Source organism: Cuculus canorus, chromosome 17 (assembly GCF_017976375.1).
Source record: "Cuculus canorus isolate bCucCan1 chromosome 17, bCucCan1.pri, whole genome shotgun sequence".
NCBI lineage: Eukaryota > Metazoa > Chordata > Aves > Cuculiformes > Cuculidae > Cuculus > Cuculus canorus.
In genome coordinates, this window is record NC_071417.1 from 255,375 (window position 1) to 396,558 (window position 141,184).

A 141,184-nucleotide genomic window follows, 5' to 3' on the forward strand; every position below is an offset into this window, starting at 1 on the left:
GTGACAGGGGACAGGACAAGAGGGAATGGCCTGAAGCTCCGTCAGGGGAGGTTCAGGCTGGATATCAGGAAAAAATTTTCACAGAAAGGGTCATCGGGCACTGGCAGAGGCTGCCCAGGGAGGGGGGTGAGTCACCATCCCTGGAGGTATTTAAAAAGCGGGTAGATGAGGTGCTCAGGGACACGGTTTAGTGGCAGACAGGAATGGTTGGACTCAATGATCCAAGAGGTCATTTCCAACCTGGTAAGTCTATGATTCTATAGCTCGGGGCACACAGGCCGCCATGGCAACGCGCCGCCGCTGCGCCGGACCCCGGCGGCGGGGACGCTCTATCCCTCTCACTCGTCCCAGAGCCGCGACCCGTCCCTATGCTGGGAAGCGGCCCGGACCATAGAGTCGCGGCGCCGCGGGAGGCGGAGAGGCGCCCCGCCCCTATGCTGGGAAGCGGCCCGGACCATAGAGTCGCGGCTCCGCGGGAGGTGGAGAGGCGCTCTGCCGCGGTGGCGTGTGGGATGCGGGAGTGTGCGGCGGGGCGAGGTGGCGGATCGAGGCCTGACACCGGCGGAAGCGGCTGCAGCCTCAGGTAAGCGGCGGGCTCGGCAGCCTCCGCCCTGCACACCGCCCCGCCACCGCCAGCGGGGCCTGGCCGGGCCGGGCCGGGCCGGCCTGCCTGCCCCCGCCCGGGGGAGCGTCCTGGAACCGGTGCCTACGATTATCGGCCCTTAAAGCGAGGCCCGGGTGCTGCTGAGGGGCGCGAGGCGTCGTCAGGCGCTCGTGACATGGACACGCCGGCGCTGCGGAGCCTGAACAAGCACTTGGTGCTTTATTTTTGGATTTTAGGGTCTTAAATGATTGTTCACGTGCAGGTCAGAGAGGGCGTGGTTTGGAAGTGATTGGAGATAGCGGCTCATCGGTGTTGACTGTGTGCTGCCAGTCTGTGTGCAAGGACAGCTCAGCGGTGCGGGCACAAGGCAAGGTTGCCCCACTCCTGAGCAGCGACCCTGGCTGGCAGGTTTAGCTCTTGGGTTTAAAGAAAGCCCCCGGTGTTCACTTGAACAGGTGTTTCACAGTACTTTCTGTGACACAGTAACTCTGGGAAAATACTGTCAAAAGGCACTTTGGGAGGAAGCATGTTGTTACCGAGAAGCACTTCATCACTCGTTCCTCCCTATGGATGGTATCGCTGCTGCCTTTGTGCTTTTCAGTGACTATTAATTCAAGTAACAGTAGGAAAGCTGTCTAGAGCAATATGTTAACATTGAAATAGAACTTGAAGTAGAATATTTAGGATTTTGTATACATTGCCTTTTCTAGGCCTTTTCCTTGTAAGACCAGTACCCTCACGTGATTCTTTTCTCTTACTTGCTCAGTCCTTGCCTCTCCTTGCTGTGCTGTTAGGTCACAGGGGTGCAATGGGGCTTTCAAAGGCCCAGATGTGACTTGCTGTGATGAGCGGTGATGTGTTCCCAGTAGTGATCTACATTGTGCGTCACTGGTTCAATACATGATCAAAGCTAAGCCTGTAAAACTTCAGAGCACAGAATCCCAGTCTGAAGGCAGAACAGTGGCATACGAGCATGCATCTCGTGTCCTGTCTGCACATGCTAGAGCTTGGTGGTTGTTGCATTTCATAGAATTGTAGGATGGTTTGTGTTGAACACCTCAAAGACCATCCAATTCCAACCCCCCTCTTGTGGGCAGGGACACTTCCCACTGGATCAGGTTGCTCCAAGCCCCATCTGCCTGGCCTTGAACACCTAAAGGAATGGGGCAGCCACAACTTCTCTGGGCAACCTGGGCCAGGGCGTAACCACCCTCACAGTAAAAAAATTTGCAGTTAAATTCTATGTTGGGTGGAAGTGATGGAGTTATTTTCCTAAATAAGAGCAACATAGAATATATTCAATTTTTTGTGTGTAGAAGAGGAGCCTTTCAGTTGGCAACATTGGTTTCTGATGAGGAAAATAGAAGTAGCTGGGATTATTGATGCAGAGGGAGTGATGCCGCTCCCAGGAGCTCCTGGGAGGGGATTCCAACTGCAGAGGTGAAGAAGTCGTACCAACCCGGGGGGGGGGCGCAGAGAATGGGCTCTGCTGAACCCACTGTTGTCTGATGGAGCTGGGTGATTCACACAGCTTTGGTCACATAAGGTCCAAACCCAAAGACTTAACTGCTTTGCATGTGAGTACCCCAGTATCAAGGTTGGAATGCAATGAGGAAATCTTTAATTTTCACGAGACTTCCTTGTTTCTCTATGTGCAAGACAGAAGTTCTAAATCATTTTAATTTTTTATTTACTTGCCTCAGTACTTGACTGCGACATTTCTTTGTGTGTTTTTGAAGTTCTTTTTGTGAGAAGTCACAAATTTTGGTATTCTTGTGAGTTATTCTTGTTTCTCTGTCTGCTTTAAGTCTGAAAATAGGACTTAAGAAAGCTAGTATTGCTGAGACCCTTTCCAGCACTTGGAAACTCACTGAAGTCTTTACTGCTTTCTGTGGTTCCTCATTAGGTTATTGCGTCTTAAAATGTATCAGATTTATATAGCCAAGATGGGTATTTGGTAAATCAGGAGTGTGACTCTGCTTCTACAGAGGGTTGTTAGGTCACTCTGAAGTGATTATTTGAAATGTGGTTCGATATCCTTATATGGCAGGGCTCTTTGTACATTTTTCAGGCGTTTCCTTCGCGCTTGTTCCCATCAAGAAGCTCCTGATCTGCCTGTTTCTAGCAGTTTACTTCTTGCATCTTGGCAGGAGCAGGGGAAATGACCCATTTTCCTTCCCCTCTCTTTCTCTCTCACTGGAGTGCTTTTCTTTGCAGAAGGCGATAGGATGGCAAGTTCCTGGCTCTGTAGTTCTAGAGGAGAAAGCCCCACTGAGCTTCGTGGTGATCTGCTCCCTTCAACTGCCCAACAGCACACTGTGCAGGACAGGAGTTTGTCTCTGTGTGTAATGAAACTTTGCTACGTTATCCCTTGTTCAGAACTGGATTTAGCTATTACTGTACTGTAGCGCAGTATCTCTTTTTTTTCTTCTGGACCCACTGAATGGGCCCCACAGTTATTCACAAATAAAGTTGCACGGCATTTTGCGAGTTAATGCCATTGTATCTCATCTTGTTCCTTTCTCTTTGAAATATTCTGTGTGCTGCTTGCTCATCTTCTAATGATTGAAACAGCTAAAGAGAACAGGACCGCTGTGGCTGGCTCTGGTTTGCCTTAGTAGTTAGGTTTTTATTCTGAAAAACTGATGAAAAATGAAGCATTACAATTTCTAGATGCAGGACTCTCCAGAGTGTTGCTGGACGCTCATCTTTGCAGTACTTGGATGAATGTGTGCAGCCGAACCCCAAAGTTTTGGCAGTTGTCGGTGCAGTCTGGTCCATGGAGAAGTTACTGCTTGCAAGTGGTGCTTTGCACACGGTGATTGTCAGTGCTGTAAGAAGGTGTAACGTAGAGCGCGTTGCTCATTTTAAGGTTTTGATTTGTATCGATAGGGTACAGCTTGAGGCAGACAGCTCGAGGCCATCTGGGGAAGTCGGGTGGTTGGGCGATTTCCTGGGGAGCCTCCTGCGGGCAGCGTTAGGAACTGCGAAATGGTCTGAGAGAGCAGAGAGTTCCTCTGGGCCTTGAGGTGTTGTGGAACAGCAGGCTCATCTTTTTTTCTCTCTTTTTTTTTTTACTTTAACTTTTAGTTAGAATACTTCTGTTCTAGCATGATACAGTGGGAAATAACTGCGTACTTATATGTGGGCATTTAGACCTGTGCCGCAGTCATGGTTCGATTGGAGCAGCAGTCCTGCAGCTTTGGCTACAGTGACCGTTTGGACAGAGTAAGGCACGAGGTTTGTGTGGCTTGCCCAGCACAGAACAGGCTCTGTAAGCTATGTTTGCAGAAGGATTTAGTGTAAATTTTTATGGAGTGACAGACTAATTTTGAAGCCAGATGTGTCATAATCAGCTGATGATTTTTGACTCTTCTGCTTTTTGACCCAATAGCTCAGGTAATGCCATAGTGGATGTGACTGTACTGTCAGGCTAAAGCAGAAGTAATTGAAGAACTTGCCATATTTATTTAAATCCAAATTGTTCCCGCTTCTCACCTCTAATACCAGACAGCGGTGCTGAGTGACTTGTCACCTGGCATTCCCGTGAGGAATGCCAGGTAAGCTGAAGACGTGTGTTCTTTAAAACTCCAAGCTGCAGTTCTGCTAACTTTGACTGTTCCTTTAGCCCGACGTCTATTGTTTCTTTGCTAGGGTGCGTCTGTCAAACTGCTGGTGTTTGGGAACCGGTCTGTGTCCTGCCAGAGGGGCTCTGGCTGCCCACCAGGAAAGCTTTGCTGCTGAAGTCGCCAGGTGCCTATGTTGGTCATTGCCCTGTGTTCCCGGGCCAAGAGCTGCCTTGTCAAAACACTCAGCTGGGAAGCGCTCCTGGCACTCCGGCCTTTCCTGCCTGCACTCTGCAGCCTCTCTACATAACAGGGCCTTGCTATTGCTGTGGTAACTAATCTGTAGCACAGCTAACGTCCCTGAGTACAAAGGTAAGGGCTTGCCAAGCCCGGCTGTTCTGAGTGTCTGAAACTACAGAACAAATCTTTTTGGTAGCCCTTCAGATCAGGGTGAATTTCTATGTGTTCACCAAGTGCCGAGGTTTGCAGAGTTTGGTGCAGTGTTTATACTCAGCAATGGTATTTTGAAGGGACTGAAAATAATGTTAAAACATTTACCTGGAAATCCCATGGATGTCCTGCTCTCGGGAGAGTTTTTTAATATGGTCATAATTCTCAAATGCCATTTTTTGCACAACATTTACTTTCCATTCACCTTTTTGTAAGCCATCTTTAAGAAAAACTTAATTCATAAGTCAAAAGGTGAAAATGGAGGGAAAAAGGACCTCCTTCTTCCATTCTCTATAGTGGTCTGGAAACAGAATATTTGAATTTCAGGTTCTGTTAGCTAATTACAGAATAAAAGAACTTAAAAGTAGATCATGAGTACCATGCCTACTCAGCATTAGCTTTTGGTGGATACTTTTTCATTCTTTAAAGACAGAGTGGATGACAGATCTTTAAGGATACTGAATTTTAAGATTTGGAGTTCTAAAGAAATCCTCCAGGTTTAAAATCTTTGAAGCGTTTAAATGTCATATTCTGATTGTGGTAATCCCATGCAATTTCTTGTCTGTGAATAGCTTCATGAGAACAGCCATTTTGATTGTGGCTTGCTTGTTCTGATAGACTTTGAGTATGTGACATTTCATTCTGCTAGAATAAAATGGGATTATTATGCTATCAATCAGTTCAAAATTAAAATGTAATCTTCAAGTCGGCTAACATGCAGTATGGTTTTTATTTTCCAGTGTCTGAAACTTGGAGTGCCAAAACATGTCTCAATCAGGTGAAAAAGTGAAGGTAAAGAGATGGTTCCACAGGCAAAATGTTGGTTAGAATCTGTTAAACTTCTGAAAATATTCATGGTTTTACTGACGTGGTAAAATAGTGAATGAGTGATGCCTTACTGCTTCAGATGTGTTTCTTGAAAGGAACTGTTTAGGAAGAACAGAGCTTGTGTGTGATTCCAGTGAGAGGCTTTTGATGTTTGCCTGACATGCACTGTTTGCCTACACCTCTGCAATGGTGCCTTTGCAGAAGGAGGTTTCATTTGACAAACATTCACTTCTAATGTTTTTGCCCATCTGGTAGGGTTTTAAAAAGATTGTTAGCAAATAACGAATTGCCTTTGAAGTGATGTCCCTGTACCCCCCAGATCCATGGGAAGTATGGCATGGTGTAAGAACTGCTCTCATCATAAGCTCCTCTGTGAAGAACACATTTGATTCCAGCTGGCTCACAGGCCCCTGAATGAAGTGGCTGCAGTTCTTGTTCAGGCTCCTATTAGGTTTTCAGTCAGTTGATAACAGATGGTGAAGCAGGCTGCCCTTTTTATAGCCCAAATCTCTTTGATAAGTTTTTCAGACACAATTCTTTTTCCTGCTTTTGTGTTAGAAGTTAGACATTGTGAAGATAGGTGAACAGCTAAACAAGCCAAAGATAGATCTCTGTGTGATTGTATTCTGGTAATCTCAGCATTGCTTTGCAATGTGCTTGTTTTTCTACATGTGTGTGTGTGCAGTATTTATTTTTGTAGAAGGGAGTAGCAGCAGATACCAAATTTGAACAGGTATTCTTGACCTCTAGCTTAAAATCTGTGGTATTTGTAGCTGTGTCTGCTGCTTAAGATTAGTAGTAGAGTATTCTTGCAAGCTTGCAGTTGTTTTTTTTTTTTTAAATCCAAGGAGAGGCTTTTGTTTGTGTAGCCCAAGGTAGTTACCAGATTTCTATTTATATCAGACTGATTGGTAAATAGGCCTGTTTCAAGGTCTGCCTCACTATAGCAGCAAAAAATTGTTTCATGTGTTTTATGCACTTTGTTGTATAGAATCAACTGAACTCTGTTTCAACTTTTTAGGGGAAAGGGAATCTCATTTGTACGCCACTTCTGTTTTCTTGTCAGTTTCCCGACTCGGCAGGCTATGTGGGATTTGCTAATCTGCCCAACCAGGTTCACAGGAAATCTGTGAAGAAGGGCTTTGAATTCACACTGATGGTGGTTGGTAAGTATTTCTGACTGTTAAACAACAACAGAAAATGTATTTCATATAGACATATATGTCTTCCTGCTTAATAGTTGACTGTTACACAGAAAAAAAAAGCTTTGAACCTCTCTACGTTCTCTAATTAAATCTCCTACTCTTCTGTCATATTTGGTAGGAGAGAGTGTGATTTTAATGTGATTAAAGATAATGACTTTGAGCCAACAGGACATTCTTGTATTTCTGACTCATCATCAGGTGGTGGGGATAGTTGCCTAATCTTTCTCTGTCTCCCATTTCCCAACTGAAGGCATGAGTGCATATGGTGAATCTCTTGCTGTTGGCATGGTGATGCTGTTCATATGTTTTCTGCTGTTCTGTACTGACTCTCTGGTATTGTAACTAAAATTTTAATTTGCATCTTCTGTGAGGGAGTCTTTGATGGAAAGTCCTTGTAGCACAGTGCGGTTTTAAATGACGTGTTGAATGACTCTTTTATTGAATCAGTTTGTTCTACAAGCAGAAAGGGAATCCACAGTACTTTCAACTTTTTGTAGTAGAATTGCACGTTATTGAAAAAATGGAGAGTTGTGTTCTTGTGCTCTGTGGTACTGTTTGTGATTATTTGGTGACAGAGCATTCAGCAGTGTCTGTAAAATAAATAGGTAATTTGTGTAGAGTTTTTTATTTCATATAGGTTGTGACAATAAGTATATACAACTTCTCTATCTCTAAGGTGAGTTTAGTAGCATCTAAATAGCATGGCCATTTGTTCTGAATGGTGACTCCTTTGATTCCTTGGGTTAGGAAAAAATGCCTTTTGAAATACAGATTTAGTAATTGTATTTACAAATTTAGTGTTATTACTGTGACGTAGGACAAAATTTGTATGACTTGAAGTTCTAGAATTTTGGAACTTCATGGAGAATTCTTTGATTGTGATTCTTTGTTTCGTGTTTCGTAGGATATGTAGCCCGGCTATAAGGGTGCAAAGCTCAACTGTTAGTTTGGGATAGCGGTATTCATCCTCCCTCCTAACAGCATTCCTGGTTCAATTTCTTGCTTAGGAAAACCTTAAAGTGCTCAGAAATTTTCAGCAGTGGAGTTACAGCTCTGGTTTTGTAAGTTTAAAAGAAAAGAAAGCTGTTATTTCCCTGAAGTAACCTGACTATCGCTAGATCTATAGATAAAAGTGCTGTGTGACCTTTCAGCTTTTATTATGAAATCTATTACAGTAAACTTAGCATTTTCATGTAACATTTTTAAAACACAGGAAAAACAAGCTTCCAGTGTTTTTGTAAGTGCTTTGCTGAACCTTTGATGTTTTTATCTCAAAAGTTAGGGTGGATCCTGATGAATAAATTATTTTTCCTCCATAATGTGGGCTTTGGGAAAGAGGAGGTGCTTTTAAAAGCCTGGAATAAAAGGTGTATATGCTTAATAACCTGAATTATTTTTGTTTGTAGGCGAGTCTGGCTTGGGAAAATCCACTTTAATTAACAGTTTGTTCCTGACTGATCTCTATCCAGAACGTTATATTCCTGGAGCTGCAGGTAAATGTGGTTTTGCAGTTCCTCCTTCCTTCCATATCCTCTATGGAATTTCATGTTCTCTCAGTGAACATTCATTCATTCTGGTGATGACTTTACTCATGAGACCTTTTCTTCATGCTGTCAGTGCATTTTAATCCTCCAGACTGTATTTTTTGAGCTGTCATTTTCTCATTTATATTTCCTTTCAGAGATTCAGCTCTTGCTGTTTCTTTATCAGTTGTTATTAATAAACCAAACCCTCTAGTATTAATAAACCAAACCCTCTAGATCTTTTAGCTGTCAATATACCAAAATATGGGTTTCCTCTAATCCCAATTTCCTCTCATGTTTTTGCCTGTAATGCCTTGAGTCCTGGTTAGGGCTGTAAATACCTTTCAACAAAGAATCTAGCATACTTTGGAGTGTTGTAATTTTATTTTTTGCATATTGTCATGAGTAAATCCCCTTTTTTTTAGTTTGTTTCTTTTTGTTTATTTACAAAAATGTGGTGTTAAATATTGACTATCTAGTTTGTTGTTTTCTTTAAAATATTTTATGTCTTGTAGGCTACCATACACTTCAGATTGCATTTCCTCCTCTATTGTTTTCTCCTGCAGGATTTTCTGCAGCATTTGGTGGGTGCAATAACAATCAAAATGTTACTTTATTTTAGAGAAAATAGAGAGAACGGTTCAAATTGAAGCTTCTACAGTAGAGATAGAGGAGCGAGGCGTGAAACTGCGTTTAACAGTAGTTGACACTCCAGGATTTGGAGATGCCATTAACAGCCAGGACTGGTATGTGTGTAAACGCTCTTTTGCTTGGTAGAGTTTGTGTCTTACCCAAATGCTACTCTAGTGTGTCTGTCTCTCTGAACCTAAGTGGTTCAGCTGGTGGTCTTTGGATAACCTTGATGTACTAAAGGGAAGCAACAGGTTCATGATCTTTATCATTTGTAGAGTGTTATCTTGAATCCATGGTAAAGGGTCCTCTCTGAGTCCTGGCAGTAAAGCACAATTTCCTAAACGCTTCTGCATTCTGGTTGTTCACCTTCACGTCATCATAGATGTGATCATTTAGTTTGTGAGAGCTTCCAAGTCAAGTTTCTCTCATAATTTTTATTGTCTAAAATACACATCTCTAATAAAACTGTATTACTTCACACATCTTCCTGCTTCAATCTTCCAACTACAATTTTATGTTTTTAGAATGTTTGTTTGAACTCTCTAGGCTCTGTTTCTCCCTCAAAGTGAATGGCCTTTCCTCCAGCAAGGTTCTCTGTAACAACTGCAGTCAACTTTCTGTCCTCATAGCTGCTCTGGCAGGGCAGAGTTCTGTCGTAGAGGAATACCTTGTTTGTCTTTTACTTTCTGTGTCTTTGGCCCATCCGGTATCTGTATTTTTAAGACAATACTTTTCATTCCATGTCCTTTAGATGTACTACTGGCAATTTGGATAGAACTGCTTTTTTTTTTTTTAAGCTGAAGTTGCTGCTTGTCTCTCTCTGGCCTAAATATCTCTGATACTATTTAGCGGCTGAAATAACTGCAGATACGCCGGGCAACATACATTATTACATTAGCAGAAAGATCATGAAGAAAGAAAGTGATGAAATAGCTATGAAGGAATTGAGCCATTTGTAACAATATTAGAATTAATAAGTTTGTTAATAAATATGCTTTCCAATTCATCATTGTTGTGCACTTTTCTTTAACTGTTGAAAACTGACCTTGTGATAATTTCTTCAAGTAAAGATGAAATATATTGCTTCCTAGAATCTTGAATTACTCTGGTGCAACTAGAAGCTAAACTTTGAATTTCCACGTGGTTATCTTTTAAGAAGTACTAACAATATTTGTATTGCTTAGACATTAATTTTTGTTGACAACTTTTGGTGATGGTGGTGGTAATCTTAAGGTGAACAAACTACCACTGCAGAGAAGGGGAGCATAAAGCTAATACTGGTTGATTTGAGTTCTTCAGTGTAAGTTAAACGTCAGGAGAGAGGCGGATAGCTGATGAAGTAAACATCTCTAGTGCTAATAGGGTGTTTTGTAATCTTTTCTTGACAAACTGTGGTTGTGTGGAGCATTCTGAGGAACATTGTTACCAGACCTGGTTTTCTTTTTCTATGGTGCACTGTAGAAACAGGAAAAATGAAGGCAGTGAATTTATGTAATACACTAAGTGAAAATTTGAAGCTGTAATGAGATTTTTATTTTCCTCCCACTTTTCCTACTTTATGAAGTTGAAAGTAATTGAACTTTTAGAATAACACTAAGGCATCTTTCTGGTCTGCAGCATGGTCTTGTTTATTTTGTGTGCTGTTGACTAGAGCTTCCTTCCACTTTGCGAAGAGCTCTGCAGCCTGTGCATTGTGTTACATAAAGCTTTTCCTGTTGATTGTGTTCTAATGGCCTTTGTTTATTCTGTTAAGATATTTCTTAGAGACCTACGTGTTCAGATTTTTCCCCTTTCTTCTTGGAGGCTTGCTAAATGGAGTCATTCCATGATGATTCAGACCAAGTAGAACGATTTACTGGTTTGTATGTAGTAATCTGTGACCCATCTTAAACATTAAACATTAAACATTAAATATTAGAGTATTGAAGGAGCTGGCGGATGTCCTTTCCAAACCCCTATCCATCATCTTCCAGAGGTCCTGGCTGACTGGGGAAGTTCCACTAGACTGGAGGCTGGCTGATGTTGTGCCCATATATAAGAAGGGTTGCAGAGAGGATCCGGGGAACTACAGGCCTGTCAGTCTCACCTCAGTGCCAGGGAAAGTCATGGAACAGGTAATCTTGAGTGCTATCATGAAGCTCATGCGAGAGAACCAGGTGATCAGGCCCAGTCAACATGGGTTTACAAAAGGCAGATCTTGCCAAACTAACCTGATCACCTTCTATGACAAAATCACTCGACTACTGGATGGGGGAAAGGCTGTGGATGTAGTCTTCTTGGACTTCAGTAAAGCCTTTGACACGGTTTCTCACAGCATTCTGCTGCAGAAACTGTCAGCCTCTGGCCTGGACAGGCGCACACACCCCTGGGTTGAAAACTGGTTGGATGGCCGGGCCCAGAGGGTGGTGGTCAATGGAGTTAACTCCAGCTGGAGGCCAGTCACAAGTGGAGTTCCTCAGGGCTCAGTACTGGGTCCAGCTCTGTTCAACGTCTTTATCAATGACCTGGATGAAGGCATTGAGTGCACCCTCAGCAAGTTTGCAGATGACACTAAGCTGGGAGGAAGTGTCGATCTGCTGGAGGGTAGGGAGGCTCTGCAAAGGGATCTGAACAGGCTGGACTGCTGGGCCGAGACCAATGGGATGAGGTTTAACAAGGCCAAATGCCGGGTCCTGCACTTGGGGCACAACAACCCTATGCAGCGCTACAGACTGGGGGAAGAATGGCTGGAGAGCTGCACGGAAGAGAAGGACCTGGGGGTGCTGGTTGACAGCCGACTGAACATGAGCCAGCAGTGTGCCCAGGTGGCCAAGAAGGCCAATGGCATCTTGGCTTGTATCAGAAATGGGGTCACCAGCAGGTCCAGGGAGGTTATTCTCCCTCTGTACTCAGCACTGGTGAGACCGCACCTTGAATACTGTGTTCAGTTCTGGACCCCTCACCACAAGAAGGATGTTGAGGCTCTGGAGCGTGTCCAGAGAAGAGCAACAAAGCTGGTGAGGGGGCTGGAGAACAAGTCTTACAAGGAGCGGCTGAGAGAGCTGGGGTTGTTTAGCCTGGAAAAGAGGAGGCTGAGGGGAGACCTTATTACTCTCTACAACTACCTGAAAGGAGGTTGTGGAGAGGAGGGAGCTGGCCTCTTCTCCCAAGTGACAGGGGACAGGACAAGAGGGAATGGCCTGAAGCTCCGTCAGGGGAGGTTCAGGTTGGATATCAGAAAAAAATTCTTCACAGTAAGAGTCATTGGGTACTGGAACAGCTGCCCAGGGAGGTGTTTGAGTCACCTTCCCTGGAGGTGTTTAAGGAACGGGTGGATGAAGTGCTTAGGGACATGGTTTAGGGAGTGTTAGGAATGGTTGGACTTGATGATCCAATGGGTCCTTTCCAACCTTGTGATTCTGTGATTCTGTGATTAAAATACATTGCAAGAACAAATAGTACTTACTACAAAACAAAAAGATGCAGTTCATTTTAATTGTCTGTCTCTAGTCTCGTGTTCTTATGTCACATAAAAAGACATTGTTTGAGTCATGACGGGTGTTATTTTGATAAAGTCTGTTAGTCTTTAAAGGATATCGTAGGGACTTGGATGGACAGGCTGTTTCAGACTGTAGTCAGGACTAACCCAGTGCAACTGCCTTCTTTCCTGGTTATTTTAGAGGAAGCAGCAAGTTTGCATTCCCAAACTTAGGTTTGTGTTCAGGAGCATTTACTGCAGTTATGGTTAACCGGTAGATGGTGCTGATCTCAATCCAGGTTTCATAAAATACTTTGTTTTGGGAAAGCTGTGATTTGGGCAGACTACCTGTTTTTCAGAGTGGTGAATTTTACTAAGGTTGTTTTTGAACAGAGGTAAATAAAACTGTCACGATGTCTCTAGGAGGCAGCTGTCACTGACCCAATTTCAAATGTCTTTCTCCTGAGTAGGTTTCCTAATGGCTTTTGGTTTCTGTCTTTGCATTGACGAAAGAGGTTAGTTTTAGAGTTTGACTTTAAGGATGGGAGCTGGGGTAAATTTTTGTGTTTTCTATCACTGAAGAAGTGCTAGCAAGGATTGTGTGTTGTCAGGAGTGTGTCCGGTAGCTCTCCTGCATGGGAAGAATAACAATATGGGACTGAGAAATGAGTTATTAGAGAATGTGTTCTACTAAATCTATAAAGTAGATTATTTTTTGTTTTCCAAATGCCATTGTACTTACAAGAGCCTGTAAGAAAAGGTGGTTGCTAACCACAGTTTCTTAGGCTCTGGGTGAAGCTTTGGTGCTAGCTGGGGTTCTTCATTCTAGAATCAAACTACGTTTAGGAATGCTTTTGGCCTCAGCGTAGGTGTGTGTTTGGAGAAAGCAGAACTCTGTGGAGGGAGGTTTGAAGCACAGAATGACTTTTCCATGCGTAAGGACATCGGGATCGTGAGAGAAGTATGTCCTTAAAGTAACTTTTTCATCAGACAGAAGGAAAAGGACCTAAGGAGGGAAGGAAATAAAAAATTACTTCTTGTACAGATTTGGGATCACATCTGTCCCAAAAGGATGGTTGACAAAACCAGTTTACAGATTAACTTGCTAAATATTGCTGATCATATGCCCTGTTTCATCTTGGGTGCGGTCTCACAGGTCATTCTTTGATACCTGCTTTCTGGTGAATGCTAACTTTCCCCCCCCCGCCCCGGCTTATGTGAAGTTGTATTTTGTGTTTTTTGGCAGCTTGGTGATATTGTTAATTTTTCCCCAATGGGTTGAAATGCAATGACTGTGTTGTTTTCTGTTACAATACAGGATGTGCTATCTACTAAGTAATGATAGCACAGTGGTATAAGCCAGGTGTTTCCCGGAAGTGAGGAGGTACAGGACACTTATGCCAGATTTATAGGGAAAATTAGAGTTGTTAGAGCTAGAAAACTGCACGTAAACTAATTACATTGCCAGAGAAATGTGTGATAGTTTCCTTCCCATTGTTTGTGCTTGGTTTCTGTCCTAATACTTGTACGTCTTCAGTCTTGTTACCTTTCACCAGCTAAGAGGAGAGCATGATCAACAGGGATGTAAACTGTGGTGTCATTTTTCTACATACTTGGGTATTAAGATGCTGGTTCTGAAAGACTTAAACAGCACTGTCAAACCCCAAGAAATTCCATGTTTTGTCATTTCATCTTCTGTAGTAAGACTTGGAATGGTGCCAGTCTTGCTAAGATATAAGCATCCATATATATATTTTTTCTGTTATGGATTTTTTCCTCCTACATCCAGGAGCTTACTCAGGGTTGGAAAATCAAATTCTCTCTGGGTTCTCTCCCATCGTTCTTGTTACTTTCTTTCATTATCTTTGTTACAGATTCCCTTCCCTGCCAGTCACAGTATTTGCCATGGTTCTGTGTGTTCATTTTCTGGATAACTGATTGGGGGTTTTTTTGTGTGTTCTCTTGCCTGTTTCCTCCTTATTTTTTTCTCATCAAATTTGTACTTTCTCAACAACAGAAATACTGTTTTTCAAGTTAAGCTTTCTCTGCTCAGTTTTTCCTGAAGTAGTTTGAGATATGTTCATGACACACAGTCATCTGCCTAATCTTGTCTTCATCAGTGCATTCATTTCCTTCCCCTGCAATACTTAATATAAAGTGTCCTTTTATATTAATGTTGTTTGCAGGTGTCTATATGTTCTGGAATATCTTAAAACCATCTTCTTGGTAATGCCTCGTATTTTCATTTCTCTAGTCACTGCAGTTTGGATCCGATTAATCTGCATGATCAAATTTTATGTTCCTTTACTTCTTTGCAGGGCATATTTTAAATTGCCTTGAACTAAGTAGGAATTATTTTTCTTTGCCAACAGAAAAGGATTCTGTAAGGTAACAAAAATAGCTTAATAAATCATGTGAAGCTTTCGTGCATGACTTGCAAATGTATTTGTACTTAATTCAAACAGACGAGAATACCAGAATTTTCATAGGTAACTATAGAAACGTAGGTCTAGGGTCAGGGTTGTAAATCAAGAGGATATCCGGGATGTGTCATTTGTCAGCTGGTTTAAAAACAAATCCTCACCCCCTACTCTCATTAAAAAAGCAGAAAATCCTCAATCTTCTGTTCCTTTCTGTGTTGTCTTGGCACTGAATGCTTTTTTTCTCAGCTTGCACTTGAACTTTTTTTATCCAGTGGAAAGAGTAGCACTTGAAAGTAGCTCTATAGGCATAAGCAGGCATTTGGCAGTTGCTATGAAAATGTGTTTTTGCATTATCAAACTACTTCTCCTCAATAGTAGGTACAATGCTAGGAAGTTGAAATTTTGTACTAGAAATGTTCTTGATAAAAATGTGATTCTCGTCTTTCTGTTTCTATCTTTTTAAAATATTTTAAAGCTGATCTAAGATGCCTCTCTTTCTCCCCCCCACCTCCCCATACCACAGCTTCAAAACAATAATCCAGTACATTGACAACCAGTTTGAAAGATACCTTCATGATGAGAGCGGTCTAAACAGGCGCCACATCATAGACAACAGAGTCCATTGCTGTTTTTACTTCATCTCTCCCTTCGGGCATGGGTAAGAAAAAGCACTTGAGCTTTTCTATTTTAACGTGTTAGATTGTGTTCATTAGCATGTTCATTAGCGTGTTCTTTACTTGAACTGGAAACTTAACTTCAGTGTTAACTGAGTTACTTCCTACACTGTCAGTTAGCCAGTGCAATTAAAATGGTCTTTGGGGATTAGTGCTCTCCTCTGCTTTGTCCCCTTTTTGGCATTTGATATTGTTTTGAAGCAGGCAGTATTATGTTGTTTATCACCCAGAAACATAAAAGCTTGTAATATCCAATTTATCTTATAGTGACAGTTTTAATTGCAATTCAGCCTTTACACAACCAAGCTTATAAGCAAGTGCTCAGCCTTAGTTTATTCTGGAAATGCTGTTTATGTGGATACTTGAAATAAAAATTTTTTAATAGATTTGGTCTGTTAGGCAAACAAAGCTTTCTCTTTTTTTTCTTCCTTTTTTTCGCTTTTGTTGGCAGGCTGAAACCGTTAGATGTAGAATTCATGAAGGCTCTGCATGGAAAAGTCAACATTGTCCCTGTGATTGCCAAGGCTGACACGCTGACGCTGAAGGAGAGAGAGAGGCTTAAGAGAAGAGTAGGTCTAATGCTTGAGCCTGATAACAATGCAACCTATACAGTGTTAAGGCTAAATATAAAGTAAATTCAAACTGAGGAGGGGTGAGTGATACTGACCAAGGACCTAAACTTCAGGAAGTGTGAGATGGGTAGTACTCACTGCTGTTGTCCTTTGCCAGGTACCCTTGTTGAGAATCTGGCCATTTGTGGCTTCATCTGTCTTAGCAAGCAGTGCACCCCAACAGAGCAGGTTTTGAGCTAAATGATTTGCCACGAGAGCTCAAATTGTCTGAAAGTGCATGGAGAGTAGCTGTGTCAGGCTAGCTTTCATTTAGGCCAGTGGACTGGATGCCCATTGGTAGTGGCAGTGCATTAGATGTGTTCTGGGACTGTGTGTTGTTAACATTCAGTTTTAGCTGAAACATGGCAGTAGCACAAGCAAACACGTTTCCCAGTGTGAGTATGGAATTGCTTGGTTTTCAGTACAATTCTGTAAGTGATATGAGCTTGAGGTCTTATGGTGTATGTTTATTGTGGAAGATGGAGGTGAACCCTAGCTTGCATGTCCTATCATAAATGGATTAATTTAAAGTCAACCTCTCTTGACCATATTCAGGGCTAATCCATGTCCAGTGCTCCCTAGTTTGAGCGAAGTCACTTTAAGTAACTAGTCTTTAAAACAGTCTTGACTTACACGTATGGACATTGTGTTCCTGCATTGGCTAAATGTAATGAGATCAGTGGCACTCAGGCTGCAGTCTGAGGGAGCGGGTAGGAAACAGGTAAACAAGTCTTCATTCTTTTTGTACTGCTGGCAAAGGTCGCTCTGCAAACTGAGTTTATACTATGTCAAATGTATAATGTGGTTCCAAAGCTTTGAAACTCTACCTACTGTATATTGTTCTAACTCAAAGCATCTTGGGTAACTGTATCTCTAATCAGGAGTAAGAATCAAAATCTTGCTTTGTTGAAGCAGCTTGAAGTCTAATTTTTTTTTAGGTGTATCTGCCATTTGGCCATCAATCTAAAGTAAAGTGTTTTTGTTTTGCCGCTTTGGGCTAAGCAGCAAGATCAGTTTGTGGTGCTTGCAAAGGAAGCCCAGCTTGGAATAATTCCTGTTTGATCTTTCTGGAATTCAAAGTTATTTTTTAAAACTCTTGAGTGGGAAGAAATGCAAGGCAGTTTCACATGCTGTGCCATGCAAGGCTGCTAAGGAAACCTGCTCAAAAGAATGACTTTATGAGAGGGGAACTAATATTTTGACTTTTTTTTTCATTTCCCCTGGGAAGGCTAATCTTTAGGAACACAGAATCCTCTGAGGCAAATAAAATTCAGATTTGTAGAAGCAAAATGCTGTTTCATTGTTGGGACCATAAAATACAGTTTGCTTTTATTGCGATTCTTTTTCCTCTCAGGAAAGCACTAGGTTTAACAGCTGTAATATGTTATTCTAGCACTCCTTGTTGTCGGCTTTCCCGTTATTGTTTCACTTGCATTTAATCTTTAAGATCTCAGCCAGGTTACATGTGTGTTCTTCTTTTCTGCAGCTACTGAAAGACATCGCACTGCAGCGCTGCCCCACCTAATCCAGTTGTGCATCTTGCATTATCAGTTGGTGCCAATTAGTTATCTTCCATTTTGCCAAACAGTAACAACATGCATTGATTGAAATATAATTGTGCTAGTTGAACTGTTAATTGCTTATTGGCAAGACTTATTCCCTGAACTCTTTTTTTCTTTTGAGACTGTTGCTCTTTGTGGGTGGGGGCTCTTGGTGTTTTATTCGGTGTGCACGTGAGTGTGGGGGATGTTTGCATACCTGGCAGAAAAACATTGTCAGGGGAACAGCTGGAGTTCCTATGTGGTCATTCCTCTGCTAATGGTGTCAGGGATTGTTTTATTTTAAACAGCTGTTTGATAATCAAGCTCTGGCTGGACAAGTGTTATTTGTACTGTAGCTATCAGTTGGCACCATAGAGGAATGAGGAACCCAGCAATACTATGGGAAGGCTCATTTGATTTCTCATCCATTTGAAGTCTGGCTGTTTGTATTCTCAAGTTAATGTCCAGGTACAGAGGTAGTAATGACAGCACAAGTCCCTACCTGGGCTTTTCTGAATGCTTCTACGGTTACCTTGCACGCCCCTGGATTTCCCCAGACTTGGTGTGCTCTGGGGGTATGTTACGGCAGTAGTGCCACTGCTTGTTTCAGGGTCTGATGTGGCATTACAGTGGCAGCTTGTTAGGGAGTACTTATCTAGGATGTTTCCATGGTTAACCTTTTTCTTCTGAGACTTCCGTGATCCATTTGAGGAGAGTTATTGCGGAATCCCAACATTCCTTATGCTCTCCTTGTATGACCATGCATTCTTTAGTGAAAGAAAATTTGTCAGTCTATTTGGTGGTATTTCTGACTTAACTGTTTTTAGTAGTATGGCAGTGGAAGCATTCTTTTCAGTTTTGAAGAAAGGGTTGGCTTGTAGCACCTTTTGAAACTGTTAAAGGCCTGGAATTATGCTGGCTGCTTATCCCTGCAGTGATTTCATTAGGAAAATAATGTATAGAGAATACAGACAGTGTAGAGATGGAATGAAATTAACGCCTTGTAAGAAGGTCTTGTAGGACAAACTGATTTGGTAGTACGTGAATTCTGAGCATAAGTAATGGCAATTTCTGCTAATGCTTGCATACTGTGGATGTAGGTGATGTGGACTCTGGATTGTTTTGTTATTTCTGCTAATGTTTTTTTCTGTACATTGTCAGACTGCTTAAAGCAGAAAGTTTTCTAGATGTGACAGACTAGTAAATCAACAGTATGTATTTTTAACTTTGTACCTCTTCAATGAAGTAAGAACTTATTATTCTTTCTTTTTTGTAAACTACAGGTTCTGGATGAGATTTCTGAACATGGCATTAGGATTTATCAGCTCCCTGATGCAGATTCTGATGAAGATGAGGAGTTTAAAGAACAAACCAGGGTTTTAAAGGCAAGTTTCACTCCTGATTTATTCCTTTGCTGCATTAGTTCTTCAAGCCTAGAGTACCCTTAAAGGCACACTATTCCTTTATAATGTGTAGGAAAGTCAAGTTTTCTTTGGATGTTGATTCTGAATTATAATCCTTTTTATTCCAGTCTCTGCTTCATCAGAATTCCAAATGTCTTGACTTTGTGCTCTTTTCTCTTTTAAACTTAAGCACTCTTCACCATGAATTACAATTTGCAGTCTCTTTTCTGACTCAAAACTTTCAACATGGAAGTAAAGGGAGAGAATGCTTGTGCTATTACATTAACTTTTCTCTTGTTAGAGCAGATAATAAAAGGTTTTTCTTAAGTAATTTCCTCTCTGTGCTGTGACACTTCAAGAAAGATTTTGAAATACTCTCTACCTATTTTAATCTGTTTCTGAAGTATACTGTACTTCAACAACAGTCAAGTGTTCCTAAAGCAAAATCATTTCCTTTGTTTCTCTGTTAAGACAAACTGTTCCTAACAGAACCACAGGTGTTAATAATGAGAGACTGCAGTGCCTAAACTAGAATTTGTTTGGTTTCTGATGTGGAAGGGTTTTAGTAGGGTGCATTTGCCAACATTTCTCTTCCCCTTCTCCTGTCTGCTACTTAAGTCTTATGCTTTTCTTAAAAAAAATTCCAAACCAAACAAAAAAAACCCAAACCAAAAAAGCAACCAATCAAAACTCAAAAGGATGACTTTTTTCGCTCTGTCCCAACTAGGCTAGCATTCCCTTTGCTGTCATTGGATCCAATCAACTTATTGAGGTGAAAGGGAAAAAAATCAGAGGCCGTCTTTATCCATGGGGAGTTGTCGAAGTTGAAAATCCAGAGCACAACGATTTCCTTAAGTTGCGCACGATGCTGGTGTGAGTAATGGTGAAATTATCGCATCTCCTGTGGTGATATAACTGTTCCAGTGACTATAGAGGGTTGCAGGAATGTGAGCTCTCTAATTCAAAACTAGCTCCCATGGCAGTATGGAGTGACTTTTTAGCCCTGCAGCTTGTTTTGCTGCTGTGATCTTCTGATCTCTGGTTTCAGAACGTATTTTCTATATTTTACATGGTCAGACACCTGTGACAGGTTTTATCCCTTACGGGAACTGGTTTGATGACTTTACCTGTAAATTGAAGCTCTCTTACCTACTGTGCAGTAGGTGGGACAAAGAGGCTTTTAAAATGGTGATTGGTTAAACCATAAAGAGGATTCTAAAGGCAAAGCTCTGCTTTCTTGGCCGAATAGAAAATCCTGTTTTGAAAACTATATCCTGCCCCGTTGTGATTTATCTGATCTGGATGTTCAGCCTGTGTTGATGGTTTTCAGTGATTCCTTAAAAAGAAATCTTGCCGTTGCTGGAAATTGAATCCCGCTGTGCATTTCGGGTTGCAGTCTCTCCTGGGCAGGGATTGCCCTCTGCTGGTCGCTTCTTGCAGCCAGTTTTTCCCTCTGCCTGACAATTTCCAGTTGTCAAAAATGTCAGCTGTGATGTGATCCAGTGAGCTCCACCTAGTTCCCAGTTACAAGCCATAACTAATAGTACTTAAGAGTCAAAAACTACTTTAGGAGTTAAAGTATCTTTCTGAGTAACAGCCTTCACAAGGTTCTTACACTGCAAAGACCGGTAAAAACAACTCCTATAAAGTAATCAGTAAACAAGAGGAGAAATAGCATATTTTGCGTCTTTGAAGGATATTGGTGGGAGGACACTTGAGTATGAGTTAAAGAACAATAAACATGAAAACTGTGTTCTGGCCAGCTTTGTTGCAAACTTGGTCTGCAAGAATTATTTTTCCAGTAAATACATCCGTTATAGCAAACAAAAATCAAAGATAAAAGGGTGTTTTTCTTTCCTTTAATAAGAGGGACAAACAGTTAAATAGCCCTTTGCATGTTGTAGAACGCACATGCAGGACCTGCAGGAGGTGACCCAAGATTTGCACTATGAGAACTTCCGTTCGGAGAGGCTCAAACGGACTGGGAAGTAAGTATGTGTGTAGCGTGTGTGTGCCTTTTGGCTCTGCTGCTTCTGAGTCTCTGTTTTCCAGTGTGGCACTGGAGTTGCTCTTCCTCCAAACTAATCCCTTTTGTAACTAATTGTTTATCCACGGGGGTTACTGAAATTGTATGAAGTACTCTTGAAGAGGAGTAATGTCTAGCAAGGTGCCATGCTTACAAACAGCTGTTCTTGGGTTTATATCCATTCCCTTTTCTGCATACTTTTAATTGGAATGGGCATAAAGAAGCAGTGGGCTGCAAATGAAAGGTTTTTATTTGTTGATACCTACTTGGAAAAAGGGAACTCCAGTGGGCACATTTACATAGGCCGCTGCTTGTGTGATGAGGTGGGGTGTTGCTTCTCCAAGAAGCAAGACTGCCATGGTGGCTCTTCTCATTCTCCTTCATGTAAAGTTAGAGGGAGAAGTTTAGACCTAACGATGTTTATTTGGTAACATGGGTAGATTTTGTGGATTCTTTTTTCTCTTGATAAGGTTTCTGTCCTTGACAGTCTTAATGCAAAAAATCTACATCTACTTGTGCTGCATCTTTTTTGATAGTGACTTGACTCTTGTTCTCATTTGACTTGCTCTTTAAGTATTCAGCCAAGCATTTTAATCTTAAAGAAGAAAGGAAATAGCCTACACGGCTTTCTGATGGTTTTGTACCATGTATAGACAATGGAGGGAATCTCTTAGTTAAAGTAAATGTGAAAAAAATACCCATAGCAGTGAAGAAATAGAATTTTAAAAAATGGAGGGTGAATACAGGAGTCTATGAGGTAAAGATGGCCTTTTGTAAAAGGGAAACTTGAGTTTATGAATGTCTTCATTTCCCCTGTGAGGAAGCATGTAGACTTTGTTGTTATATATTAGCTGCAATATGAACCTTGTGTATGTTCTCAAAGGCCCTTCTTTCTGTATCATATAACATCAATGTGTTTCTTTGTTCAATAGGCCTGTTGAAGAAGAAGTGGTAGACAAGGATAGAATCCTCCAGCAGAAGGAGGCTGAGGTAAGAGGGAGCTTCTAAAACTGTTCTCTTTTAACATAACATGCCACGTTCTGATTTCAGTGTTCTCCATCAGCTACTGCCTACAGAGTGCAAGATTGGAGCTGTGAAAAATAAAGGCCCTAATCTGAACAGAGAAGTTATCCATACAGTGTTCTGTGTTTTATAGCCTCTTGTGTGCTGTGGATGGTAGGTAGCGTGTGGCCTCTTAGTTGTAGGCAGGGTGTGTATCGCTTCCATTTTGTTTGCTGATTTTCCGTAAGGATGGTTGCTGTTCTTTAAGTATTGAAATCGATTGATGTTGGTCAGCTATATGTGCTACTTTAAACACAGTATGTTGGGATAGTCTGGTAATATAATGTCATTTCAGTTGTGCATGGCTTACTGCAAGCACGTCAGCAGTAAATTTCTTATGTTTTGTGGCTGTGGAGTAGAAAAGGTTGTTGAGTCTTAAAAATCCCAGGATTTAATTAATGTGCATTTTTTTCATCTTAATCTTGACTTGCAGGAAAATTCATCATATTTCTGTTGTATAAATCAACTTAAGAATTTGATTTTTTCAGTCCCTGATTTCTTACTCTGCTTTCTAGTTATTACCAGATCTTTCAACTAAACATTTTTATACTAAAGTTCAACAAATTTGATCGATTTTTAGCCTATTATTTAAATTCGAGCAGCACACTGCCAATGCTTGTGACTGCTTCCACTGTGAAAACTTAAGACTTGCTGCCAATTGGAAGATAGTGTTTTTTCTGTTTACTCTTTTTTTTATCCAATTCAGCTTGGATCCAAGTCCATAAATGGAGGAAGGCATGATTTAAAAGATCAATGCATATACACAGCGATTTGGAGTAAGAAATAAAATACTACAAGCAGTTTTGTGTCTGAGGTGATTCAGAATCCTGTACATTGAAATTTTTGAAATGTAGTTGTTTCAGTCTGTGCATTTTCTTTTTCCTTTGTAGCATCCCTATTTATAAATAGCTAACCCTGGTCAGCCACTGGTTAACCCTGGTGTGTTGACAGAAGTAGCAAACAACTTTCCTAAAAGGAAATGCAGAAGCAGCTGATTATCACCATAGCTAGTAGTTCATAATGAGTTACTAGAGATTAAATCAGCTGCATCGTTATCACTGCGTAGCTGCATTCCAGCAACATAAGCACACTTGATGGCTGTGCACTTACAAGAGTGGAACTTCAGCAAGAATTGTGTACACAAATTAACTGCCTCTCATCTGCTGATGTGTGTGCACAACACAGTAGACTATCAGCTGGTACCCAGGAGTAGGAGATGCTTTGAAAATTTTAAGAGTGTTCTTTGGAAATATTTTGTGTGCTTTTTCTTTTTTTTTTTTCCTTAATGCTTCCAAGATTCAGGCAGGAGACTTGGAGAATTTGTTATAACTGTTTCTCCTCTTATTTGAACTGTATGACCTGTACATGTCTAGTAGTTAAGTAGAAACATGAGTATCCTTGCAGAACTATTTGTCTTAAGGCTTACATCTGAAAAAATTGTCTTATAACCATTTCCTCTGGAAACTGTTGATATGGCAGGTGTGTTATATACTGGTCTATTCTGTGTGAATGTATATATAGTATTTTTATATATGTGTACATTTATTTATGTATTTATTATATGTATTCATTTATTATATGTATGTGGGGTTTTTTTAATGTAATATGACTAAAGGGATGAAGTCTTGAATTTCTCGGAAGATAATCTCTGAAATTTTCCTCTGGGACTAATCATCTTTGAATAACTGCTGCTGAAGTTGCAGAGGATTAGGGTGGACCTTGAAAAAACAAATAGATTTTTAACTTCTGTGTTCTATTGTCCAAAAGAGATCAAGAGGCTTTGCTGAATCTTCTGTAGATAAGCCGATATGAAATCCCTTCATCTCTGTATCGTCCCTGAGGTTCAGACTGGGAAAAGTCTGGGGAGGAAAGAGGCACAGAGGAAATGGGCTTGCATTCCATGGCCTTCACAGAGAAAACAAATATCCATTTCCCCTCCTGCTTTGCATTCCCATCAGTAATGGTGCTTGAAGTTCTATTTAGAGTTTTGTGAGGTTTATATAACCTTGGAAGGAATGAATGATTGGGCCAGTGCCAGGATCATCTTTATCAAGGCATCACTTTTGCTAAATGATCTTTTATTATGCCAGAGGATGTGGTCTTCTGATCAGCAATTCCAACTTGCTAATCTGTCATATTGGATTTATTGCTGGTTGTGCTTTTTGCTTATTTGCAAGTGATAACCTGTTTTTCTGAGCTGGGAAGTGAAAATAAGGGTAAAGGTATCCAGGTGCCTTGCTGTAAATATGCTGTAGTTCAGATTATTTTGATGTTGTAGTGTAAATGGGCACAAACTCAGTCTGTGGTTTTATGCCATATTCTTCCTACTCTGAAAATATCTCATAATAAAAATTTTTCAAAGTTTTGAGAGGCAATACTTGCAGAAAAATGTGAAGGCTGTGATTACATGAACACAGCAGGGAACAAACTTCCTCTGACTTATGCAGTGAGCTACCCTCAGGCTTTGGGTGAATCCCTCTGCTCCCGCTGTCATCAGTGGAGCTGGGCGGTAGTAGGCTGAATACAGTGGAATTAACCACATGTTGAAATGGTTTTTTCTCCATTCCACTTTCTGAATGTGTTTAACCCTTCAGCTGCCAAGAAGACCAGCCCTGGTTGAGTGTGGAGTCAGTGAGGGCCCACTGGGGTTGCAGGGACGGGGTCCAGCAGCACCTGGGCAGGGTGGGGCAAGGAACACCAGACACTAACTGCCCAGTTTGCATAAGGGTTGTAGTGAAAGACAAGGTGACCAAGCTGAGTGGTGTAATTGCCACACCGGAAGGACGGGATGTCATCCAGAGGGACCTCAGAGTGGAGAAGTGGGGCTGTGAGAATCTCATGAGGTTCATAAAGGCCAAGTATAAGGTCCTACACCTGGGGCAATCCCCGTTTTCAGTACACGATGGGAGGTGATGTGATTGAGAGCAGCCCTGCAGAGAAGGACTTAGGGGTGCTGGTCGATGAGAAGCTCGACATGAGCCAGCAATGTGCAATCACAGCCCAGAGGACCAACCGTATCCTGGGCTGCATCAGAAGAAGCATGGCCAGCAGGTTGGGGGAAGTGATTCTGCCCCTCTACTCCTCTCTTGTGAGACCTCATCTGGAATACTATGTCCAGTTCTGGAATCTTCAACGTAAGAAGGATATGGAGCTGTTGGAACAGGTCCAGAGGAGGTGATGATTGAGGGGCTGGAGCACCTTCCCTGTGGGGACAGGCTGAGAGAGTGGGCTTGTTCAGCCTGGAGAAGAGAAGGCTCAGAGGAGATCTTTTAGCGACCTTCCAGTACCTGAAGGGGGCCTACAGGAAAGCTGGAGAGGGACTATTCATAAAGGCTTGTGGCGATAGGGTGAGGGGAATGGGTATGAACTGGAGAGGGGCAGATTTAGACTAGATATTAGGAAGAATTTCTTCACCACGAGAGTGGTGAGACACTCAAACAAGTTGCCAAGGCAAGTTGTGGATGCCCCATCCCTGGAGGTGTTCAAGGCCGGGTTGGGTGGGGCCTTAGGCAGCCTGATTTAATGGGATGTCCCTGTCCATGGCAGGGAGGTTGGGACTAGGTGATCCTTAAGGTCCCTTCCAACCGTAACTATATGATTCAATGACTTGTCTACTGACGGCCACAGGAGACAACAGTGTGCCTAGTTTTTTTTGACAGGCTTTGTGCCTGTAAGTCTTTCTACTGAATTATGCTAAAAGAGCTTCAGAAATGTGCTATTATTTATCTAAGGGATGAGGCTGTTGCTTCACCTGTAGATCTCAAAAACATCACATGAAAATGGAAAAGGAAAACCTTCTTGACTGTCTTCATGTTAGAGCAGAGTAGGTCTCCTAGCACTTTTATCCTACCTTTCATTTGAGCCATATGCACCATCTGATTTCTCTCATGGTGTGGGCATCTTTTTGTTAATTAAGGTTAAGAAAATGTGAGACTTGATGCTGTATTTAAGTTGTAAAATACGATGTTGGCTGTTAGTGGAATGCTGCTTTTGAGTAGTCACCGTAATACTTGTGCAGCAGTATCTTTCTGTGTGATTACTGAATAGTTTCTATTTTGGGAACATTTCATGGCTCAGCTTGGAGTGCCCTTGGGAAAGCTGAAGCAGGCAAGCTTCCAGTTCTTTTATTCTGATGGTAAATCTGCAGAGGGGCAGTTCAAAAGACCAGGGTGTCTTGCATTTTTACAAGTTGATCTTTGAAACATCTCTTTTCTCGGACCATGGAATCAATGGAAATCTTGCTTCTGATTTCTCCTCCTTAAGAGCATAATAGCGTTATGCTGTTGTTTTGATCAGAAGCTTTTTGTTTGAAATGTAGCAGAAGGATGTACATGGTATATAATGGCCATTACAGACTTAGCTTTAGCTCACTCTGTTCCTATGTGAGTCTCCTTTTGGCAGAGTGTCTCTGCTGCAGTCACAGGAGCTGACTTCACCGCCTCTGAGCCCTGTGCTGCTACAGCAAGAGGTACCAGGCTGTATAAGCCAGCTGATTTTAGGCAAGCTCTGTTACCTCTGGCTGGGCTGCAAACTCTGCACTTCAGTTTCTTGTACTTTCCCAAATTTGCATCTCAGGACAGGCAAGAAAAAGTGATGTAGGCATCTGCAATTGATTTTTCCCTTTTGTGTGATGTTTCTTTCTGGTGTTTTTTGTTGTTGTTTTTTTTTAAAGGCTAACAGCTGAACACTACATACATGTAGTCAATGATTTACACCGACTCTTCTGTATTGAATTCGACAGAGTAACTCATGTCACAGTTGCTAATGTGATTTAAACGTAGCAGTGCTTTTGAATTGAAGTGTTTTTTCCCCTCCACCCCTTGAAAATAAATGAAAGCAATTCTCTCCTTTTTTCCTAAAGGAGAAAAAAAGCTGGATGCGTTAAAAACTACACACTTATTCTTAGAATAATGAAAACTTGCTCTATAGGGCTCATATTGCATACAGTGTGCATGGAAATTGCAGCCTATCTTTTCTAATTTGTAAGATGGGGCATTTGCAATTGTGTACGTGGACCTTCTCCACCTGCATCTGGAAGGAAACACCTAGTCATTTGTAAACCAAATTAGAGGTATTTGCATATACATTTTGAAAAGCTGTATGAGTGGGTTTTATTCTTTCTTGGGAACTCAGTTAAATTAATGCTGGTTTTGGGGGAAAAAAAAAGTTATAATATGACTGGCCTTTTATGAGATGGAAATAACTTGTAAGTGTCATAAGAAAATGCCTTTAAGAAAACAATTATTTCCAGGAAAAGTCATTGTTTTGATGCAAAAATATTGGTTCGTTTATGTTTAGTCTGTTTTCCCCAATCTTGTAAACATCTTTCTGTTTTGCTTTTGAAGTAGTTTTTTGAATTCTGTCTGCAAGTTCAGCTGCTCTACTGTTGCTAGAAAATTGCAGAGTTATCTAGTTCGCTGTAAGATGAATATTCGTACTTGGTGTTATGCTTTGAGCATTTCTGTCAGAACGAAGCTGTTTCAGCTCACTCAAGCGGTATATCTCTGTGCACACATAAAGGGCACTTTTTCTTTATTGTAGATTAAATGTTAATTCACAGGTCTACCAACACAGCTAGCTTCAAAAGACTGGGATTTTATTGCTTAATTTTCATTATAAGTACTCTTAGAAATCTTTTGTGAAAGTTAGATGTAATGCACTAAAGAATCTGAGATGGGAAAAACGAAGTATTGAATCATGTGAATTAATAGAACATTTCCATTTTATGAAGAGGCGAATCAGATCTGTGTTCTGCTGTGGAAGAAAAAGATTTAAAGTTTCCTGGATTTTAGACTCCTCATGAAATTGTTTCAAACACGTGGGTGTTTTTCTCTTGTAGCTGCGCCGCATGCAGGAGATGATTGCACAGATGCAAGCCCAAATGAGGATGAAGCCTGGTGATGATTAAGATGTTTAGCATCTGGATGCATCAGGTATTACTTTTATGACTTGTTTACTCTGCTTCCCTAAGATTTTTCACAATGATTATTGTTAACTTTGCTTTGCATTGCTTGTACAGTACTTACAGAAAAAAACAAGTGATGTTCTGAGTAGACTAGAAAAAAAACCTATGCAGCTGTTACCTTTCCAGCTTTTTTTAAGACCCGTAAATGCATATCTTTGGTGCCTTCCTTTTTTGATCATCTGGCTTTTTTTCTGTTAGCAAAAGCTGCTCAGAAAATGAACTTGACTATATATAAACAAAAATTGTGGTGTTTTGGGGTCTGTAGTGTCCTGAATTTATAGCCGTTTTTATTAAAAGAACAAAACAAAATTTTATGCAAACTGGTTACGTGTGCTGAATACGGTCTGCCTTGATGACATAGATGACTTGTTAAGTGGGATCAGAGTGAGTGAAGAAAAAGTCCTTATAGCATATACTCAAGCTTTCTTCAGAATGCAGCTCTAGGGGAGTAAGTTTTCTTTTAAATGCAAGGATAAAAAATAGAAGGATATGAGGAGTTGTTGCCTAATACTTCAGTTTAATACTCCAGTTGTGATTGCTGGTCTTGTGGAATGTAAAGCTTGAATGAAATGGATTATATTATCCCTTATGACCTTGTGCTAGCTGCCAACATTCCAAGCCTAAAATAAGGAGATTTTTTCCTTGCCTTTATTTGAACCTTCAGTCTTCCTGTTTATTTAAAAAAAAAACAAAAAAAAAAAAAAAAACCAACAACAAACCAGAAAAAAGTCTCCTAAGGAATGAACTTATTCACTGGATTCCTGTTTAAGCAAAAGTTGATGGTTTTGCAGGTATGTGCCCTGTGATCTTTGTGTGAAGTAGTTAAGGGGAAAAAATTAATTGAGACTCAGGTTTCAGGTTTCTCACTGCTGCGCTTCCAAGTCCATCAGATAGAGGAGTCTTCACATTGTGTCTTCCAGTTTCCATACGAAGATCTCTTTTCCCAGAGCTGGGAATCTAAACACTGAGGGTAATTTTCTGGTTGGCTGTGCAGTGTATGCAATAGCAGTGTCTGACGCAAAGCTCTCTCTTCCTCAGGCTGGTAGTTATGCAGCCTGCGAAATATTTCCGTCTGAACTGAAGGTCCCAGGTTTTCATGGTGACTTGTTCTCATATGGCCATACTCTGACTGCTTGTGAAAACAGCTGTTTGATGCAGGAAACCTTATGTAGTGTGAATTATTATTACTCGTTTTTGGAAAAGGGCTCAATCCTTATTGCAACTTATGAACCATGTTTAATCACGTGGCATCCTTTACTAAGGAAAAACCACCCTAAATCTCATAGGCTTCTCCAGAGTTGTTGCTCACAGAGCACAGGATGGCAATTATTACAGAGATCTTCAGAGGTCTCTCATCGGTTCTTAGATACTGGATTTGCTGTGAAATCAGTATTTGAGGGCTGATAGGGTGTGGTATTTCCACTAATGATTAGCCAGTAATGACACCAGATTTCCTGTGTTTCACACCTTCTGGTACTACTGAATATGGTGTTTATAAAAGCAAATTGGAGTGTGGTTGGTCCTAGGCTGAATTTGCAGCCGTGGATACATAAATAAACCGAGTTCTGAGCATGCTCAGGTACATCAAAGTGAAACGTTTACATTGCTAATCTTGAAAACAGCTCGGACCGCCAAATGGCAGCCAAGAGAATTCACAGATTTAACTTAGCGTCCCAATGATCCTGTTGTGATTCAGTTTGAGCTAAATCTTAAAGTTAGTTGGTCTGAAATATTGAATGTCAGCAAATTTGAGAAGGATTTGGATGAGATCTTCATATGTGGAGGTCCTGCTGTTTCTTTGGAATCTGCCAAGTGATATTTCAGCAGCTACTATGGAAATCATATTGTTCAACAGATTGCTTTCAGGCAAGGATTTTGAAGTTCTTTTTTGCTACCCTTGAGATATTGATTGATAAGACTTTTAGTGCAATTTCTTGGTTATAGGCACAGTCAGAACTGAAGTTAGGCTCCTGCCAAACCGGAGTGTTGCTGGGTCCGCCTGTCAGCACATTGAAGGGAATCCTCACCTAGAACCTTGACTTAGGGAGGCCGCTCTCGTGCGTGTTAGCAGACTTTGCAGTTAGGAATGGTGATTTCAGCCTCCAGCACCCCCATCAGATTTATTTGCTGCATTTCACTGAACGTGCTATTTCCAGAGAAACCAGGGAACTTGTAATTAACACAGTACTCAACAGAACCAAACTGTCCACAAACTTATATATACTTGACATCAATCTTTTTGTTCTGTCACAGCTTATCTTGACCATCTCCCAGGTTCTGGTTTTACCAGAACTTTGAAGGATCAGCTCTGCTACTGAAAGCACAATCTCTCCTACTAATGCTCATTTTCATCCTCACTTATCTTTATGCTGAGAAAAATATGTAACCTTATAGATAATTTACATAAAAATTAATGTTTTTCACTCTTTATATTAGTTAAATACATATTTACTCATTTTCTTCAGAAGTCCCTTAGAAATATTTTCTGCTTCACAAAGCACATGGATATAAACGTACTTTTCCAGGGGGAAAGAGCAGTAAAAGAGCATAAATACCTTCGTAAATAAGAGCTGGAGAGTAAATGGTAGGACAATTAAGAGGTGGTAATGTCTAAATATGTGAAATGCTCGCTTCTGATTTCGGATGGATTTTGGGGTGGGGAGGAGATTACTGAATGTCTGGCATTGCATAATGATTAAGAAGTGCTGAACTCACATCATTGCCAAAAAGTCTGAGTCTGTAGTATCGTAAAGTGCTACGCAGACGGTTTGGCTGGAAGGTCTGGTTTGTCTGATCCCATTTAAGTAGGGATGTCTTTAATGGGACTACAGAAAGAGCAAAGGGAGAATTTACTTCTAGGTTTCCTCTTCTTTCAAGGCTAGAGTAAGAGAAGCATAAGGGGAGCACCAGAGGTGAAGGTTATACACAGGGAATATGTTCAGAGATTCCAAAGAGGTAGGAGAGATCTCTTCCTGTGGAGAAGCACGAACCTGTAGGGGGATGAGTAGTAGCACTGGTGGAGGCTGGGTTAGAAATAGGAAAGGAAGATGGTTTTGGAAAGTGGTGGCCAGTGTGCCAGCTGCATGTTATTGGCAAAAGCCTGTGAGTACAACATGTACTCTGCGAGATGGTGGTCAAGAGCCTTTGAGAGCAGCGTGACAAAGGTGTGCTGACTTACCCTTCTGTCTGTATCTCCTCGTGGCTTCTCTGTACAAAAAGTGCATGTGGAGTTGTTCATAGCGGGCAGTGAGAGCCCAGCTGGACACCGCAATACTCTTGGAATAAGCATAGAATCATAGAATTACTAGGTTGGAAAAAACCTCTTGGATCATCAAGTCCAAGCATTCCTATCAACCACTAAACCGTGTCCTTGAGCACCTCATCTACCCACCTTCTAAACACCTCCAGGGATGGTGACTGAACCCCTGCCCTGGGCAGCCTCTGCCAGTGCCCAACGACCCTTTCTGTGAAAAATTTTTTTCTGATGTCCAGCCTGAACCTCCCCGACGGACCTTGAGGCCGTTCCCCCTTGTCCTGTCCCCTGTCACTTGGGAGAAGAGGCCAGCACCCTCCTCTCTTCAACTGCCTTTCAGGTGGTTGTAGCGAGCAATAAGGTCTCCCCTAAGCCTCCTCGAGGCTTAACAACCCCAGATCCCTGAGCTGCTCCTCCTCAGACTCGTTCTCCAGCCCCCTCACCAGCTTCATTGCTCTTCTCTGGGCACACTCCAGAGCCTCAACATCCAGCAAGGGGCCCAGAACTGAACACAGTATTCGAGGAACAGTGGTTTTTTTTACCTTAACTTTTTATATACTAATCTTACAAGTCCCTGTGAAGCATGGTAAAGACTTTAAAACAAACTTGAATTTTCAGATATTTTGCTTTTTAAAATGCAAAACACTACTGTAAAATGTAGGAGCTTGTTTCTTCTTATAAATGACCGTTCAAAAGAAGGATTGGAGAGGAAGGCGATGGAGGTGTGGAATAAATTACCAAAAACTAGAAGACATTTGGTTTTATTTGGATACTCCAATACAAAAAGCTTTGAAAAAAAGCCTGAAGTAATTCCAACAGCATATTTTCTAGTTTCTGAACTTGTCCATCTCAGAAGAGCCACTCTTGTGAGAACCTGGAATTCTTTTTTGAAATGAAATGTCTATTAGGGCGTCCCTTCCCCTTCTGTTTCTGGAAGTGTAGCTCTTTGCAGTCTGTTTTCCTCTTACTATTCTTACAATCTGGATTGTCTGTCTTCCACTCGGCTTCAAGATCATGCTGGGACAAATCAGCAGCAGAAACCAGGCTATGAAAAACAAATATAGCCAGCTGGAAATGTAGCTATGGCTAAGGAAATGTGTTCAGAAAAAAAAATAAGCATCTTGTACTTAAAATATCTGTAGGATGTTGAAAATTCTTTTTGTATAGCTCATGATTCCCACAAGTATTTTAAAGCCTCTTGAGCTCACTAGCACCATTCTGATTCTTGATAAGAGCAGTTCTAAAGGAACCAGTTCTTTCTACTGATGAATTGACATCATTTAAGGGAACAACAGAAGCATTGTCATGGCAACCAGCCTTTTAAAATGATGCTGCTGAATGCTGAATTGATCTGATGAGAATTGTTGTTTGAGGAAGTAAAGATCATGTTGTAGTTTTTGGCAGCTGAAATTGAGAGCCTAGAAAATGTGAACCTTGGACAAATTTGTAGTGTTTGGAACAGCTGCCTGGCACTGCCAGGGGATGTTTTTCTGGCTAGAAACTAGACTAGGAGAGCACTATTGTTCTGCAGCTCTTTTCAGCTCTTCTAATAGTGGAGTTGGTCAGCAAACCCTGCACTGATGGGCTAGCACAAGGTTTTGTTTCCCTTAGAGAGCAGACTTCTAAGAGAAATTGTCAATTTTTCTGTGCTACTGTACAACTGAAGTGCTGAACTTGTGTGGCTCCATAGGACCTTGAAGGTAACTGGTATAGAAGGATCTTTGCAGAGTCCCCTGGAGCCACCTTGTAGCTGGTGCCCACCTGCTCTTGTGTATAATGTGCAGAGAGCTAGGCAGGCTTCAGATGGCAGAGTCATGTTGTGGCTCTTGATGGTTGACATATAGAACAAGAACGCTTTCATTTGAGTTTGTTCATCTAAAAATAGTATCTTGTATCTCCCTGTGAGTCATAACTGCTCTCAGTTAGTGGAATGGTCGTGTTCCTGGGCTGTAAGCAGAACATAATAAAGGATAATGTTGTACTTGGATTGTGATCTTGGGTGTTCTGCAGCATCCCTGTCTGTGGCCTTTGACAGAAAATAAGTTGTGCAGCTCTTCCCTGTGGGAAAAAAACACTTTGTTAAAATTGCAGTCTTCAAAGCCTATACAGAAAAATGTTAGTAATATGATACATAAGTCTGAAGTATCACTCAGGTCTGTAAAGCCCCTGTGCCCAAGTATCACCTGTCTTTTGGCTCTTAAAGAATCTTGCCTGGATTTTTATCTGTTTGCATTTTCTGTATGCAAAACTTTCAGGAGTTTGTGGGGACCTATTTTCATAAGAAAAACTCACTCCTAGAAATAGTAGTGTGTAGTTTCTAACACACTATGGGATTTAGACATCGTGAAAAGCACTTTCTCATTGAGACCATTTTCCAGAACTGCAGTGCTTATGGGGGAGAGGACAGCAAAATGGTCTTTCACACCCCGGAACCAAAACCTTCTCTACTTTGCAGATTTAAAAGCTTTCCGAGGAATGACACAATGTTTGCAAAACACTAAATGAAAAAAGATTGAAACACCTAAGAGGAAATTTTTCTGATATTTTCATAGAGTTGCACAAATGGTGTCTCTGTAAATTTTGTCAGTAAATGGGTTAATGTAAACCAGTTCAGGTTTTGCCGAGTGATACCAGAGAACATAAAGCAGAAAGAATAGAAAATTCCTACTGGGCTACTGCAGAAATCCTGTTTTTGGGGAATGTTAAGAGTGAATGGGAATATATTTATTTGCTTTTTGCTAATGTTGATGACTTGGGGAGGATGAAGCCCACAGCGCAGTGGCTGCAGTGGCATTCTCAGTTCTTGTGAATACGTGCATTGGCACCTTGTGCGCTGCCTCCAGTTCCACATCTTCCTGTGTCTGACACACCGATGCATCCAATACAGCTGTGGGATGCAGGGGCTGAGGGGAGGGGCTTGCTGCCAGCTTTCCTCGGGCTTTGGCAGCCCTAAGGGGTGCAGCACACAGATCTACCGGGTTCATGCCAAAGCCTGATGTTGTATCACAGAGGACCTGTAAATGCTTCAGGCCATCTCTTGCTAAATAAACATTTCTTACAGCTCTGGTGCTTGGAGCCTGGTATGTGTATGTGACTCATAGGATATTAACCCTATTAGCATGTTAAATTAACTGATAAACATCAGAAAGCAGTTCAAACGCCAGTTTTGTAATTTATTGTATACTTGGCTATTGAGGTTTACTGTGGGGAAGTACAGGGTGTTACTAAGGGCTAGGAAAAGGAAAGGGAACAAACTTGCAGCAGCAAAGTCAACAGAGGATGACTGAAATATCAGAAATCTAAAATACTAGGGTGTGAGTGGCAAAATGAGTCAAAACTAGTGAACAACGGGGCATTAGTGTCATCCAATACTTTTATTCTTTTGGGAAACACACCATTTCTCAAAACTCATGCTACTGATTGAATGCTCCAAGGGCTGTAGCTACAATGCAAAATGGGTTCTATTTGAAGAAAAAGAATCAAGGTCGGTGAGAAAATGTAACTGATCATAACCAAATGTCTTTTACTAGGAATTCAAAAGGTTAAATGGAGAGATTGCCCTGCATGGTAGTAGTGTTCTTGTGAACAGCTGAGGGGTGGCAAACTCAGTCCTTCCCAAGACTTTTGAAACTCTTACAGATTTAGAAGTCTGAGATGTGTGGCCGTGCACGTCAGGGTCCAAGTATGTATAGTGCTAATCATGCTCCTCACCTAGCAAGTCTTGTTTTAATGGCGTACTGAAGAAATGTCATCTTTCGTAAATAACGGTATGAATCCACATTGCAGAAGGACGTGTTTATTAAAGCTTGATATTGGTGAAAGGAGTAAGGTTAGTCTAATAAAACCGAGATTACATTTGTTAAGAACACTATCAACCTAAGGTGTTGTACGATGTTGTGTCGTAAGGAGATGAGGAAAAAAAGAACAGTGAAACGATTCCACACTGAAAGTGTGCAAACATCCTTTCCCAAGTATGTTCTATGAGCATATAAAATGGGTGTTGTGTTGCTGATGCTGGTAACACTGGTGCACATCTGGGCTTATAACCCCAGCCGTCATGTTTATTGGGAATTCCAGTCTTTTTGTACATGCACAGTTTGCTCATGAGATGTCTTCTGTCTCAGAGTAGAGTTTGGCAGGCCGTGACAGAAATTAGTTTCTCTTTAATATTCAAAGCAGCAGTGCAGCACAACAGGCCAGTTTTGAATTTGAATATTGAGTTTGAGTAGTGATTTATGGGCTCTGGCTTTAAAGCCTTAATGCTGACTTGCTTGTTCTGGTGGTTACAGGAAGTGATGGTCTCCTTAAAATGTTGAGGAATTGTATATTGAACAGAATTCCCACTGAGAGAATGGCAAAAAGCAAAGGACCTTTTTCTCAGCTTTCTTTGCTCCTTATCCCAGCTGTAGACAGCAAGCGCGGTCTGGATGGGTGTTGCACTTCTGCAAGTGAGTTGGCACAACAATGTTTGCTAGGATATTGCTTTTTCCCATCTAGATGGATGCTTAGGTAATGCTATTTTTTCCTGTTGGAAATGAGAATTTGTGGTGTCTCTTGACTTCCAAATCTGACACAGCTTGTTAAGCAGAGCCTGGTTTTCAAGGAGAGCTGGAATTCTCCTTTCTTTGTAGCAGCCTTTTCAATCAGCAGGTAGCTATGGAGACATCCAAACCCAAATTGGTACATTACAGACCAGTATCTGTTCTTTCAGCAATATGAATACTGCTGTGTGAATGCTTGAAAAAATATATTTGCTTCCTTGTTTGACCTAAGCAGTGTCATGGGAGTTGCTTGTGCGTGACATCAAACTTGCTGCTTGCTTTTAGCCCTGTTTAGATAAGTGGTTTTCGTTTTCCTCGCCAGATATAACCTTCATATAGCAGGCTGGCTGCGGTTGGTTTCTTGTGTGCATTACCACTGAGATGAGCTGTTACACAGTCCTTGTAGTCTTGCAGATGGAGAGGGGTGTGGGTGCTCAGAAAGTATGTAACTAAAAATAGATTTTCATGTATGTGCTCTTATTAGACATCTGTGGTAAACACTTGGGGCCAAATGGCATCTGGCTCAGCTGATGGAGTTCTAACGCTGGTCCCTGTGACACAGTAACTGGAATGTCCTGTGCCCTGGATTATGTTTCTTTGCTGGAGCTGCCCCAGACACTGGCGGTGCTGGAGGTTTGTCCTTTCTAATGCTCTTTGTTTTCCCCTTTTGTCCGCAGCAGTATACAGTTCTCTAAGTGGATGGGTGCTCTGTTTTCTTTGACCGAATGGTAATGTTCAAATGCAAAAGCTGGATGCCACAGATCAAGACCTGCATTGAAACAAAGTCTGAAGATCGTGTTGTGAACCGGCGTGTTTTATATATTCAATGTTAATCAAGTATATTGTATCTTTTTTGATTCTTTTGGTAACAGTCTTCATATTTCTAAATGTGGTTTTATTATCCTTCCTCTACCCTTTCTTACCAAAACTGATGGAGTATGCTGTTTGGAGTAGTCGTCATGGTGGGTTTAAGGAGTTAATTGTGTATCTGCTAGGTTATTCTGAACAGGTTAGTCATTAATACTAAAAGATTTTGTGCCCTGTTTACAGTAAACGTATGTGTGCTTGCACAGTATCATAATTTTCACTTGCCATTTTAAGTCATTGTGTATCAGATAATTTTTTCCTAACACTGTCTGTGCTTTGGTTACTTTTGAAGCTTATCTCTGGTGCTTTATATTTGTGTGATGTATGAGGAAAGGTACAAAACACTGATGATTCACCAGTGATGCAGAGAAGCTGACTTTTCTAAATCATTGTGCCTTACTGTACCGTGACCACTACACATGCCAACAACTTCTGTGGATGCTTCTGAAGATTCATCTTCAGGTCTCAAGTACTGATGGCAACAATTTCTGTCACAGGCATTTTGATCTGTCAGCTGAGCAATGGCATGTACTGAACTTTTTATATACCATAACATTAATTTTCATTGAAGTTTTGTAATAAATTGTCTGAATGTGTAAAATGTTGAATTTTGGGGTGGTTTTTGTTATTTTTTAGATTTGGGGTTTTTCAAGCCAATCTGAAATGTGATAATGGTGACACACATAGTGTGTATTTAAAGGAATTATTATATTCACCCTGGGGAAGGAAGGCATATTCTAGAATTTGTCTGCACTCAAATGGCTTTGATTTAATTTCATAACAGCTTTAAAACTGTTTTATCTGGAAATTAGGTAGCAAGACTTTACATCCACTTTTTCCCCAAAGTTCATTGGCACCTCCTGACATCTTTGAGGTCGGAAAATGCCTTGGAAAATCTGATCACACACCTTAGTTTATACGTTCATAAATATTGCTGTTTCCTTGATGTCATTACAGAGTGGATAGCTCTCTCCTGCATGCTTTTGTAGTCTTGTGGATGTTATATATGCATAAGCATAAATTATTTTGTAAATACAGTATTGAGAGACTTTGCCTTCTGTACAGAATTGGTTTCTCGCATAACGATTAGCCCTGATGTTGCTGTCTAGCAATGAGTGTTTAATCAGGGTAGAATTAACAAATGGTTTACATCACAGGGATGGATATTTGGCTATTTTGGAACTTTGGAAGTTGAACTGCCTAACATGGATGTTACATTGTTATCTCAGCGGCTGCTAGAATGTGGTTGAAAGAGGAAATGGAGTGAAAGATCTTGGTCAGTCTCTTTAGGTTTTATGAAGGTTTGAATTGTAAGCTTGTCTGTCAAGAGCGCCAGGGTGGGAGATTTAACAGCAAACATTTTCTCATGGTTTGTGTGCAATTATGTGCAACTTAACTTGTTTTTCTTCCAGAATTTTGCATCATATTTTGCAACCTTCTTGAAATGATATGCTGTCCGTTTCTGCTTGTGAAATTCAGGACAGCCACACCCCTCCTGGGAAGCCAAGACTTTCCTTACACACCTTAGTTACCTGCTGGATTAGGTCTCTGAACAAAGGTAACATGAAAGGTTTGTCTTTCAAAGCAAACCAAAACAATGGGGAAGCAGGCTTTCAAAAGTATCTAGTCTTTAATTTTATTAAAAACAGAGCTTTTATGTCCCGTCTTTTCAAAGCAAGGCACCTCCTGTCACTGTCACAGTTCTTCTGTGTGAAGGTTTGGTGAACAGATTTTCACTAGCTGGTGCTGGTTATTGATCAAAAGGCTCTGCCTCCTTCCAGCTTGTGAATTCCAGCTGGAGAGATTGGGCTCAAAACCTGAGATCTACTTGAATAGTAATCCAAGAAGAGCTTGCAGTACTGCTGATGCCATACCTAGTGCATTCCTTCCAAGGCAGGCTTAATTTTTATGCCTTCTGCCATCTCTTTGATATTGTCTGATGTTGCTCTTTAGTTACATTTGAACTTGGTTTTGTTAAAATATTTCATAGCTTAATGGGGAAACATAGATTTGTTAAGCCAAGTCTTTGCTACTCTGAAGATCTCTCGATTGAGTGCCCTGGCTAGAGCAGAATTTCTAACCTTGCATTCCCACTCCTGTTGCTGTTGGCACTGCCAGGGCCATGGAAGACAGGTCCCTTTCTCAGAATTCAACTCCAGCTGTCTCCAGGCTGACACTTCCCCACATAGAGACAAATGCCCACATGTAACTCTTTTAATAACTGTTCAGCAGGATCAAGGAGCAGTTGACTGCAGTCCTTTCAGTCTTCATTAGATTTAAAGCACTGGCAGACTAAAAAACAACTCCTGAAAGGCTGGTTGGCTTGTAGGTGCCTATAATTGTGGTGTAGTCTCTCTAATGGTCTGTGGCTCTCTAGCGTTTAAAAACAAGCAAATACATTGACAATTACTTGATTTATTTTTTTCCTAATGCTTTGGATCAATGGCTAAAAGTGAATTTGGGATGAGCTAATGGTGTTTTAAACGGTAGGTGCCCGGGATTGCTCTGGTCTTGGAAGTGACTCCTTGTATTGATATGAGAGATGTTTTGAATGAAAAGGTGGGAGAAATGGCAAGATAAATGCTGTGATGACTACAAGGATTTGAAAAGTCTCTACTGTGGCATTGTGTCTGCCTCGTTTCAAGGCAGGGGAGTGTCTTTACACTTGTGCAGCCGTCACTGTGCCATCTTATCCTGCCTTGTATCCAGAACAGTATTAAGTCAGATTATTTACGTGTCCTGGAAATGTGGCAGGAGAAAAGTCTTCCCTGGAGCTGTTGGCAGTTGGAAAAGGATTGAGGTGTCCTGAGGCTGCACATTCCCTGCTCTTCTGCTGTTGAGTTCAGGTTCCTGTGAGCTGTTCTTAAATCATGCACTACCTCTGCTTTTAGAGTGTTTAAAATCATTTGAGTTCTCTCCTTAAAATGTTGTATGGACAGCTTTTACCTAAAATTACTTTCCTATCACCTCTTTAAAATGTTTTAATGGAAACAGAGTGCACAGTGCGGTTGCAGTATGATTCAGGCCTTCCTACTGCATTTGGAGATGCTAAATCTGGAAAGACATTTCCTATTTATTCCATTTGTGTTGTTTTATTCAATGGAGTATTCCTCCTCCATGTCCCTGCGGGAGAGCAGGGACCGTTGGAGCCATCAGATCGGTGTTCATATGTGCAGTTCTGTGTGGGCGTGGGGTAATTGTTGCTGGCATCGCCCTGGCCTGGGTTATCGGTGCTGCTTGGGCAAAGGGGGTGGAGGACAGGTCCCCTCCTGGGCTGGGGGCGCTGCTCAGGTGTGGGGGTGGTTTCCCGCTGTCCCTCCCGTGCCACTGTCCCCGTGCAGGGTATGGGTTCCCACCTGCGCCGCGGTCCCTGAGACAGGGTGCGCGTCCCCTCTGTCCACTTGCGGGGTACGGGTCCCCCGATGCCGCTGTCCCCGGGTGGGCTGCGTGTCTCCTTGTGCCGCTGTCCGCTTGCGGGCTGCGGGGTCCCTTCGTGCCGCTCTCCCCCGGGCGGGGGGGAGGGGAGCGGATCTCCCCGTGTCACTGTCCCCGGAGGGGGGTGCGGGTTCCCCTGTCCCCAGGATGGGGTGCGGGTCCCCTCGTGCCGCTGTCCCCGCGCGGGGTGCGGGTTCCCGCTGTCCTCGGTGCGGGTCCCTGTGCGGAGTACGGGTCCCCCTGACCCCGTGTCGCGGGGCGGGGCGGGCTCGGGGCGGGCCGCGCTGCCAGGATTGGCGGCCCCGGCCCTGCGGGGGCGGCCCTCGCCGCGCACCCCGCACACCCCACACCGCATTCCCCTCGCCCGCCCGGCGCTGCTGCGGCTGCGGGGAGGCACCATGAGCACGGGGCTGCGCTACAAGAGCAGCAAGCTCGTCAACCCAGGTGAGGCGGCGGGGACGCGCGGCTGCCCCGCTCCGCCCCGCAGCCTCACGCCTCACTCTCTCTTCTTTTCTCTCCCTGCTGCCCGCCCCGGTCCCGCGCCCCGCAGAGGAGAAGCAGGTGGGTGGCGCCGGGGGAGGGAGTCGGCCGGTAAACGGGCGGCCCGCATCCTTCCTCTCCCCGGGGCTGGGGTGCTGCCGGTGCCTTTGGGCACGCCGGGGGGTGGTGGTGGTGGTGTGGGCTGGCAGAGCCCAGTGAGCCCCACATCTGGAATATCTGCTTTGCCAGGACAATAGTGCTTGGAGACCCCCCCTGGAGCCGTGGGAAAAGAGGGGTGGTGCGATCGGGTTACATCGGCAGGTTTTCTTTGTTCGCCGTTTGGTGTTTGGGATGTGTTGGGTGTTTTGACAGGGAGAGGAATCCTTCGCGGAGCTGGAGCAGCTGAGGATATTGGGCGAGTCCCTTGTGTTCCTTAGCACCCGTCATCGGGATGCAGGCAACGCCTACTGTGCATGGAAGTGCTTTTCTGGCTCACTAAGGTGGTGATGAAGGTGATGGTTAATGCAGCCACCGGTCCCTGCGGGAAGAAGCTCACCCATTCCCAGCCTGGATTGCACTTGCCTTTGGGTGCAGCCTTTCTCTGGTTGGGGTTCCAATTCCTTATGCAGCAAACGCCTTGCCTGCCCAGACACTGGTACTGCACCACCTTCCTGGAACTCAGCAAAGCAAAGGTGTGTTGCAGTGGGCAGATGCTACAGGAGAAGGTGTTGCCCCGTAAAACGCAGGCTTGGGCGCTGTGGAAAGGCAGACTATTGTGAGCTGCTGATTGCAGTGATGAGAGAGACAAAGCGTATCCTGGGGTAACAGGATAATGTGATGCGTACTAAGCTACTTACAGTTTTGCTAGCATTTTGTAGTTATTTATGAGTATTGCTGTTAATTCTTTTTTTTTTTTTTTCATTTCTGGAGGGAAACAATCCAGTATGTGATCTGAAGTTGTTGGAAATTAGGTGTAAGCTGTGAACCGGACAGGGGCTTTGTGCCCCCTTCTCATCCCCTAAATGTGCTGTTCTTTATTCAATTTGGTTTTAAATAAAGAAGGAGGCATGTGTAAGGCTCCTTTCTGCCCTGCCCCAGGGGAAGAAGTGGTAGAGATCCGAGCAGTCTGTTGTAGATGTTACCATAATTCCTGAAGGCCTGTGTCACACTGCCTAGGCAGGAGTGGGCTGGAGCCTCTGTCCCAAGAGCTTGTGTCCGCCGGAAGGCATCATGTGCTGCTGGGGCAAAGGAGGGCTGTCCCAAATGTGTATCTCTGTCTGTGTGTGTGTGTGTGCGCGCATAGGGAAATCAAGCTGTGAACACAAAGCAGTGTGTTAAAGTGAACATATAAAAACACAGCTGATCCTTTAGCGTCCTTTGAGAGCAGGAATTTTCTTTCTGTGCTGCTTTGTTCCAATCCACTCACATCAGGCAGCAGGTAACAGTTTAAAAGGTTTACTAAAACTGCGATTCTTACATGAACTAATTCTTAAAAAGTCATGATAAAAGCTATTTTTTATAAACAGTTGGAAAATGAAGTGTGCTTCTGAGAGGGCAGTACAATAGACCACCTGTAAGTATGGTAGCCTTCAGTGAAACTTTAATAATATCGATGACTTATTGAGTCTGAAAAATTGAACGATGTGGTGTCTAAGAATGTATCTTCATCTTTCCTTGTAGTGTAGTCATGGCTTGTCTGGGTCCACGGGACTCTGATTTGCAGGTTGGGCTCCTGATTGCTAGCATTTATGGAGAAAAAATAACGATGGATTCTCTAACTCTCTGATTTCCAAAGAATGGCCTCCTACTTCATGTACTTGGCACTGAACTCGCATGCCACCAAAGTCAGTGGAGGTTTGGTACTGGTCTCCATGGACAGAGCAGCCTGCTTTCCAAGGAAAGAATTGTGGTTTAAGACCCTGGACTGGGAGGAACCAGGTTCTGGTCTGAAGCTCTACAGCAGGTTGCTTGGTGAGACCAAGCTCCCCATTCTCATTAGATCCCAGTTCAGCACCTCTTAGAAGGATGGCATCTCTCCTTGCAATTGCTGTACTGCTGGAGCGCTAAGCGGGATTCTCGTGGAGAGGCAGGGTAGGTAGCTGAAGTGATGACTAACATTGCATGTGCAGAAGAGTGGGCCCCGTGTGAGGGAAACCTAATAATTTGTCAAAAGAGTATTGACTTGAGAACCAAACAGGGCAAGAGTAGCAGATGGATGCTGCCAGACCCCGAGGTGTTTCTGTGGGAGGAGGTGCAAGTGAAACCTCCCAAACGCCTCATTCAGCAGGAGCCTCCTGGCATGCTCCCACAGAATATGCCTCCTAGTTTGTGTTGCTGGCATGCATGTGTTTGGGGTGTTGCCTTGCAGTGTCTCTGAAGATGGCTCCTACTCACTCAGGTCCATGTCTTTAAAGTTTTTTGAAGTCATTGTTTCTTTGTAAATCAGAAGGATGGGAACCTCTCCTTCCTAAATTGATCTCTACCCACCCCATCAACTTGCAAAATTGCTTGGGTGTGGGAGCAGAGACTATCTGGTGGATCCAGTTCTTTCAGTGGGTTTGAAATTACAGGGCTGTGCCTTTGGCATTTGGCTTGGTCCTTTCTTCTGCTTCAGCATATTTTGAGGTGGTCTGCTTGTCAGAAAAATATATATGGTGGGGTAGAGCATATAGAGAAGATGCTGTGCAAAATGTAGTTTGGATGGGGAAATGGTGATTTGAGGCATTAAGAACTCCTGAATTTATTGCATTTGTGTCTCAGATTTCAAGAATCTGTGTTTTGTATCTTAAAAATCTATAGTCAAACTCCTTTGCATTCTTCTTAGAAAGAAAGAAGCAGAGAACAGTAGGTATTACAAGAGCAGACATGGTTTCCATCTAAAATGGCAACTGTGCCAACATAAAGCATCATGCCTTCAACCTTCCTCATTAGCCTTCAACCCTAACCTACCCTGCCAGAGGATGGTGGCTGATGGAAATCCCCCAATTCCCTGATAATACGTGCCTCCTGCTTTTCTCTGCTGTGCATATGAAGAGATAAGCCCAAGTGGACTGGAAAGAAATGTGTAACCCTCCGAAATGGCTCTGCTCTGCATAGTGCCGAGGTAGGTACCCAGGGTATTTCTGGATGCTGCCCTTGCACACCAATGGCCGCTCCAGTGCAAGCAGTGCTGATGGCAAAGAGCAGATTAAGAGGAAGGAGTGGAGATTCCTTTGTGTCTTGAGCTGGTTGAGGATGAACTTACTGTGACTCACTATTTCTGCACAGACACCTATGTGGTGACAATCTTTTAGCTGAGTTTCGTGAAATACGTGATAAGAACTATCACGTGAGTGACAGGTTCCCCTGTGCAATTGTGCAACAAAGACCAGGTCCTTACAGAATCTTCTCAAGGGCTTGGAGTATTCGTAGCCACGTTACATGTTCAAAGCGTTGCCATCTTTCATGTAACTATTTTCCTTAAATTAACAGTTCTTGTAATCTTATGATGAGGGGAAAGTTCTTTCCTATGCCTATGCCTGTGCAGAAAAGCATGGAAGCTGGAAGGCAAACAGGGTACCAGCGTTTCCTCAGAGCTAAACTAATTATGTTATAGTCGTGCTTCTTTGAGTCATGAGGAGTGGCAGTACAGATCTGTGTTCCTCTGCTGTCTGTCGTGTTCTGTATCAATTCAGACAGGGTGATTGTGGTGAGTTTTTTTTTTGCTAGGAGAAAGCAAAATTATGTTTGCAGCTGGCAAGTGGGATATTTCACCACAGCTGGATAATCTCTCACTGTGTCATAGATCACTTTGGGTGAGGCTGTTTCTCTTTGACTCCCTGTGTTAATGTTCCTTCCAACCTCTGTGTTTTCCAATCCTGGTCTTGCATCCTGGCTACCAAGATGCGCCTGCCAGAAAGGGAGTAGCAAATTAGTCACAGTCTGGAAGTAAATACTGGAAACACTCGGAAAGCAGCACATCTCTGCTTGTTTTTCTGATGTCCCAGTGTATCTTGGCCAGATGTAGCATAGGAGTGGAAGCTTTTATTTCTCTCTAAAAAGCCTTGTGTAGTTCGTTAATTTTTTTTGGCCCATTTCAAAAGACAGTGTTGGTCCCTTGCCCTCCAAACTGGGCAAGGGCTCAGTGCTCAGAACAGTGTGTCAGGAGGTGGGTGGGACTGCAGCAGGTCGAGAGGTTCAGCCCTGCCTGTCCTCCTGCTCTGCGTCTGTCTAAACAGTCCTACTGCGGGACAGACGGGCGGATCGGGGCTGGGGAGGGAAACCCATCCTGGGAACTTTGGTTCTGGGTAATTTTTTTCCCTTTCTTTGTCTGCTTGGCTTCTTGGAAAAGGGCTGTGAAAGGAGGGCAGCACATGGACTGCATGATGAAACAGAACTGCTGGAGAGCTGGGCACAGAATCTGCTGCCTGCTGCTGCTGGTGTCTCTCTAATCATTTATGTGCCAAATGGATAAAACAGTCGTTAGTGCAGGGCAGAGGAGAGGTCCAGCCCTCTCAGAGCAAGCAGCAATCTGCAGTTTATGAGAAGGAGAAGTGAACGTTTCCTGCACGGGGATTTTTGTCCCTTGATTTTCCACGAACTGCTCAGCTACTTGTATGTGAGTCCAAAATTCTCCTCCTCTTGTGTGAATTGCACAGGCCTGTTTTGGGCATGTTAGTCATATGTGTAAGTGCAACAGATGTTGTGGCCTGATTGTTGCTGATGCTAACGGGGTAGGAGCAACCTTTATTTAACTCCAGGAGATGCTTGTGACACTTGCTCAGCTACTGGGTTGCAGCCTGCTGGGGCATTAGAAAAGGCAGCTCACAACTGCAGGGCTGAAAATGCTGCTGCCATCTGAGTGAAGGAGAAACCCCATCTCTGGATGCCATATTCTAGGTGTCTCTTACAACTGCTTAATGCTCTCAAAAATGATACTGGCTTCACACTGATGCAACTCTTCATTTTATTGCTCTAGCAACAAATGTGGGGGGTTATGATAGTTCCTTGCAAATGTTGAGGAAAGGCAAGAAGGAAACAGCTGATGGAGGTCAGTGTCTTCTAGAGCCTGTGTTGCCCACCCTCAGTGTCAGTCCAAGTTGCTGTTTGTTCAATACCCAGTAAAATGGACGTTTTGGAAACCCAGGGGAGATTCCACCTTCAGACAGCTGGTTGCTTGCTGTGCCAGACCAGGTTGGCTCCCTGCTCTGTATCTTTAGAACTTTGCCAAATTTATTTTCACTGTTCAGTCCAAGGGCTTTTCCTGGCCATTTTAGGACCCCCACTGCCCACAGCAGTGGCTACTGTAGCTGTGCTGCAGCTCATCTGTGCTGAAACCAAGCCTGGAGAGCTCTGCAGAGTCTTTAATACTTCAGGCACTTCTTGCTGAGATACCTCTTGGCTAAGCCAAGAAGGTGCCTTTCCCATTGTTCCTCTTCCAGTTCTAGTGGCTTCTGTGTTACTTTTTTCCTGCATAGCAGTACGTAAACTGGAGGGCACTTTCTTTGCTCACCTGCACAGCTTTCTTGCCTGACCAACACTAAGCCTTCATCCCCTTCTTGCCCAAGGCAGAGATTTCCCTGAGACAGTGGAACCACACAAAATAATCCTCTAATACTCATGAAAGAACCATGTGGCATCTCTAATATATTGTGGGATTTAAGATTTTTGTGAAGCGTATGCAAGTTGTTTTATAGCATACTAGAATAATGGCTGGATTTGCCTGTGTGCGCGTGTGTGTTTGTCTGCAGTGTGGTTAGCCTGGAAGCACAGGAAAAAATGTTTGTCTGTTGTTGTGCATTTCTTTTTCTCACAGAGAGTAGTCCCTGGAGCTGTGAAGAGGTTTGCAGTTATCTTGTTCCCACAAGGGTTTTCAAGAACTGGATTTGTGTATGGTGCAACAGAAAAGCTGAGATCAGCTCCCACAACACATGCTCTTCATCAGTATCTGTGCTGTTCACTCACCACTGAGTATCCCAGAAGAGATAGGCAATGCCACCCATAGGGGCTGGGCTACAGAAAGATCCATTGCTTCTGTATCATGAAAGAGTCCTTTTTATTTTGAGGGCTGAGTAGGTTAATACACTTAATTCCTTCTTTCTTGTGTGTTTCCAGTGCATTAATTGAACTCTGTGGTGGCCTGCTAACATTCAGCTCTGGAATTCAGTGACTTCCCTTGGTCCACCACTCCCTGCCCCTACCCATGTGGCTGGTAGCCCCAGCAGCGTCACAGCAGCCACATGCTGGAGGTCGCTGGGAGAAGAGCACGCTGGAGGGCTGCAGAGACGGGCTTGGTGATGAACAAACCTTGGCCAAGTGTTGGCCAAGTGCTGAAAAGGAAGTGAAACCCTGCACAAGCATCTGAAGGGTGTGATGCCAAGAGGGGATGGAGAAGTCTAGTTTCTGGCTTTAGTACAACTCTCCACTCCTGAAGTCAAAAGAACAAAAAAAAAAAAGAAAAAAAGAAAAGGAGAAGTTAAGCTGAAATTCAGCTCTAGAAGAGGGATGTAGCATTGCTGTGCGGGGATGCATGAGATGGCAGAAAATTCTCTGGGGGCAGCTGTGCAGCCTTCACGTTCCGTCAGCCTGGTGCCCTGCCACGGCAGCGAGGGCTAAGGGAGGCTCAGGGCTAACACTCAGAAGTGTTGGAGGATCTCGGGCTGTGGGTCACGCTAACTCAGATCTCCAGGGCGTATGAGCTGGTGTAGTTTTAAGCCAGTCAGAAGTGGGAAACACGTAATAGAAGATAACTCCAGCTTTTCACTCCCTTCTTCATCTGGGTCTGATTCTGTGCCCAGGGGCAGAAGCTGGCAGCAGTAACAGCCAGTGCGAGGACCGCAGGGCTCACACTGAAGCTTGGATGATGGGGAGAGAGGAGCAGGGTGGTGGCTGACCTGCCCCTGTGTGCCACTGCCATGGCTGCACTGCGTGGCTGCCCAAAGCCAGCATGCAGGACAGCCGAGGTCCTTCACTTGCCAGCTTTGTTCAACTTGGCTCTTTGCTCTTCCTGGGAACTTTGGGAGTGCCCTGTTTGTTTTGAAGCTTGTTATCAAGAGTGTCTAGGGTGTGTGTATGGAACTGCGATGGCCCGTCTCTGCCTGACCCTGCCCGGGGCAGATCTCCCAGAATGATTCCTGGCAGGGGAGAACCAGGAGCTGGGAGAGCAGTCTGAGCAAATAAACCACAGGATCATGAGTGCTAGCTCCTGGAGACTGGCCATGCAGAGCGAGCCCAGCTCCCTGCCCTCCGGATATACTCAGTGCAGAAGCAAGGGAGGAGAAAGAAGATCCACTCAGTTAGTTTCTGGGAAAAGAGGCTCCAAGGGCTTAACATTTTCCTTCTGCTTTCTGTGAGGCAAAGCCCATGGTGATGCAGATGTGGTCTGGGCTTCGGTGACTGTGATTCATTTTCCCTCACAGACCCCTGGTGCTCGAAGCTGTGTGAACGCACAAGAGAGCACGGGCCAGGCCTTTTACTGCTCTAGTTTGTATTGCAATTATTTTTAAGATCACTTCCCAGGCAAGTCCCTTTGCTTTCAGCCTCTTGTAATCTCTCCTGGCTATTTCCTCAGTGTGGGAACTATTCTAATCCTGCTTGCTGCACTAAGCTCGTTCTTGCTGTGATACGTACACACATGAAGTCTCTTTAGATCCTGCAGTCTTACATGCACTTTTATTTCCAAATAACTTGCATACTACATTAATTATATATTCAGGTGAAATATGAGTCACAAAGGCATGTGTTGCCCTCCTGCCCTCCCTAAAGTCTCTCCTTGGCTGTGCTTTCTTTTTAGTTTAAAGCTCTCCTGAGTCTCTGCATTGGGCATTAAGCAATGTGAAGTCCTGGAAATGTAGATAAGCAGTATTGGCAATGCCCATCTGGACCGATGGTAGTTTCCTTCTGCCCAAAGCTTGCTGTAAAAAATGTCAGGGAGGTTTATGGCTTTTAGGCTCCTATAGAGTCTCAGAGGCTCCTGCTGCTCAGAGGAGCTGGTGCTAGCTGGGATCAGACAGTGATTGAAGAGGCATCACAGCCTTGGAAGCCAGTGTTTGCCCTGTTTTGTAGGCAGTGGGCTGAATCCAGGCAGCGGTGGGTAAACTCCAAGTGATGCAGCTGGCCTGCAGCAAAGCCTTGCTGCTGTGATTGTACAGTGCCAACATTGGCAAGAGTGTGTCATCAGCACAGCAAGAGAGCTGCTGCCTGAGATGATCTCTCATCTCCTAGTGGCTGTGCTCACAGTCCTGATTTGGTGTAGACAGTTCTGTGACACGGCCAGAGCAGTGTGCTGGAGCCCTGAGCTGGAGCACGCGGAAGGGAAACTGCTCATGTCTCCCTCCCAGGATTAAAACCTTTGCTGTTCATCTCCTTACTTTAAAGAACTCTCCTCCCCTTGAAAGGAGCCTTTGGCAGAGCATGTATTTATGAGGAAAGTGGATTTCAGAGGGGACAGTTATTGAGCAGGAGCTGGTGATTTTTCCAGGCAATTAATCCAGGCACATGCTTGGGTCCACCCTGCAGCTGAATGCTCTGGTTCTACGCTAGTCTGTGGGCAGACCTGGACTGGCACTTCAGAAGCTCAGACCAGGCCCACAGAGGTGAGCAGGAGGCGTGTTTACTGGTATGCTCCAGTACTATCACACTGATGGGCTTTGGATCCTCTGACCATCACTGTGCAGCCGGACTCTGTCCTCTTGGGCACTCGAAGAAGCCTCATCTTCCCTGCCCCACCTCGCTCAGCTTGCACTAGGTTCATGGCATTTGACTTCACAGCAATTTAAATAAACCAGAAGCAACTGGATGGAGCCCAGCATTCCACTTCCTCAGTGCCTGCTCTGTTTGGCCTACTGGGCCTCGAACAGAAAGGCTGCGTGCCATCTCCTAGCTGTGTGATGACATTATTTTCAGAAGCTCTCATTAATGTCAGTGAAAGCCTTTCTGTTTGAGGTGGGAGGGCTGGTCCTCAGCAGTTGCTCAGAGACTCTGGCCGGTGCCAGGCGTTTTGCTGCCTGGTTTGAATGGTCGATGTCATCTGAACATCTCTCTGCTCCTCTCGTGGTTCCACTGTCGCGGGCAGGTGCCAGTCAATAACAGAATTGTTCGCTTGGTAAACAAGTGATAGTGGTACTGGAGCTGTCCTTCATGTGGCAGCAGCACAGTGTGTGCATGGGGTTGCGAACAAGGGATATCATGGGGCTTGTTAGTCTGAAAGCTAAATGTTTCCTTTCTTATGTTTCCTTGCAAAGTGTGTGGATACTTGTTCAGGTGTGCATTTCCTGTGCTGCGCCTTGCTCTCAAGTCTGTTTGGTGCTGAAGTGTCTCCCTGTGAGGTAGAGCTTACAGCCCAGACGTGGACGTTTTGGAGGACTTGGAGCTCATCTATCATGACATTAATGACACTGGACATCCAGGAAATGTCTGGTGAGACCCCTGCTCTGGCCTCCTCAGACACCCTGCATATTGCCAAGGTGCAAGCTGATGTGGCTCCAGGGAATCTGTGTGTATTGGGTACCTGGAGCCTGTCCCCTAGGGGTTTAGGGCTGTCCCTTCATGCCAAATAACTTTTTCTTTCTTATTTTTAAAAAAGTAAAGTAATTGGGACATCCATCCACCTCTTGGCTGACATCCTGCAGTAACAGGCCCGCATGTGTTTTCTCCAGTGCAGGAAAGCAGGTCTGGTTTCATATTCATAAGGCAATGGTTTGTAAATGAGCCTGAAAAGAAAACAGATTTCCTCATCTATGGCAAAATTACATCAAGAAAGAGTCACGTCAAAATTTCTTAAAGCTGAACTGTGACTTCTACCTGATGTTGCTGATTTGATCATGTACAGGGGGAGCACTCTGTTCTGAGGTGTGCAGGTGAAGGGAGCATGTTCCTTTTGTCTACGGAAAGTCAGACTTCCTCCATCTTTTCCCTGCCCCTCATCACTGGAGGTTAGAAATCCTCACCTTACAGATTTTTCTTTCCTTCTTATCCCTCTGAGGCTACTGCAAACCACATCAGGCGCAGAACTGTGTCCCTGGGTGCAGCTGGTGCAGTTTGGGCCTGTTGGTAAGGGGCAGTGGGCTGAGATCCCACAGCCAAACATGACTAGAGAATAAAGCCCAAGAGATCGCTGGTGAGTCAGAGCCCATGCTGGGTGCCTGAGAAAATCCCTCCCCATTAGGCATGTGGCATTGCTTTGGGGATTTGCTTGGAGATGGTTAGCCTTGGATTCTTAAAAAATATAAAGGTTTGACTTCGTGCTGTGCTGCAGATCCTAACTGCTGCTCACACGTACCTGATTTTGCACCATGTTATTAAAGGCTGGGAATGACACGTTGCTCTTGGCCTGCTGTGGCTGTCACTTTAGCTGCCATTGCATGGGGCTGCTGGCCCACCATTCACCTCCTGACTGAGCTGAGTATTCCTCATCCTGCCCCGCTCCCCTGTCTTAGCTATGGGACCATTTCCATTTTCTTTGGGTTGCCTTGTAGGGAAGCACCATCTAGCAAATGTAATTTTTCTACTTGGTTGCTTCCAATTTCCCTTTACCACTGGGTACTGCTGCGCCCTGTGTGCCCAACAACCACAGCGTTTACAGTCAAATGACTTCCTGTCTTGTCTAATATCTTCTTTAGTCCAGCTTCATTTCTTAGACTTCCAGAAATCCACTGTAATCATTTCAAAGGTGACATTTTCACGAACTCTGCTCCTCTAGTGCCTGCGATGTTAACATCTCCCATCTTCTATCTCGTCCACTTCACCATTCTTGTTATTTTCGAGTAGAGCCTATAAAGAAATGGATGAAATCAGCAATACCACTGAAAAATCCGCAAGGGTGAGTAGCTGACAATTATCTGTTCCTTCAGATCAATACTGTATTAATGAGTCGGTATTAACAGTTTTGCTACAGGGCAAGTAGTGATTATATTGATGAATCTTGTTGGATAAACTTTATAGTGGAAATCAAGACTGAAATAGCAGCAAGACCAGTGTCACAGCAGTGTTATCTGCAAAGCACAGATGTTATCTAGAGCCCAATTTGTTCAGTGTGGCTGGGTAGTGTCCCTGGTGCAGTGACATTAGTTACTCAGCTTGGGGCACTCACCTTTTGTGTTTACTTTCTCGCTCAGTTTTTCAGGGGAGAAGTTGTTATTATAAAGTGGAAGGGTTTTTAGGAGAGGTGGGGCAGTATGATTTAGAATGTGTCCCCTTTAATGAACCTCTGCAAGGTTTAGGGCTTTGATCTGTCTGCTGCAGCCTGGCTGTGTGCTAAGGTTTGTTCCTAAGGCTGTGGTATTTGATGAGGAGAGAGGAGAAATGGCACACCCAAACCTGGCAGAAAATATCACCCCCAGGACAATACCAGTATACCAGGTCTGCCCTGGTCAAACTGAGTTGCCTGTTCTGGCTGCATTAGTTTATACTGAATTATTTGCAGGTGAAATTTGCCAAAATAGCAGAGTTGGATTGTAAAGCCCATGCCTTTTTGGGAAGATCAAATGTTCTTATGTATAGTGCTGAGCCCAGCGGGGCCTCATGGCGCCATGACAGAGTTATTGGGTGCTTGCACAGTGATGGTGTCTGTGAAGCCCCATCCTGTGCCACAGCCCTGTGGTGTAGTGTTGTGCCAGCCCAGAACTGTGGGTTCTCCCTGCCCTTAATTACACGATCCTGTTCACAGTGCCTCTCAGATTGTCAGCATATTTTGGATCAACCAAGAAGCTGACATGTTCCTCTGGACTGGGTTGGTGGTGTGGAGATGAAAGACAACAGGGTGAAACATCAGCTTTTCCACAAAGGCCATTGTACAATATAGTTATTTTAAAAGCAAATTTTTAGGGAGTTTGCAATAATACAAACCAAGGGCCAGCTTTCTTTAAATACAGAGGAAAGTAGCCAAGTCCTTTGAAACTGAGAGGAGCTAGGCAGCTCCTATATTTTAATAAATTCGGCTGTGGCGAGCAGCTTTCCCACTGTTCTCCCCACCATCACTGCAGCTGATGTCGGTCACTGTGTCGCATGAGCTCCTGCCATCTGCCCCGAGCAGGCTGCGTCAGAGGAATTTGCACACCTGGTGCCAGGCTTACAGTTGCCTTTCATGTGCTGTGGTCCATGGATTAGGTCCAGGAAAGGGGTTGGTGAAGGAAAATAACTGGGAAAATGCTGTGGGAGGTAGGTTCCAGCCTGCTCTCAATGGCCCTTTCATCTTTGTCTCCAAAAAATCGGTAAGAACCATGGGTCTGTGAAAATAGCTTTGAAAGGATCATGGCGGTGCTCAGGAGTGGCAGACCCACCTAATATTTTGGTTTCTTGTTGAAACTGAAACTCTTAGAATGTTGCTTCTTTTTTAGGGACTTGCCTTGGAAGAGATGCTCCTTTGTAGATTAGTGTTCTTAACGTCTCATCCCACCTTGTTTGAGAACTGTCCTCTTTATCATTCTCCAAACCCTTCCTTAAAGCCCTTCTGTGTGTACTTGGCAGCAGCTAGTTGTGGGTAGTCACTGTTTATCACACTAGTGGTGCTGCTTTCCAACTGATCTGTGTACCTGTTGGTTTCCTTGTACGCTTCCGATTGTGAGCCCTCTGGGGCTAGGCTTTTTTTGTGCTCTGGTTCAGCACCTTGCATGTGGGGATGTGCTCCCTGGGAGTGTGGAGCTGTTTGCAATCCACTCCCAGGATGATGACAAATCTGGGGCTGAAGAGCAGCCAGGCAGTGCTTTGCCCTGAGGCTGGATGCTTCTGCAGCCCCTGTGCCTTTCTCTGCTTCACCTAGGCTTGTCACGGCAAGAAAGTGTCATGCAGGCTTTGCTATTGCAGATTTCTCCGTACCTTTTGCCGTGTTGATGATTGCAGTGTTGATAACCCCTCCTGTTCCCTGCTCTTTCTGGATGTGCCGATAACAGCAAGGGTGTCAGGGCAAAGAATCTCAGGGCGGTGCAGCTAAGCTGCTGTTTGCTGTAGCAAGAAAATCTGTATTGACTGGGCTCCCTGCACTTTAGGAGTGATTGCTTTCATCTTTAAAATCCAACTCTAAGGCTCTTGTGTAAACAACGAAAGAGGATCTGCTCCCAGGGGAACAGTTTATATAGTTAAATCTAAGTATTACTGGAAAAGGATAATACACCCTTTGTCATCTCTAACTCCACCAGGGCACTGGTGTCCTTATGTCTGTGCAATTCCTTTGCCTAGAGGAATCCTGGTTTGCCTGTGAAGAGTTTTATTGATTTAGGTTACTTTCTGTTGCTCTTAATATACTAATGATTTCACATCATCTCTTCCATATCTGCAGAGCTTTCCAGAATATTCAACAGGCCCTCAGCAGATCTATCCAGCCTATAGGTCTGGAAAAGACAGGCTGTGGTTTTGTATGTTTACCTGTATCGTATCTGTGAGTTCCTCAAATACAGTACTGTCTGATTCTTTTTAAGCTTCCCTGAGTGAAGCCTTTGCTTTCGGTCTGAATGGCTTTTACTTGTATATTAAGCAATTTAAGAATAAAAACAACTAAAAAAAAAAAAAGCAAAGTACATGAAAACTCTGGGGGAGTTAGTGCACATCTGCTCTTGCAGGATTATTCAAGTAGAGTTGTTTGCAGACAAAATGGCTCTGTGTTTGTGCACAGGAGCATCTGAGTACTGGAAAAGTGTGAGGATTACAGCAAGCTGGAGTCTTCTATAAGCGATGTTGGTGGATTTTTTTGAGACACAGACGTGGCTCAGAGCTCGCCAGGGTGTCTGGGTGCAGGGTAAAGAGTACAACCCTTCCTGAATGCCTTCTAACCTGCGATCCTTGGGGGCTTGGTGGACATTGCTGGCCCAGATAGGTCAGGTGTGGGTGTTCACAGTAAAGTTCTCCCCACTGCTGTTTTATGGATGGCAGAACTGAAGTCCAGAACAAAGCACCTCTGTCTGCAGGCCATGGCTTTTAGGGATGCACCTACTTTGATGAAGGAGTGGCTCCACACTTTGTGAGTCAGTCATACCACAATTGCAGCTTCCCAAATGTGTTTGAGCCTCAGGAATCCACTTAGCCCAAATGTTCAACTTCAGACCTGTCCGTTCTCTGCAGTGCTTGGTGTTTCTCAGGGTGGTGGGGTGTGAAGCCCGCACTGTTCGGCTCATAGCTGCCAGAGTTCTCCTGTTAGGAGCTGGTGGGCACTGCCCTGTGGTATCACAGAATCACAGAATCACAAGGTTGGAAAGGACCCATTGGATCATCGAGTCCAACCATTCCTAACACTCCCTAAACCATGTCCCTCAGCACTTCATCCACCCGTTCCTTAAACACCTCCAGGGAAGGCGACTCGACCACCTCCCTGGGCAGCCTGTTCCAGTACCCAATGACTCTTACTGTGAAGAATTTTTTTCTGATATCCAACCTGAACCTCCCCTGGCGGAGCTTCAGGCCATTCCCTCTTGTCCTGTCCTCTGTCACTTGGGAGAAGAGGCCAGCTCCCTCCTCTCCACAACCTCCTTTCAGGTAGTTGTAGAGAGTAATAAGGTCTCCCCTCAGCCTCCTCTTCTCCAGGCTAAACAACCCCAGCTCTCTCAGCCGCTCCTCGTAAGACTTGTTCTCCAGCCCCCTCACCAGCTTTGTTGCTCTTCTACCTTCTTGGTAGGGCTGGGGCTCCTCATTTCCCCAACAAGGCAGCCTGTCTCTTGGATGTTTACTTCCACACCAAGTTCTCACTATTTGGATGACTACTGCTGGTGTCTTACCAAGTTATAGGTGTGAAGCTGGCACAGGTAGAAAGAAGCTGGTGGGAATGCAGCCAGGTAGAACAGTCTGCTGCTTCCTCTACTGAAATATGTCTATCCCGTGATGTATTTATCCTTAGTCCGTGCTGATGAGGACCCACCTGTACAGCCCAGGTCTGTGCCTGGTGCCAGGATTTAAGAGAGGTTTCTTTTTCAGCTGTCCACTGCATCTAGAAGGGCTGAAACCCACAAGGAAGAAAGCTCTTGCTTTTGTTGTGGTTCTTGGCTGGTTGGTGAGCAGGGCTGGCCTCTGTAAAGAGGCTGGCCAGCAAAGTGCTCTCTGGGAGAAGCTGTCAGGCTTCTCCCGCTGTTCAGCTCCAGGGCTGTTGTGTGAACCAGAGTCTCTAGCATGGGACTGGCAGCGCACGTGGTCCTGAGTTCCAATCTTCCATCTGCTTGAAGAAAGTCCTAGAAATATGTGGCGTGTGATCCATAGCTGTGCACATGAGCATGCTCTGCCCTTGCTTCTTTACCTGTTGCATTTGCAATAGCTCCCATTAGCCCAAGGTGCTGAGAAGGTCTCATGGTATCATACCTAGCATTGCTTCAGCCAGTCACTGCTGTGGCACGCGTAAGACCAAGGCCACGTGCGTGGTCTGCAGCTGGACTGGGTCCACCCAGCTTGTGGATGACAGCAGCTCTGTTTGCTGGCACAATAGCTGCATCCAATGGCTACTGTTGCAATGAGACTGGGAATTCTGAAAGAGCCCCACAAAACCTCAGTACCTTCCTGTGTAGAGCAAAATCTGAGCTAAGAGGAGAAAAAACCATGACCGTGTAGAAGGGAACTGTGTGATGACATTGTGTCTTGGCCATTAATTCTTGAGGCATTGTTGGGTACTGTGGTCAGTCTAGTGCTTCCAAAAATGAGATGCCAATTCATCTGTGGTCGCTGTGTTTTTAAAAGGGTGCCACTAAACTATCAGTCTGGTTTCTCATGGCCAAGTGTGGCCATTGCAAGGCTCTTTTCCTTAGGACTCCCCTGTGCTGGTGAACTCAATTTCCATCCTCCTTGCTCAGTCCTTAGGTGTTGGGTTAAGAACCACCCCGTCCAGGTGGGAGAATGCAGCTGCCGGCTTGGGCAATAGGGCCACCTGGACAGGGGAGAGTGGGGCTTTGCTGGAGAGGCTGCAGAGTTGTGATGTTGGTGCTCAGTGCTGCACAGATAGGATCAGTTGCCAGTACAAATTGTTTCCAACACCACGTGCATGGGGAGAAAGAGTTGAGCTGCTGCAGCGCAAACATTTGAAAACCAACTGTTGGAGCTGGGCACGAGGTGGAATGGTGTGGCTGAGCTGGTTTTACAGCACCAAGCTGTAATTTCTTCCCACTGCTTTGCTTGGGTTTGATTTGGGAAGCTGGGGTTTGAGCACAGTCCCATGCAACTTGTGTGATGCCCTCCTATTAACTCAAAGCAGTTGCTGCCAGGTTTGTTCTTGCAGGGGAAGGAGGGAGGGTGGAGGGTTTGCATGGCAGCTGATGAGAATGTGGAGATTAGTGGAGTGTTGAGTTCTTCATGGGTAGCAGGTTCTGATGATTTGGGTTTCCCTCCCCGCCCATCCCACTCTTTTTTAATTTGTGGCACAGTGTTAAGAGCAGCTTGAGAGCGGAAGTGATTTCAGACTGCAGGTGACCTCACCTGTCTTCCACTCTGAGGTGGAGCAGCATTTGGAGCATCACTTCGAGCTGTGGCCACAGCTTACGCTGCTCTTTGAATTACACAGGCAAGGGTCTGAGGCTCCAGGGAGAGCCCTGTGCTTTCTACTCAGCAAAGCGTGCTTGGCATGGATAGGGTAGAATCTCGCCTTGAGGCCTGCTGCCATGCCCTGAATGTAGGTATTGGTAAGACCCAGCCCCAGCCCTGTAAGGTCCTGGCATCTCGCCCCAATTACCAGGATTTAAGGCTGCTTGGTGATGCCTGAGCTGTTATGCTGCTCTCACCAGTGGTTGTGACCAGTGGTCTGTGGGAAGGGTTGGGCTGTAGCACCTTTTGTGCTGGTGGAGGGACCAGCCCCGCGGAGGAGCAGCACCCACATTGGGAACCAGCCCTGTGTGCCTGTGTGAGGAAGAGCTGTATGGGGGTGCTGGGCTATGGCATGGTGCTCCCCAGGCCCACAGCTGAGGGGCAGTGCCCTGCTACCAGGCAGAATGGCTGTGCCAGCGGAGTGGGAAGACAGAGCAGAGTCCAAAACACATGGCTGGACAAGAGGCCTGTCCTGCAGGGTGCCGAGCTGTGCCTGGTGGAATGACGTGCTCAGTGTGAACGTGTGTTGGTGCAGGAAGGTGCTGAAGGTACATGCATGGTTGGAAGCGTCCCTGATGGGATCTTTATATCCAAAGGCCTTCTGAATCAGTGTGAAATTGGATCAGAGCCCTCCTGGAGACTTTACTTTCTAGGAATGGAGGTGTTGGTGTGAACACTGAGGATCTGGAACATGGGGTGGGAGCCAGCTGACGTGTCAGCTCCAGGTCCCAGGCAGTGGTGGGGAGCTTGGGAAACCACAGGCAGACACTGCTTGCAGAAGCTAACAGAAATTTCTCCTTCCTGGTATGGCAAAGGGCCCTTCTTCCTCCTGCCTTCTTGTCTGCTGCTCTGATACAGCCAAGATTTTCTCTAGCTGTTGGAGCCTGGAGCCCTTGGGCTCTGATGGTGTCCAGCAAGCCCAGTTCTATTCTGGCTGCTGGAGGTGGTCTGCCAGGCACAGCTCTGGACTTCATGAATGACTGTGTGCTCCACTAAGGCCAGCTTCGAAGTGCCGTCTCGCAAGCTGTGTGAGGGAGTCCAGCCACTTCCCCTTCAGCCTAGTTGTCTTCTGGCTCGAGCTCAAGCTGAAGAGATGCTGGGCTGTGGCAGGCTGTGGGTGGAGAAATAAAAGCAATCTTTGCTCATGTCCCTGTGGCTGCAGAGGAAACTTCCCGTAGCTGGGTAGGCAGTATTGGAGGGGGATAAGTTCATTGGAGGAATTTGCTTTTCTCTTGGCCTCATTCCAGGTGGTATCAAAACTCTTGTTTGGAGATAAAACCCCTCTCACCACTGCTAAATAGCAGGAGTTTAACCATTCATGGAATCTAGCAAAAGACTTCTCCCAGCCCTCCTGCCCCTCTTCCCTGTTGCATTGGGAACAGGGACTGGAAAGAGATCCCATCGTGACTGTGTACAGTTAGGACAAGAGCTTACAGTCCCATTTGCCTCCATCCTGCCTCAGAATTGCTTCCCTGCCTGCATGAGATGAAACAATCTGAAAGTACATGGACAAGCAGGGATTTTGCACAAAAATGTCCTTGTTTTCCCCTCTGTTCAGCATCCCACAGAGGTACCCATAACACTGGAGTGTGGTCACAGGTGACTGTGGCTGGCTGGGTGACAGAGAAGCTCTGCCATGTCTGTGAGAAGGGGTTTGGGCCAGCAGAGCACGAGGGGATGCTTGTGCTGCTGTCAGTGGTGAAGGAGACGCAGTGCCGGTGCTGGCTGCTTGGCAGGGCTCAGAACCTTGGCAGTCCCCTGCTATCTGTGGCCTCCAGTGTGTGAGACCCACCAGCATCCCAGAAAGAGGCCATTGAGCTCTGCCTGTTGCCAGAGTCGGGGGCACAATAAAGATGATGTGTCCAGGCAATAGCCTGGAATGGGCTCGTGTGTCAGAAACAAATAAACCTTTGTACCAGGCACTGCCTTCAGCGGGAGGTTTGTCAGCTCTGGAGCTGGGATGCTAACACAGGGCTCTGTGCCCAGCCCTGCTGCATGGCTTAGGCCTCCCCATAGGGCTAAGGGGCTAACCAGCAGCCTGGCTAACCAGCAGCCTGGTGGCGGGTTCTTCGTTAACTGTGGGAGGGCTTTGCAGCAGATCCTACTTGCCCGGTGGGCTGAGTAGCTGCAGGTGGCAGGGCTCTCCTGGCCTCTGAGGAGAGGTGTTCAGCAGTCCGGCTGCTCTGTGCCATGTATGTGGCCTGAAGCTGTGTATACAGGCTGGCCGCGTCCCCTGCAGCGCAGAAAGTCCTCAGGAGCAGCTTCAGAGTGGCTGGGACAGAGCTGTAATGGGTTGGGATGGCAATGTCATTGTATCTGGAGTTTTGAGGAGAAGTACCTCCTGGCAAGAGTTCAGCAGAGCAGGCCTGAGTGGAACTGCTTGTGGTCTGTCCCCTGGGGTTCATCTCCACTGCCTGCTCTCCAGTCTCTGGTTGCAGCATCGGTGCAGTGGGGCTCAGTGTGGCAGTACCTGCAGGAGCTGCCTGCTGGGTGATTCACAGCCCCTCTCTCCAGAGTGGGGTGGAGGTGAGGGTATGCGAAATCACTGATGGACTGAGAGGCTGGGGATGGTGTTGGGAAGAGATCATGTTGGGAAGGATCACCTCCCTGAAGCCATGTAGGATGCTCTAGGCTTTTGATTTTGTGGCAGTTTTGTCCAGCTGCTTGCTGCTGTCGCCTTTTGTTTGTGGTTTGTCCTGCTATTTCATCCTTTCTCACCCAAGAGCACTGTTCTCCAGGAAGACTCACTTCCGCTCTTTCCAAGCAAGACTATGAAGATTCTGCTGGGAAGGAAAGAAGAAGTTAGTGACTTAGAACTTAGTTCTGCTGTTGTCTGTCATGGTTGTGAATCCACCATGGGCACCGGTGCTTCTGAAGGGATGGATTGCTGAGGGGAACTGCAGAGTTCGAGGGCATGCTGAGAGGAGTATGATGTCTCTTCTGGCTCTGGAAAAGACTGTGTGGGCTCAGAGAGGAAGTGGCAACCACAGGAAAAGAGCAGTTGCCAAACTCAAATTGCTAAATATTAAGCAATCTGTTTGAAGGCATGAAACCTGCTCTTGCTGAAGAGGACTGTTGTCCCTCCCAAGGCAGGTGTGACTGGTAAAACAAGGCAGCAGAGTCCTCCCGTAGTTCAGCTGTCAGACAAGCCCAATACTTCCTTAGCCCTCCTCACACAGGGTGTCCCTGATTTTATCCCTTTCCTCCTGCTGCCATTTTCAGAAGCCACCTAGACACTCCCATACTCCACGCTGCTGTTTTTATCTCCATGCTAGTCTGTGCTTGTGTGCTCGCTGGGGCTGTGCAGGCACCGCTGGCACATTTTACCCCGTTTGGGGCAGGTGGGTATGTGGTTGTCCCAAGCAGCACATATATAAGAATGAATACATGCAAAAGGAATCTGGGGAAAGATTTCTCTGCATAGTGTGGTCTCTGCAGGACCCTGACTCAGAAAGAAAGAGCACCTGGTAATTTTGAGAACCTGGCTTATCAGTGACAAATCCTTTTGGCTTTGTAGATGGCAGACCAAGAGGTGTGGGAACAGCCACATCCTCTGCTGTGGTGCCATCCAGAGCAGTAAGTCAGGGCAGTCATGCTCTTGCTGGGAGCAATTTCTCTATGCCCACAGGGAAGTGGCCTGTGGGTGGGTGTATGACAGAGCTGGATCGCAAATCCAAATGAGGTATGGTAGCCTGTACTTTGTACAGGAGGGAGGTACAAGGTTGCTCTGGGGACGGTGAATCTGGACTGTCTGTCGCAGCTGGCTGGCTGTTCAGTCCCTGAGTGCTCAGGAGAGCAAAGTCTCCCTGGAGTCCTTTGCTCTGTAGCTGCTCCTGCAAGCCAGCACGTAAGTGGAAACAGATGGCATCATCTCAGCGGTTAGTGGGAATCTCTCACTGCTGCAAAACTGCTAATGAATTTGGGACCAGACCAAAGCAGACTGAGGCTGCTGTGCTGACAGGCATGCCGGCTCATGGCTCTGCGCTGGGCTGCCTGGTGTCACCTCTCTTGCAGAGCACTGCGATTGCTGAGTCAGCCTGGTGAGCTGCGGTGTTTCCTGTAGACAGGGTGTTCATCTGTGTATCACAGAGCCATCAGGACCTGTCACTGTCCATGAATATTGGTAAATAATCCATATGGGCATCCTTTCTGTGAGTTCCAAAGCTTGCACATCACATCTGCATTATGGAAGGGCATGGATAGCTCTCTAGTGTGCAGCACAGACTCTGAGCCAGATATTTCTCCATCCAAGGTAGTCTTTTTCACTGCAAACTCAGACTAACTCTGCACTTTTTCCCTACTGGTCAGCATCTCTGATCAGGAGAAGTAACTCTCAGCAGTTACTGACTACTACTCCTAAGCCTGGAAGAAACTTTGTTTAAATTCCTTTTGACAGCACAAGTTGATTTAGATATTCAGTGACTGCAAGTATTTGCCCATCAGCGCAGTGTTCAACAAAAGGTGAATCTCCAGTCAGGCTGCAGGACGCAGAGAAGTGGTGAGTTGAGCAGCAGAGGTGTGCAGCAGCTTGGTGTTTGCTGGAGCAAGTAGATGGGGGAGAAGGGGAAAGCAAGGTGTTGGTGAGCATCTCTTGATTCTCTTTTGATTATTCTGACAGCATCTCCCCAGCCACAGCCTCGGTGTCTGCACTGGCAGGGTGCAGGGAGCTGGGCAACAGTCCTGGTCTGCAGCTTCTCTCCATTGGCCTGAGCTGCATGACACTTAGACTGTAAAAATATCACACAGTCTTTGAGGTGTAGGACTAGCACAGCCATTTGCCACCTTGCAGCATTTGCCTTCTCTTCTTCTTTCATACAGCAAACTGCCAGGCATTGTATCCGCCTGGCTGGTCCTACGGCGGCATGAGTGGCCCACAACACAGCTGTGCTGGGGACGTCCTCGGGTCAGCCGGGCTGTGATGCCCCTTGGGAGCACGCACCGTGCTGCCACCATGTAGCAACAGTGCTGGGCTGGCACAGTCACTGGTCTGCGTGGTGTGTCAGGCCCTGGGGAGCGCGGCTCCTTGGGGATGCTTTTGCAAACATCAGGGCTTCAGACACCAGCACTGTTTCCCAGAGAGCCACTGCTTGGTGGCAAGGAAGAAGGACAGACGTCCTGTAGGCTCAGCGAGGATCTCCATGGATTCTTCATGTGGACACACACTGCTGTGACAGAGATAGCTCTGCATTGATTTTCCCAGATTTCATGGTTGCTCTGTCTCTCCCTCAGGTTCTGTTTCCTGCGGGAGATGGTTATGATCTTGTTTCAAGAACGCCTCACACCATTGCTGATCATCAGGGGTGTTTTTTCAGTCCCTACCCAAAAGGAGTATTTTGCACCACTGCTCATAAACCAAAGCGTGCTGCATCCCTAGTACAGCTAATTGCTTCCAATTACCAGCAGCATCACGCTGTTGTCTGTGTCACATGGGGAGAAGGGGCGGGGAGCAGGGGTGGGTGGGAAAGCCGGGTTTGCCAGGCTGAAAAGGACAAATACTCAAAATGTTGCACAGTTCTCTCTGCTGTTTATATTGAACCAAGAGCAACATCCAGGGGAGGAAGGGAGCAGAATTTCCCTCTGACTAATACTGTGTTGTGCAAGGCCGCGGGGGAGCTGCAGCCAGAGGAACCATCAGGAGGAAAAGGGGAATGGAAAGGGAATCTAATCTGCAAGATTATCCATCTGCAAGATGGATGGTCTGGAGGGCTTGTTGGGGTTATTCCTCTCAGGCTGGGGCTGGCTTTCCTCTCCAGGAGTGCCTCCCAGGACTGGAGGTTGCTTTATAGTGCTGCCTTTTTGCCCTTAAGTAACGGAATTAAAAATGAGCTAAGACAGGGCTCATTCTCCTCTCTTGTGGGCATCAGCTACTCCTAAAGTTATGTTAATTGTAGCTGGAAGCCCCAGCCAGAGGCTGGGAGCTGCTGCAAGACAGTTGGCTTGTGTTCTCCCAATATTTTTTTCAGGAGCCTTCTTCAAGGACAGCAGGGTTAAGGAAAAACCTCCTTGCACAGCTGGCAGTATCTGTGAGATGGGTGTACTGGGGATGAACCAGCAGCATCCCTGCTTAGATGGAGCATCCCTTTTCCAGCCTTATTTGTCCACTGCCTTGCTCTCTGTGGTCCATGCTCGGTGTCCGTTTGCAGGTGTGATATCCCAGCCTGGACTGTCTTCCATGGTGATGCCCTGGACCAGGTGTGAGTGTCTTGGGATGCTTAGAGGCTGTGATATCCTCTCTGGTGTGGGATTCAGCCTCTTTGGTAGACAGGCCTGATCCTGAATCCCTACTCAGGTGAGCAGTTGTTTCTGTTTCAATGGGACTACTCAGTGAGTAAGGATCGCAGAATTGGGACTGCTACCTGTAACTTTGAAGTGGACCTTCTGTAGGATCCTGTCCCAACCTTTTTCTGTTTGTGTACGTTGATGTGCATCAAGAGCTTCCCAAAGTGCAGGTACTCTTGTTTGGATAGAGACCCTGAGAACTGGAGAAACAGTGCCCTTCCGTTTCTGATGATAGTTCAGTGTTATTTTCCTCTCTCTCCCTCCAAAGGCTCCCAGCCCCACTGGTTTCTGTGACATGGAGCAATGCATACCTGTTTGTCTCCCAAGCGTTCCTGTTCCCAGCTTCCCAGTCTGCCTCTCTCTGGTTTGAGATGAGAGGCAGGGAATCTATATAAGCCTGATTTGTGCTGCAGAGATGGAGGATGAAGCAGAGGGAAAGATGAGCACTGGTAATGCTGAGAGACTGCTGCAGACCTTCCTGCACTGCTGGTTCCTCCTCCTGTCTGAACAGGCTAAACTGGGGAAGTTCTATCCTTTGCTAAGGTTTTGAATGTGCTGGCAATTAGGGTCGCCAGCACTCTGTGTTAGGCGGAAGCACTGGCACCAGCACCGGCACTTCTGTGTGAGGTGGAAGCAACAAGGCTTTGATCTGCACATTGTTTTCTGTCTGGTCCTGCTGAGGAGGAGCTGTGGTGGAGCTCCCTGCTCAGAAACGGAGCCCCATTCCCATGGGACCCGCTCTTCTGCGGGCCAGCTTCCCCCTCGCGTGGAACGCATCGGTACAGCACCAGGGAAAGTCTGGCTGGGAGTAGCTCCTCCTGTGCTTCTGCAGAGCAGAGAGCGATCCAGTATTTCGCAGAAGAGTTCCAGGTGGCTTCACATCTGCCCAACATGTTACAGTTTGCAGATTATCCTAAAGGATGAACAGAGGAGCTAGGTGTGATAAGAGCTGTGAACTTGCTCACAGGTTTGAACAACTGCGAGGCAATTTATAGTCATTGGTCCTTTTTGAGTACTGGAAGTGGAGGCATGTGTGAGTCAAACGGTGCCTCTTGGGAAGCATGCAGTACTTCAAATGAAAGCAGGGAGCACAAATACCTTTAAAATGGAATTTGATAGATTTCTGGAGGGATTATGTGACAAAGCAGCAGTGATCCTTGAATGAAATTAAAGCTTGACCTGAAGGCTAGGTAAAACAAAAGACAGATCTGTTTGCTGTGTTGATTTGTGCTCGTGGCACTGTATTTACAGGAGATTAATCCAGTGCTTTGGGATGTCTGCAGCACTGGTCTGGTTTCTTGCTTTTCCCTGAGCAGCGAAGGATGAAGCCTGGCTAAAGTGTCGGGGCTTCTGATGAAGCAACCACTTACCTTGCTTGCAAGTTCAAGGTTAAATTAAACATCAGAGTTTAGATCCACAAGGCATTTTCTCCTGGGTCAGGGTGAGTGTGTGGCTCTGCTGGTGACAGAGCAGCGGAGTCCAAACCTTGTGACACCCATGAGATTCACAAGCCTGGTGTCCGCACTGACATTTCAGGCAGTGGCAAAGGAGGACCAAGCCATGGAAGTTCCCGGCAGTGCACCTACAAGGAAGGCATATACAGCTCCTCACTCTCTGTTGCCCTGGGTCTAAGCTGGGAATGGGTTTACTGCCTGCTGCTCCTCTGGTTTGACTCAACCAAACAGCTCCTCTGGAAGTGCCCTTCCTGTCCCAATTGAAAGTAGCCAGGAACCAAATTTCCCTTCTGTGGAGTATTCTGAAAATAGCTTTGTCTGCTTCAGAGGAAACGACACAACTGCTGTGATGTGACTGCACTGGCGTTGCTGAGGCATGGGGTATGCAAAGGTTCACCACTCCTCTGTGCAGGCCAGGCTGACCAGGTGCGTTCCTGAGGATGCTGCTCAAAAGTGTCCTCCTGGACCACGCTGAAGGTTTTCCTTCTGTGACACACAGTAGGTTGTTCACCAAGGATGGAGCCTCAGTGCTTCAGTCTTTAGCCCATGGCATCTCTGCCAGAAACCAGGTCTCCGCCAGACCTTTGCTCCCAGCTGTCTGGGGCCTGTTCCCCTACACTGTGCTGCTTCCCCTCACTCCCCTTCCCTGGGTGCTCTGGTTGATGTGGGGGGAGAGCTCTCCTCACCTGGACTTCTCCATTTAGCTCCCATTTGTCCTATCTTTGCTGCTCAGAGCTGAGCCTCTTGGCTAAGCACATGCGAAAGACTGAGCCTGGAGGCTGCTGAAGAGAAAGCCACGCTGTGATGGGAGCACAGTGCTGCCAGGAGGAAGGTGTGTGGGGCTCTGGTTGTGGTTGGAGCCTAGCCAGGGTGGTGTTAAATTTAGCTGGAGACAGAATTTCTTCTCCCTGGCCTGATCTCCATCTCTGATCTGTGCTGGTCTCTCCTTGCTCATCCTCCCATTGTTTTTGCCTGTTGCGTTTACAGCTAAGCTTTATGTGGCTGATCTCTGCCTGTCTTTGCTGCTGGTCCTGAGCAATGGGTGTTTCTTCAGAGGGTGTCTGGCTTCCAGCTCCAATGACTGTGCAACAGCATAGCCCTGTGTCTGCCTTCCATTAGGAAGATTAGTGAAGGGCAGCTCCTTGTTCCTTGCTTGCTGGGCTGGCGCTGTGGAGTGCGGCCTGGAGGTTTGCCCCCACTGCCCTCACAAGGCTGCTGGATTGCTCCTGGGGAGCGTTTCTAGCTCCAGCCAGCTGCCGGGTGGTGAGTTTGCCTTCTGTGAGTTTACATCTCAATACATGAAATGTCTTTTCTCTCCTCAGAGCCCATCTTCAGCACTGCAGGCTAGAAATGCCCTCTAACAAAAGGAGAAGCAGGACGTTGTTCCATCGCTGCTAGTGCAGGGCCACAGCTCTTCCCACCCCTGCTGGTCCCCTGCCCAGAGCAGCCTCAAGGCTGTACTTGCCCTGAGCCTTCCTCTTTTAAGGGTGTCATACATCAGATTTCTTGTTGGAGGAGCAGGCCAGGGCTTATGCTGAGCATTTCCAGGTGCTGCATGGAAAGGGAGGAGGACAAAGTGGTGGACAAAGGCAAAATAAGGTTGGCTTGGCTGTATTTGGGAAGCTTGCATGTGGACCAACCTGAGCCAATGGCTCTGAGTGTTCCCTGTGACACATCTGACAGACACAAACGTCTGGGCAGGAAAGGAGTCGAGCTGATCATCCACAGGAGAGGCAATGGGGACTGAGTATGGGATCCTCCCTCAGTGTTTTGAAAGCCATAGCATTGGCCATGCGGTCTTAAGATGTTATCCATAGGCAACACCTACCCTTTTTCTTCATCTGCCCTGCTTTCCCAGGCTTCCTGGTTATAGTTCCTCCCTTGCTGCCAGTCCTGAGAGTGAGTGTGATGTGTGAGAACTCAAGGCACTCAGGAGACAGTAGTTCCTTGTTCCTCTCTGCACCGTCAGCACGGCTCCTGCGGCCATCAACAACACTGTGGTTTAGTTATGACCAAATCGTCATTGACTTCATCTGTGATCCCAGCTCAGAAGAATGCTCTGATTTGGTGCAGTGGGTTCGTGGGGACACAGCATGTCTCCATGTACCCAGGGAAGATGCTTGTAGTTGGTGGGCCCGTGGTCTATGGTCCCCAGACAAGGGTTTACCAAGCCATAAGAATTCATGGGAGTTGGAGAGGGTTTGCTTGCAGCTGTTGTGGTTCACTGTGTGGAAGGACTGGTCAAACCTCTGTGTTATCTCAAGTCAGTTTGAATGCATCTTTGATGTGCCCAGTGCAGACAGAGTGGTACCTTCATTACTCCTCAGTCATGTTCAACCTGCAGACCCCAGTGGTGGAGTCTCCGCCTGGCCTGACCTACCACTGGGCTGGGAGGGTGTTGTACAGCAGAGCTGCCGAACGAGAATATGTTCTGAGAGGTTGCAGTCTATGTCACACATGGATCTCAGTCCAGGCTTTCTGCTTGATTGTTACAAGCAGAAACATTTGGGAACAAAATCTAATGGGTGTAATTTGAGGATGATGCTGGCAGAGCAGGCTAGTTCGGAAAAGGACCTCATGCATTCGATATGACAGCTGCTGTATGGCAGGGGTTTTCCTGCTCCAGAAGCGTTTCCCAGTTCTCCTCCACTTATTTTTCTCAGCCTTTAGGACCTCATGCCTGCAACTTCTGAGGTTGCCTTTCCTCAGCATGCAGGATGGCAGAAGAGATAAAACAGTGCTCTTTTTCCTTCTTTCCTTTTTTTTTTTCAGCACATGCTCTGTTTCTGCAACCTTTCTGCTCTCCTCAGCTGCCCCCACTCTCCAGTCTACTGGTGACTATGCAAGTAGCTTAGTACCTCATAACAGAACCTGGTGTCAGCCACCCTTGGGGTGCATAATGGGGGCCCTGGATGAGGCCTGAGGTGACCAGGGCAGACCCTGCTGATGTGCTCTCGGGAGTTGCTGCCAGAGACCTGTGGTTCCTGGAGAAGCAGCAGGAGCTGTGGCTGGGAGCGAGGCAGGAGCATGGTAACAGCGCGGCAGCAGCCTGCATCCTTCCCTGTCTGTGAGCAGAAAGCTGCTCAGGAACCTGTGTGGCCAGTGGCAGGTTCCTCCAGCACTGCCAGCGTTGCTGTCGCTTGTGACTTTATTATATGTGCTGTGATATTAACCCCACCAGTTTCTGGAATTATGTGATTATATGAGCTCCGGCCTGTTTAAGTGCCTGTTCTGTTCCTATGGCTACACAGAAAAGCTGGAGGGCAGGTCTTATAGATAGATTCAGAATCCAAACTTGAGGTCTGAATGATTTTTCTGTGCATGCTGGACTCTTCCGGGGCTGGGTGATTGTGCTTAACAAATACATGGATACTTTTTCACTTTGAAATGTCTTCAAAGCTTAAACGGATGCTGTAAGACACAGAATACATCAGCTGCCATTCTGATTGGACTCAGAGATGAAGCTGCAATGTAGCCTTGACTAAAAAAACAGATGGACATGCACCGCATGGAGGCAAAGCCACGTCAGCCAGGACAAGGATCTGAGGTTTAAGTTTGGACTCAGCTTTTTGGGAGCTTTCCGTACCGTTTAGACTGCTGCACGCACAGCCAGGAGCAGCACATTTTCACCAAGAGCGGGTTTCTGTGTAGCAAACCTTTGTCTCTGCTGTATCAGTCAGGATATCTGAGAAATCCCCCAGCTGAATAAGCCCATCTGACAAAAGGAGTCAGACTCGACACTAGGACAGAATCCGGTATGTGCGCAGCCTTTCCGCGGGACACTGGCAGAGCGAGAGGCAGTGGTGGCTTTTGTCCTGTCCTTGCTGCAAGCTCCTCCTGCAGCACAGGCAGAGGGAGGAAATCCCGGGCAGCTGCCATGCCGTGAGAGCCCATTCACCTCCTCTTTCCTCGCCTCTCCTCCTCGCCTCGGTGTGAGGCGAGCTGAGCCAGCCCTGCGTGTGTGTGCATGCGTAGGCGGGGGGGCTGCCGCATGGATTTAGCCACGGCTGGGAGGGAACACATGGGTTGGGTGGTTTTTTTCTTGGCCTGCGGTGGCTGTCCGTCCTGCCAGCCGCGGTTATGGATTCGATTATTATTCAGGAGCGGTTAGTGGAGCGGCTGCTTTCTCCCCGGACGCAGGCACAGCGAAGCCAGCCAGCCAAGCTGAAGGTACGGGGATGTATTTATAGCAACGTGCAAGCTGGGAAGCAGCAGGGACAGGAGAGGAGAGGAGAGGAGAGGAGAGGAGAGGATGGTGCCCGAGCAGACGCATACAGCACAAGATGAGACCTCTGAGGAGCAGAGGAGCAGAAAGGCTCTGGTAAGGGGGAGATGGCAGGGACAGAAAGGAGGGAAGCAGACCCACGGTAGCAGGGTCAAAGGGCACAGGGGACAGCTGGGGTGCGTGACATATTTTCGTGCAGTTGTTTGATGCAGTGATTCCTGGCTGAATGGTGTGTTGTGTGTGTTTTAGGGGTCTCAGGGCAGGAGTTAGCTCTGCACCTGTGCCCAAACACGGCCTGGTTTGTCTTAACGATGTTAATGCTCTGCTCTGCTAGCCAGTTTTCTTTCTGTGGCAGCAAATGCTGGTGAGCAAGTGGTTTTGCTGATACTCCTGAGCTCAGTGCCAGGCCTGAGAAAACAAATGTACATGGGAGATCCCTCGGGGCCTGGTTGTATTAGGAATTTATGCAGCTTTCTGGCAATGAAAGGAAGCAAAGGATCTGCTTCTCCTCTGGGGCTGCACTTGGCTGGTTCGTGCAGGCACGGATGTGACAGCCATGCCTGGCCAGAGAGGAAGGGCTTCCCAGGAGGGAGCTGGATAGCTTGCGCTGGAGGCTGTAACACTGAGAGGGCCCTCGCTCCCCAAAGAAGTGGAGGCAGGAGCACCAGGAATCTCATCACAAGCTGCATCGTTTCTGGAGTTTGCATCAGACTTGGAGTAGGGGCTATTCTTCCAATTTTCTGTGGTCCCAGGCTGTTTAATTTCACCCCTTTTGTGTATACCCAGCAAGGCTCCATTTATCCCCAGGCTGAATGATGATGTCACATGAGATCTGGATTGCTTTAAACAGCATGTCCACCAGAGAGGCAAGGAGGGGATTGGAATGGCAGAAGTGATGGAGGCTGTGCTGTGTACCCTGTTTTGGCAGTACAGACAGCCCTGCAGACACCTTGATACCTGGAATGGCTTCTCCTCTGAGCAAAAGATGCCCAATGTTTCTACCCCCGACAGGAACAGGGCTTGAACCCACTGGTGCTTTGCTCCTTGGCTTGAATTCCCAGGGAGAGCACTGCCTCTTCAGAGCAGCCATCCCTTTTCACCGAAGGGTCTTGTCACTGCACCACTGCTTTGGGATGCCAGTGCTTTTTAGCTCAGCCATTCGAGCTGCCATTGCAGCGCTTTGGGCATTCTCTAATTCTGCCCACTTCTCTCTGCTCTGCCTCTTCCTGCCTTTTTGGACTGTGAGGTGCCAAAAAAGTGTTGCCTCAGCCACATTAGCAAGGGGGTGAGGTGAGGGAGACCAGAGCCCACAGTGACTCTGCTGTTGGGGCTAAAGTGACCAAGTCTGATACCCAAACCAAACCGAAATTTCTAGAAGGCAGCGACCATGCTACAGAACAGAGTCCTTGGGCCATGATGGCCATCGGCCATGTCTGTCCTGTCTGCTCCAAAGCAGCCATAAATTGGGAGCAGGAGACTCTGTATCCTCCCCGCTGTCTGTCCCCACCAGGACTTTGCAGCCTGCCTAGTTGAGGATGCCTGAGGATGCTCACATGTGTGGACATGCAGCCAGAGGCTGCAGAGGAGCTGCTTTGCCCATTTGCAGTACGGAGATAGGCAAGAGTCAGCATTGCCCTAAGCTCAACACACTGGAGCATAATTTGAGTTTCTTTGAGTGTGTGCCCCAGGAGCAGAGATAGTTAAAGGTAGGAACAGACGTCTTCCCTGCTGCACCTTGAGAACCATCGCCAGAGAGCTGCAAGGTGAGGGCAGCCTTGTGCTTGGAGGCATCTGTGGCCAGGTGGGAGCTGGGGCTAGTTTTGAGGAACTCCTGGCTCTGTGCATTTGCCCGTAGTGTGAATCCCAGACGTATGTTTATTTTAAGTGATGTTGAAAAGCGGAGTCTCTGATGTCTCCAGCTCAGGTGCTTGTGAACGGCTGCTTCCCCTTGGGTCTAGCTTGCAAAGTATGTGAAAAGGGAAGGTGTTTGCCAGGGTCAATGCCCACCTTCCCTCTGTGATGGGGTCTTGGGAGGAGAAGGCACTGCATGGGCACACAGGCTATGAAGGCCCAGGGGGCTCAGGTGGAGGCTGGCTGGCTGGAGCGACCGAGCTGTGTGGCCCACAGTTCCCCGCAGCCAGGCAGGCCGTGAGCAGCAGACTCCGTGTTGAACCCAGGGCTATGGCTGGAGCAAGTCTGAGTCCTGTAGATGAGCCATGCTCGCCTTTTGGGAAGGACGTGGTGTGGGCAGGGTCTGTTGTCCCTGGGATGAGCACAGGGTGCGTGTTTGCTCCTGGCTGTGGGATGCGTGCTGTGTGCTTGTGGACCGTGCTGTTGGACATGTCTCTCCTAGCAGTCAGTGTGCTTGTACAGAGCGTGTGCCATACTTGGGGGTAGCTGTGGCTTTTATGCTGGGGGAGAGCTCCTAGTGACGGAGGCTGTGTCTGAAGGTGGTTGGGCAGTAGTTAATGCTCCAGCAATACCATAAGTAATACCTATGGTAATATCTCATTGGTGTTATCAATACTTTTGTGTCTTCCCACTGCCTGTGCTCCTTGAACTTCTATCTCTTCAGAAATAACACTAGAGATTATTCGGGATTTCCTCTTACTCAGCCAGGAGTGGCTGTGACACAGCAAGAAATAATCCCCTTTCAGGTCAGGCAGAAGCCAAGCCACCGTGCTTTCCTCTAGACACAGCTCAGGAGTCACAAGCCCTGGGTGCTGATTCCAGAGGTGTCCATCATGGAAGAGGAGCTGCAGAAATGGATCTGAAGGAACTGGAGGAGGTGACATTTGGTGACTCTGCTGTGAAGGGAGCCTGCAACTGTGCAGGAGAAGCAAAGAGTTAGAAAGACTGTGTGTCAGTAGCATCCCCAGATGTGCTTTCTGGTTGGAATGGCGGGATGTGCCTTTTGCCTTGTGCTCTCCATACTGGGAGGCTGCTGTCAGCTGCTGTGTTGGCTGGTGTGAGCAGCTGAGCAGGGTTGTGGCTGGGAGAGGTGGTCCTCTGTGCAAACCTGTAGGAAGGGCAGAAGTTGTTGAGCCTAAAGGATGTGCTTGCCCTGCTCTACACAATTGCCAGGGCAGGGACCAGCCTCTGCCTCATCCCTCGGCTCTGGCTGAGGGACGTTTTGAGTCCAGCTCCCGGTGGCTGTGTGAGGCTGGAGGAGGAGGGGTGGCACAGCCTGACCTGCTCTCTCCACCTCTGCCCTGCAGGACCATGAGAAGCAGTACGTGGGCTTTGCCACGCTGCCCAACCAGGTCCACCGGAAATCTGTGAAGAAGGGTTTTGACTTCACCCTGATGGTTGCAGGTGAGACTGCCCGTGGATGGACGTGGCTGAACCACATGGTGGGTGCATGGAGGGGACCAGCTCTCCTCACTATCTTAGCACTGGGATTCTCCCCCTTGCTCTAGTCTGGTCCTTGTCTCAGACCTTGCTTTGCTCCCCATCCTGTGCTAGAGTCAGTTCCCCAGGAGGAATGAGCCGTCCCTGACCACTCATAGCCCTCTCAAGCAAGTACTGGGTATAGCTGCTTCTTCTGGTCTGGGTGGTGAAGGCAATGACAACCAGGGATGGAGGAAGGATGGAGGAGCCTGGGATATCACATTTGAAAAAGGATCGAGACATCTTGTAGCAAAAGTCCTCCCACTGGTGGAAAAATGTCATGCCCATAAACAGCTTCTGACAGCTCATTTCTTTCACTTCCTCTGGCTCAGAATTCAAAGCCTTGCTCAGAGTTTCATGTGTAAGTCAATTAGTGGGTCATGTTGCTTGCTTTTCCCACCTCCTTTTGCACTCTGTTGATTAGGAGAGTCGGGTCTGGGCAAGTCCACGCTGGTGAATAGCCTGTTCCTGACAGACCTCTACAAAGACAGAAAGCTTCTCAATGCAGAAGGTAAGTTGAGGACATAGGAGACAAATAATTCTTGTGCCCACAGGTGTAGATTGTCTGAAGGACCAGTACATTGGTTCCTGGCTTTCAGCAGCAGCTACAGGCATGGCTGGATTCCAGCTCTGTTTTTTGTTGCTCTGCTCTCCTTTGTTGGTTGCAGAGGCGATGGTGTTTGGGCAAGAAGGTTTTAGTTGTAGGGCTTTTCTGTCCTATGAAGGGAAGATGAGGCTGCAAAGCAGCACAAGCCTTTTGGATGAAATGTTGAGATTTGTCTTTTGTTCTTGGGTACTGGAGTGTGGTAGGCATTCCCCTGACCAAGTGAGTGGACAAAATGTTCAGAGCAGCTGGGCTACAAGCTCTGCAGAGGTTTGTGTATCTTCTCAGAGCCTACCTGGCTGCTCCTGGCCGCCCGTGTTACCAGTCCCTTGAAGCTCCTTAGAGGATGATCAGATTTCTTGAAAACCCACGTTCCTCCCTGTTCTTAGTGATAAGGACGAACCTGGCTTGTCATGAGTGTGAGTGGGGATCCCCAGTGTTGCTGCTTGGCTTAAACTCGTGCATTCCTGTTCAAAGAGAGAATCAACCAGACAGTGGAGATTGTCAAGCACACGGTGGACATAGAGGAGAAGGGTGTCAAGCTGAAGCTGACCATAGTGGACACACCAGGCTTTGGAGACGCTGTTAACAACACTGAGTGGTGAGCAGGCCACTGCTGCCTTCCTCCTAGTGCTTGGCCACATCTGTTTTCTGTGGGTGCTTTACAGGAAGGGGGTCTGGCAGTGGGAAAGGGATGATGCTGCCCCATGGTCCCTAGGAGACAGTGTCCTCTTAAACACATGGCTTTGTTTTGATTAAATTGCTCGTCCCAGCTGGAAGCCCATCACCGACTACATCGACCAGCAGTTTGAACAGTATTTCCGTGATGAGAGTGGCCTGAACCGGAAGAACATCCAGGACAATCGAGTGCATTGTTGCCTCTACTTCATCTCGCCCTTCGGGCATGGGTGAGAGCCCCCACTCTAGGACCAGGGTAGGACTCAGTCTGGAGGGAAGACCCTTGTGCCCCAAGACTGCCCTGTAGTGCCTTGTATGTGGACAAAGCTGTTGGCACAGTGAAGAGCCATCCAGATGCTTTCCCTCAGCTGAACATCATACCACTTCCATCCCCCTCCCTGGCATGACAGACTGGCTGTGATCAGGCAAGAGCTTTCTCTCTCAGGCCTGCAGCCTGTTCTGGAAATCAGGAGAAATAACACCACACAGATGTGTATCTTCCTATCTAGCTAAGCCTGACTGATGGGTAGGAAAGGGAGTTTTGAGTTGCCTTCAGTTCCTGCCCCTTGCTGGCTTGTGTGCCCACCTACAGGGGAGCAGCCGAAGGGCCTGTGGTGGCTGCCTGCAGCAGAGGGCAAACGGAGAGAGGCCCCAGGCTGTGGCCTGAGCAGGATTTGGCCTGCAAGGGAGTGAATATCCAGCCTGTTTCTGTGTGAGGCAGTTGACAGCTAAAAGGCTATTCTGTGTGAGGCTGAGAGAGTTGGGCTTGTCCAGCCTGGAGAAGAGAAGGCTCCGAGGAGACCTTATAGCAACCTTCCAGTACCTGAAGGGGTCTACAAGAAAGCTGGGGACGGGCTGTTCACAAAGGCATGTACTGATAGGACTAGGGGCAATGGATATAAACTGGAGAGAGGCAGATTTAGACTAGACATAAGAAGGAATTTCTTCACTGTGAGGCTGGTGAGGTACTGGCACAGGCTGCCCAGGGAAGTCGTGGTTGCCCCATCCCTGAGAGTGTTCAAGGCCAGGTTGTGTGGGGCCTTGGGCAGCCTGATCCAGTGGAAGGTGTCCCTGCCCATTATGGGGGGATGGGGGGAGGGGGGCTGGAATTAGCTGATCTTTAATGTCCCTTCCACCACAAACTGGTCTATGATTCTAATCTGAGACAGCTCTCCTGAAGATACAGCCCAGCTGAGTGCTGTCCTGGTGCTGCCCCGGGCTCTTGAGACAGTGCTTTTCCCTTCATGCTGGGTAGGAGAGGCTGAAGGGGGAGCAGCCCAGTGTCTCCTTGCTAACCATGTCCTTCCTTGTCCCTGTTGCAGGCTGAGGCCTGTGGATGTTGAGTTCATGAAGGCTCTGCATGAGAAGGTCAACATTGTGCCCCTGATTGCCAAAGCTGACTGCCTGATACCCTCCGAGATCCGGAAGCTAAAAGAGAGGGTGAGATGCTCTTTCCCTGCAGGGCTACACCTGAGCAGGGCAGGGGTGGGCTGAGGAGGAATGGGAGGGATGTATGTAATTGTATACATACACTGAAGCTGGTGAAGCTGGTGAGGGGGCTGGAGAACAAGTCTTACGAGGAGCAGCTGAGAGAGCTGGGGTTGTTTAGCCTGGAGAAGAGGAGGCTGAGGGGAGACCTGGTTGCTCTCTACAACTACCTGAAAGCAATGGAGGTTGTGGAGAGGAGGGAGCTGGCCTCTTCTCCCAAGTGACAGGGGACAGGACAACAGGGAATGACCTCAAGCTCTGCCAGGGGAGGCTCAGGCTGGACATCAGGAAAAAATTTTTCACAGAAAGGGTCATTGGGTACTGGCAGAGGCTGCCCGGGGAGGTGGTTGAGTCACCTTCCCTGAAGCTGTTTAAAGGACTGGTGGATGAGGTGCTAGGGGCCATGGTTTAGGGATTGTTAGGAATGGTTGGACTTGATGATCCAGTGGGTCCTTTCCAACCTAGTGATTCTATGATTCTATATGGCGTGTGTGTGTATTTACAGACAGTACCTGCAGATCTAGTTGCAGCAGCGCTGTGCCGTGAGAAGGGCAGTGGTGTCTGCAGAGAGGCCAACTATCAAATCCTTTTACTCTCTGTAGACTCTGGCAGCACAAGCAAGGAATAATCCCAGCCTGTCTATATTGTTTAGTGTTGCGTCCTTTTGGTTTTGTCTTGCATGGACACAGATCCGGGAAGAGATTGACAAATTTGGCATTAAAGTGTACCAGTTTCCCGAGTGTGACTCTGATGAAGATGAGGAGTTCAAGCAGCAAGATAGGGAGCTGAAGGTAAGGAACCTGCTCAGCAGAGGACGGGGAAGTCTGGCTCCCAAGTATGTTGGTTGATGCAGAAGGAGCCAGAGCTGCCCTTTGTGTGCCAGAGACCTGTGCAACTGTTACGTAGGGGACAACCTACATTAGCTCACATGGAAGATGGCCTGGAGAAGGTACTTATGGCCTTGATGATGCCATGAATTCAAGTGTGGCATGATGACATGGCACTTCTGCTCTTCCACCAGACATATCAGTCTTTTGTTGGTCTACTCCAGCTTGTCTGTTTAAGATGGAGGCTGGGCTATGCAGCACCTGTAAGCATCTACTTCTAAGCGATGCTATCAGCGATCTGTGATTTATGCAACACGACTGTGACGCATCAGTTGCATGGGGTAGACAACACGATCATACAGGCCTGCATGGAGGCCCCAGCAGCCCAGGCCTGATCCTTTCCCAAGCTGAGAAAGTCCTGTGTGCATATGCAGTATGGCCTCATTTCTCCTGTCGGAGATGTGGAAGGATCTTTGGCTCCATTCTGAGCAGAGAGGAGCACAGCCTGTACCTCCCTGCCTGGGCATCTCTTGGCCTACATTATCCCACTTACTTGATGTCCAAGCCTCCTTCCTTGTAGAATTTCCCTTCAAAAAAGGGATGCAGGCACCTGCAGGGGCAGAAATGCTCTCAGGACAGCTGAGAACATCAGGCTGGGAATCAGGCTACCTGCAGATCCCAGTGCCTTAGCTTTTCTCTGCAATGGGGTTGTGGTGTCCTATGCCTTTCCTACGAGCACTTTCCTCCTCTTGTTCATCTCTGCTTGAGCTTGGCCCTTGGAGGAGCGATCTGTGGGGAGCCTTGGGCTGAGGTGGGCTCAGTGATGCCTCTCATTCCAGGAGAGCGCTCCTTTTGCTGTCATTGGCAGTAACACAGTCGTGGAAGCAAAAGGCCAACGAGTCCGGGGACGGCTCTACCCCTGGGGCATTGTGGAAGGTAAGCTTCGTGCCTGGGAGCTGGCACTGTGAGCAAGGGGTGCGGCAGGGATGAGGGGAAGGAAAGGTGGGGATGTGCAATGGGGATGGCAGCTGGGACAGATGGGACTGAGCCACCTTCGGTGGGTGCATGGCGGGGCACAAGGTATGGTAGAGAGGGAAGCACTGGGACCTGCACTGGAGGTCTGTTACCGGGCCTGTAGCCATCGTCCTGCTTCTGAAACCATGACAGAGTGAAGAAGAGAGGCTCCAGTGTGAATGGAAGAATGCCTGGGTTTCAGTGCTCTAGGATGTGAATTCTTATTAAGGGAGGAGGCTGGGCATTGCCATTTTAGTTTGTAGGGAGAAGCCATTGCCCTCAGCCAAGCGGAATCATAAAACCTCCCGCATTCCATCCTCTGCTGCCGCTCCTCTGTGAGCTAGAGTTGCTGGGCTGGAGGCTGTTGATGCACAATATGTTTGTCTCTAACTTTCTTCCTTTCTAAAGGGAGAAAATTCATGAAGGCCGTGTGCAGAATAATGCTGGAATGGTTTTTGCTGCTGCTGCCAATTTGCCCATGCTGGTGCATTGCTTTAAGCTCTTTAGATCTCAAAAGCTTGTCCACTTGTGGACTGTTGTCAGCTGCTTGTGCTGCCCAGCTGCTGGCTCTACTCTCATCCTGGCTCTGGAGGGGGCTGTGTCTGCCGGATGCTGGCATTTGGCAGTGGCATCAGCTTTGTGAAACCCTGGGCCTGACACAGCTTGCTTCCCCCAGCCCAGCAGAGAGGTAAATGGACATCACCATGGCAAGCATGTACTGTTACTGACCACAACGCCTCCCTGCAGAGACCTGCAGTGCTGCCTGGGGCCTGGCTGCCTGTAGTGACAGCAGCTCTTCCAGCTCTCCAGACCATGGTCTGCTCATGGCTTTACCCCTCAGGGACTGATTTTGCCTACAGGGGCCTTTCAGTCCTGAATTCTGCAGAGATGAGCAGTTTGCCTCCACCACTGGCTGTGCTTTCTGTGGTTGCAATGACATCCTATGTACCTGGGAGCAGCATCCCCTTTCAGGGCTCTGCTGTATGTGCTTAATTAATCCTCTTAACCAGAAAAAGTCCTGGGAACACAGTGACCTCAGCAGCCTGGCCTTGAGGTCAAGAAGCACAGAGCATCATAAAGGCCTGCACTAGGGCCAGGGGAAGAGCGGGAAGAGGATGCGGAAGGGGCGCTGAGGGAGTTTTAGTCCAGCTTGGGTGTCAGGAGGTGAGAAGGAGCTCCCTGGAGAGGGCTGGCGAGGTGTGACATCCAAGCACTCTCCCCTTGTTGCTCCTGCAGTGGAAAACCAGGCACACTGCGACTTCGTGAAGCTGCGGAACATGCTGATCCGGACACACATGCACGACCTGAAGGATGTCACTTGTGATGTCCACTATGAGAACTACCGAGCTCAGTGCATCCAGCAAATGACCAGGTGGGTTCCCACCACTTCAGCTGGAAGTGGCAGTGGTGTCTCACTCTCTGTGGAGCTGAGGTCACTCTCAGAGTGTCATTGGTCAGGAGGCTGCGGGGCTGCTGCGGACGTGCTTGTCTGCGACCTGGAGAATGGCAGTGGGAAGAAAAATAGCAAATCCAAGCACGTTCGCCCTGCCTGAACCCAAGGTTAACCTCATCCAACCTGGCCTTGTACAGTTCCAGGGATGGCGCATCCACAACTTCTCTGGGCAACCTGTTCCACTGTCTCACCACCCTCACAGTAAAAAATTTCTTCCTAATAGCTAATCTAAATCTCCCCTCTGTCAGCTTAAACCCTTTCCCCCTTGTCCTATCCCTGCACTCCCTGATAAAGAGTCCCACTCCAGATTTCTTCTGGTCCCTCTCAGTACTGGAAGCTGCTCTAAGGTCTTCCCTGAGTCTTTTCTTCTCCAGGCTAAGCAAGCCCAACTCTCTCAGCATGTCCTCATATGGAAGGTGCTTCAGCCCTCTGATGGCCTCTTCTAGGCCCTTGGGATACTGCTGTTTCTCAGACAACAGAGCTGAAGGGATTAGCAAGACTCTTAACACATCTCCAGATATTGCTCTGTGTTTTTAGTCACAACGATCAGAAAACAGACATAATACACAGGTTTTTCATTTGAAAGCTACCTCTTTTTTTTTTTTTTTTTTTCTTTTTTTTTTTTTCTCCCCTCCCTCTGCCTTCCACAAGTGAAATACTGGTAACAAATTTTAGGTTCAAGTAGGTCTTGGCTTGTCTGTTATAAACCATCCCCACTTCCTATCTGGCCAGGCCTGGTGGCTCTGTGTGCCACATCACAGAGTAGAAATGGCTGCACTTCACTAAGGAACAGCCCTGCAGGGTGGCACATTCTGTTCACACAGTGCATATCAATACTTTTGCATAGCAGACAAGCCTGGCTTTTTCAATAGTGAGAATACATAGTCCCAAAATAACTATGATAAATGCTAGAGATCTGTGAGAAGTGTCACAGCTGCAATTTAGGTAGGCTATGTACCTATTAAGAGCACAATGAAAAAGCAATTGCTTAGCTTAAAAAAAGCTGAAGTTTGGTACAGTTTCTCATGCTATGACTAGTTTCTTGCCAGTGAAGAAGTCTCATAAAGCCAGAGCATGGTTCTGGCTCCTTCTCTAGAGACGTTTAGGGAGAAGACTCTAAGCTCCAGGGCTGGAATTGATTCAATAATAAGCCAACAATGACTCCAAGTGGTGAATGCCTGCAAGCAGCGTCTTGAATTCTCAGTTTCAGCCCAAGCATCTTTGTCCCCTACCAGCCCCTCCTCACCTCTGGAGAGCTCCTCTATGACTTTTGAAGGAAAGTCACCCTTCCTCTGTCCCCTGCCTAAACTCGTGTGCACACCAGCCCTCATCACAATGCTGCCGTGCTGTGCCTCTTGTCTCTCGTGTCTCCCACCTCCTGAATGCAAGAGCAGACTTTATTATCAGACTTGCAGTGATTAAACTGCTTCCTGGGTTTATCTTCCATGGTGAACACGTGGTGCCTTAGGGATGCTGATCGTTTGTGTTGATGCTCTGTATATGTGTTGGCACACGCATAAATGCGCCAAAGGAGACCAAATAGATTGTCTGGAAATGTCACTGCTGAGCTTGCCAATGCAGTACAAAAGGTGGTCAGAAACATCAGGCCTTTCTGGGTTTGCTCTCAGCATAAGCCTGGTTTGGGTTTCCTTTGTTAATTATACACAAGTTCGAAGACTTTTATTGACTTTGGTCTCATTGTTCATCCCACACCTTTGGGCTGGATGCATGCTGCCACGTCAGCATCAGTGACCACCATCACATGGTGACACCAAAGCCAGCCAACCTGAACCACAACTGACTGTATCTCTTCCCTCTCTCCATCTCTCTAGCAAGCTGACTCAGGACAACAGGATAGAAAGCCCAATTCCTATCCTGCCTCTCCCAACACCGGACACTGAGACAGAGAAGCTGATCAAAATGAAGGATGAGGAGGTGAGAGCCATTTCTGATTTCTGTCTGCCCTTCCTTGGTGTTGGAGCTGGAATCTGAGGAGTTTCTGGGGCTTCCCATTTCCACCTGCCACCATCATGGGCTCCTGGTGTGGAGGACAGGGTCAGAAAGCTGTGGCTTCCTCTGTCAGGGAAACATGGCTCCATTCCACCACAGCCAGAGATTCCTCGGTGCTCATACAGGAGTGAATACTCTCTGAGGGGTCCCTTTGTCAGCTCCAAGGGACTGCCTCCAGTGCAGATCACCAGCTCGCAGCCATAGCAAATCCCTGTTTGACTAACTCCTCTCTCTCTCATGCAGTTACGGCGGATGCAAGAGATGCTGCAGAAGATGCAGCAGCAGATGCAGGATCAGTGAGAGGCAGAGGGAATCCCCCAGTGACCATCTGAGGCCTGGCAAGAGTTCTGGATATTTAGAAAAGGTTTGCTGTTGTATAGAGACTTGTGGGCAAGAGCTGCACCCACACCCTCTAATTTATTAGCAGCAGTGCTGGCTTTGCAGTCAGCTGGATTGTGGAGCAGGCTGTTCACTTAACAATTACTGATGTGTATTTCTTTTTTTAATAGTTTTTTGTTTTGTTTTGTTTTAAAAAGGAAATAACCTGGGAAGTCTCTAAGGCATCCCACAAACAGAAAAGAAAAAGATCTCCTTTTCCCATGTACTAATCTCTTGTTTGGGAATGCTCTGGTATTTAAAGTCCTGGTTTCTCTGGTGTATGAACTTGAAGACTATCTGTGTCAATGCACGTAAATGTTTACTCCCAGCTGAGGTGCTGTGTCCCCCTCCCCATTCCCTTTGTGTGGGGCCAGCACAAGCATTGTGAAGGCAGCCGTACCCTCCTGTGACTTTGAGCTGCGCTGCTGGGGCTACTCTGCTTGGGCCAGCTCTGTCCCAGAAAGCTGGGGCTGGGGCTTTCTCTGTGCACTGACCGTCTCAATGGTCCTGGTTTCCTGCCTAAGTTTTCCTCAGATTTTTGTTTAGTTGGTTGGTTTTATTTTTCCTATCAAGAAACTCCAGGATCTTTGCACTGAGAAGCAAGGGACTGAGTCTCTTGAGGTTGATCAGAAGAAAACATCTTCTACTGCTCTCAGTTATGTCTTTCCAGGAGAGAGGGTGAGTTGTTGACTATTGCCTGCAAGGAGGTGATGATGAGAGTGAGCACCTTCCCAGCCATGGTTTCCTCCTACAGCAGAGAAGCCCCAGGGCCCTGCAGTAGCTGGGTAAGGCCGTCTCGTGGTTTTGCTCTGGTCATCCAGCTGCAATGCGTCTGTTCTGAAAAGCACCATGGCAGCCAGAGTGCTTGGCTGGGGCTGCTTTGGAGAGGGCAGAAACCCCAGGGCTGAAATTCAACCCCAAGTGCAGAGATGTGCCCTAACCCCAGGCTTTGCGGTCCTGACCTTCTCCTGGGGAAACTCCTGGCAGGTTTTGTAGGCTTGTACCAGAGATCCTTGAGTCACTTTTCCAGGAAGATGTTGGGTCAGTGTGGCAGGCTCAGGGGTGTCACTGACTGGGGCTGAACACAGCCCAGTAGGCTTAGCACTTGCTCCCCTGCCCTTCGCCTGGGACTCAGCTCTTCTCACTCCCTCTGGTCTCCAGCTTTTCCTGTCTGAGTGCTGGGAAGGCCGGTGGGTCTGCTGGGCAAAGATAAGAGCACTCTTTGGGCAGCAGCTTCTGTCCTGTTCTTGCTTCCTGCAGTATTTTTAACTTGAGTTTGCCAGCGCAGAACCCTAGAGTATGATGTGCCTGACAGGGCAGGCATCACCAGCAACACTGCTGTGTTTGCAGGGAATCCAGGCTCTTGGAGGGAGAGACACTTGTCTCTTCCCTCCAACTCCAGGGAGTGCTGCCATGGACTGGGTCCTTCTGTTCCTCTTGCTCTTGGCTGGATTCCTCTGTCCTCTTCACCTCTTTGCATCTGCTCCTCTGTGTCAGTCTTTCCCCAGCAGAGCTCCCTGGGTAGGAAGCGCAATGTTGGCCGGGAATAGCCAGGCCCTAAATTATTTTATTAGGTGCTGTGTTTATCTGGTTCCCCCCACGGGGCTTTAGAGTCCTGCTCAGGGCTTCTCCAAGCGGTCAGGGGTTTGGCTGGTTACAGTTATTCACTGTACAGAGCCCCTCCTAGCCAGAACGTGGGCTGCGGGGATCAGGAAGAGACCCTGGCACAGTGTGGAAGGACCAAGCGAGGGTGGAAGCTCCTTGGCAGAAATGTGCAAGCTGGGCAAGAGCAGTGTCCAACAATGTTTTTTTTCTCTTTCACTCTCCCCTGTATTGGGCTTATGAGTGACAGCAGCAGTCTTTGGTAACACGCAGGGCCAAGGTGCTTAAGGAGGAAACACAACCTTTCTTTGTGTGATGTGCTTAATTGAACAATGGAGTAGCCTGAAACAGGAGCATCCTCCAGGTTTTCTGGAGCTGTTCTGCTGCTGTTTGAAGCAGGAGAACTGCTGAGTTCTCGGCTTTATCCATGCATAATGGTAAACACCTTGCAGTACCTGTGCCCTGTTTTGTTACACAGTCTTGTCCGTGAAGAGGTTGGTCTGTTGCAAATGAGCCCTGTGCAGCTGGACATGTTCCTCTTTCAGGCACATTCATTCCTAGAAGTTAAGGAGACCGTAACCCTTTGGCATGGACATAGAGGAGCTGGCAGCTTTTATCCTGGGCTGTGTGCAAAAGTGCTGTGTGCTGGTGAGAGCACAGGGCACTCTGCTCACAGGCAAGCAGGATTGCTGAGGGTGAATCTGCCCCTGTCCCTCTGGGTGAGGAAGTCTCCATCAGCTCAGTGCACATGCTCCTCCATCAAGTTGATAGTCACAAGTCTTTACAGAGAGATGAAGCCTTTGGCTACCAGCTGGCAAAGATGATTCAAGATGCACTTAGAAAGAAATGTACAGTGAGGCACCAGAGACGGCTTCTGTAGAGGGACAGAGCTCCTGCTGAAATCCCATCCCTATGTAGGAAGTTCCCTGCCCAGAGCACCACAGTTTGGGGGCTGCCTGGAAAGGGATTAGAGCTTGAACTTGGGGGACACCAGAGCTTCAGGAGCTGTCCTGGAAAGCAGCATCTGTTTATTAAAGGAGGAATGTTTTGTACTGCTGCAGGGAGCTGTGCAGTAAGCAGAGGGGAGGCTCCTGAACAAATGTATCTTGTCTGTTTGACTCTGGCAGTGAGAAGCATGGATAGGAAAGTGATCTAACACCTCCCCTCCTGCAGCCCCCCACAGCCTCATAGTGACCCCTGCATCTCCAGGCATATTCCCAAGCTTTGCCCTGCTGAGTGAGTGGCTGTGGGGGTGCTGTTCCCCTCCACAGAGCTGGCCCAGGGTGCAGCTGGGGCTGTTGGTACCACGGCTCAGACCTTGGACCTGGCTGGGGAGGGAGCCGTGGTGTCACCTTCTGCTCAGCCACTGTTGTGCTGGTCCTGCCTGTGTGGTCCTTGCTGTCTTCCCGCATGCCTCCCCTCAGAGAAGGAGGGGGTCCCGCTCTGCTCTACAATGCCGTTCCCTGCCTCTCCTCACAAACTTCACGGTGCTTTAAACACTGGCTTGCTCCTGCCATGCAACTTCCTCACCCCCTGCTCCATTCCTAGGCTCTTTGTTTCCTGTCCATCTGTTGGGTTATTATAATATATATTTTTTTTGTAAATTTGTTTGAACATTTTTGTCATTGTGAACAAAAAAAACCCTTTTAAAACATATCCATTTTATTAAATGATTATTGTTATTATTATCATTAATAATGTTTACTACCTGAATTGATCAGTGAAATAAATGCATTCAGAAAACCAACCTCTTTCTGTTTAATTTTCAGTCCCCTTGAGCAGCACTGATGATAAATTATAAGCAAGAGAGAACAAAACACTGTTTCTCTTTTTATCCAATTATGTTGGAGCAGGCTCCCCGTAGGGCTTCTTGCATGGGATTTCTGGCCGGTTTGTCGGAAGCCAGACAAGATGATCCTGAAGTTCTTCTATCTTTAAACTGTTCCTAGGAGAGGTGTTTAAATTAGCCATGGGCAGCTGGGCAGGATCCGGTCCCAGGAAATCTGTTTTGTAAGTAGCAGAAGGAACATTGCTGAGTCTGTGCTGCGTGCAGAGCCAGGATGGGTCTAGATCAGCTCCGTACCACTCCTGGCCTGAACACCAACCTGTGAATAAACATAGCACCAAATGCACGAGACGAGGCCATTGCTGAGCAAACTTGCCCTGAAGTAGTCAAGCTGCTCCCAAGTGGAAGGCAGGTCCTGCAGGAAGAACTGGGTTCCTTTATTAGCCTGAGATCTCTTTCCCACTCTGCCTGCCTGCCATAGGGAAACAACTGGAATGATCTGCTCCAACTTACTAGAAATTTAATGCTTATTGTTTTGTTTAGAGCATCAGAGATTTTCCCTTGGTTAGGGACAAATTCTGCTCTTGTTTACACTCCAAATTTTCTTTCACATCAGAACATTCAGGCTCTTGATTATTTCTGCTCTGTACAATGTGCACAGTACAAGATAATGGAGAGTCGGGCCCACCAGGGCAACAGTTTAGCAGTGTAATTCTGGTGGCCTTGTCCTAAGGAGCATAGCCAATGCCTAGAATCAGGATGATGGCAGAAAAATGTCTGTGAATATATGATGGGCTGACAAGACAAGATTCTGCCTAAATGTAATTTTGCCCCTTGGACTTATCTGTTCAAGTATTTCTGTAATGCAGCTTCTGAATAAAGGATGCGGTCAGTCTTTCTCAGGAACTGCAAGCTGCACTCGGCGAGAGCTGCCGACTCACTTGAGAATCAAAAGAGCAGCTCCTCGGAGCATTGTCTGTCCCAGTTGGTCATCCATCCTGTGAATCTAAATAGTTTTTTTTGTTGTAGACAGTGAAACACTGTTACATTTTACTCCTGTAACAATCATGAGAGGATGCCAGTGCCTGAAGGATCTTTCTTCTTGGCTCAGCTATTGACACCAGTGTGGTCGCTGGAGGTCCATTTCTTTCTGCAGCTCCTCCACTGCTAGTTAGGAATACGTTTGTGTCACTGCTTCAAGGGTCAGCACACCGCAAAGTGGTAGGTTTCACCATTCTGCCAAATAGAGTCTGATGAGACGGGAAATCAAAGGCCACCATGCCCAGGGAGTGCAGTACAAACCAGTAACATCTTCTTCCAGACTGAAATGCATTTTGAGTTACTACTTTGGAATTGAGACTTTGTTATGTTTCTGTTGCACTGAGCATTTGGGTCCAGAATTAGAGTTATCCATACTGTCAGCATCTCTCCCAGCAAACATGTTCTTGCAAGCAGTGTCAGCTCCCTCTTCTTGGAAGACTTGCTCAATGAAGCCTCATGTTCTGGTGACACACGGCAAACTCGCAGGAAGGCCTCATGTGGGAGGTGTCCCTGGGATGAGCCTGACCCTTATCTTGCCAGCCAGCTGCAAGGGGATTATCTGGGACCTCAGCTATGCAGCTACAAATGCTCTTGCACTAACTGGACTGCCTTAAGACCTTCCACTTGTGTTGTAAAGCCAGCAAGAAAGCGAGGATTGAACTACCCTGGTAAGTCAACAAAGCTACCTTCTGTTCTTTTAGGGTTTTTTTCTTTCATTGGGTTGACAGATTGCACAGAAAACACTGCCATGTGGCAGTTATGTGTAGTTCTGAAGAAGTTATAGCAGCTCATGTTCAGCAGTGGTGTGGGGCTGCAATACAAAGGTGGGTCATTGACCGATGTCTCCCAGCACAGTCACAGCTCCAGGAGATTATTCACCTGTTGGCACAATGTCAAGCATGGAAAACTCCACTGACCTCCACCCTTGGTGTTCAGCAATTTCGCTGGTGCCCAAGGACTGTTTATCACTTCTTTTCAAAACTGGAAAGGCTCTTTTTCACTTGTGGTAATGGTAAATCTATTTCTGTATCTCTTCTTGCAGTGTGCATGAACAAAGCCTTACTTACAGATGTAATTCAGAACGATGATCGTGCATCATATTCTAATTTTTGATTCGCTGACATAAATTTTCTCAGCTATCCTAGTAACGCACCTCCAGTAATGCTGAGAATACAAGCTCCTGTACATCTTTGCGGACTAGTGAAAATTAATTTGATGGTTGCAGCTAAGCCTCCCAGTAGCTTTCTGTTCAAATCCAGGGTTGGAAGACCAGGAGCACTCCCTCTCCCATAATGAGAGACCAAGAATTTGCACACCTCTTTTAACTCTGTTCTTTTCAGAGCTCTCGCATCTCCTATGAAGGACACCAAATTCATCCAACTTTAGAAACTCATCCTCAGAACAAACAAACAAAAGACCTAGGTTGTGGTGTCAGTTATAGTGTGTGTGGTGTCCACTTGCCTGGTCTCCACCTCATTCATCTCTCTAGGGGATTGGTTGCAGGCGAAGATGAACAGTGGAATTCTCCTCTTGCCTCTCCTTGGCTTCCTGCCACTCGTGATACCCATGTGCCCTGCGCCATGCACGTGTGCCACCAACATTATCGACTGCACATCAAAAGGCCTAACTGTAGCAGAACTACCAGCTGCTTTCCGCCCTTCAGCTGAAATTATCCAGCTTGGTTACAACAGGCTCACCTCTATTCCCAGTGGGCTCTTTGACAACCTGAAGAGCCTCCAGGTAGTCTACCTACAGGGCAACCCTTGGGAATGCAGCTGTGACATCCTCTACTTGCGCTCCTGGCTCCAGTGGCAGCAGAACCGTACCTTATACAAGGATGTGAGATGCACCTCCCCAGCTCACCTGCAGGACCGGATCATTGCCTATCTGGCAGAAGATGAGATCGTTTCCACATGCCAGTACTGGTACTGCAGCCTGGCTCTCCTCTCTCAGCTCTGTCTCTTCATCCTCCTTTTCCTCCAGGGTATCTTGGTTATCTTCATCATAGTCTACTTGCAGAAATTTCGGAGAATGACTGCTGAAGCCCGGCGCACCACCCAAGATCTACACTAACAGGTAGACACCTGTGTGTCTTCTTCAAGAAGCACCTACAACGCTGGTTAACATCACCAGACCAAAGACCCTCCCTCCTGCTTGGGTGATGCTGTGCCAAGGTCATCTGGTTTGTGATGTCCAGAGGGGACAATTCAGTGCAGTATCTGATCTTGACTGCATTGTGGAGCAGGACTTGAACTGGTCAGACACTTGCTGTATTTCCAAAGACCTGACCTTGTGGTTTTTAATGCTTTGAACTCTTTAGCATGATCTTGATTGCTTTGCTGAGCTGGGAGTTGTTCTGGCTTGGTAGTTTTAAGGAAATCATGAACTACAGTAACCAGAACTGACTCAAACTGCTCATCAGCTTGTAGGAGCTATGGTGTCTCATCCTTCCTCTGCTATAGTATTTAAGCCATGCTTTCTGTGACGCTTCTGGTTGCATTGGGTCAGGTAAGGACAGAAATGGACAGAGAACAGGTGAGGTACTGGACTAGGGCAATGGAGAAATACAGTTTCCTTGGTGCTACCACAGGTTGCCTTAGTGACTTTGGACAAGTTACTTAGTCGTCTTCTGCCTGAGTTTTCCATCAGTAAAGGAAAAGGAAGTTTCTTCCCTCTGGATGCGTTTTTTCCAGTGTTGTTCTTGGGGAGAGAATGTTTAGAAGCCTGCCCCTTTACCCTGTCTTCATTCCTTTTAATCTACTTATGGTTTTAATACTGACTTCAACACAACCCGAGTCAGACTGGGGCCCTGAATGCATATGAGAAGTTCACCCTGAAGCCAAGAGTTGTCAAGACCAAGGTGTCCTTCCAATTGTGCTTGTAGGGTGCCTGTCACAAGAGAGCCACTTGTCTTTAGAGACTCAAACTGCAAACCCTCTGATATGCCTACTGCTGGTTACAATGTCTCTTAATTAATTTTGGAAGGAAGTAATATTGAAATAAAAGAATGATGCAGGATGATGCAAATTACTTATTTTTCCGTTCTACATAAAGTGTCTTCCGCTCTGTCATGCTCTCTGGCCATTTCTCATACTCCCTTACACTCAAATGTTGTCCCAAGCTGAACGAACACTGATGGCAGGTGGACATGTACACTGCAGGGTCAAACTCAGGTGGCTACCAGCATCCACAGTGGGCCAATCTACATGTGGGGTTTCTCTGGTTGCATGACATTGGAAGGGCATTTCTTGGTACAAGCACACCTGCTTCGAGGTGGTTCCAATTCTCCTCTGAGGCCCTCACATCACATCAAAGCAGAGCTCAGGGGTGAGGAGCACCGTTTGCCCGGTGCTGGCCATGGGGACTGGTGGTAAGGTGGTGGGGTAGTCCTAATGGCCAGTAACGGTCCCCAACTCCAGTAATGGTCCCCATCTCCTGTAACATTTCCCAATGTCTGGTAATGATCCCCAACTCTGGTAACGGTCTCCAATGGCTGGTAATGGTCCCCAAGTCCCATAATGTTCCTCAATGGCTGGTAATGGTCCCCAACTCCCGTAACATAGAATCTCTAGATTGGAAAACACCTTTGAGCTCATTGAGCCCAACCGTCCCTGCCCACTACTGAACCTTGAGCACCTCCTCTGCCCGCCTTTTAAACCCCCCCAGGGCAGGGGACTCCACCACCTCCCGTGGCGAGGCCATCTCTCCTCATGTCCCCCCTCCACCCCCCGCGGCGCAAGGGCGGGAAGGGGCCGCGCGCGAGATGGTCTGAGGGGAGCGGGCGCGCGCGGGGCCACCGTTAGGGCAGAGGGACTGCCTCAAGGTTGAGGTTTTCTTCTGGGGTTTGGACCTGCTTGGACTTGGAAGGCTGCAGTGTCCCCTCACACCCTAGGGACTGGGCGGTGGAGACAAGAAGCAGTTCCTGTCACAAAAAGTGGAATGTTTTTGATTTAAGGTAAAGTAGAGTTAAGTGTCATAATTATGGGGTTTTTTTTGAAAGTTTGACAGAATACCCTCTGAGAGCATGTGATTCGGCCCCTCTGTTCCTCTCTTGTGAGACCTCATCTGGAGTATTGTGTTCAGTTCTGGAATCCTCAACATAAGAAGGAGATGGAGCTGCTGGAACGGGTCCAGAAGAGGCTACAAAGATGATCTGAGGGCTGGAGCACCTCCCATACGAAGACAGACTGAGAGAGTTGGGGTTGTTCAGCCTGGAGAAGAGAAGGGTCTGAGGAGACTTTCTAGCGACCTTCCAGTACCTGAAGGGACTACAAGAAAGCTGAGGAGGGGCTGTTCACAAAGGCTTGTGATAGGACGAGGGGGAACGGGTATAAACTGGAGAGGGGCAGAGTTAGACTAGACATGAGGAAGAATTTCTTCAGTATGAGGGTGTTGAGGCACTGGAACAGGTTGTCCAGGGAAGCTGTGGCTGCCCCATCCCTGGGGGTGTTCAAGGCTAGGTTTGATGGCACCTTGGGCAGCCTGAGCTAGTAGGAGGTGTCCCTGCCCATGTCAGGGGAGTGGAACTGGGTGATCTTTAAATTATGACTCTGTGGTTTTTTTCAGTGTTTTTCCAGACTGTTCATTCTCTGGAGATGATAACACCTTGTGTTCAGTGTGATCTGTGCTGAGCAGATGTGTCGTCTCTTGTGGTAGAATCATAGAATAGTTTAGGTTGGAAGGGACCATAAAGATCATCTAGTTCCAACCCCTGCCGTGGGCACCTCTGTTGCAGTCTCTCACTGTCTCAAGTGCAAGGTCAGAGCTGAAGCCAAAGCTCCAGATTAGCAATAGATTTGGCTGTTGTGAAGTTCATAACAACATTAAAATTAGTCCTTGGAAAGTGATAGAATATGCATAAGATTTCTGGGGAAATTTATACACGTGCATGTAAGTAGGAAATCCATCCTGTCCCAGCTCTTGCCTGGCTGCACAGGACTGATGGAGGTTGCTCTTCATGTTGCTCAGGCCTGATAATGAATGCTCAAGTTCTCAAACTCCAAAACCGGTCTTAAGAGAGATGATTTGGCAGCATTTTCAGTATCAGGGACACTTTTCTGCCCAGGAGTCTGCTATGTGGAGACACCCAAGCTAAGGCCATGACACTTACAAATATCTGAATTTTAAGTACTGTTATTTTATTATTCTCCCCCCCCCCAAAAAAAAAAAAACAAACAAATTTTCCATAGGACTAGAAAGCCTGTTTTGCAGCTTGTTCTTCCCCAGTGCCCTTTTCCCAGAATCAAGCTGCAGATGTGTAAAGAAGTAGCTCAGCCCACCGTCTTCCCTTCCCACCTTCTTTCCTGTTTCTTTAGATCAATTATTCTGTTTCTTTAGCTGGTTTATGCCTGTTGTTGAAGTCCCTTTGCTTTACTGATACATGCAAGGGATGTAAAAGACCCTTGCTTTCCCAATACTATTGTGAAGCTCTCTAGTGTGGCAGAACGAATCCTGAGTTTTGCCTGCAGATTTTTAGCTGAATTTGCTTGGGTTAAGGATGCCAATAGTGCACGTGGTCAGGTACTGACAGCACTGCAGGCATGGACTGAGTTTCTGGGAGAGGCTGGACTGAGAGCCACAGAATCCCAGCCCTGTGACTGCTGAGCTGCCTGCCTGTCAGCGCCACCGCGGGGTGCTGGAAAACCTTCAGGACTCACTGTGCCCGCCACGACAAAATAACTGCTGACTTTGGTTTCACTTCCCAGGAAGGCAGGATGGGCCCCGACTCTACGTCATTAAGTCTTGGCACGTGAAAGTCAAACCCCCTTTTTGGCATCTTTGGCACCTGTGGAGAATGTGTCCAGCTGCACTGATGTGATAATGAATTGCAGTGAGCACAGAGTGATTTGTGTGCCATGGCAGCATGTCTAATCCATAAATCTAGAGCCTGCATGTCTTGGCTTCTCCAGGCTCAGAAAGCTGCACATCACAGATGGTTTCTTGCTCCACCGGCATGTGGAGGATCTGCTGTGCTGCTGCTGAAGGAAGAACTGGCTTGCTTTCTAAACGGAGGGACTGTCAAAAGCTGCACAGTGGCTTCAGAGGCAAAGCAGTGGTGAAATGTGTCAAAGATAAATGCAAGCTATTAAGCTGTTTTGCAGATCGTTTCCTAATATCAAGGCCAAGTCAACACCAGGCCGTGAAGGACTGGGCTGCCGGGCCTGTGGAACAGGCGGCTGCATTGCCAAAGGTTCCAGGTACTTCCAGGCAGATCCTTTCTTTGAAAGATAACAGGTTACAAACCCTGGGAAACCAAACCAAAGTGTGTTTGCAGCCTGTGTGAAGTAGAGCTCCAAGCCTCCAGCGTCTAAAAAGCAGATCAGCATTTCTGAAGTGGAGGACCAAGGTGTTGGTAGGTGACGTTGAGGAAGGCACACTGGTTCTTCCTTCTTTCAAATGCTCTGTTTTCCATATATCTGCACAGTGACTCTTTCACGCTCTGCAGAGTAAAAGAAGTCTTGAAAGCAAAGCTAAATTTGAAAGCAAATTTTTTTTGGTTTTGGAGCCTAGAGAATTTTAGCACCAAATCTTATAGAGAAACAATTTTTCAGTCCCTGTACCTTATGGTGATAGCGGTTACATTTTGTTTCTGGACAGCTGCAGCGCTGGTTTACGGATTGTCCAGGTTCATGTGACACCTGGGAACCTACTCCTCCTGTTTTAAATAGACTTTCATCGTTTCTGCACTTTTGTGCATGGGATGAAAATATCACATTTGTACACATGGAAAACAACTTGATACCATCCATTGCTGGGCTTGCTCACTGAGACAGGCCAAGTCTATACAACAGCTGGAGACTAAGCAGTGCTTGGAGGTTATATCAAGAAAAGTACCGCAGAAGCATGGCGTATCGCAGTGTTGTGTAGTCACAGCTGGGTGCTGTGCATCTGCCTGAGTGAGAACGTTCCTTGGTGGCAGCCTGGTTGGGGATTTGTTGCATTACTTACAAATTGAAAAAGACGTTTTTTATGGTCATTAATATAGGGCTACTCGGTCTTCTTCAAAACCCTCCTTTCCCTTCAGGATTGAAGTATGCAGGGCATCCCAGAGAGCCTGCCAAGAAAAGCAGTGTTGATTCCACATCATGGGACATCTTGTCTGTCCTAGGGTACATGGGAGAAGAACTATTTTAGAAATGGCTTGTACTTTTTCTGTATATTTCCATATGAAAACTGATGCTTCCTCAGGCTCATAAGCCTGATTTTTAGAGTTTTAGTGGAGAACACATAGTCTAATGTAACAGGTTTCCATGAAATATTAGTTATCTTGGTTAAATGCCTTGAAAGTAACAGGTTGCATTGTTAAGGTCTGTCTTGAAGACAGTGTGTGTATACAGTGTACAACTAGTTAAAGGTATATGTTCCTCAGCAGGACAGGATGGAGCACTGCTGGAGGCCATAAAAGATTTATGCAGGTTTAGTCCAAAAAAAACCCAAAACCCAAATCACCCTCAATCTCTCTCTGAAATCTACAGGTAACTTTTTTCCCTATTTCTTTACATGTCTCATGGACTGCTTCTGCTCTGAAGTGTTTGTGACTATGGAGAACAGAATATCATGAGAAGTATTTCTTTATATTTACACATAGGAGGATTAACCTGAGACTTATGAAACCAAAATGCCAAGAATGCCCTCTGTGGATACCTAATGGCTCGGGTTGTGCAGCACTGATCTGCTCTCCTCGTCTATAATAGCTGATGATCCCTTCTAACCTGCCTTGGCACAGCAGTTTGATGCCACACCAGTGCTATTCCTATTGCACAGAAACAGAGCTCCTCTCACAGGATGACTCTCTCCAGAGCCATTCCCCATATGGACATGTACTTTGGAGTGGCTCGGAAGAGGGCAGCAAACAGCTTTCAATCTCCTGTTTGCTTCTACTGGTAAAATCAACAGGAGATGTGGGGGCCTGGGAGAAGATGAAGGCAAGTGTGCTGTGTGTCTGCTCAAAGAGAGTGGAAAAAGCTTGCCCATGATCACTGAGTGGTAGGTTTCTGCTGGTGTGCCTGTTATAGAGGGGAGGGTGCCTGGAGGATGAGTGGGAGGTAGGTGCTCTGAGAATACCACAGGGCTAGGTAGGACGGAGGTGCAGAACAGGTCGAAGTGATTTGGGCTGGTTCTGTGCATCCGTGGGACAGAAAATGCAGAGGCTGAGCAGGCAAACATGTAAGCACCCAGGGAATTTAAACACCTTTGCACTGGGCAGGAGCTCTCAGGAGCTGAACTGTGGATTGAAGCACTGCCAAACACTGACATCCCCTGTTTCAGATCATAGCCCTTAGCTTGGTTGTCTCTCATGGGATACAATAATGGCCGTGCCTATGTTCAGGGAACTTTTTCCACCAGGAGATTTACCATTGTCATTCTAAAGCTCACCAAGAGATGGTGCAGGCACCCATACTTGTTCTGCATCTCCATTAACTCATCTTTCAACACAGTGTTAGCAAGCTAGTTTTTTTCCCAGGATGAGGCTTTAATTCCCTCCCATTGATCATGGCCAAAGGAGAGAGCTCAAATGGAGATTTTATTCCAGAAACAATGCCCCTCTTATGTGCTGTGTCATGCTCTCTGTGAATGAACCTGCTGGTGAAATGAAAATTTTCTTTCCCCAGGCTGTTTTATACCATTCTCAGGTGAATCTTTATATTAGATCAGCTGCTTGGATTCTTGCAGGGGGAGAGAAAGGAGAAAAAGCATGAAATCTTTGTTCCATGGGGATATCAGACAAAATCACAGTCAGTGGGACTTTGGCTTCATATTTAGTTCCCATAAATTCCCATGTGCTGCAGCGAGGTTGTCCACATTAAAACCTACAAAGCAGAGGGCAGTTTCCCTGCGCAGCTGTACATGTTTTTCTGCCTTGTAATGCTTCTCTCAAGGTCCAGTCCAAAAACTCCACCCTAAGCTGGCTGTTTGCTTCAAACCAAAGCCGGTGTCATCCTCCTTGCCTCATCCTGAGCTCTGCTGTGAGCTGCTGCCTATTCTGTTGGTACCTGCTCTTCTCGACCCTTCCCAGTGTTGTCAGCATTTCTCAAGTTATACGTAAAATATAGCTTGCTACTTTCCCATGTCTGGTCCTTTGCTGGTCAAGTTGCACCAAAACTATCAAACCAATTAATTTGATGATCCAGTGCAGAAGGCTTTGAAAGCACAATGTTGATGTTCTTGATCGCTTCATCTTCCTCTTATCCTATCTCTCAGGAATGGCATTTTAATGAACCCTTTTCTGCTTTTCCTCTTTGCCCGAGAATTGCAAAAGTGCAAGAAGCAATGTGGTAATTTCTGTGCTGCCTTCTTCTAAATGAAGAGAAACTCCCTCCAAGTGCTGTGCCTGAACTTCAGTGTGCAAATTCCCCTGAAATTTCTTGCAGCGTGGCAAGTAGAGTGGTTTGTATTGATCCATTGCTGGTTCTTGGTCTGAGTAAAAAACAGACTGTAATGTTTATTATTTCTGTGCTAAGTGAGTGAAGCATGTGGAGAGGATGAAAAGATATATGCCTACATAAGGTAAGGGTGGAGAGAGAGGGAAAATTGCATTGTCTGTAATTTGAAAATACATCGTGAGATGTATTTTTATGTGGGGTTGTAAAAGAAGGCTCCACATTAAGTGCAGTGTAGTTTTAAATATGTGGCGGTACTCACGCTGTGGGAGAAGTCACACTTCAGATAAGTCACTGTGTGGCAATAAACCAGTGCTCTAGTTTCTGTTCTAGGTGTGCAGGGTTAAAACAAAGATGCAGCTGCTGAAAACATGTGTAACTTGAAGGCAGTGAAGCCCTGCTATGTTCTGCTATTGACTTCAATGAAGCCAGGGTTCACTGAAGGAGCCTTTGGAGTGTGTGGAAATGTGCTAGGCCATGCACGCAAACTGCCGGTGTGAATCTCTCATTTAATGAGATCCAAAGCAGGAGGGCAGAGCTAGGGGGCAAGAGCACTTGATTATCCATGTCTTGGAAGTGTAACATTAGTTATGTACAGCAAGGCAAATATTTCTAAAACCACCAAAAGCATCAGAGTCCTGTCAAAATAAGAGGAAACTGAGATGAAGGCTGGGCACTGTATCCCCTGAACAGTGCCCAGGGAAATTGTGAAATCCATGTGGGATGGGAAATTATCTCAGATGTTTCCCATCTTAGACTCTTTTTCCCCCTATCTGTCTTGGGAACGATTCAGCTGAAACCCTGGGCATACAACTGGTGCATTCATCTTCACGCTTACCCTCCTGCCTACTAGAAGCCACTTGACTTTCTCAATGAAAAATTACTCTAATCCAAAAATTGGAGCTTTGGTGTTTATGAACTGGAAAGCAGGTATCTAAACACGTCCCCTGATTATATATAGATATATATCTTTATCTATGTTTTAAAAATAGGTATTTATACCAACTGCTCCTTAAGTTCGGGGTTTCATATTAAAATAATAATTCACTGTGTGGTTTCCACCAGCTTTAGACCTTGCACAATGGAGAGGATCTGGCTGCTGAAGTCTTTCATTGCATGTGTGGTACAGCAAAGGAACAGGAAGAGTAGGGTGGTGTAAATGGTCTTTTTTATCAGGACTACCAGTGACATGGCCTACCGTTGTTGGGGAGAGTTGGCCCCACCTGGAGCCAAGCTTCCGTGGCACAAGTCTTCCTGCAAGAGGCTGGATCATGCCTAAGTTACAGCTCTACTTTTGCTTTGCTGTCCGAGTGAATCCAGTGGTTGGAAGCAGTGCAGGACTGATGGCATTTGGGGTTTCTCCCCTGGAAAGCAGAAGACTGTTGTTTCTCAGAGACTGAAAGTTTATTAACCACAGCCATCCAGCCTGTCTGTGAAGAACTCCCAGGACCCCTGGAGGTGCTCAGCTGCATGTGTTGACACACTGGGAGTCCAGTGCCTGCTGTGTTGCTCTTATTTCAAAGGAAATGCCAGTTGGAGAAGGAATATCTTCCCTGTTGGGAAGCAGCTGGAGTGTATATCAAACAGGAGCTTTTGCTGGGGTAGGAAGGCAGCCAGGAGGTAGCCTCTTGTATGAAAGGGAAGGGATCAGGCAGGGATCCTGATGGCTGATCCATCACAGAGGTGGCCTGGCATTAGTTCCATTACAGGCCTTGGGCTTCCTGCCTACTGTGAGCAGGCTGTACCCCAGAAATTCTGGGGCGACATCTCCTTGACTGTGCTGTGTCATCTGGTGGAGGAAATGGGTGAAATGTGGTGCTGAGCTTGAGTGGTACACTGTTAACAGCTGCACCATGCCGGGTCCCTGCATCCCCCTGTGTTGACACAAGCAGGATGTGAGGTTACTCAGTGATGATGTAGGCTGGTACAGAGATGGATGTCTGTGCCCAGGACAAGAAGCATGTGAAGCTGAGAGGCTGTGTGGAACTTGCTGCCTTCTGCTGTTAGCACCAGCAGCAGCCTTGTGTAAACTGTGCTGTGGTTTTACTTGACCACCCATTAGAAGAGATAACTTAGTACAGTACGAGGCACTATCTTGTGCCCTTCTCTGGAGCAGTTCTGAAGCCTTGGGCCATGAGTGGATTCACAATGCTCCCTGTATCAAATGAGAGGCTGTTGTCTACCTGGACTAATGTCACAAGGAGTTCACCAGACATCTTCACTAGCTATCCAAGGTGGCCAACACTAAACCATCCTCAGAGGTGTTTGCCCTCAGCTCCCCTGAGCAAGGAATGTCTGAGCTGAGCACTGCAAACATGAAGAGGTCCCTGGCAGGCATGTGGGAGCATTAACTGCTGGGTGTTCGTTTGCTGTTGTGAGCTGCCTGGAAAAGGTTTCCTCACTCAGCAAGGGAGGAAGGACCTCACTGCAGTCTAGCATCAGTGCTAGTGATGTCCAATGTCAGCTGACAGCAAACAGACCTCAAGACGAAGTCTGTGGTGAACAACCAGGAAAACAACCAGGTAGCATAGTTAGTAAAAAGGCTGACCTGATGGGCAGTTTCCTCGCAACAAGGAGCTTGATCTGGGCTGGTTACTGAGTATCTACAAATGCTGAAGCAGTTGTTGCCTACTGAGTTGGTCTAGTTGCATCCTCAGCAGTTCTTACAGATGGAGAATGAGTGGCAAGAATAACAGAAGAGGGAGGATCTAATTACAGACTCAGAGAGGAATGACAGGATTTCCTTGCCTGTCTTGATGCTGGCTTTCTGCTCCTCCTGCCCTGCCCTCCTACCTTTCTGGCTAATCAGCCCTGGTTCAGAGTCCAGCATGGCAGGAAAGGGAGTCTATTCTGTTGGCGTTGCTGCACCCAAGTCAGTGTAAGCCAAGCTGTACATAAAACATAAAATACACTGGAACCTCTAAGCTTGCAGTGAAGAGAAAAGCAGAGGAACTTGTGGGCTGCCACAAGGCACCCTGTAGCTTTACGGCAAAGCAGCTTTGCAGGGACTTTGTGTGCTGAAGAAAAAAGCTGAAGTCTGTTTTATTGAGTAGTTATCGAGAAACTCAATCTAGAAAGTTAATCTTCAGAAGTATGCTAAGTTTGGCACATCTGCAAGTGCTTGAGCTTGAGTGAAAAATGCGGGGCAGAAGGAGAGGGGGTAGTCTGTGGTTCAAAGCAGGGGCAAGGATATACCTCCTGGCTACAGCCTGGCTATGCAGTAACTTCTGGAAAACTGTTTCTTTTGCTTTTGAAATACATTTGATTGCACTGTGTGGTATGGCATTTCCCAAAATGTTTTCCTTGGCTTGTCCAGTACCTCCTGGCCTCCATTTCTCTCTCTTTTCCTTCACTATTCTTTTGCAAAAATTCAGTTTTGAACCTTACTTTTTCTTTGTTTAGGTCTAGTATTTCCCTCAAATATTTGAGGCTATGATACTTATCTTGAGCAGCAAGCCAAGGAATCACAGAAATTCTGTGTTAATGCCTAACCCTCCTTTCGCTACACAGAGGCTTCCCTGAGCGGATTTGTGAGCTCCCCAGCTGCTGCTTGGTCCATCTCAATGCAGCACAGAGGATTTGATCTGTTCTGTTTTAGATGGTGGGATCCTTTAAATTAGCTGCAGGCTGTTCATCCTTATACTTACCTTGTGATGAACCTCTACTGTTCTATGAAGTTGTGGGGAAAACATCTCGGTAAAATACAAATATCTGTCTTGTAAATTCTTCTCATCAACAGATTCCACAGGACTTTGCCAAGCTGGACCCCAGCTCTTATACCTATTGCAAAGACGGAGACAGGGAAAGTTCTGGAACGTGCCTGCTCTCACAAAGCACATCAAGCAGCACAGCTGGGACTGAACACTCCTGCATCTCACATCGGCTTCCTGAGAAGTGGGAAGGGAGGATATGCAGCCCAAGGTGTCTGTCTTGCATGTAGCTCTTCCTCACTTTCTTCTCGATAATTTTCACAGTGCGGAAGAGGGATCGTGTTCCCCTGTTCTTCACAGAGGTTATGATCATCAAGTTCCCTGTAGATTCCAGTAAGTCTAAGGCTGGAAGAGTTGGTGTTCAACACTGACACCAGAGTCTTGGGGACAGTGTCTGTCTCCAGGCCCTGTACTTAGACAGGCAGCTGCTGCCACCTCACAGAAGTCTTGCAAAATGCTGTCATGAGTCTTTTCAAAATATTCAGATCCTGGGTGTTACAGGAATGGCAGGGAACAAGGGCATTTTTTGATGTGTGGTGCAGTTAGGAGCTGCTGCACTGGGAATCTCTCTAGCTTCAGTCTTGTTGAGCATGAAGTGTATCCTGCAGTCTGGCAAGATGCAGAACCAGCAGTGGGAACAGAGGTCTCCAGTCCCAAACACATTTCACTCAAATGTGTACAGAGGTATGGAACAGTGTCCTCTTTCAGTGTGCAAGGGAAACCAAATCCTGCTTTCATCAGGTCTGTGTGTCCTTGGAGTAACTGTTTCTCTCTGCTATGCTGCAGTGATGCACTCAGCTCTCCCACTTGTGAACCACAACACCCCCTGAGGGATATTTTTTCAAGCCCTCAGCCGTTTTTCCTAGAGTCTGAGGTACAAAGGCACTTGTGATGCTCAGAGGATCCTGAGCATGCCTGCCCGGTAAGATAATGTGTCTCCACCTACTCCTGGCATGGCTGTGTTTTTCTAGCTTTTTAGTGGTTTGGTTGTTCTCCCCTTGCACCCACAAGACCCTACTCTGGCTATAGCAACTGGCTAAATCTTTCTTGTGGTCTTTTCTGGTTCCTCCCGAAGGACCCAGGCACAAGCCCAGCCAAGCTTTTAATACATGTCTACAGATAGACCTTTGCCCCTATGGTTTGCCTGGCCCCCTCTTCACCCATGGACAGGCACTTCAGTGCATGAAGTGGACATTTTCCAGCCCTAAGCTGCCAGAGTTAATTAACCTTCTGCTAAGGCCAAGCCAGTCTTTCTGGGAAACTAGATCCATTGGGCTGTGCATTCCACAAGTCTCTCCTTGCCTGCTGTCTCATGTATCTGTACAGGAAAATTCCGTTTCTTACTCCATGTATTTGTGTTTTGGGATTGGAGAGGGCAGAAGCCCGGGGAAGAGAGAACAGATTGAATTCCTCAAATCTCCCTGCTGTCAGCAGCTGCCAGGAACTCACCATGGGAGAAAACCAACCCAAAGCTCCTGGAGATGCCTTGGCTCTTCCTGGGTGGAGGGTGCACATGTGGTTTCCACATCTCTTCTAAGAAATAGCCAAGTGTCTCCTTCCTTGCAGCAGAACTATCTTTGTGTAAGGCAGCTGCTATAGTTTCCTAGGAACTGCTTGCCATGACCGGTTATAATGTTGCTGTCCAGCTTAGCCCTTGTCTTCCCTCTTCCAGCAGGGTCGCCCCACTTTCAGAGGAAAGCATAGGGTTTTCCTCTGGGCTCTTTCCTCTGGGTCAAGCCTCTGCAGAATAATGACCTTTATCATAAAACAAAATACCTCTTTTGCTCTGTGCCTACTGCATCTGTGTTTTCAGGCATATACCACCTGCATTGCTGTGCTTCGTCTCCTGATGGGTTAGTCCTGGTGCCAGAGGGAACAAACGCTGGGTTGTTCAGTCTCCCAACACACACGTGTCTGACTCCAGTCAGTATCATGCTGTATAAGGCCATTTATTTCGCCCTCTGTGGGGCAAAATGCTGACTTCCAAAGGCCCTAATCAAGCAGAACGCTGGCCAGACCTGTTCCCGTTAACTGATCCTGTCTTTCCTTGTAAGAAAAAGAAGTCTAATCATGCTGTCTTCCAAAAATAATAATTAAAAAGTATAAGCTTCCATGAAAGCGCGTTATGCTCTGGAGAAAGAAAGATAGGGACCTTTTTGATTTGTGCTGGGGGCAGGATACAGACATGTTTGCTTAATGTGAAAAAAGCCAGAATTTACCTGTATGTTCCACTCCTGTTTGGATAGAGACTGCAAATCCCCCCTCTCCCATCCAGTACTGTGAGTGAGTTGCAGTAAATCAGGACAAGCTGAGAGAGTTTCTTATTTTTTTTTTTTTTTGAAAGAGTCTTGATTGTCCAGCTATTTTTCTCCCTTGGTGCTGCTTCACGCCACTTCTGACTTTGATTAATAGGTCTCTGAATAAAATATTAATCTAACTAGAGGTCCTTGGACCAGCCCCCCCCTCCCCTGGCCTTCCATGCCGTGCTCCAGAAATATCAGAGAAAACACACAGAGGTTTTGTCTCCCTGCAGAGCACTTGTAGCTTTTGATTAATGGGTGGAAGGGCCCTACTCCAGGTTTGTGGCATCTCTCCGGACTGCAGAAAAATAAGCAAAAAGTCACCAAACATGACACAGAGAAGGAAGGTCCCAAGAGCTGCAGTGAGAAGAAAGAAAGGAGTGAGAACAACTTATAGTTCAAGATGTACCCCGCTGTAAGCCTTGGTATTTGTGAGTCTGAGTTCAGACCCTCATCTCTGCTTTAACCTTTCTTTATAATGAGCTCAGACCACGTTGCTGGATTCAGCAGTTTCAAAGCTCAGGGACGTCTTAACTTCTAATATTTGTGTTATGAACTACTCTGCACATTGCCCTGGTCTGACCCTTCACATGCATGTGGTAAGAGTGGTTAAGATGGCTTAATAAAAAAATGAGACCTTACACTTCAAACAGGACATGTCTTTCCCCTCTTCCCGTTCGAACTCTTGCCCGTTCTGAATCAAACTTCTTTTGGAGCTTCTGAAATGATCAGAAACACGTGCTTGATTCCTGTTTTCTGGCCAGTAGTGAACTCAGAAAGGCTGTTCTTGTATTACTTTCATGTGGAAGCCAGATCTGCTGGAGATTTGTTTGTTCTCTTGAGGTGGATGATTTGGTGGAACCACACATATAAGAAGGTACTCATGCAAGTGCTTGTCTGCACAGGGCAATTAGGCTCGAGTGAGCAGGGAAGTCAAACTGAGCTACTATATCCATCTGGAATAAGAGTATCCATGGAAGGGGCTGATCAAAAAAGCTATTCCTAAGCCAAGCTTAAGTAATGGTGTCAGATGTGCATAAAGTGTGAGAGAGTGAAGACTGACATGGGTACCACCTTACAGCTCCCTTCCCTTGTGACCCTTCTGTCGAGAAGCACTTGCAGATGTACTCAGTGTTACAACACTAACTAGGGAAAGGCTCACACTATTGAGAAAAGAGGAAAATAAATTCCTTGAATATTTTAAGCCTGAGGTTTTTTGTCAGAATATGTAAAGGGCTTTAATTTGTGCAGTTGCAATATTCCCTAGCGCTGAGAAGTCCTGTATCCTCAGCTGCTGGAGAAATTGTTCAAATAAGAAAATTCAGCCCTGATATCAAGAGATTTACACTTTCTTCTCCTGTAAGGAATCTGTGAAGCAGCATGGCCTTTCCTGGCACCAGTACCGGATTGCAACAGTGGCTGTATGGCCTTTCTTCTCCTCTTTGCATCTTCCTGGAGGCCTCCTCAGTCCTTGACTGGCTTGTCAGCCAGCTCACTGGACAGCTGACATGCCTGGAGGATGCAGCCATCCCTGTTGACAACAGCTTTGTTTGCCCTGTGATGGATGGCTTTGTGGCCCAAGCTTCTCCATTGTCCCCTGCCTGTGGCCTTGCTTCAGTGATTCTTATCTCTGCCCTGGGCATCCACTCCCTGCAGCAAAGGTGAGCAGTCTCCAGTGCTGCGCCTTCTCCTGAGATGCCTCTCCAGGACCCGGGTGGCGGGAAGGACAACAGGCATCCCCTCCAGGTTGAGTGAAGCCAAAATGCGGTATTTACCCGGGCCTGTGTGGCATTTGGCTCTTATCGGTGAGGGGAACGCAGATAGGAGGGATTCTTCTCTTTAGTCAAACAGTCAGTTGTATAGGCAATGTGGAAGCACTTGTGTAGTGTAATTACTGTTCTTTGGCTCTCACACCCCTATCTTGCAAATCACCAATCCATCACAGCCCTCCTCTTTGTATTGTTCTATAATTAACTGGACAAACTACAGGAGCATTGTCATAGCTCCCCATTTACAGAGGAGGGACAAAGACTTGAAGGAAGATTTCAGTCCCCTTCAGCTTTTTTCCTGTTCTCTTGAATTTCTTTTTTCTATAGCTTCTGATCCATCTCTGACTCTAAAGATGTCTCACCTGCTTCTCTGAATGAGCACTTATTTGCAAACCTACAATCAACACAGAAGGAGTGGCCACAAAAAGACAGATCCAAGAATTTTAACCCTTCTTGTTCCACTGCATATGGGTGCACGTATGCTCACTCACTCCCTAGTGCAAGGAGCAGCTCAGTTCTGAACAGGCTTAGGACCTTCCGCTGATGAAAATGAGCTGCAGTTCCCTTATCCATTCCTTCATGATAATATTCTGAGGGTTTAGCTCTTAGCAAACAGTCTGCTTATGAATTACATACTCCCCGAGGCTGGATTATGAGCTACAAGGGACATGAAAGATTTCCAAAGGGTGTGGTAGTGCAAAGGTTTGGGGAGTTACTGACGCTTTGGTGTTACTGACCCAGGAAGGTGGATGATATGCTTCAAGGTTCCGTATGGCTCTGAAGGCTATAAAAAAGTTTGATGTGGGCTCCAGAGTGTGGAGGGAATAGGCAGTGGTTTGTGGTAGTAAAGATGGTTTCATTTCTGTAGACCTGGCAAGTGAGGCTGCTGGGCAATGCGGAGAGTTGGTTGAACTCTGCATGAGAGGGAGGCAAAACTTTCCCTAAGTTAGGTCATCTTACTTTGAAGACTGTTCCTGACAGCCTTGGGAGAAGGGTGTCCTGCTCTGTCGGCTAATGAGTGAATACAAGGCTGTGGGTGAATCAAGGGGAACTAAAGCTAAAGCTCTGCTCCTCTTGCTTTATCTTCTCCCCCCCTCTTGCCTACAGGGATTTCACTACTTCAGAGCAGGGTGTTTCTCTCACTTTGGCTCAGAGCACCTAGCATGCTGTGTTCCTGTTTTCAGAGAGAAGCTTTAGACATTGGAGCACTACAAATAACAATGGTTTATAAACCCCTGTTCTCTTCCTCTGCAAATTTTTAGAAGAGGTCACTGTTCTCACGGCTACTGCTTTGACAACAGAATTTAGTCATTTGTGTTGACAGTGTCACGCAGCCAACTTTGCTAACCCCATGGGCATCCCTTGGAGCAGATTTGGCTTAGAGGCTGAAGATCTATTTTTCTTCCATATTTGAGGTGTCAGGTGAGTCTGCTGGATGAAATGTATGCCTTTATGTTCTGGTAGGCGGGGCCCTATAATTAAAACCAACATCATTGCTTATTTAACCTCCATCCCCAAAATCTTCTTTTCCAGCTCCTGTGAGCTGTAAATTAGACCTGTCCACCACATGGAATCTCTACAGAAGTGACCTGAGGCTGACCTCCAAGCCATGGGGCACTTCCTAGTGCTACCTGCATCCCAGTGACCAGGTCACGTCTATTAATATCTGAGCACATTGGATTCCCTCTTGTGAGGCCAGTGAAGCACAGGCTGTCTAAGCTCCACTTGGAAAAAGACTTTGCCACTTCAGTACGTTTGAATGGAAAGGGGAAGAGCTGTTCATGTTTATTTTACAGCCCCTTTTATTGCCTTGATTTATAGCCTGAGGCTGTGAGTTAATTGAGGTCTAGTCCAGGAGAGGGCACCTGGGAAGAGGAGGTACTGCAGTTCTACCAAACAGAAAACAGGCAGGAAAGTGCCTTTAGAATGCACAATTTGTTGCAAGCTCTGGCCCTTGCTTTGTGACAGCAAGCCAAGCCCTTGCCACCAGAACTGGTTGTTCTGGCTCAGGGACCATCCTTAGTTCACTATGGGTGGCAAGGGCCAAGGGCCAGAGGCGAACCAAAGAAGGTGCTTTTTCTTGGTATGCCCTTCATTAAAGCATCCTCCTGCCCGTCTCTTCTGGGTGAAACCTAGTCATCTGTATAAGTATGACTGTCATCGCCTTCTCTAATGGAGACCTGATAGCATTGTTCCCATAGCCTGAAAGCAGTTGCCTTTCAGTGCACACCTCTTGGGCTTGCAGAGCAGATGCCAAGGCCAGCTCTCCTCTTTGGCACCTAAACTGTGGGATGCGGTGAGTGATGCACATTTACACATGGAGTGTGTGTGCTGAGGCAGGCAAGGGAGCTGGGCTCTTACGCAGGCCAGCTGGTTCCAAGACAGGTATGGCAAAAGGTTCTTCAGCCCAGTGCCACCCTAACAAGCAAAGAGGAAATAATATTGCTGTGGGTTGCCAAGGGCTAAGCTTGTTGAATGCTGAAGGGTGGCAGATTGACCTGGGAGAGTTGGTTCACACTTTTTTTGTGTGGGAAACAGTGTTGTGGCTGTGGGATTTTGCACAACCTTGTGCAAGTGCCCTGAGCCTGCTCTGGCTGCTCCTGAGCTGTTTGGTATGGGGATAGGCTGGAGCCATTGGGATACCAGCATCTTTGATACTGCCTCAGAACTGTTGGGACATGAAATCTGTGTCCTGTCCCTATTTGCTAGGAGACCAGTGTTTTTGTCCTGTAAAAACCCATGATAGGCCAGGGGCAAAGTTACAGCAGCTTCTCTTGGTGGGCTGGCTCTGCCACATGTGCCATTCTCTTTCCAACATGCATGCACCATAAATAGTAATGTGCAGCCACTATGCCCTTTGCAGGAAGACCCTTCCCTGCTCTGGGAAGGCCTTTTAGGCCTAGTTTGTGCCAGGGAGAGCAAAGTCATTAACGATGCTGTCAGATGAACTGCAAAGCTTCCTTCTCTTTCCAGACTTGCATGGGGCAGGTATCATGTCTCCATTCCTAGCACCCAGTCACTCCTTGGATGTCTGGTTCGGTAAATTCCAACTGAGTGGGACAGAGCAGCTATGTGATGCAGGTATGGAAATCAGATGAAGGTAAACTTGTTCAGAGAGGAATATCCCCATGTTTCTTGCATCCTAGTGTCCGTAAAAGGGATCACCAAGTCCCACTCTGTCCTTCCACATGCCGCTATCCTAAAGCTTGGTAAGGAAGTCTGAGAATCTAGGGAGAGGCATTATCCTTTTGCAGATAAACTGATATAGCCAGGAAAAGTGGAAAAGCTATGGATTCGTGAAGCCTTATTAAAATCTAAGTACTATCTCAGTAAGCTTTTCTGTCTGTATGATGTGTGATCTCATTTCTGGGCCTCAGAGGTATAGTTTGGGGATTACTTTCTTTGTCTTGCACAAGCTTGTTACTGAGACCTGTAGATCAAATCCTCTTTGCCTCAGGAAGCCCTGACCTGAAGAAAAGCACATCTTGCAAGTGCTCCATGTCCTTTGGGCCCTAGTTATATTTGCACTACAGCTCTGTGATAAAGTTGTGCCTTGTGTGTTTGTTTGCTTGAAGCTACTTTACACTGCTTTTTTGGATGACCCCCTTTACAAAGAGGCCTTGCTGAAAATGAGAATCAATTTTGTAACTTAGATTTTGTCTGAATGATGAAAAGAAATGATGAACTCAGCCAGGCCAGAGCAAGCAGAGCGTGTTCATCTTGGCATACTGCCACACTGGCCCTTTTCCTACCTCAGAAGAAAGGCCCAGAGTTCAAAGGCTGGCAGACCTTAGCAGGGCATCTCTCTCTCTCCTCATCCCCTTCATCAGCCTGGTGGGGGAAGCTGCCTTGCTAGTCATAGCAGCAGTCCCCAGGCAGCTTCTGCTTCTTCACCCAACCTGCAGCGAAACCCCAAGCCCACAGGCAGTGGCAGCGGGATGCTGCTGGACAAAGCACCCAAATGCATCCCTGTGGAGCTGAATCTCCCAAATTCTCAGCATGACAGTTGGCTCACTGGAGCTCTTCAGAAGGGATCTGTGTTCCTAATTCACCACCAGCTGACATGAACAGGAAATAAAAAGAACAATTTATCCTTCGTTTCTCCTGTGCAGTGAGCCCTGTTCTTTAAGCCATCAGCCTCTTTATCTTATGCCATCAGAGCTGCAGCAGTGTAGCTTGTTTTCATCTAACTCTGGACTTGCTTGAACTTTCAGGGTGCTTGTTTAGCCTCAGTCAGATAATCCCCTCTTTCACTCTGAACAGAGTGCTCCTGGGTTGCACTGCTCTTCCATACCTTCAGCTTAGCCCTGCCCTTGCTGGCTGGAGAGGGGCTGGGAGTGACAGGGATGCTGACGTTCAGAATAGCACTCTTAGTTATCCTCTGTGCATGTTTTTACAGTGACCACGTTGTCCCTTTTAGAGTCATAGAATCATAGAATCACCAGGTTGGAAAGACCCATTGGATCATCAAGTCCAACCATTCCTAACACTCCCTAAACCATGCCCCTAAGCACTTCATCCACCCATTCCTTAAACACATCCAGGGCCTGTTCCAGTGCCCGATGACTCTGTGAAAAATTTTTTTCTGATATCCAGCCTGAGCCTCCCCTGGTGGAGCTTCAGGCCATTCTGCCTTTTCCTGTCCTCTGTCACTTGGGAGAAGAGGCCAGCTCCCTCCTCTCCACAACCTCCTTTCAGGTAGTTGTAGAGAGAAATAAGGTCTCCCCTCAGCCTCCTTTTCTCCAGGCTAAACAACCCCAGCTCTCTCAGCCGCTCCTCGTAAGACTTGTTCTCCAGCCCCCTCACCAGCTTCATTGCTCTTATCTGGACACACTCCAGAGCCTCAACATCCTTCATGTGGTGAGGGGCCCAGAACTGAACACAGTATTCAAGGTGCGGTCTCAGCAGTGCTGAGTACAGAGGGAGAATAACCTCCCTGGACCTGCTGGTGACCCCATTTCTGATACAAGCCAAGATGCCATTGGCTTTCTTGGCCACCTGGGCACATCTGCATTTTTGCAGATGTGTGGCTGCGTGGGGTACCTGGCAAGACTAGGGAGAGCGAAGGAGTTTCCTAGGTCAAGGGACGGGCTGTAAATTGGGTTTGAGGTCTTCCCACACAGGCTGGCGGAGGCCTGGGGTCTTTCTCCCCTGTGCTGGTCCCGTCAGGCTGATCCTCCGCCCGCTAGTCGCCAGAGGGCACCAACAGCCTGGAGAGAGTCTGAAATGCGCGGGCTCTGCAGCTTCCACCGGCCAGCAGGAAAAAGGGATGTCTTGGCATTTGGGTAGAAACCTCTCCCAGGTGGACCTTGCCTCTGGTTGCTCACTCCAGGCAGCCAACCTGAGCGAATTCCCATAAAAGGATTCTCTGCATCCCATCGCTTGCCTACAGCGCTTGGACACTGAGTCCCAACGTGCCCCACTCATCTCTGCTGCCAGCGGCTAAAGCAAATATCGTTAACAGGGTCACTAGCTGATCAGATCCTTTTGCCTTTCCTTTGCTTCATGCTTGAGGTGGTCTGGAGATATTTTACATAGAACTTGTCCCTGGATCGTGGTGCAGGTCTTCTGCATTTCCCTGTGTGAGTTTCTTTTAGGTCAAGATACAGGCAGTTTAAGAGTTAGCATTGGCTGCATGAGCGCTTCTTACTGAACATTCATTTGGCTTTTTCGAACTCCACCCCAAATTAGACCATCACCACTCTGCTAGAACTATTTACTGCTCTTTTCTACAGACACAGGTGAAAAAACATGTGCGATGCTTCAAGGGTAGCTTTGGAGCCAGACATGCTGCACTGACTGGCACTAATGACATTCTTTATAGCCTTCTTGCCTTGATTTTAAAAGTATGTGGTATCTAAGAAGGCATTCCTTTTTCCTTGTTTTTGTTACATTTCAAACTCCTACTTCCGTCATGGCCTGCTGAACTCCCTGTTGTATGGCCTTTTTAACGTAGGAGTGAGCTCCAGGTTACACATAATTAAGTTGTTTCTGCAAAGACAACTCTATTCCCCTTTTCAGTAGTCCCTCCTTTGCAGGAGGTCCAAAATGTGTAGCTGCACTGGAAGTTGGTAAAAAGCTATTAAGAAATACATTGTCTTTTTTTTTCCCCTGCAAATTATTTTCCCAATAGGTGAACAGTGGAGAGGTGAAGCCAGATTCCATTTTCATCTCAAACTGCTCAGCAGGCGTTGTGTAGACAACCTTCCCATCCTTTGGTGTGTGATCCAGTAAAACAGTCCAACCTTTGGAGTCCAAACCAGTTATGACTGTCAGGCTTCAATTGCTTATAGCACCTCCCTGTCAGAGAGGTATGTGTTTCAGTACAGCAGCTGCAGTGAAACTAGTGATGCTGCTGCACGCCTCCTGATTTATTTCAGAACTACCTTCTAATCTCTGTTTCGTGTATATAAGTCTGGAAGAATGGCTCTGATTTTTAGCAGACTTATTCCAGGTTCATGTGCTGTAAATGAGGTCGGGGTCAGGCTGACTGATGTCTCGGCTTTGGTCCTCCGTGGTTTTCTGTCCCACTTTAATTCCATCTGTTGCTTTCTTAATTGCAGTTGGTCAAGATTGAGCAATGAGTCATACAGGAAAAGTCTCACACATCTGCTCATACATGTCACCTAAATCCCAGACCAAATCTGTCAAGTGTTTGATTTCTTTTTCATTCATTTCTATATACTGTATTGCATTTTTCTAGCTTGAACTAGAAAAGCAACAGAGGCTGGAAGGCTCCAACAGAGCCATTCTGTGAAGGTTTCTTTTTCCACTTGGAAATGTGGGAAAGGATCTCTATTAGAGACTATTGCTTTCTGATCTTCTGGAGTGTTCTTTCTCAAACAGTACAAGCATAATGTAACTGACTTCGAGTTATGTTAGCTGCCTAAAACAAGGAAGATTTGGCTTAGTGTTGCAAATGACAGACAAATTTGTACCTGTATTTAATCAATATTGATGGTGGCATGCTATTTAATTTGTATAAGTAAGGAATATTCGTAGCAGTCAGTACAGAAGTGTTTATCTCAAATTTGTTGGTTATGTATAAATGCTGGGCATTTCTAGATGTGCTTTTCCAGGACTGAATTAAAGATGCTTCTGTAAACTCCAGAAGATAACTGTGCTTCTGGAAACATATAAAGCGGCCTGGTTGGGAGTAGTGAGCTTTGTAGTGTGGTCTGTATGGATCTACTGGATGTGGATCAAACCAGGTGTGTGTTTGTGTGTGGAGGGATGGGCACAGAGAACAAATCACAGGTGATTTATTTTAAAGTAGGTTTCTCTGGCCATGATTTAATTTCATATAAATTCTTCAAAACGGCTTTGTTTGATCAGGGGAGCACGTCTTGCATATTCATATCTTCAATACATCACCAGCAAAGTTTGTCTATACACCTCTTCAACTATTAGCTTGCTGGTTTGGTTTTTTTTCTGAGGTTGAGTGTCCAAGAATAGTGTAGTTCTTCATTACTTCCCTGATTTCTTTCATCTCCACACAGTTGTCACTGCCTAGATAGCTTGTACTGCAGAAAGTTAAGTAGTAACCTTAGCTTCATGCTCTAGATTTGGCCAGTAAAGAGCATGTGAGCTCAGAGCTGATGTTTTCTGTTGGCACCTGCTGTTCATCCACATCTGGCTATTGCTAAAACTCTGACACAGGAAAATGGTTTCAGTCTTCTGGGCTGGAGTCAATTATTAGATTGTACTATTTCTTCTTCATGGAAAGTCTTGGTGCAGGAAAATATTTCCAGGAAACTGTATTACTTCTAGTGCAACCCGGAAAGAAACAGTGACATAATACCTTCGTGAAAATTGTGTTTCACTCCTGAGTGGGAATCAGATTCTGCTGTAGAAAGTGCCTTTTTCAACATAAATATTTATACTTCCCAGGACACAATGCTGTCAAAGCAAATTGTCCTTTGGATGCTTGCTGTGGAAGACACTTAATGGATTCCCTAATACATGGTTCAGTGCTCCACATTGGAACCTTGTGAGCAAATTTTTTTAATCACAGTTTAATGCAAGACCATATAGAAAAGTCAAAGGATGCTTTTGTTTAACCATCATCATTCCTGTGCTGAAGGTCATCTTGATTTTATTACAGTTGATTTTATTAGTTTTATTTACTTGTTTTAATTTGTCTGGGTCAAGTGCATACCAAGGGGATGTAGTAAGGTGCTCTTTTGGTGTTCTCATGGCATTCTGTTTGCACAAGTATCTGTCTTAGAGGTTGGATTTGTTACACGGGGATAAAAGCAAGAGCTAAGATATTACACATTCTGCAGAAACAAGAAAAGGGTGAATTCTAATCTGCTTTGTGCTTGATAGTGTTTCTTAGGAGTAATCCCAGTTTGTGTGGGTAGTCTAGTCTTAGAGTGATTATTGCAATGTAGAAGGGATTATCCTTTTTCTTCTGGCAGGTACCACAGACCCAGGGTTTCAGAGAGGTTTTGAAAGAGATTCTGGAACCTTGTGGCGTTTTTGGGAGAAACATCTTCTCTGGTGTCCCAGGGTTTGACGGGGCTTGGGGTGGTTCTATGCTCAAGGCAGAGTTCCATGTTCAGCTTCACCCAAATTAAAATAGGCCACATTTATTTAAAATGGTGCTGCTGCTATAAGATAAAGTAGGGAATACAAAACACTGGTCCAAACAGGGGCCCCGCAACGAGGGCACTGCCCCAGAGGGGCAGTGAGGAACAAGGGCGGAGAGATGGAAACAGGCCAAACAGCTAATTGAAAGCGCATCTTCCCGTCAGTCATGGGACTTGCACATCAATCATTCTGGCACCAAGAGGATCTGACATCAGTAGGGAATTAAATAAACTCCTCTCCCTTTAGGGACCTGCTGATGGAAACCCATAGGGGGGAGGTGAGCAGAGAAGAGCGGGAAGCATGTGCATGGAGGAGGAACAATCTCAGTGGTCCCATGGGATGGTGCAAGTCTGTGTTCTTTCTCACACCAGCATGTACAGCTGAAGGGTTTTTTTGGTGAGTCCCCAAAAAGGTGAACTTAAAGCTGGTAATGAGCCAAGTTCACCTGGGTTTAAACAAACAAACTTCAATAACGGTATCCTACGGTGAGTGCCCTGAAAGCTGAGAGATGCTCTGTGCAGCTTTTCACCCTTGAGTGAAATCAGTGTTATTGGACTACAGTAACTGTGAGGTGAATCTGGACCAAAATGATGGAGGAAAACACTGGGAAGAGAGAGTGGACTAGAGCAGAGGCTTAAAAGCGGAGACCCTTGTTTCTGTCCTATACTGTGAATCTGTCTCTATGATTAGTTAGAACATGATATGAATTAGGATATTACAAATTGGACCTGGCTGGAATCAGGGGTTCAATGCAGAAAAAGCGACTTGTATCTCCACTGTCAGGGCTATTGCCAGTCAGTTAGCTGAAGTGGGCAAGTGTTGGCATGCATGCATGTGTGCTTGTGCAGAGGACCAGGGAGCAGCTGGAAACCATTCGGGCACTGACAAGTCCCCTGATGAACCTCTGCTGACAAGGAGAGGCTTTGGTTTCAGGAAAGCCAAAGGGAACCTGTCACTAATTAGACACACAGCTAATTAACGAGAAGCAAACAAACAGCAGCAGCTTGTGTTTTGGGAAAGCTCAGCTTTAGTAGCCGAGGACTCTGCTCCTCCCTTTCAAACCATTTGAAAAACAAACAAAGCGGGAGTGGCGGGAGGGGGGGAAACTTGCATTTCAAAGCAGTGCAAACACTGCCAACCTCAGAAAGCCTTCCAGAAGGGATGCCCAAGAGTGGAATTTGGCAGTGAAAGGGAAAAGGGCTCTCCAGGTATAATGAGACTTTCCCCGTCCCTAGACCATGGCTCTCTGAATCCCCTGTGTGCATCTCTTATCTATTAGCTTTAATTTTTCTTTCTCCAAATAAACACCTCTTGTAACATTTTAGGTGGGTGGATGGAGGAGAAGGGCGAGTGTGGAAACATAAGCTGCCATTTTGTGCTTTGCTACTTCCCAAGTCTTACAAAGGTGTGTGGTATTTCAATTAAAAAACCTGGTTTTTTGCATTATTCTTATTGATGTTGTATGTCACTTATATCATTGCAGGGTTGTCTAGAAGGGTAAGTCAGTAATATAAATAAGTAAAAATTATCTAGGCTGTGTAAATAAGTGCTCTAGAGTGCATGAGGCTCTGTTTGAGTGTTAATATCTTTAATAAGAGATGTGTTCTTTCAGGACAGGAGGAATCCAAAGCTATCATCCCAGTAAGGAGTCCTCCAGTGACCCTGAGACAGCTTGCTTAGGGCCTGATCCTCCAGTGAGCCTTGTCAGGGTCCAAACTCCTGCTCAGAACAGCAATTTTTGACTGCTTCCAAATACACCAGCACTTGCAGGAATCATTAAGTGAGGTTTATAAAGTGCTTTGAACATGAAACACAGTAAGAATGCCAAGTTATGTGATATTTGGTGTATCTCCTAGAGCCATGCATGCAATTAAGGGTGAATCTCAGCTTTCACAAACAAGGCAGTTTCAAGACCTCCTTGTCATAGGAAAAAATAAAGAATCTGGAAAACAGGATTCAAGGCTGAGAAATTAGGAGGCAAATGTAAATAAAGTAACAAGCCACCAAGTTATGATATCATAATACTAAAGGACTAAATCATAAAACAGAGTGCTTAGGTTTTACACTATGTGACTACACTTTAAATGTTTGTTAAAAGAAAATGTGTTATTAATCTTCTTGTGCACTGACTATTGAAATTAAGTCTCTTTCACTGTTGTCTAGTATAGAAATTTAGCACAGCATTTTTCCTAAGATCAGCCTATCAGCGTATTTTTGTCTATTTTCCTTTTTCATCTTGGACTAAGGACTGCGTTCCTGATTAGAGACCAGGCTGGGAGCTGTGGGTTCAGTCCTAGTGCTGTCAATGGTTTCCTGGATGAGCATCCTACAGTCCTGCTCCGATCAGAGCCCCCGGCCTCACAGGGCTGGGAGCAGGCATGGCTATTCCAGACTGCAGGGTGGAGTGAAGGATACCTCCTTGCTTCCATGGGATGCTACAGCATGTAGCTCATGAGTGTTTTCAAAGCACCCCTGGACCAGAAGGAGTTATGAGAGCACTGGGTGTTACACTACAGTAGATCACCACGCGCACTTACATTAGGAGGTTTTTTAGCACTAATCCTTTTTTTTTTTTTTCTGCTTTATGGCCTGATTTGAAATTCCCTTATACTTTGCTATAAGCATGGGTGTTTATTACTGTAAAAGGACCTTTTGAAAGAATCAGCAAAGCTACAGCAGGATTCCTTCTAGTATCTAGTATCAGGTCTTAAGTATGTACCAGTAATTAAAAAAAAAAAAAAAGAAAGAAAGAAAAAAATGGGAGAAAAGAGGAAGGCAACGGCTTCAGGTTACAACAAGTAAGGAGCATATCAACTTTTCCAGACACAGATTGATTTCTGTGTGCCTCTCCCAATGAATATCCTCAGCTTCTATGAAAAAGCTATTGGAGGCACACATGTGAAGCATTTAATAAAGAAAACACTGTGTGGCACTTCAGTTTCTCTTTCTGGATGCTACTTGGCTTTTTTGTTATTGAGACGCTGCAAAAACTCAGTAAGGTACAAAGCAGGATAAGAAGATAATGAGAATTTTCTAACCATCCAGCACACAAGAACTGAGAGTTGTTTCAGATGGCATCGGGTTTCTTTAGCCTACTCAGAGCTTGGAAATGTGTCCTTGATTTCAGCCCCCAGGAACGTGGGCTTGTGCTGCTTTATTGTCTAATGGATCTTTCACTTGATCTCCTCATGCAAACACGTTAAGCATGTGCTTGGGTCACTTAGAGAAAACTGAACCCCACTCATGTTCTTAGACTGTAATCCCTTAATATTGATTACTGTGTTGCACAGGGGCAACAGGTAACAAAATCCATGCGGACTCAGACTGGCAGCTGATCGTCCCACACATGCATGGTTCAGCTGGTAGCTCTTTGCAGTGCTGGGACTGCCTTGCCTAATCGCTTACCGATGATGTATGAAACACATAAATATGCTGGAACAGAAATACTGGATTGCAACAGTTGTTCTTATGAAGTGAACAGATGCGAGGGAGGATTGTACGATGGAGTGTGTCTCTCTAGATTTATCTAGTAGGCAGCTCACGTTTGTCTTCTGCCAGCTCACGTTAGACCAGACTAGGGTAACCTTTAAGCCAGCACATGAGAGAAGTATTTTGTGAAATAAAGGCAATTAACTATTTATAAAATGCATAGGGGAGCAACCTAATTGTTTGTAAAAACAGCTTTCCACTGACCAGAACAATGCTTTGACTGGATGCTATGTGTTGCTAGCGCCATGTCTTCCATTTCCTGACATATTTTTTTCGACCTGATGGAAGCCTCACTGTGGCTTGTGGGGACTATGCAGTATTAATTTATAATTTAAGTGATTCGTGGGGGTTACATTATATACTTGTGTATGAAGGGAGCTAGGAATCTCAGTAACTGTTGTAGCCTGAGGCTGATTTCTAAATATAAAGTATCCTGAGATGATCTGTAATGTTGTGATGTCTCCTTGGTTCAGTTTAATGGGAGCTCAAATGCTGGAGGTATGAAACACAGGAAAATGGACTGATGGGAACTCTTAGAAACACTTGAGTCAAGATAAGTGACTGGTTAACAGTATGGTCTAGTGCCTGGTGATTGCTGGGCTATAAAGGGGCGTCTTCTTGGGGGAAGGAGGGGAGATGCCAACTGGCTTTATACTCTGATTCCAAATATAGCAAGTGCAGATTTTGCACCCAGATGGGTAGAGCTGCACATCTAATACTGCTTGTGCAAAAACTGAGCACTAGAGTATGAAGGTGCAATCCAGGATACTTACGGGAAATGTGTTCCTTAAGACTACTGTATCATGTTACTCCCAACAAAAAAAAAGGGAGATACGCTCTTGGGTTCATCTTACATGAAGCATTTGCCAGTTCTCCATTGTTTGATAATTAAGAGTGTTTCTGTTAAGAGTCCCAGAATCACCCCATAAATGTGCCTGTGGTTTCTAAAGGCTGTATTTCCAGCAAAATAACTAAAACTATTTTGGCACTCTCATTTCCCAACTAGACACACATGAGACCAAATTTTTTCACAGCAGTTTTATTTAGGGTTGTTTTGGCATGAATTTCAAACTTGAATGCATCAGTATCCCAAGGCTATCTTGAGGATCTGATCTAAGAGGCATCTTCACACTTACCCTAAAAGGTTGGAGACTATGTGTGCTGTTAGCTCATTTAAGACCTACAGGTTTGTAATAGACTTGCACTTGCAGGTCACTAAGGATCTCTTAACCTCTAGTGAAAAAATGACCTTGACTGCAATGCCAAACACCACCTTATATCCATCAGGCTGTTCATGATTTGCACTTTAAAATTGTGGCTTGCTTTGGGACAGAATAGTCTCTAGGACAACTGTGTTTGAGCATGACAGTAAGTGAAGAAATCAAAATCCAACATGCTGAAGGGGTTTATATATATGGCATTTAAGACAGACGCTGCTGGCAGACGATATATTATCGCTTAGGGCATGACAGATTTGTTATTAATTAATAGTTCATTATTTGCTTTATCTAGTTCTTCTCTCAGTTCTCTGGTATTACACTCAGTATGTAATACTTGGATCTTCATCGAGACTTAAACTTTCCCCCTCTCCACTCCCCTCCAATTTGGAAGGTGATGAATTGAGACAGATTTGTTAATTTATGAACCCTGAGAGTGGTTTGAAAACCCATTTGTCAAAATGCTTAAGGAGGGGAGAGGTAAGTCACCAGCAGCTGCGTCACTCTCCAGCCACTCCCAACACAAAACAAGCACCACGTTTCAGCAAATGATTCTTGCATCAGCCCCCTCATCTTTTAGCTACCCAATACTATAAAAACCAGCATTTACAGAGCAGGGAATCCTTAATTTTCTTGGACAAAAGCCTTATTATCTGGGATTGATAGAGAGAAATTGTGCCACTTCTTACTATTTCCAGAACAGAGCAGACACAGGAGAGCATTCCATTAAATTTGCTACTGCTTGAGACATATTCGAAGTAAATATACACTGGCAGTGTTGCAAATTGAGGCTTTGCATAGCTCTACGCGTTCCCCTCCCTAATGCTTTCAGGCTTCAACAGATGTGATCGTGTCAGGAGATTCGGTGTCTAAGTGACCTGGTTTACATGAGAGCCTGATCTCTTGACATTGCAACTAACTCTCATTTCTGAAGCCACAGTCATATTTAGAGGCTGCTTTTTCAAAGTTTGGCTTCCCAGTCCCCAAATACTGTTTTTCATACTGTATCTCATAGCCATAGTTGGGCCATGGATTACAGGAATTTTAAGCTGCTATTTATAAAATGTTAGAAGGAATCCAGTGGGGCCGTTCAGAACATGAGTGAATTGCTGCCAGCTGGAAACAGAATACAGGAGGTGGATTTTCTCCTGGAGAGGTGCTAGTAATTCCTGGTAGAGATCAAAATGAAGGACAGTTGGGTTGGGTTTGGATGGCACATGGCTTCACACAAAGAGAATCTCTCTTCAGTCACAGCTCAACATTAGGAGTTTTTTGCTTTTAGTGGAGATCCACTTTCCTGTTCTGTTTGCCACCTGGGCAGTGTATTTGGAGGTGTGTGCTCTCCCTAGGGCATGTCACCCAGACACAGAGAGAATTGCATTGATGCCAGAGACATCAGTTTCAAATCTCAGACTCGCATAGCCCCTCAGGGCAGCAGAGGCTCAGGGCTCAAGGATCCCAGGAGTGGTTGGCAGCGCAGCAAATACAGCAGAGCTGCCGTCAGGTGTGAGCAGCAACACGGACTGGCTAAGGAAGTTTCAGGTATGCAGGATTTGCTATGGAAATATTCACTGTGAACAGTGTGGAGGAGAACAGAATCTGAGGATTCTTCTGCTTTCCTTAAAAAGTTGTAGATGTCCTTTTCTTACAGGGGTGAGAAAGACTAAGCACTTAGGTGTCTACTGCTGCCCGCTGTGCTTCAAACAAGAAAACACCCTACCAGTAGCTCATTTATCTTCCTGGCCCAGGTTGTGCCTTTTCTGACTAAATAAGTAACCAAAGCTCACTAGGTTACTTATGAGTAAAGGGAGGAAGAGACTTTGTTTATCCTTACATAGGGTGCAAAGATGAGGAAGCCATTCCCCAGTGACTGCATTGCTTTTGGTTCAGTCATTTTTCTTCCCTATTACCTCGAACCCTGGTGCCAGTTGTACACACCTACAGGATAGATTAACTGCCTGCTCTTTGCATGCAGGGTGCCCTCCAGGAGGCTGCAAACTAAACCATGCAGGTGCTTTTGCTGTGTTTTACATGTAGGTTTTCAGCATGTCATGTAGGAGGGGTCATTTCACTCTGCTGCTTTTTCTTTTCCTGCAGTGAGCCCACTCTGTTACACTGATGCCTTGGATGGTAATAACTTCAGCATCTTTGTTTGATGTACTGAAATTCACCTTCCTCTTCCTCTCACTGCTGGTTGACTCTGAGCTAGCTGTGGCAAACACAATCAGAGAGATCCATTCAAGTTCTTTTATCCTATTCTATTGCATAATGCCTCTGTATATTGCTAAACAGCCATTATGGTCTTCTCCCCAGCAAAATGGTCATTTAAGGAGAACTTACTGGAACTCACATTTTCTTTCTGAAGTCTGATGAATATCAGGCTACCACCTAGTGTTTCCATCCAGAATGTCAGGGCATCTGGGATGCTAGGGACGTGTTTCTTCTCCCTTAGTATCTTCTGTGTAGGATATACTGCTCTAAAGAGGTTAACAGAAGAAGAAAGCCTCTTTTCTTGCACTTCGGCCACTTTCCTTCCAAGAATTCAAAGCTACAGCCAGACAGGATTCAAAGTAGCTCCCCATTTTGATCAACTCACCTGAGTTCAATGTACATTCAGGCATATTTAGATCACATGTTAGATTGGTTAATGTAAGGCAAATGCCAAACACTTCTGTGTTTATTGTGATCTCTTGGTTATTTCTAAACCTTCAAAATACCTAATGATTCTTTGGGTTCTATTAGCACTGAGAAGCCCCAGAATCTCATTGTCCTTCAGCTAAACAAACATGTCACAACCTGCCTGTTGAGTACAGCACATGCTTTTTTAGTGTATAGAGTCTAGGTACTTACAGAAATTGTCTTTTTGCTCTGAGAAGGTACTCTGAGAAGTTTTGCTTGGTGTTGCCCTTTTCTAAAGCCGAATGGAGAGTAGTCACTTGTCTTTACTAGAAAAGGATCTCATTTTAAACATGTAAGTTTTTCTGAATTGCCAATATCCATATGAACTTTTTGAGGCAGTTTGATGATTATGCAACAAGGAGGATTTCCATTTTGTTGCAAAAGGCTTTTTGCCAGTTTTTTAAAGCCTTAAGAGAAATTTTTTTGCAGGGCCTTGGTGAGAAAATGTTCTTTATTGTTTCAACATGTCCTGGGACAAATAGAAATTGGTCCTGAGGCAAGACAGTATTGAGAATTAAATTAATTCTCTTAAATATGTTATTCTAAGATACTGTTGATGTTGATGCGTTTACCAAAGTGTGCATGGTACTGTTGGCTGTGTGTCCCCTCCTTTAGTTGATATTGCCATATTCAGTTGATTGGAAATGAAAGTAGGTTAATTTTCCCTTAATTTTATTCTTTTCAGACACTAACTTGCAGATAGTATATCCTACATACTTGATGCTTAGTCTGCTGAGGGTTTTTTGCAAACTTGGATTCCTCCTGGCCCATACATGTTATTATTTATTGAGTGCAGCATGTTAATGCAAAGTGACACTGCTTGGTGGGTGCTTGGGTTTACAGCGTGTGGGAAGAGACAGACCTTGCCCTCTGTAGCTTGTATGCCAGGGATGGGCATCTTTGAAAAAACTTTGGGACTGCCTGCCTGTGCTCCCATTGCAGTGTCACGGCACCACGTGCTTTTTCATGCAAAAGGTGTAATTGCCACTCCAGGCTGGGGCACATGCTCACAAATTCTATGACTTTGCCATAAACTCAAAGGAAATCTGAAAAGCAGAGCTGAGATATAAACTCAGCCTTAGCTGTGCTGTTTCAGATTGTTCAGTAGCTAAGGTACAGGACAGAATCCTGAGACATGAGTGATTTGCTAAAAGCCAAGGGGTTGGGGGCAGGTGGAGATTACAAGGCTCCCCAGAAAGTTCAGAGTGCCCTGTTCTCTGTGGTACACATCTTCTTGGGAAGTAGCACTTGCGGTACAGAAAAACACCTGGGGCTTACTACGCCTTGCCAGTTAATCTCTGCCCTGTGTGTGAGCAGCTGGGATTCCTCAAAAGCACAAAGCACTGGGGAATTCAGGGCTCCGCCAGTATACAGGAGAGCAAAACACACAGATACCTGGGAAGGGAGACAAGGTGTTTGTCTGGAGAAGCAAAAAGAAAGGCTGGGAAGTTTCCAGGAGGCGGTTCCAGGCTTGCTGACATGTATTCTCCAGAGTACCAAATAGCTCCCTAGAAGTCTGTGGTTACAGTAACGCAAGGGCTGCTAACAGATATGGCTTATGTCTCTAGTCACTTGCGATGCACAAATGTGGTATGATGTGCTGCTTTGTCAATGGGATTACAGGATTGGGAAGATTTGTTTGTTGTGTATTGCCAAGTCCCAGCTGTTCCCTCTCATTGCCTAGAGCAGGGAACTGCTTTGTGGGGACAGTGCAAGTCAGCGATAGGGGTGCTGGCCACCATGATGTCCCAAATCCCAACCTGTCTGCCAGGATGAAGTGATAGGGAGGAGAGGGTTAGCTGTGTGAGCGTGGCAGACCAGAGCAATGCAGCTCTCTGGATGGTCGCTTGCAGGTTGTTGGAGCTAGATAAGCGTCAGTGAAGATGAGTGACGATGCCACACAAGGTGAAGAAAAACTGCTTCCAGGAATATGAGTTGTAAGAAGAACACTGAAAATAATGTCAAGAAGTAGTGTTTCTTTCAGCCCTGTAGGTATCTAGCAGTAAAAATGTATCGATTATCTGACATTCTTGCTAACAGATGCTTAACAAACAGAGCCTGTATTAGGCTGATTATTTGTACTGTACCATGCCTTGTGCATTGGAAACTGCTGGAAGATATTCCTTAAACGTCTTACATTCTTGTGGGCCCTGCTCCTATTTGGTGTGGCTCTTATCTTACCTGGAAAGGCAAACGGGGATAGTGCTTCCCTTTTCTGCCACTCAGAAATAAGAGATCTACCTTTCTTCTTGGCAAATCTCTGGCTCTGCACTTCCCATTCTTGCTCTATCTTTTGTAGTCTTTGTGGGTTATACAAGCCTTCCATCCTAAGGCTTGTGTGTTAAAGGAGTGCCTTTTCCTAGCACTTCCTCTGTTTGACCTGTTAATGCTCTCTGCACTGAGGGATAATAAACCAGAGTGACCTAAGTCTTGGTCACATCATGCAGCAGAGTGGAGAACAAACCGCTTAGGTTTGCTGGAAGGAGCACGTAACTTCAGGGACAGACAGAGCAGCTGTGAGCTCCGTGCCACCACGGTGGGTGAGATGTATATCTGAGTGCCATGCTTTCTCTTACCTGTACCCAAGTAGCTTAAGTATGTCTGAGGTTTTGGTTCATGACTTTTATCAAAGTATGTGTGTGACCCAGAATACCCCAAGTTATATCAGCCAGAGAGACAGCACAGTGATTGCAGGTGGCTGCCAGCCTGCCAGAGCCCTGTGTGTGGCACTTTGGCTTAAAAGAGAACCACGTAGCTTCTCATTGCTGCATGCCCCACTCATCTCCACACAGGAGATGAGCAGCAGGCCTGCTTTCACTGGCCGTAGCTGGGCTTTAGGGAGAGATCAGAGAAGAACAATGAAGACAAGAAGATTGTAGCTTTTCCCACGGCTCACTGCAGCATTTTAGTTCTGTGTCCTGCAGAAGTGACCATGCAGCTCTGTTTATTCAGATTTTGGCTGCATATATTTTTGGGTGAGTACAGATAAAAAGCTCCAGTGCAGATGCTCTGTGTTTAGCGGTTCTGGGATTTCTTTCACAGAAAATGAGAAACTTGCTATTGAAACACCTCTCGTCCAAATTCTGAATTTTGCAGCCAAATTCTGCAGTGGTTCTTCAAATTATATCCCCCTGAACTAAATGTTTTATCAAGGGGTGGAGAAATGCTTCACTGATTCAATAGCAGCAAAACTTCTCAATCCCAACCGCTCAGCTGATATTAATGCCAGTCTTTCAGGTTGCATTCAATAACATGTTGACTTTTAATTCTTCTGATGGATCTGTCTCTTAGCTGCCTGAAGTAAAAAGCCTGAGCCCTGTGTCAGGTGGGGCTTCTGCTGTTTTGTGGGCTTGAAGAGAAAAGCAGGTTCTTTATGGGGAGACAATCAAAGCTGCTTTCTTGCCAAGGTGTAGATGAATTGGATGGGTAGAGAAAAGTGGCTTTTTAAAGCAGAGGTGTAGTTAGCTTAAAAACAAACAAACAGAAAAGAACAACTAAATCTAGGCATGAATTATAGCCTGTTTCAGATTTCAGCATGTACACGTTTTGAATTGAGCTGGAGTACCTATGGCTTTATTTAAATTGCATTTGAACAAAAGTAAATACAGAGAGAAAGAAACCAGGACAGCAAAATCCTGCAGGAAATTCCTCTACTGTAAACAAAGTCACCTTATGATTTATGTGACTGTACAGCCCCTTGTAAACATGTCTGTTTACTTGCAGGAAACCAGAAAGAACCCACTTTGGGCACTGCTGATTTTATCTAGCTTTGCTTAAATGCTTTTGGCTTCCAGTAGTCACTCCAGAGGAAGCACAGGAGCGATGGCTGCTCCCTGGAAAACTGGAGTCTACTGTACTTTAAAAACCGTGCCAAATACTGCAGATGGGCAGAGATGCATGGGAAAGATTGATAACAGCATTTTGTGGCCATGCTGAACCTCACCAGTGAAAGTTTATTAATAGTGGATGTGAAGCATTAATCCTCTGTGAAGGAACTCCAGTTTTCAATGCACCTAATGATGGAATTTTGTGTCTATAAAAAAGGTAGTAAGAACCCAGATCCTACACTGTGAGGTTCCTGTAGGCTCCCACTGAAAAATCTTGTTCTAACAGAGGTTGTCAGTTCTGCTGAGATTGATGAATTTTGTCTTGATGGAAAATGCTGTAATTGTTTGTCAGACACTTTGTTTTTATTTAAAGATTTGTTCATACATAAGAGTGAAATCCTGGCCATGCTGAAGTCCATGGGAAACTAGTTGTAGCCCTCAGAGGAGCTGCAATTCATGGCAAGCAAATCTGGATTTTTTTAGAATAGATATATCAGAGAAATTATGGGGTGCTATGAATTTTCTTCTGCTGAAGGCGTGTGTCGCTACTACAGAGAAGCCCTGCATTAAAGATACAAACTGATTACTTGGGTGACGGTTTGGTTTTGGTCTAAAAAAACCACCATTGCCAGTTGGTTGTAATCTGTCTCCCAGGATTGAATGCATTTCAAGGTTCCTCCCAAAGAACTCATTCTGTGTTCACATGGGTGGAAAGTCTCACTGTGTTACAAAGGTGTTTTTTCCCTCAATAAAATTGCAGTTTTGAGATGCCTCTGAATGCTGCAAACAATTACCACTCTCAAAATGTATCAAAATCTGCAGATCTGCTCCCATAGGAAATTGTTGCACCTCGGACTGTTCACAAAATTGTGGTTCTGGTTTGTAAAATGTGTTCTGGTTTGTAAAATGTGTTGCCATAGGAGCATTTAGAGACAAAATAGGGAGGGGGAATGTTTTTTCTCTTTGTGTATATGGATTTGGAAAGAAGGTTTTCAGATATTTTAGGTTAACAAGCATTTTTAGCACAAAGATTCTAACGGCGTATTCATTTCTAACCTGTTCATTTGCATACATCACTTTTCAATGAGAAGTGTTTATGGGCATAGGAGTGTTCACAGGCAGCGTTAGTCACCAAGACATTGCTGCATTGTGCCACCACACAAGAGCCAGTGCACGAAAGGGGGCATGAAAGGGTCTGAGATAACAACAGGCAGAGCTTGACCCTTGCCAGAGCCACATGCTTAAAAGCACACGCAATTTAATCCTAAAAATGGTCCCCCTACTTGCCTGGCAACTGGTAAATCATGTTGCCAATTCACTGTAGATGTCTACTGTATCCCCGCTCACTGTCTCCTTTCCAGCTGAACAGTCCTATCTCTTTAGGCTCACCTTGCACGGAAGCCTTTTGTGATGTCCTTATTGTCTTTTGCTGTATGTTTCCTGGGTCTCTTCTGTCCTTTTAGAGGGAATAAGCTGCACAGCAGGCAGTGGTCAAGGCTTGCATCGAGGCACAAGGAAGTTTTCTATTCTGTTCTCTATAAATTTGCTAACAATTTCTAACTTTATAAGATTATGTATTTTGGCCGTGGACAAGTACTGAGGTGATGTCCTCAGCACACTGTCCCCAGGGATTTCGATCTCTTTTTGTCAGTAGTAGTACCTAACCCAGACACGTCAAAGGGTTTATGGATTTCAGGTTTCTTCAGTGTGCATTGCTTTGTAGTTATTGAAATGTAATTCAGCCTGGTGATTCCATACCCTGTCAGTCATTTACCTCATCAACTTCCATTTTAGATTTGACAATCTTGAATGATTTGGGAATCACCTGCAAATATAATTTTCCTAATCACCCTTTTCCTCACTGTTATGGATGAGTTGCACAGGAGAGATGCCAGGACAGGCCTTCGGAACAGTGTCTCTGCAACCTTGTTCTGCTATGAGAAATGAGTTTGCTTTCTTTTAACCAGTTATTAATCTACAAGAGGTTGCTCTTCTTCACACTGTGACATTAGAATTCTTCAGTAAGAAACCTTCCTGGAAGTTTTTCTTTTTTTAAAAAGTGCCAGCTTTTGAACAGTGTCAGGTATAGGATCATCCTTATCCATGCAGTCAGTGAATCCTGCAGAGAGCTCTAAGGGATCAGTTATACTATTATCACATGTTTATCCATGCAATTAAGTCTCTTCCTCGGCAGAATTTCCACTAATTTCCTCAGTACAAAGACCAAGTCTAAGTACTCAGATTCCAGGATCATTCATAACTATGTGTTTTAGTGAGCCCCAAATTTATGACGCCCAAAAATTTAGTTCTACATCTTGATTAAATATGACATTTACTCACTCTTTGTGAAGACAGTCAGTCTACCCCTAGAATTATGCTTTCTGGTTTTGCAATTTTTGAAAGTCTCTGTATGTGTTGTAATCAGGGCCATCATCTTGATGAGACAGTTGAGATAACAGTCCTGATGGTTCCTGTTTAGAAGCAGTAATGGTTATGACTGAGTTTAGAGAAGAACAAAATTGGCTTCAAAGCTGCAGCTGTATAAGGCAAGTCCAAAGCTCTGAGACATCTGCCAGGCACAGGAGCCACAACAGCCATCTCTGGTTCCCTTCAGGGCAATGCCAGGCATGAAATCCTGGCACTGCTGAAGTCAGTGATGTCAGTAAGAGTAACGACCTGAAATAAAAGGGGAATTTGAGCTAAATAGAGGGACAATTATGCATGTCACTATTCATATAGACAGATAGACGTGGTCACGGATTAAATAGTTGTCTAGAGGCCAAAAGAGATTCACCTGCTTAGAAGGGAAACTAAGTCAAGGTTTGTAAGTGCAGGGTAAGGTTGCTTTCTGCGCTGAAACAGAACCAGGACTTCTGAGCAGTAGCACTATAGTTCTGCTACAGTGCTGCTTCAGAAGCAGGACCCTCGCTTAGTCAGGAGTAAGCTGTTTTCTGACTACCAGTGTTGCTGACCAAGCTTGTACATCTTTAATCATGTGCTGTTTTGGTTTGTTAAGATGGAGAGGAAAGAACAAGAGCAGAATTTATGCCAGACTGAGAACAAACATTGCCTCATGTGGGTGGTTTTATACCTCAGAGGCCAATCTCTCAACTTTCTGACTTGTTTGCCCCCTTCTTTATTTCTGATGGGAAAACAACCCAGAAGGATGTAAATCATGATGCAGGTTTCCCCACCCTATGTAGAAGTGAGAGACCGGAGCAAAAGGAGAGGAAGGGAGAGACAGCAGAATGAATTTCTTCTTAATAAATTTGACACAGAGACTGGGAGCATGTTTATAAAACCCTAACGGAGAGCAGAGGAGGGTTTGTATCTTTGTTTTCTTAAGGTGCAAAATCAGGCCTGTTTTATTGGACCCATGGGATTGGACAGTGTGTAGAAGGCCACCCATCGAGAAACCAGCTGATCACTGCTGAAACTGTCTTCCCAGACTCTATCCCTTCTCTGACAGGGTGCTGGGTTTTTATGACAGGCCGACAGCAAGCCTTTTACAGACCATAACTCCTTGTCTCAACAAAAATTGCTATAAATTAGCTGAAGAAAGGACCTGCGGGGATTGTTCCAATCTGGCTTGGAATCCCAAGTCCAAAGTCAGCATTTTTAACAGAATAATCTGAGTTTTCAAATCAATTGTGTCTGGAAACAACCTTTATGGGAAATGAGCGAGTGGGAGGTAGGAGATAGCTAAAGGGAGTCAGGGAGTGAGAGGAGGTTATTACTAGATGGTGAGAAGTGTAGGTTATGTAAATCTCTCTTCTCCAAAGACTTCCAGAGTGAATAAAGGAAGTCAGCTTGTCTTTGGTTCCCCAAGAGTCCTTATTTTCTTCAAGCTGAAGGCAGCTTCTATATAGAACTTGGACTTGTGCTCTGAGTCTGAGTATCCAAAATTTTGCAAGCATTCATAAACTAAGATTGCGTATGACTTTCATAGTTGATCAGATTTTCAGAGTAACCTAAATCTGATACACCTTGAAACACTGTATTCCCATCTGAAAGATGTGACACAAACCCCCTTTCTCATACAAATAACCTGTCCAGTACTGGGCTTGTATCCCAAAGTGGTTCCACAGTAAACAGTTTCAGGATGGAAAGAGAATCTCTTGAATTATACATTGAACACGGCTGAGAATTGTCTCTGGTCCTGTCAGCTCTGCATAGAGTGTGGAATCAGTGGGGTGATGCTACAGGAGTGGAGACAACTGAGATTCTGCTTTTCAAAACAAGGAAGTTAAGAACAAGCTAAAACTTAAAATAAGAGCTAAAAACTTTGTTGGGGAAATGTAAATGTTAATCTGTAACTGTTTTGATACACTATAGACAAGTAGTTACCCTGTTAAATACCCAAGCAGTGTTTCCAGGTAAGCTGAATGGATACTGTATAATTAAAGTTGTTGTTACCTAAGTTTGTTTTGGCACTTTTGAAAACATCAATGTAATAAGAGAATGAAACCGTTGTTATTTTAGTCATTTGCCATTAAAAAGAATCAGGGAACAGTTTGCTTAGGCTGAACATAGAAGTTGCCATAGCAGAGTTTTGTGATATACTTTGACATTTTATGATAAACTGGTTGGCTGTAGTTGCACAGAAGTCTCATGATCTTGATTTTTGCTTTCCAGAGTGGGTCAGTAACTGAGCCAAGTGACTGAGGAGGATGGAAGGCACTTGGACTTTTTTGACTTGGAGGGAGAATGACTCCTCTGAGCAAATCTGAAAAATACTTCTTATAAGCAGAGATAACTGCAAGCAGCACTTCTGAGCTGAAGGACAGGAGGACCATCTTGCCTGGATGTTAACAGCAGTTAACAGCCATGTCCTATCTGGAAGAGAAAGCAGATCACCAAAATACAATGAGCAGGAAAGCATTTTCTGGTCCCGTCCTACCCAAAGACAGCACCAGGTAGGCTGGAGAGGGCTTTGTGTGGGGATGCTGAGGGTGTATGACTTTAAAGGTGGTTTGTGAACTGTGGAGTTTTCTCAGTCATTTCACACTGTCTTTGCCTGAACTTCGTCTGGTTTACAGAGTGTCGAGGCCAGTCTCTTGTAAGCTGTGACATTTGGATGTGGGATGCTGGGGTCTGGCATGTTGTGAATGAGTAGTAACTAGGACACGTTGTGGTCTTAAGATACTTCTTTCCCCAGTCATAGAAGTAATGTCCATTCTGCTTTTAGCTGGAATCTGTTACACTTGAGGATACAAATGCTGCGTGAGCTGCAATAATGAATTATTCCAAGCTTAAAATCAAGGCTGCCTTGCATAGGAACGTTGACAAAGACCTGTGCCTCAGCTAGGGTATAAAGCAGAAGGGCATTCTCTCCAGTTGGTGTTATCCTTGTATGACCTTTTGGGTGTTAGTAGGTTTCTGTCCCTTTTGTGTGTGTAAGTACACAGAACAGTGCGACTGTGCTCTCTCTTCCACAAGATGCAGTGGGAGGAAAAGGCACAGATGGCAACAAAGTGCAGAATTTTGGATGTGCAGAAATTGCAGCTATTTGCATTTGGAATAAATTTCTGAAGTTATTTGCAGGAATACTTGAAGGGTCTTAAAGTCAGAGAAAATACACACTTCCAGTGTGTGAAACATCCTGACAGAAAGCTTAGCACAAAATTCCACAAAACAAAACAAAACTTTCACCAACTTCCACCAGCTGGAGCTGTTACCATAGTTGCCAGTCTACCTAGGTTCAGAAATTGCCTACTGGTGGTTAACCTGTAGCACTGCTGTGATTGAAAGCTACAGTGAAAGGAAGCTCTTTAAGTTCTTAAAATGTATTATGTGTGAAAACATTCAAATATACACTTAATTTAAACCAAAACTGTTGAGAATCAGGTTTTTGCTGTTTGCAGGCATGCCAAGAACTCTACTTTCTCCTGCAATAGTTAATCCTATAACTTAGTCTGACTGGGGCTGGTCCAGCTGTTATCAAAAGCAGTGGAAAACTGCTGGTGGAAGCTGGATTGGGCTCGTCTGGTGCCCTGTTGAAATTTGTGGTGATATACCAAAGCAGAACAAAGATAACGGCCTCGGACTGTAAATTCATTGGGGCAGAGACTCTCTGTTTGTATGCATTCTATAGTGTTGAAGACATTTGTCGACACTTCAGAAATAATGAATAATGCTAGTGTAAGGAGGAAATCTCTCCACTCAACCCTAGGTGTTTCTGCTGCTAAGTGTTGAAAGAGAAACACAGAGCCTTGAACTCTGAAGACTTGGCAGGTGAGGAGAAGGAAAAATCATTTCACTTCCCATTTAAATTTAAGCTTAATCTGCATTTGTTGGGTCTGGTTGAAATATTTAAGCTTTAATTTAATGTTGTTGGTTTTGGGAAAACTTCTTCGGCTGCGTGGCATGAAAACACCTTAGATATATGGCAAGGTTTTGATTTAATTTCTGTTTTCATCTGTTTTCCATTATGAAGCGGACTAATTGCAGTAAGATTCTCTGTGTGAATTTGTGTGTATTTGGACGTTTTCTCACTTTACAGTCACTGTAAAAGCAGTCAGCAGACAGGTTTTAAAATGATTTAGTATGAGAAGAAGTAAATTCTGGTTGTCTTCACAGTAGCAGGATTTCACTGGCACTATCAAGTTTTCAAAGCTTTCAAATTCAGTCTATTCAAATTTATAGAAAAGCCACTTTGCACACTTGAATGGTATTTACTTCTATTTTAGTGACTTTTAAATTTCTAGCAGGAGCTGACATGCCCCTGGTGTTTGAAGTGCCCCCATTAACTGTCCACATTTTGCTGTTAAACAGCCAACAGATGGGTCTTCTTATGAAAGAAAACTGCTTGTTTTAAAAAAGATAAAAAAGGAAGAGGGAGAGACTTCAAGCAGTGCTTACAGAGGTTCAAAGAGACCCTTGACATGTTTTTTCTGCATGCTGTGTCCAGTAGGTTTCCCCAGGGTGGCACTGGCTGGGTTCCCTTGCCTGGGTACTGGAGTGGTGGCTCTGTGTTTGGCTGTGTGCCTGTTCCCCCCTGCTCCCCTCTCCCATACTGCTTATGCTGTAAACCTGGTCACTGAATGATCCCGACTTTAAAACAACACTCCTGTAAAAGCACCCCTGGAACAGAATGAAGCAGCAAAAGGCAAGGATATCTCCACTGCCAAAGGCAGCGAGCTGTGACTTCATTGCCTCAGTGGTACTCTCTTTGGGGACAGACTTGTCACAATTTTTATGTTATTCAAGGTAGTGTCTTAATAGGCAGTCCTAGGATTTTGAGTTGCCATAGCATGAAACTGGCATTAAATGTCTCTGCTACAAAAATTAAACTGGGTTTGGGTTTGTGCTTTAATTAGCTATTTAGCTGTTAAAATGTTTGAATTCACTTTTGCACTGAGGAAGATAAAGAAACTGAAGAACGAGAAACTTCTTAAGAACATGATATTTTGTTGTGATTTATCCTGTGACAGGTTTGCAGGGAAATTCTTATAGGACTGAGAGATACTATCATTATGCACAGATGTGGTAGTGTATGTGCCTATGAAATTCTGGCTTGGTGTGCAAATGTCACATAATGTGTATGTGTGTTCGGTGTGGTGAGCTGGGCTGTGGTCTGCTCCTGCCATCAGGCATAGCAGAAGGTGAAACCCCGGTGACTGTGACAGCTGAGATGCAGCTATGGGAGAGCTCAGCTTTCTTTTTGAGAAAGCTCGGGTCTACCTAGTGCTCTGTTTTGCAAGATCTGCCTGCATCATTTCTAACTCTTGGTCCCAGAAACATCCAGGGCCTACAACACAAAAAAACAAAGTAGCAAATCCTAGCTCCCTTGTTTCCATGAGAATTATTGATTCTATACATTTTTTAATACATGCAATTCTCTTTGGGGAATTGCTCTGTGGACACAGGCACTGTGTGCTTATCAGATGGTGATAGGCTATTGTTCTGGATGTGTTGACATCGTTTGTGTAGCTGTTGAGAGAAGCAGGAAGGAAACTGAATTGCCAAGTGAGTTTCAAAGACGTTATCACTATGTGGAAGAGGGACACTTGTCAAGTGAAAAGTAACAGAATTGACCAGACTGGATCTTGTGGCTTAGTACTTCTGAAACATCAAGTAAACAGCAAACAAGCAGTTAAACAGAGATGTGGAGAAATGGTGTGTCTCATCTATGTGTTGTGAAATGTGTTCATGCTGACAGGGGAATCCAGACTGACAGGGCTTACAATGGATGCTGCTGATTCTTTTAAAAAATCTTTTCTGCATTGAACGTATAGAAACATGCTGCTCTTTCTGTAGTCTCTGTGTTTGTGTGGTTGATTGAGCTTAATATTTGCATATTAAAGAAACAATTATTTAGCTTTCTGTAGTGGAAAGTTGGGTCTGAACTGTGAAGTGTGAATACATCCATGGGCATTTCTAAGATTTGCAATTCTGTAATTATGAGGTTTTATTCTGGGCCTGTCTTTAACTGTAGCTGAACAAAAACCTTCTCACTGCAAGCTTCCTTTTGCACTAGAATGCGAACCCCCCTGAAGAACATAAGCCACAAAATACCTCTCCGGGTGACCTAGCAAATTGTTATCAGGAAGTCACTCTGCACTCATGGCCCTGATTCTTGTATAGCTTGGACTTGAGCTCTGCCAGAAAAATAGGGTGTTCTTTCTGGTAGTATTGCCTATATCCTGACGGACAGTGCTGCTCCTTTCACTGGATGTTACACCCCTTCTTTCCCTGGACAGTTAGTCCTCATTCGATAGAGAATAATGCTAGTCTGGCAGTGAAGTGGATTGGCTGATCAAATAAGTCCTTTCTGTTGTGAATCTGTGATGCTGCTGTACTGGAATGTGTAGAAGGAGCCAAGGAACAGTTATGGGAGAGTAAAATTGCAGTCCTTGTTCTGGAGATGGTCAAAAGTGAAAAAACACATACAAAGAGGTCTATGTAGATGTGTACATGTAGATGACAAAGCAGAAAACTTTTTAGACACATGACTTGTGTGATTACATTAAAAGTCCTTGTGTTCCCTTTTTCTCCCTTGCTTTTTATGTTTTGGTGGAGTTCTTGCTGCTGGCATGAAGGATGTAGATGGGGAGTTGGATCTTCAAGTCTTCTCCAGAGCTGGTCAGGCTGATCAGCTGTCTTGTCATTTGCTTCTAGGACAGCAGAAGTTTTTTTCTATTTTTTTTTTTTTCTCCTTCTGTAGGAACTGTAGGATTGTCTTCAGGATAGGAAGCTCCTGTGGCATGACTGAGGATCTCTGAGAAAGAGATGAAAACTAGAACTGTACAGAAGATAAATGGGGAAGGAAAGAATATTTCTACCTTTGCATTTCAGTTCTTTGGGATCCTCTTGCCCTGATTGTAAGGGGTGAGTTCTGCTTGTTTTGTGCTTGTTACTAGTTTTGAAATCCCCTGCTGTTTGCAGGACACACAGTGACAGGATCTCTGCTCAATAACGCACTTTCCCCACTCGGTGCCCTCTTCTGGGGTTCTGCTTGTTGGCACAGAGGATGTGGCAAATGTTCTTATTTCCACCCTCATGGGGAGAACTGCTTGTGGTTAAGATGATTTGCAAGTGTGGTGTTTTGTGGTTATGTTATTGCTTCCTCCTATAATCCCACATGCTCTGGCACACAAGGTATTTAATAGCATCCTCAGGTTGACTCCATGATGACTAATTTGCATGGGCTGCACAGACTGTTCACATCACCTGGTAAGAAGCTGAGTGGTAAGAACTGATTATAGATTTTAGCACAGGGTCCTGAAATGCAGCCTTCACTTTGAGATACAGTTGGTGTGCAAGACCAGGTAACCTTCAGCTGAGAGCAGTAAAAGTTTGTGCTGAGCAGTGGGCTGCATGGACACCTCCAGAATGGGCTAGCAGCTGACCCAGCCTGGGTTATGTGATGTGCAGACTGTCAGTTCTCCAGTCCTTGATTCTCCAAAGGGACCTTTGTCTAGGATAGTCATTATATTGGCTATTCTCACCACCACAAAGACTGCTTGATTCTCAGATTGCTTCCTGAAAACTGTGTGTAAACAGCAGCCTGAACAATCCCTCAGACCCTGCTGCGGAGTCCCAGCAAGCTTCTTCCAGTTCTCTTCAGTGCTGGTGGCAGTGGGGCTGACACTAGTGACATTTAACTCAAAGGCAGAGGAGTGTGTGCTGTATTGAGTTGAGCTGTATTTGATGTGCCCATGTTTGCGCTGTTTGACTACAGAAGCATCTTGTGCATGCACAGGGCTCGTCTTGTGAAGTGGTAGGCTGTGATAGTCCCCCAGCCAGGCCTTGGCTGACGCGAGAAGCGCTTACCGCCTCAGCTTCACTCTGACAGCCCTTGGTGCAAAGTGCAATACAAAGGCTGATGCTGTCTGCTGGGTTTTGCAAGCAGCCAAGAGCACATTACCCTGCAGCAGACCAGGGCAGTCCTCTCTCTCCCTCTGGGCAGGTTGATAAGGAGGGACCTTTCTTCCTCTGCAGTTAAGTGCTGCTCTGATTTACTGCAGCTCTTCCTTAAGCGCTTCCGGAGGTCAGAGGGCTGCAGACATGAGCCCATAATGGAAGACCCGAGGTCACTTGTAACCAATACCAGTGAAGCTGGGTGCCATGCTCTGCAGCTGGGAGTAAATAAACCTATCCCCCCGACTTGCTTTAAAACCTCTCACTAATGTGACACAGAGAGGAGGATGGAAGAATAATGGATGATTCTCATTAGAAGAAATATAGTGCCCGGTGGCTTGTGAAGCGTGCGTGTTTGTCTGTTATTCTTGCTGGAATGCTACCTGCAGTGCAGCTGTGCTCCCTAAGGAGGCTTTGGTGGCCACCATGGAGGACTGAGGGTTGCAGTGCCCCTTCCGGGGCAGCCTTTCTTCAGCCTACCTTGCTTCAGCCTTGTTTATTTGCCATTTACAATGGAAAACTTAGAAACATTTCTAATGAAAAGATTACTTTTTAGTTCAAAGAACACTAAAAAATCCTGTACTGCAATACATTAGTCTTTATTGGAAGACCTGGTATCATTCATAATCAGTACAAACTAACCCAAGTTACGTTGCCTGTGATAAAAATTGCTAATGGTCTTTGCTCCAGTAGCATTTGGAAACTGCACAGCTGCAGTGACTGCTGATAGAAGGAATAAAAATTGCGGGTGTCCTGCAGGTAGAAGTCCTGGTGGAGGTAATTGAAGGACTGAGCACCACGTGCAAGGAAGCAGACCCAGACAGCATGCACTGCTGTGTGTGCAAATGAAGGGACTAATCGTAAAGGCAACCAAATTGTCTGCATTTCAGTGCAGTAAATCCCAGTAAAAATCCATGTCAGGGCTCTTGGAGGCTGGCTCTGGGGGCTGGCAGCTGCACACTGGCTATCCCCAAGCAGCACGGCTGAGCAGCTGTGGTCTAGGCTGGCTGCAGGGTTGGGCATCTAAACACTCTAAGAGAAGAAAGGGAAAAGTGCCTAAGGCACAGGGGAGAAGTGCTGGAATGGTGATGGAGGTACCGTGAAGGATACCAGTCAGAGCTGGAGCGTTTAAAGCTTGGTTATGCAGCTGCCTCTCTTCACTGGTTATGAGATGACCTCTCATGGTATGACCCTCCCTGTCCATGCAGGTGTATCCTGAGCTGAGCTGCTGGAATGGTCACAGTGCTGGGCGCAGTCTGAGTCACTCAAGGTGTGAAAACTCCAAGTGCAGTGCCACCATGAGATGGGCAACTATTCCTGGATGCATCCCTAGGAAGCAATTACCAGCAAGTGTCAGTGCCTTTTGGGAGACCTGGGAAATTGCATCTTTAATACTGTGTTCAGTGTTGGTTGACCAACACCCAGAAGAAGTAGACTCAAACGACAGGAAGTACAGGGAAGGCCTTCTAAAAATTATTATGAAAATGTATTTTGTCTTGTATACAAAATTTGGCTTGTTTTGTCTAGCAAAATAAATAAGAGGGGGCTGTGGCTGTGCTCTGCCAGTACGCTGGGAGTAAATATCAGGGAAGCAGATGATGTATTCACAGTAAAAGATGATGCTTTGTATTTTAGTTAAAGCCTTCTTAAGGACACACAAGCAAGTGGTAGATAGTCCTTTCTATGTTTTGTTTCCACTTGGGCACTTCTGTAAAAAACTGGCATATCCACAGGTGCTGCTCATTTATGCCCCTCCATTCTGCAGAAAATACACAGAATAGAGTTAGGCAGTTTCCCCATGAAAATGTATTTGGCTCACTTGGGCAGGATTTTTACATCTGACTACGGGAGTTCAAAAGATGGGAAGCAGTTCTTTTGAAACTTATTTGAAATCAATGGCCTCGCTTAACACCTCCATTCATCCAATAAACACACAACGGCACTCGCCATCAAGTGGTACTCGGACCTGCTGGTGTCTACCCTTTGAATGCTGCACGCAATTTGTGGAGAAAGACAAGCTCAACAGCCTGAGTGTGTTTGCCTGATTTTATCTCTGTCAGCAAAGGAAGCAATTTTCACAGATGGGAGCGGGCAGCCTCTCTTGGTGAGGTGTTGTTAGCTGGGATGGCTCTACCTCGAGCGCCTTGTGGGCTGCTCCGCTCCGCACCTGAAGCCTGCCCTGGCGGCTTGGAGGTGATGACAATAGGCCTCGAAGATAAACAAAATAACTGAATAAAAAGTGCTGAAAGCCAGCAGCAGGTGAACTGTGAAGAACAAACCCCACGCGCCAGTCATCCCGCCTGCAAGGCAGGCTGAGCTGTGACTGGGCAAAGCTTATCACTTCGTTTAACACACGATCCTTTCCCCCCTCCTGCCTCAACACCTCCCTTTCCAACTTTCAACAATTGTTTGATTACTTGTGTGATACAGCTAGAGAGGAAAAATGATTAGATGCCCGCCTTCCTCTTCCACAACAAAACAGAGAGGAAGCAGCTCAACCAGGGCTTTGTGCAGCAGCCAGGTGCTGTTGAGTGGCTGGTCACCGCTCTCTTCAGGAAGGTAAATATTGGGCTAGAGATGATTACAGCTGTGCTCAGAGAAGCACCGCACGAGCTGCAGCCTTTATGTGGTCACGTTAACTCTATGCTCCAGCATGGATTTGCATGTCTCCTGCTGGTCCAGCTCTTGTTGGTGCTTCAGCAGTAATTGGCTCAAGCCTCAAGTAAACATTTGGCTCTGGTCATTGGAGAGATGGCACGCATACAGAGGTACCCTTTGCAGGGGCTGAAGTGGTGTTTGCCTTGTGCTTCAGCCTGGTTAAAGGCAGCAGTGTTCAAAAGCAAGTAGACAATCCAGCTGAGATGGTCTGTGATCCAAAGACCACCAGCATCACCAGAACTCTTCATTCCAGCAGTGTCTGGAGCATATTCCTCTCCTATCAATGCTGCCAATGCTTGCCTTACTTCATTTAAAATTTGTAGGAAGAGAAACAGAATGAGAGGATCTCTGGAAGTTTTCCTTATGGCAATACACTTCATAAAGCCTCTCTCATCTAAGAGGCCAACAGCACCTGGCTACAGAGCTGCTGGGCACCAGGAGGTGACCTTGTCTGAGATAGAAGCAGTGATGCTTAGAGATAGATGACAACAATAGGCAGGATTTGTGTGAAATGCAGTCTGTGCTCACGGGTGATGGCAATGTCCTGCTCTTACCAGTTTCACTATCTGCTATGGAAAGACAAGCCCTCACTCCATTGTGAAGAGTTGAGCATCCTAGGCTGATGCAGTGCCCAGTGCAGGCAGGCAGCCTTGCACTCTATTCTACATTGATACAGGCACCCTCTGGAAAACAGTTTCTGTTTTAACAGCTGCAAACTTTGCGCAGGGTGGATTCAAATTGTGTGACTTCTTCTTCCAGCTTCTTAATAGCAAAATCGAGGTGGCAAAATGGAAACTCAGGATTTTTTTGGAATAGCTTAGTATGGTCTTAAATCAGCTTTCTACTTGAGCAGCGCTGTTCACGCAATCTAGAATTTCATAAAAGCCCAGCAGGGCCACTTCATTGCACACTTTCATAGCTGCAGGAAGAGTAGAGTAAATGTGGAGTACACAGAGATTTGTAGGGCTTCTGTCAATCCAGATAGAGCTCAGGCTGGCAAGGCAGGGAAACCTTTTTATGTTTTGTCCCTGCCAGATACCTGGGTGGTATTGCCCAAAGATGAAGGGAATAGAAGGGGACCCATTCATCATCTCTTGTATTTTCTCTTTGTATTTATTTATCTTTTAAAAATTCATTTTAAAAATTACTTTGGTGCTGAGGAAAGGTGAGGGATTAACAGCCCCAGAGATTTCAGCTCTCTATTTATCCACTGAACAGAGAGCTTTAAGCACATTCCCGGTGCTGCTCCAGCACTGTACGCCAGCCCTGACCTCAGGGACTGTCTCCCAGGAGAGCAGCTACCCCATCCCTCTTACCCACAAGAGCTGCATCCCCGTGGATGGAGCAAGGAGTGGTTGCTGCTCGGGATGTAAGTCTGTGCCAGGGACTCCTGCAAGTTAGGAAATGGCTGATGGTCTACCCTGTAACTCTGCATTGTGTTGCCTGGTAGGCATGGAAAAACTGCTCACCAACAAGCCGTGTCTGTGCAGAATGTTGCTCCAAGTGCTCTGGGCCAGACAACACACTCTAGGATCCCACTTCACTTCTCTTTCCAATCTTAAGTTATCTCCCTCCAAGGATGGGAAAAAGCTAATCCTTTAGGATACCTGGGTGTCTGTGTATGGTGCTTTTCACCCTATTGAAGTGCAGAGTAGGTGTTATGCCAGCACGTAGAGTAAGGCAACCACATAGCTATGGTGTGATTTTCACAGTCTGCACTTGCAGCTTCTGCCAGCTTCTGGAGAATTTTTAGATGGCCTGTAATCCTATGGCTTTATTTAGGCAATAAACATGGGTCCTAGTATTAGGTCGCCAAGTTTGAAAAGCTAAAATTCATCCCCCATCTCTCCAGCCTTTCTCCTGACATACTTGGTTGGATTTTGTTTGATAATTTCTCAGTATGGATCATTTCGGATTCCCATCCATAAAGGCCTTGTGTTGTTACCTTTTCATCAGCTTTAGCATTTATAATAACCCTTTGCAAACTAAGTATTTCCCTCGGCCACAAAGTTGAAGAGATTGGGAGAAGAGAGGAGAGCATCCCTCACAAGTAGCTGGCGTGGGTTGGGATGGGGTTGGCACTGTGGGGGGTAAGGCTTTCTGAGGCAAATGAGAGATACCTCCTTGCAATTAGTAATGCTGCCACTGCCCTCTCTCTCACTCAAGGAGTGACATCCAAGATGCGTATTTGGCGTTTGAACTAACCTGTCTCGGGGTCCCAAGGGACAGGAGCTGGGATTGCTCTGTGGGAGGCCCTGGTGTTGAATCCATTTGGCTGGTGTGCCCAAGGGGCCTTCCATCATCACCTGCCTCTGCTGGAGTGAAGGCGTCGGCTGCACCAGGTGGTACTCAGGAATTCTATCCAGTGTGAGTTACTCAGGGAAGAAACCCCTCCTTTCCTGTTTCTGCCTGTGGTATCCAAGGGTTGACCCCATCCCCCCATTTTGCTGAAGGGGCAGAAATTTGATAATGGACGTAATTAGGTCTGAACATTAAACGAATGTTCTGAATCATCACTGCTTTGTCCACTTGTCCATAATTACCAGCAATGGACATGGTGGCTTCAAAGGCCACCCAGTTATCATTTATGTTTACTATAAACACAGCAGCTGTTTTGGGTTACAAGGGTGGTCATTTTGGTGGAATTTGACAAGCCAGACCCTGAAATCCTCACCTGACACTAGCTCCATCCCTCTTTTGGAATAAAACTCAGTATAGGAGTGCTCTCTGCCACCTAAGGAGAGAGGATGGACGGGCTGTGCCTCATTCACCCCTGGTATTTGCTGTTTCTCCATGCTCCCTCTAAATCCCAGTGAATGGTCTGTGTTTATGTGGCTGTGCCATGTTTGCTAATGCTGTCTCTCCCCAACACCACTGCTCGAGGACTCTAGGAGTGCCAAAACGGCAATTCCAGGAACATTAGAAAGCTAATGTATTAACCAGGGCCTCTGCTAGGGTAGCTCTGATGGGGAGGACCTAGCAGGCTACGCAGAGTTTTAATTTTATACCTGGCACTGCAGAATGGAGAGGTATCTGGGGTTAAAGGAGTGATGTGACCACTAGTTTTAGTTACAGATCTCTGCTCCTGTGGGGTGGGGCAGCAGGTGCAGGATGGATGTGGGAGCTCTGGACCCTCAGCAGTGGTAACTGAAGGAGAAGCCCAGCAGCTGTTGCACTGTCTGGGGCAGAGGATTCATTTCTCCCTCTGTGGGCTTCACCGACCCTCTCAGTGCACAGCCTATTTATCATGCTATGCATTGCGCCAGGTTTCAGGACTCTGCCAATGTCATCAACAAGCAAATCCCTCTCTTGCAGAACCTGTATGGAGACACAGGAATGTGACACAACAGGGCAGAGAAGGCTGCAGCCTCTGAGGTGGAAAAACCTTGTGAAATTTTGGCCTACCAGACTCAGGAGAACCCAGATAGTTGTTTCTGTGGAAGCAGGGATCTCCATCTTCCAATGGACACTGGATCCCTTGGGAGGGGTCCAGAGAAAGCCGGTGTGTGTGTAGAAAAGCCGGAACGGGAAAATGCAAAGATGAATCATATGGGCGCAGGCAACAGGGAAACACTAGAGGATCTTTTAATTGCATTAAAGTCAAGTCATTGCATCAGTTGGTGAACATCTGCATGAACTATATTTGCCTGTGAAAGCAGGTTGGAGCAGAACAGTTGCCTGAATTCCTACATCAAGGACTAGGTCTTTAATCAAGTGATGAATCACCAAATATTCAAAAAAAAAATAAGGTTTTAGATTTGGTCACACGTTACTAATGTGTTAAAAACTGCTAGATCTTTTGACTTACTTTGCAAAATAGGTGAAAATCTGTCTTGCAGTCATATGGACTGGTGTGTCTATGATGCATTGCTCATGAATCTCAGGCTGTTGTGTGCAAAGTGGAGCTCTGGATTTTGTAATGTGGCTGGTGTTGCTCTGGGCTCTGCTTCCCTGCAAGGGGCCAGGCATTACAGCTTCCCTGTGCTTCTAGGGATGATGCTGTTCTGTGTAACTCAATGCACAGGGTGTTCAGAAAAATGTTCTGTGTGTGGTTAGCGCAATCTGAAGCAAAAGACAAAGCCTACTGCACGGTGAAGGAGAAAGAAGCAAGCTCAGACACTTTTAGAGACACTGAAAGCTCAGGACAGGCTGATGTTGCCCATGGCTTTGGCCTTATCTCTACAAAGTCACAAGTTGGCAACTCACGCCTAATGGCAGCTGCAGAGTAAGATGCAGTAATTTATGAACTGCATCTTACTGCCTTTTATGTTCTTGGGATGGAACTTACAGTTGCTCGCAGTCATTCAGGCAAAAGAGGTCGGAGTTTTCCAAGTTTTTGCTTTAGTTGAAAGTCTTCCATTTACCACAGCTTTCATGAAATACTACCAGAATGGGTCTTTAAACTTTTTTTTGCTGGTGTCTAATCCTTTCTGATTTTTGTTTTTACTGCTTTTTTACCAGAGGAGTCTAAAGTTCAGTGATTCTGGGATGGACTGTTAACCCCGATGGGCTAAAAGGGAATGAAACAAAGGTAACATATTTTATTGCTGTGATAGCATCACTTTGCAAGAATTGAGTTATGGCATGGGGAAATATCAGACCACTGCTGGGGAATGAAACTGTGCCCATGCATCAGCTTGAGTCCAAATGCAGACTCCTTTGGGAAGAGCAGGCACAAAGGAGCCACTTCTATGTAAGGCTTATGCTTTCAATGAGTGGAAATTCTGCATTCAGCCTTACCCCACAGCTTTCTCCGAAGCACCTGGGAGCAGTTCAGCAGAAAGGCTGCAGGGGTAGGTGGGCTAGAGATGGGCAGCAGGTAGTCACCTTCAACCTGATGCCAGGTAATGTGGCCTGGCTCAGTTATTCATATTCACCAAATAAAGATGGTTCATCTTATCTCTAAAGGAAGGAGTAAGTTGGCTGGTGTTCGCAGCAGATAACACATATCAGGGTGATGTATTTATAAGGGGAGGAAAGAACGACATAGTGCCTGTTTATTTATTGTTTTGTGAATCACAAAAGCTAAATATACTAAACACTCCCTCACTCTGGAAAGAAAAGCAGTGCTAGTATGCCTGATTGAGAAATTACCCCTCCGAAGAGGTTCAGATTGTTATAATGTTCTCCTCTCAGTGAATAACTGAGATGCATCATAGCCTCAAACAGTACTTGTCACGGAAAAGCCCTAGAGACAGAGAGCTACAAAGTTGGCCTTGTGATAGAAAACCCTTCTTTAGGACTTACTAATCAATACATTAGCCAAAATTGTCCTGCTATGGCATGCGTATATATGTTCTGTAGTGTGTGGTGTGTGGATTATCAGCAGTTTGTGGGCTGTCAATATTTGCAAGTGAGTGTTTCACATAAATTGAGAAAGATGTGCTACCCATCCAGAACGCTGCATTAGGTGTCTTGCACCCTCCAAGGCTTTTTGTCTGTGCACTAGAGCCACTGACAGTTCATATTTTCCTGTTCTCAAGGTGAAGATTTCAGCAAAGTCCCCAGAGGACTGGAGAGGGATAAATAGTACAGTGCTCTCCTATGCAGATGCAATTTCTAGAAGTATAAGGAATAGGGAGCTGAAAGGATTGATTTGTAAGATAAAACATCTAAAAAGGCAACAGAAAACAAGTGTCTAGCAGTACTGTACTGAGAAAGGAACTTACAGTAGAGGGAAACACCACAGGAGGGTTCATGGGGTGGAATTCTCAGAGAGGAAATTCTAGCCTCTATAGCAGGACATGTTCAATAAAGCAAGGTCCATGAGACTGGAAATAAGGAAAGCAAAAACTAGCCTGAGTGATATGCTAAAAAATGTATCAGAGGCATATTCTTCCTTGGCAGCATGAGAGAATGGTTGCCCAGGTTTTCTCATTTTCAGCTTTTGCAACAGCAGAGAGCCAGATCAGACATTAAATGTTAAGGTTATTTTCAGGACCTGGCCCACCTCCTCTTGAG

At 45.7% G+C, this 141,184-nt stretch overlaps 3 protein-coding genes and 1 long non-coding RNA gene across 20 annotated transcripts; all 4 read left to right on the forward strand.

Moving 5' to 3' along the window:
• The first annotated feature begins 447 nt into the window (after positions 1 to 447).
• On the forward strand, positions 448 to 36,519 carry LOC104054655 (septin-2). Of its 7 annotated transcripts, XM_054082381.1 has the most exons (14): positions 458 to 583; positions 4,259 to 4,357; positions 5,361 to 5,412; positions 6,515 to 6,614; positions 8,060 to 8,146; positions 8,799 to 8,922; positions 15,213 to 15,347; positions 15,815 to 15,932; positions 18,799 to 18,900; positions 19,646 to 19,791; positions 20,823 to 20,906; positions 21,877 to 21,934; positions 27,846 to 27,939; positions 36,443 to 36,519. In XM_054082381.1, the coding sequence occupies exons 3-13, from the start codon at positions 5,386 to 5,388 to the stop codon at positions 27,912 to 27,914; spliced, it is 1,050 nt and encodes a 349-aa protein (XP_053938356.1). In that variant the 5' UTR covers positions 458 to 583; positions 4,259 to 4,357; positions 5,361 to 5,385; the 3' UTR covers positions 27,915 to 27,939; positions 36,443 to 36,519. The 7 variants fall into 7 exon arrangements, with proteins under 7 accessions (XP_053938350.1, XP_053938357.1, XP_053938353.1 ...); XM_054082375.1 differs by lacking the exon at positions 4,259 to 4,357 and having other exon boundaries at positions 448 to 583; positions 6,470 to 6,614; XM_054082378.1 differs by lacking the exon at positions 4,259 to 4,357 and having other exon boundaries at positions 453 to 583; positions 6,470 to 6,614; positions 36,446 to 36,519.
• On the forward strand, positions 33,275 to 84,160 carry SEPTIN5 (septin 5). 9 transcript variants are annotated; one of them, XM_054082370.1, is made up of 11 exons: positions 33,275 to 36,398; positions 72,188 to 72,284; positions 72,784 to 72,870; positions 73,441 to 73,564; positions 73,737 to 73,871; positions 74,964 to 75,081; positions 75,819 to 75,920; positions 76,796 to 76,892; positions 78,207 to 78,342; positions 80,256 to 80,358; positions 80,677 to 84,160. In XM_054082370.1, exons 1-11 carry the CDS (start codon positions 36,336 to 36,338, stop codon positions 80,731 to 80,733), a joined length of 1,119 nt encoding a protein of 372 aa, XP_053938345.1. In that variant the 5' UTR covers positions 33,275 to 36,335; the 3' UTR covers positions 80,734 to 84,160. The 9 variants fall into 9 exon arrangements, with proteins under 9 accessions (XP_053938345.1, XP_053938348.1, XP_053938349.1 ...); XM_054082373.1 differs by lacking the exon at positions 33,275 to 36,398 and adding an exon at positions 40,395 to 40,511; XM_054082374.1 differs by lacking the exon at positions 33,275 to 36,398 and adding an exon at positions 40,500 to 40,628.
• Positions 84,161 to 84,303: 143 nt separating this feature from the next.
• On the forward strand, positions 84,304 to 88,259 carry GP1BB (glycoprotein Ib platelet subunit beta). 3 transcript variants are annotated; one of them, XM_054082383.1, is made up of 2 exons: positions 84,304 to 85,908; positions 86,581 to 88,259. In XM_054082383.1, the coding sequence occupies exon 2, from the start codon at positions 86,750 to 86,752 to the stop codon at positions 87,311 to 87,313; it is 564 nt and encodes a 187-aa protein (XP_053938358.1). In that variant the 5' UTR covers positions 84,304 to 85,908; positions 86,581 to 86,749; the 3' UTR covers positions 87,314 to 88,259. The 3 variants fall into 3 exon arrangements, with proteins under 3 accessions (XP_053938358.1, XP_053938359.1, XP_053938360.1); XM_054082384.1 differs by having other exon boundaries at positions 86,730 to 88,259; XM_054082385.1 differs by having other exon boundaries at positions 86,744 to 88,259.
• Positions 88,260 to 98,384: 10,125 nt separating this feature from the next.
• On the forward strand, positions 98,385 to 134,224 carry LOC128853898 (uncharacterized). The gene is made up of 4 exons (XR_008452719.1): positions 98,385 to 98,541; positions 126,839 to 127,119; positions 131,370 to 131,533; positions 133,774 to 134,224. It is a non-coding gene; the product is annotated as an uncharacterized LOC128853898 (long non-coding RNA).
• The last annotated feature ends 6,960 nt before the right edge of the window (positions 134,225 to 141,184 follow it).

Coding starts and splice junctions, on each gene's coding strand:
- LOC104054655 (XM_054082375.1), top strand. CDS start 5,386: ATGTCTCAATCAGGTGAAAAAGTGAAG. Junction 6,615..8,059: donor ATTCACACTGATGGTGGTTG/GTAAGTATTTCT, acceptor TTTTGTTTGTAG/GCGAGTCTGGCTTGGGAAAA. Junction 18,901..19,645: donor AACAAACCAGGGTTTTAAAG/GCAAGTTTCACT, acceptor TGTCCCAACTAG/GCTAGCATTCCCTTTGCTGT.
- SEPTIN5 (XM_054082366.1), top strand. CDS start 41,054: ATGAAGGTGATGGTTAATGCAGCCACCGGTCCCTGCGGGAAGAAGCTC. Junction 41,240..72,187: donor TGGAACTCAGCAAAGCAAAG/GTGTGTTGCAGT, acceptor TCTGCCCTGCAG/GACCATGAGAAGCAGTACGT. Junction 78,343..80,255: donor TGCATCCAGCAAATGACCAG/GTGGGTTCCCAC, acceptor CCATCTCTCTAG/CAAGCTGACTCAGGACAACA.
- GP1BB (XM_054082383.1), top strand. CDS start 86,750: ATGAACAGTGGAATTCTCCTCTTGCCTCTCCTTGGCTTCCTGCCACTC.